At 42.8% G+C, this 144,179-nt stretch overlaps 3 protein-coding genes and 2 long non-coding RNA genes across 8 annotated transcripts; 4 read left to right on the plus strand and 1 right to left on the minus strand.

Moving 5' to 3' along the window:
- Positions 1-1,818: 1,818 nt before the first annotated feature.
- Positions 1,819-4,601, plus strand: LOC310631652. Its single transcript, XR_014490675.1, has 4 exons — positions 1,819-2,235; positions 2,524-2,762; positions 3,011-4,207; positions 4,464-4,601. It is a non-coding gene; the product is annotated as an uncharacterized lncRNA (long non-coding RNA).
- Positions 4,602-9,040: 4,439 nt separating this feature from the next.
- On the plus strand, positions 9,041-25,887 carry DDA1 (DET1 and DDB1 associated 1). Its single transcript, XM_083350180.1, has 5 exons — positions 9,041-9,122; positions 10,974-11,054; positions 14,565-14,616; positions 23,907-23,968; positions 24,813-25,887. Exons 1-5 carry the CDS (start codon positions 9,120-9,122, stop codon positions 24,921-24,923), a joined length of 309 nt encoding a protein of 102 aa, XP_083206306.1. The 5' UTR covers positions 9,041-9,119; the 3' UTR covers positions 24,924-25,887.
- Positions 25,888-31,084: 5,197 nt separating this feature from the next.
- Positions 31,085-105,084, minus strand: ANO8 (anoctamin 8). The gene is made up of 18 exons (XM_083350191.1): positions 104,731-105,084; positions 93,209-93,319; positions 80,859-80,991; positions 77,721-77,859; positions 76,195-76,291; positions 72,378-72,494; positions 68,601-68,728; positions 62,302-62,463; positions 61,549-61,701; positions 58,877-59,003; positions 50,069-50,124; positions 49,211-49,285; positions 48,749-48,892; positions 42,390-43,166; positions 41,860-42,051; positions 40,201-40,332; positions 36,672-36,782; positions 31,085-33,373 (listed from the first exon to the last, which is right to left on the minus strand). The coding sequence occupies exons 1-18, from the start codon at positions 104,837-104,839 to the stop codon at positions 32,708-32,710; spliced, it is 3,429 nt and encodes a 1,142-aa protein (XP_083206317.1). The 5' UTR covers positions 104,840-105,084; the 3' UTR covers positions 31,085-32,707.
- LOC310632791 lies at positions 49,300-62,654 on the plus strand. Of its 4 annotated transcripts, none has more exons than XR_014490911.1 (5): positions 49,300-49,612; positions 49,850-50,186; positions 58,912-59,056; positions 61,459-61,649; positions 62,286-62,654. It is a non-coding gene; the product is annotated as an uncharacterized lncRNA (long non-coding RNA). The 4 variants fall into 4 exon arrangements; XR_014490912.1 differs by having other exon boundaries at positions 49,302-49,612; positions 50,034-50,186; positions 62,286-62,649; XR_014490913.1 differs by having other exon boundaries at positions 49,302-49,612; positions 50,103-50,186; positions 61,463-61,649; positions 62,286-62,648.
- A 6,671-nt stretch (positions 105,085-111,755) lies between the features above and the next one.
- Positions 111,756-143,265, plus strand: GTPBP3 (GTP binding protein 3, mitochondrial). Its single transcript, XM_083349869.1, has 9 exons — positions 111,756-111,861; positions 116,634-116,860; positions 128,721-128,807; positions 128,919-129,121; positions 132,464-132,536; positions 133,412-133,555; positions 137,872-138,037; positions 141,137-141,427; positions 142,345-143,265. Exons 1-9 carry the CDS (start codon positions 111,794-111,796, stop codon positions 142,574-142,576), a joined length of 1,491 nt encoding a protein of 496 aa, XP_083205995.1. The 5' UTR covers positions 111,756-111,793; the 3' UTR covers positions 142,577-143,265.
- The last annotated feature ends 914 nt before the right edge of the window (positions 143,266-144,179 follow it).

Raw genomic sequence — 144,179 nt, forward strand, 5'->3', positions numbered from 1 at the left:
ATGGTTTATTGATTAGTATATAATACCATATCAAATCAAATAAGGGAAAACAATACAGCATGTTGAAATATGAAAAATATTCACATAATCAGGTCAGATCATCCTCTTGGCAATTAACCCCAATCTGATCTAGATAGGAAGTTCTTAGTTGAAAGACTTTAGCTACAGAGGTGGCAGTCTGTCTCTGAGGCGGTCTTCCAGATCTGGAAACTCACAGTGGTGTGACACTTGTCGAAGTGCGGCCACGAACTCAGCTGCCGATTCTCCAGGACTCTGTTCTCATCGCTCAAAAGCATGGCACCAAGCGATTATTGAGAGCTTTGGCTCAAAATGTTCATTCAGCCTCCTTTTGAGGTCTGCGTATGTCACTGACACTACGCTTGCCAGTGCCACCAGGTTTTCTCTGTGATGTCGAACGTAGCTTGCCCACACACACACAGTAGGGTCGCTGCCTTTAGGCTATTGTCTCTGATCTGGTTCGCCCATAGGTAGGTGTCTACTCGGGAGACATAAGAACTCCACTGCTCCGGATGGGTTATGTCAAACTCGTTGAGCTTTGCTCAAAGCTTTTGAGCTTTGCCATTCCAGGAGTTCTGTGAGGTCCTGGTTACTGCTTTACTGCTGCGGTAAGGAGCTGTGTTGCCTTTGATCCTGGGGACAGATCCCTCAGGATATCTGTACCTCCAGTGCGTCTTACTGGCAGGCCGGCCAGGGACATGGTCCCACCAAGCTCTGCAACCCAGTGACTTTAGTCTCTTAGCTTGGATCAGCTCTCTACCAGCAGCATCCCACCTTCATGGCCACTATTGTGTAGTAGGGTTCAGAGGCAATGACCAGATCGGTGTGGTACAACACAGTTTATTAACTCAGAACTGAAAAACCGGCAAGTGCCTATAATTTATACATTCCGCCACTGGGGCGTTAGCTCGCTCCCGCCCAAACTTGAATATTTAAGTTTCCCTCCGAAACAGTTTTAGATACTTAGTTTCACAACCCATTAGTTCTCAATACATAACACATACAATTTGAATTTTGTGTTGATTGAACATTAATAACTGATTAATAGGAAAGCCTTAAATTCTTACAAATACAACATTTATTTTATCCTATTGCAATTACTAGGATCTATATCTCTATAGAGAGCGGTGATAAAACAACTACATTCCCACGCAAAGAATTCTGGGGAACACCTCCCCATTTTGCTATTTTCTAGACCAGGGGTAGGCAACCTCGGCTCTGACAGCCGCGGATAGGAAAGTATTACAGAGGGTAGTGAGCACAGCACAAGACATTGTGGGCTGTTCCCTGACACCACTGGATGACATCGCCAGGGCTCATTGCCTTGGAAGAGTGAGGAAAATTCTCAGGGATGACTCACACCCTGGACGGTATCTCTTTACTCTCCTACCATCCGGTAGGAGATATAGGAGTATAGGCAGCTGTACCAACAGGCTGAAAAATAGCTTTTATCTGTGGGCTGTTAGGCTTTTAAATGGGACATAATCTTATGCAGAATTGACTCGGGAGGCCGGTGTGTGGTGTAGTTGGTTCACATAGTGTGGTGGGATGGAGGGTTTGTTGTCACTGTGTGTTGGGGGGAGAGAGTGGGGGGGGGAGGCTCAGCTAATCTCAATGTACACATGTTGTACTTTGACAATAAAGGTTTATTATTATTTATGACTCGTGGACTTCAACTCCCAGAATTCCTGAGGAAAGGGAGACTGACTCAGGAATTCTGGGAGTTGACTTAGGAATTCTGGGAGTTGAAGTCCATGAGTCATAAAAGAGCTGACTCAGGAATTCTGGGAGTTGAAGTCCATGAGTCATAAAAGAGCAGAGGTTGCCTACCCCTGTTCCAGACAGAAGGGCGTGACGACAGCAAAGACACACCATAGGTTAAACGCGCCTACAAGAAGGCGTGGCTATTCAAATAAACCTCTTGACGTCAGCCGGCCGAGCCGGCTCTGTTTGGGCCACCCGATTTAGGCTGCTAAAATAGGAATTATCACTAGATGGCAGCAGTCGCCCTAGGACAGAGGGTGAGGCTGCTACCGCTCCTTCTCTCCTCTCTCTCAGCGTCGCATCTATAAGCTAAACGAGCTTTGCCATTCCTTCCGGCAGGGAAAACGGACGCGACCCGGAAGATATCGCTGCGAACCGCCTCCCCTGCTGCTTAAGCTTTTCGTTTGACTCCTTAGCACCCACCGCAAGGACTTCGGTTTCAAGGAAGAGCAAGTACGGGTGTTGGGGATGGGACGGGGGCGGAGGGAGGTATTAAAGCGGAGGAAGGCAGCGACTCGGCGCCGCACGCGAGCGGAAAGCGGCCACTCAGGCTCCCGGCTCCGCTCCGCCTTCTGCGGGATGCGGTGAACCTGCGCTTCGAAAGGCAGCCCCGCCCAAGCCCACCAGTTCTCTCTCTGCTCGGCCTCCTTAAAGTCCCAGGAATTAATAGATCGTTGCTGAGCCCCAAAGGTGCTTTTTTTTCAAACGGCAGCTGAACTTTCTTTGTTTTTTTTCTGGAAGACGTTTCGCTTCTGAGCCAGACCTGAAGAAGCTTCTTGGATGAGAAGCGAAACGTCTTCCAAAAAAAAAAAACAAAGTCCAGTTGCCCTTTGAAAAAAAGCACCTCTGGACAACCCTGACCTGGATGACTGAGAATCTCCATAGACGTTGTCGCTTAGGGGATCTCCAAACTTGGCAAGCTGAAGACTCGTGGACTTCAACTCCCAGAATTCCTCCCCCCCAGCATTTAAATTGCCATGGTTGAGAAACACTAGTCTAGATCAGCGTTTCCCAACCTTAGGAACTTGAAGATGCGTGGACTTCAACTCCCAGAATTCCTCCCCCCCAGCATTTAAATTGCCATGGTTGAGAAACACTAGTCTAGATCAGCGTTTCCCAACCTTAGGAACTTGAAGATGCGTGGACTTCAACTCCCAGAATTCCCCAGCCAGCATAGCTGGCTGGGGAATTCTGGGAGTTGAAGTCCACGCATCTTCAAGTTCCTAAGGTTGGGAAACGCTGGTCTAGATAACGGTAAGAAGGCCTCTGAAAATGTTCAGGGACTGCTTCTCGCGTTGGTAGCCCTTCTGAAAATACATTATTGCTTTTGATTAATGTGATGTTACTGTACTGAAGGTGGTGTGATGAGAGCGGGATAGGTAATGTGTCCATTCAGAGAATGTTTACTTCTTGAGCTTCTCTGGAAAGCCCCTGGTGAATCCAGACCCTTAGGTTCTCAAGACAAAGGTAAATTGCCTTGTCTTCTTTATTTACCGTATTTATTATTTATTTATTTATTAAATTTTTATACCGCCCTTCTCCCGAAGGACTCAGGGCGGTGTACAGGGCAATAAATATCAAAATGTAAAGACAAAAGTTAAAAAAGAATTAAAAAGAATTAAATAATTATGCCCAATATAATACAATACTAAAAGTGTGTTAAAACTAAATCCAACCCCAAACCCATCAGACCAGGCCAGATTGTTCAAATAAATGAGTTTTTCTTTTCTTGTCTCTACAGAGAATTACTAAGAAATTCTTCTTCTTAGTAGTTTAGTTTATGATTTATTGATTAGTCTATATAATACCATATCAAATCAAATAAGGGAAAACAATGCAGCATGTTGAAATATGAAAAATATTCACATAGTCTGGTAAGATCATCCTCTTGGCAATTAACCCCAATCTGATCCAGATAGGAAGTTCTCTATAGAGGTGGCAGTCTTTTTTCACTGTTCATGTATTTGTACCTTGGATGAAATAAGATTATTGATGGGGTCCTAATAAGTTATCTGTTAGCAACTTTAAATGCTGTGCTCTGGTTGAAGCATATAAGTGGCAGTCAGAGTAACGATGATGCCCTTGGTTTGTAGTGTGCCACATACAAACAGACCTCAACTTAGAACCATTCAAAGTTAAAACCGCACTGGAAAAAAGTGACTTAAGTGTAGTCCGCACACTTATGACTGTCGCAGGATCCCCACAGTCATATGATCAAAATCTGGGTGCTTGACAACTGGCACGTATTTACAGTGGTTGCAACATCCCCAGCTTATGAGATCACCATTTGTAACTTTCCCACTAGGCTTCTGGCCAGCAAAGTCAATGGGGAAAACTAAATTTGCTTAATGACCAAGTTAATTCACTTAACAATTGCAGTAATTGTAAATGTCATAAAATTGGATATGACTGCTTAACAACTAATGTCAGAAATTCTGATCCCAATTGTGGTTGTTGAAGACTACCTGTATACATATCCTCTCTGGATAGAGTACTTATGGAATTAATTGTGTTTTGTCATAAAGTCAAGGAACTCAATTTTATTTCCTCTGGTTAGAGCTATTCCTTGGCCCTATAGCCCTTAATAATGTTAATATTGTAATTTAAACTATTTAAAATGAATGTTTTCAATCCATACAACTTGAATGCAGTAGTAGAAATACATTACAATCATGGCTAAGGGTAGGAACAGAATAATTTTAAGGTAATAAAGCCTTGCCTGATTTGCTACCTTTCTAAATGCAGGCAACAGGAACTCCCCCTTCTTTGGGAACGGTGCCACGACTGAGGAGGCCCTACTCGGGTAGCCACCTGCTTGTTTGTAGGTAAGTAGGCTTCAAATTGGCTCTCAGAAAAGTAACTCAAATTCTGTAGGTGGCTTTACAGGTAGGCAGTCAGTTGTCAAAGGATTAACGTGATCCTTTCTTCATCATTTTATGTTAGTAGTGAAATGCTGTCAAGTTGGGTACTTCTGTCATCATGTGGACAAAGGCTCATCATTGTTGATCACTATTTTATAACTCATAGTTCTTCCAAAGACATTCCAGTTCCTATCCATACTTAATCGAAGTTCTTTTCCTTCTATGTTGTTTTTTAAAATTCTTGTGCTGTCAATTTTAAAATTTGCAGGAAGGAGGACGTAGGTCAGGACCTAAACAAACAGCATCATGTTTATTTAAATTGTCCCCATTAATTACTTGCAACTTCGGGGTCACATGACTGACAATGGGGTTGCTTTCATAGGCAAGTTTTATAGCCCTCTCTTTCCCTCTTTACTCCTAGAGTTACTAAGTTTAAGCATCAGCAAAGGAAGGTTAGAATAAGAAAACCCTTGTGCAATAACACAAGCAAAGCCTATGTTAATCAGCCTTGTCAAGCAAGAGAGGAATTCTTCGTACCATTCAGAGTGTAAGAGGAAAAGCAGAATAAAAAATTGACCTTTACAATATTTATTTTTTTGATTTCTCCTTTTCTCTTTCCCAGATTTCTCCTGTTGGTGCACGAAGTATGACCTCTCTCTTTTGGCAGCGTCGAATCTCGTCTGCTTTTTCCGCTCCATGGCAACAGATTCTTAACTCCTTTTGGTCAGTAGAGTCTACCAGTGCTTTCCAAAGCATTCCTAAGTCAGTTGTGCCCTGGAACTACCAGCAGATTCGTCCAAGAGCCCGGGGCAATGAGTACCAGCCATCAAATATCAAGAGAAAGCACAAACATGGATGGATTCGACGTATCCGCACAGCTAAGGGGATCGAAGTGATCCTTCGAAGAATGCTAAAAGGCAGAAAATCTCTGACTCATTAAAATTGATGCTGGTGAGACCCTTTCAAACAAAGTTGGAAGCTTGGCACATTAGTTCCATTTTCTTGCTAGTTCCACATGGCATCCTTTACACACGGGTGATTATGGTGGTTCCTATTTTGGTTTGTGAATCTTAAAATTTCCCCAAGAAGGAATATAAACCTGTTTCAAACATTAAAATAAACATATTAAGTATTGCTATTTTCCTGGAAATCTTTGTGCTCTTTCTATCATGTAATTGTTTTGTTGTTGTTGTCCAAATTTAGATCTTGGTTGTTACGGAAAATTCAGACATTCACAGCACAATACTATAGAGAAGTTTGTTTCTTGGAATGATGGTTGCATAGTTTTACAAGAAAGAGGAACCTTGAATAATGGGAAAGCAAAACTTTTTATAGAAGTTGGAGGCTACAAGGTGGGAAGTACTAAGGATCAGTTTAGGGGTAGTAGCCAGGTCCTTGTCTAGTCCTAGATTGTTAGATAAAGTGGCCTTTTCAGGACAAGACCCTTGTTATGGAGATGTAATGTTGAGATAATCAGGCTGATTGAGGATGGAATGTTAAGGAATTTCTCACCTTGCTACTAGCATGTTGCAATTCCCTTATTAAGGCTGTCCTGGGGGGGATACTTGTGAGCTGGTGAGAAAGCTTTTGTTTCATTTCGATGGGACTGCAGGGGGCAGGAAGGGTCAGTTTGGGTCTGAGTGGATTAGGCAAAGAGGGGAACGGAGTTGACCCTAGTCACACCTAAAAGAGAGTGAGAAATAATGCAGCCTCCATTTAGTTTTCTTAGATTTATTTTCTCCATTTATAGGGGGATTTTTTTGTAAAAATATTCAGAATGATGCATTTAAAATAAAAAGCAATTTTGAGAAGCAGTTACAGTGGAGATGTAACTGTCTCCCTTATATAGCAGATTCTTTCCTCATTTGATGGTTTTTATTTTTTTACACTGGTCTTCCTCCCAGAGGAGCTCTGATAATCATGACTTATCTTTTTTGTAAAAGTATCCAAAGCAGCTTACAACAAAATTAATACTAGACCAGGGGTAGGCAACCTCGGCTCTTTTATGACTCATGGACTTCAACTCCCAGAATTCCTGAGTCAGCTACTTGTGAGCCGAGGTTGCCTACCCCTGTACTAGACCAACAATCAAGCAATAAACAGTACCCCAATCAAGGAACCACAAGGTCACACAACAGACAACAACCTACTCAAAGATCTACCAAGAAAAAAACAACACTCTTACCAGTCTTACTGACAAGGCAGGTCTCTGTATAAACAGAGCAAACCGCTCTCCCTTCTGCACTAAAGATGTTACCTATTTCGGGTAAGGAAGCATCTGCAAGAAAAAAAACCAAGCTCAGAGAGCACTAAGGACTCCCATTTCAATCCTGAGCTACAAATATTCTCCTTATTGAAGAAACAACTCTGGAGAAGGCTCTAATGCTAGGAAAGGTGGTAGGAAAGAGAAGAGATTGACCAGCAGGAGGGGAACAAACTCAGTTACAGTGGCGATGGGGGCACTGCTGGAAGGCCTGAAAGACCAAGTTAGAGATAGATTATCACAGAGAACATGTATGCATGTGGTCGCTAAGAGGCAACATTGACTTAAAGGCATATGTTCAATAAAGAATCCTCTAAGACAGGGGTGTCAAACTGCTGGCCGGATGTATCATAGCGAAACCGCGCCCACCCCATTGCCAGCAATGGCAAAAAAGTCGTGATATGTCACAACACGTCATGTGACGTTGTGAGTTTGACACCCCTACTCTAAGACCTTGGAGCCTAAAGACAACTTAAAATAGAAACCAGATTCATTTAACAACCATGTTACACTACAGTTGCAGTGATTCACTTAACAACTATGGCAAGAAAGGTTGTAAAATGGGGCAAAACTCACTTAACAGCCGTCTTGCTTAGCAACAGAAACTTTGTGATAAATTGTGGTCATTAGTCAAGGAATATCTGTAATATAAGACGTGTGATCTGAAAAATACTTGCTCTGAAGCATATTAACTGGAAAAGCAACTTATGACCATTTTTCACTCTTATGACCACTCTAATATCTCCATGGTCACATGATCAAAATCCAGACACTTGACAACTGGCTCATATTTATGATGTTTGCGGTATCCCAGGATAACATGATCATTTTTTGCAACCTTCTGACAAGCAAAGTCAATGGGGAAAGCCAGATTGACTTAACAACCCTATTACTTAACAACTGCAGTGATTCACTTATCAACTGTGTCAAAAATTGGGCAAAACTCACTTAACTGTCTCACTTAGCCACAGAAATTTTGGGCTGAATAAATTGAGGATTACCTGTGTCTGCTTTTTTGGTTTCCAATCTAATCCACAGCTCTGGGATTTCTAGTAATAATCTAAGTGCTAACCAGATCCATCCTTGCTTCGTTTTCTAAAAATAATCAGAATTGGTTACCAGCTTTTTATCTAGAAAAGTCTGCACACCTATGTAACTGTAATCAACGAAATATTATAAAGGCACATGTGATTAATCTCACTCTTCCTCCCCAAAGGCCTGGGTGAAAATAGATGGCTATATATATCAATATGATAAGTGAATAACTTCCTTGTTACAAAATGCATCCTGGAATTGTGCAGTCTAAATAGACAGACTGGAGAATAATAGCCTTTTCCCAGTTTCCTAGAAAATACGGTATTTTACCTATTGCCTGACTCTGAAAGTCCTTTGTAGCTATCAGAATTCACTGTTGTTGTTGTTAGCTGCGAAGTCGTGTCCGACCCATCGCGACCCTATGGACAACATTCCTCCAGGCCTTCCTGTCCTCTACCATCTTTTGGAGTCCATTTAAGCTCACGCCTACTGCTTCAGTGACTCTGAAGAATTCATAGCCATTGGTAAACTAAATTCTATACGTATTTCTAGTCCTGTTTTAAATCATCTAAACTGGTGGCCATTACCAAGGTCACTGCAACGTGTACCTGCAGAGTTAGATTTCAATATCTTATTTTCAACAGTAATCAGAAAATGCCTCTAGAAATTTACAAAGCCTGAACAGACCCCGAAAGACGCCTCCAGTTTTACCCAAATACAGCCTTCAAATCTATTGAACTGCAATTCCCAGACATCTCAAACGAGGCCCGCGATCAGCACTTAAGATTTGGGGGAAGGTCGGGTTGAGGAAAAAGAGAACGGCGATTCCCTTTCCTAGACGGACTACATTCCCCATGAAGCCACCGAGGAAGCCCCTCTCATCCGGGGTTTGCTTCCGCCTTTTCTCCTTTTCCCCTTCCGTAGTTCACCGGAGGGCGAGCGAGAGAGAGAGAGAGAGAGAGAGGGTGGGTACTCCTTTCGGAGCGACGTCGACGTGAATCAATCGGAACTCAGTTTCCGCCATAAGCCGACCAATGGCCTTTCCGATGGGCGTCGCCGAGCAGGGAACCCAGGAGGAGGAGGAGGAGGAGAGAAGGAGGAGGAGGAGGAGGAGGAGGAGGAGAAGGACGGCGACGACGACGATGAGAAGTTGGTGAGGAGGTGCCTGGTGGGGGAAAATGGTAGGTGGGCACTCCCAACCCTAGAGGTGGAAGCAGCCCCCACCCCGGCTTCGCGACCCCTCCCCTTCAGGGAGGAGGCAGGGCTCCCCGGGGGAGGGGGCGTGCCGGGTGGTGGTCTTAAACCGGGCGCAATGAGTGCCAGGCGCTGTGCAGAGGCGGGAGGATGCCGGCGCTGGGCCGGCCTGGGGCTCTCGGATGGGGAGGAAGGGCCGCGAGACGCCTGGCATGCGCCGAGAAGGTTTTTCAGGGAGGAGGGCCTTATTTGGGGGGGGGGGGCTGGTGCGTGGTTCGGGCTCGGCCAGGACCCCACCATGCGAGGAGGCCTAGAGCAGCGTTTCCCAACCTTAGGAACTTGAAGATGCGTGGACTTCAACTCCCAGAATTCCCCAGCCAGCTATGCTGGCTGGGGAATTCTGGGAGTTGAAGTCCACGCATCTTCAAGTTCCTAAGGTTGGGAAACGCTGGCCTAGAGGAGTGTGCGTGTGTGTGTGTGTGTGTGTGTGTATGTACGTAGATTTCTGATGGAGGGGGCTGGAAGGTTTGCCAAAAGGGTCGGGGGAACGCTTGAAGTGGGAAGATGGGGTCGCGGGAGTGGGTGGGGAGGTTAGATTTCAGCCGCGGGTCAGGAAAGGGCCAGAGACCTCGCTTGGGTTGCACATCGGCCGGCTAAGCTTAAGGAGGAGACGTTCCTCCTCCGGCTTCCCTCTCTGCCTTTGGGGGGGGGGTGTCCGTGTGGGGAGGGGGAGCTTGTGTTGGAGGCTCAAGTACCCTCTGCTAGGGTACCGTACAGGTAGTCCTCGACTTACGACCTCAGTCAAGGGGGGGGGGGGGGCCCTCCCTATTTCTGTGGTTAAGCAAAACATTTGTTAAGTTGGGCAATTTATTTAATCTTTCTTTTAACTTTTGTATCTCTATTTATATGCCCTGTTCACCGCCCTGAGTCCTTCGGGAGTAGGGCGGTATAAAAATCCAATAAATACAAATACAAATACAAGTGAGTTTGGCTCCGTTTGAGGACGTTTCTGGCCCCAGCTGTCGAGCCAACTGCTGCAATTGTTAAGCTAGTAGTACGGTTGCTAAGTAAATCTGGGCTTTGTCATTGATTTTGCTGATCAGAAGGGCACAGGAGACGATCACGTGACCCCAGGACACCGCAGACCTTCCTAATTATGAGTCAGTTGCCAAGTGTCTGAATTTTGATCACCTGACCATGGGGATGCTGCAACGGTCGTAAGTGTGAAAAAACGGTCCTAAGTCACTTCAGCCATTGTAGCTTTGAACGGTTACTAAATGAAGTGTTGTAAGTCGAAGACTACCTGTACTTAATCCCCAAACTAGGAAGCTCGTTTAGGCCATGGCATCCAACCCTGCTCAATTCAGGAATCCAAACGAGAGCATCTCAGACCATTGGCTGTCTACGGACTCCGTTCAAACAATGTAAGGTATATTATTCAGTTAGGAAGTACAGCTAGAGGACTCCTTTCTGGCCTCAGGTTTTAAGAACATGGCTTTGATTACTGTTCCATTTGTGCTCCTTTCCCCTTGTCTGTTAGAGGTGGAGAAAGGTTGGAGCACCATGCTTACGCAAGTTAGAGTTACCTACCGGTATGAAACAGATGGCGTGTTTGTCCTAGGTAGCTGGATTGATTTAGAGAGAGCTATAAAGATGGGAGATCAAAGAAAATTCGATGGTGAAAGGTAACTGCTAAAGGATAAAGTTCCATTTTTGAAAGGAAATACGCACTGCTGACTGCTCAAAATATGGTGTGGCCCATCTGGGATCAGAGGGGCATTACTTAAGATCCGGGAGGTCTAGTTTACTTGCCTGTGATTGGAATTTCTTTTTTCTAGGCTGACTTTCTGAAAGGACTGCCCGTTTATAACAAAAGCAACTTCAGCCGATTCCATGCAGATTCTGTATGCAAAGCATCGGTAAGTATCTTTGTGCCTTTGGTTGTAAATTCATGAGAATATGGCATTCGTAGCTGGCCAAAGGTTTTATGGCAATGCTGCAGGGTCCCTAGTTTAATCCCTTTTGTTTCTTCCTTGCAAAAGACAATTAATTCCAAAATTTGGGGATTTTCTTGATTCTTGAAGCTGGAGGTTTCATGCAGATCAAGGATTATTTATATATTTAATTGATTAATATAGGTACCTATCTTGCAATAGTGACTCTGAGTGGCCAAACCAGGGTAAGAAAAACTCAATACAAATAAGATAATAAAAAACAGATAATGGCAATTGAGGACAACATGAATCATCAACAAATGCACATCAGTCTCAGACTTAATTATCCATGCCCATGTTTAAACCTTGCATTATTTTTCTTAATGTATGCTGGCTGATCCTCGTCTTGAGTAGAGTTAGTAGTAGATGCTGATAGCAGAAAAAAAAATCTGAAAGATTTAATTTCGCAGATCTAATTCTATATGTGTTACAGGAAAGTGAAGAAAGGTGTATTAATAGCTGGTTACCTTTCGTTCCTTTTCCTAAATACTTTTTTTAAAAAATCCCACATGATAGGCTGTCACAATAAGAAAGAATTCGGTGATATTTTAAAGGATTAACTTATTTTTAAACTGTCATAGCTATAATCTTTTTGATAGTGGCTCCTTTTTCTTTCTGTGTGTTCATATAATTCATCTTATTTTTGTAAATTCTGAATATCATTAAAAAGAAAAAAAACTCCCAAAACAAAATAATAGTAATTGATTACAGCTGCTAGTCCTTGTTTAGCCACTGCCTGGTTTAGTAGTAGTTCACAGTTACAGTGGAGATGAAAAAGTTAACTTTGTGACCAGTCCTCGCATTTTTGGCCTTTGCAGGCCTATAAAGCAAAGAAAAGCTGAGAATATGTGCGTGTTTGTGGTTTTATTTAGCGACCACTTTGCTTAAAGACCGAGTTGCCAGTTCCAATTGTTGCTAAATGATGACTACTTGTAACAGAACTTGGATAAAGGGTGTTTCAGAGGGGGGCATGTTAGCTCAGCAGTTAAAGATGCTGACTTTGTTAGCTGGAAGGCTGACAGCACAGGTTTGAGATCTGAGTGACACACAAAGGGGTGAGCCATTGTTACTTGTCCCAGCTCCTGCACACCTAGCAGTTCAAAAGCATGCAAATGCAAGCAGATCAATAGGTACCACTTTGGTGGGAAAGTAACAGCATTCTGTGTGCTTCGATGTATTGTCATGCTGGCCACATGACAAAGTGTCTTTGGACAATGTTGGCTCCCTTAACTAAGAAACAGAGGTGAGCATTGCCGTTTTACCGTCAGAAATGACTGGAAAGGGGAAACCATTACCTAAACTGTGTTTCATACTTCTAGATAATATGTGAATGGAAGTAAGACTTTTGATGGAGTTGATCAGGGGAGTAGCAGAAGAAAACTGTACTTGACACAAGAGTAAAATCTTAAATTTCTATCAATCTGGAATTTTCCATCCAGGTACAATGGGTCAGAACACATTCCAGTAGAAAGATACTTTTAAATATTTTAGGCAATTTGTCACTCACTGTCCAGCAATCTGCTTCAAACTTGTTTAAAGAAAAAGAAAAATGTGAGAAAGAAAATAAAGAAAATAAAGTAGTCCTCAACGCACTACAAGTAAGCCCCAAATTTCCATGGCTAAACAAGACAGTTGTTAAGTGAGTTTTGCCTATTATGAATTTTCTTGCCACGGTTGTTAAGTGAAACATTGTAGTCATTAAGTTAGTTACGTAGTGGTTAAGTGAATTTGACTTCTCCATTGACTTTGCTTGTCAGAATGTCACAAAAGGGGATTATCCCAGGACATTGCAACTGTCATAAGTACATGCCAGTTGCCAAGTGTCCGAATTGTGATCACGTGACTATGGGGATGCTGCAGTGGTCATAAGTGTGAAAAACAATCATAACTTTTTTCAGTGCCACTCCAACTTCAGACATTCACTAAAGAAATGGTTGTAAGTGGAGGATTACCTGTATACGTAACAAAACAAATGAATGCTTTTGTTATATGTAACAAAACTATTGAATACCTTTCTTCAAGAGTCAGGCCAGGTCTTACCTTTAACTATCTAGAACAGAGGTCTGCAACCTTGACAACTTTTAAGACTTGTGGACTTCAGCTCCCAGAATTCCTCAGCCAGAATTCTGGGAGCTGAAGTCCATAAGTCTTAAAGTTGTCAAGGTTGTAGAACCCTGATCTAGAACAGTGATGGCAGACTTTTGGAAGTTGGTATGTCAAAAATTCAGGAAATGCCTAACTTGACTCTGCTGGTGTGTTACCCACCCATCCACCCCTGAACAAAAGAGAAATAATTTTCTACATATTCATTTATTTAGCAAAAAATACAGTCCTATCATGTGTGGTCCCCAGGATCAGCCTTACTTTCTAGATCTAGATCAGGCATGTCAAACTCGCAACGTCACGTGATGTCGCGCAATGTATCGGGGCGGTTTTGCCATTGCCGGCAAAGGGGTGGGCGCAGCTTCCAGATGATGCATCCGGCCTGCAGGCCAGCGGTTTGACACCCCTGATCTAGATGGTGTTCTCTTTGCCCCTGCGGCCTACTCAACTCCAGATTGCACAAGACCTTTGTTTTTGAAGCAGCTTTAGAAAAATGTTCTTCCAGGTCCTGTGCAGCCTGTGAAAATTGTGCGAAAGCACACCCCATTCTCACATAATTTTTTGAAGGCAGCACAAGGGCACGGTCCTCTTATGTGACTTCTAGGGGGGGGGGGTTGAAAGCCACAAGAGAGCACAACCTATTATTGTGCAGCCTTCGAAAATTGCCTGAGAATGGTGCCTGCTTTTGAGAATAGTTGTCGGTTGTTTAGTGCAGGTTGGTGTGTCACCCAAAACATTGTGGCAACATCACCTTTGATATGTATATCATAGGTTTGCCATTGCTGACTTAGAAGCAGAGTCTGTTTAACCTCCATAGTTGTCCAATGCTGTTGAGAGACTGTGGTGGTGATTAAGGTGTTGGATTAGAAACAGAGGGATCCCAGATTTTTGTTCATTCTTATTAATGGAAGCCCACTAAGTAACTGTGTCAGTCATTTTCTTAACCTCGCAGGGACAGGGGAGGAGAGCAGTATGTGTCTTGTCTTTTGCTCTCTTGTATGAGAAGTGGGATATACATCTAAGAAATACATTAAATGGTCAGCCTATGCTCATTTGGGAGTGAAGGGATAGCTTTCTGAATCAAACTGGGACCTGACAGATTCTGCACCCTTTGGAGAATTCCAGGAAATAATAAGCATTAAGTCAGCTTTCATTAGGACATGATGTCTGATGATCTGTTTGGGAAGTTATCTTTTTCTTATTTTATAAAAAAAATAAATCTTCAATTACAATTGCAGTTTTGAGTGCCTGACAATATGGGGACTGAACAGCCTCTTACACACAGCATAACTTTTTATTTTATTTTATTTTTTTAAAAAAAATTATTTACAGAACAGAAGACCTTCAGTGTATCTTCCAACGCGGGAATATCCATCAGAACAGAGTAAGTCCCTGCCTGCATTTGTTATTCCTGCCCACTGTCCATGGAAACATGTTACTGTATATGTATAAAGGAAATTTGTGTATTTAATATTTTTAAACAATTAAAAAATATAGGTAACTTTTACCTTTTTATGCAGAGTCAGATCAAAACTTCAGTTTTTAATCCAGAACTCTTCTGAAAGAGTTGATTCTTCTTTCAAGCTTCTAGTTATGTTGAAACATAGATAGTTCATTACAATCTATTATCTAGCAGTATGAGATAGATTTGGATTGCATATAGAAGCTTTATTTTACTATTTCTTTGCTAGAAATACCTTTATATGATTTTTATGAAATTGGATATACTAAATATGCATAAATATGGAAAAACTTTCAACCATGGCTGTAAAAGACAGAAAATGCATAAAATAGGCAGTTGACACCAACCATCTTAATTGGGTTAAAATTATGGGATAGAATTAGGATTATTTCAACCTTGTGCAGCCTTACACGAACAAGATATAAGAAATTCAAGGATGTGTCATCAGTACTTGCTGTCAATTCTTTGTATATCTTCTAAGTTACATTATATCTATAGCCGTGGTGGCCCAGTGATTAGAATGTAGTATTGCAGGATAATTCTGCTGACTGCCAGGGGTTCGATCCTCACCAGCTCAAGGTTGACTCAGCCTTCCATCTTTCCACGGTCAGTAAAATGACCAGATTGTTGGAGGCAATATGCTGACTTTGTAAACTGCTTAGAGAGGGCTGTAAAGCACTGTGAAGCAGTATATAAGTCTAAGTGCTATTGCTGTATACTACTGAAACTCTTACATCTGTAACCTTTAACCGGGCAAAACAGTACATCACTAGGCAACCATTTTTCAACAAAGTCCTCTCAACTAGGTTACCTTATAGAATGTGTTCAAAATCCAGGAACTGTGACTTGTGTGGGATTGAAATTTGGCAAATTTGTGGTCGCTTCAATACTGCTGTGATGCCATGCAACCACCCGAAGCTTTTGTAGTAATAGCAATAGCACTTAGACTTAGATGCCGCTTCACAGTGCTTTACAGCCCTCTTTAAGTGGTTTACAGAGTCAGCATCTTGCCCCCAACAATCTGGGTCCTCTTACCGACCGCGGAAAGATGGAAGGCTGAGTCAACCTTGAGCTGGTGAGGATCGAACCCCTGGCAGTCAGCAGAATGAGCCTGCAATACTGCAGTCCTCATTTTACTGACCTCGTAAGGATGGAAGTCTGAATCAACCTTGAGCCGGTCAGGATTGAACTCCTGGCTGTGGGCAAAGTCAGCCTGCAATACAGCATTGTAACCACTGCGCCACCACAGCGCAATCCCCCCAGCCTGCTGGAATCTGAGTGTATCAGTCCACTATTGGTTGCCAGAAGTTGGTCAGCTACGTCAAGCCTCCAGGATGTTAGTCATTCCTGCTCCCACTGCTTTTTTGTCCTTGATCATTCTCTCTGTTTCTGAAATGATGACCCAACTGGTTACGGGTTGTTTTCTTATAAATCAGTTCAGAGTTTTCAAGGTACATCACTTAAGCTGGGGTATGTCAAAGGACTGCAGCAAGAGGACCATATCAAAAAATGGGTGCACTATCAGTTTTAAAATACTACATTGTATTTTAGAATGCAGAGATCAGTTGATTTTTATTTAACAGTGTGACTCAACGTGGGGACTAGATGCAGCTCCTGGGCTAGTAGAGATGAGTAAGATGGACCTTAGGGGTACTGCAGCCTATTTGTCATGAAATTAAGTCTTGCATGAGTATTTTTTATTGATCCTCATGATTTATTTTTTTAAACACCAACATTCTCTTATTCAGTTTTCTAATGCTACCCACCCCCCAAGCTGCTCCAGTAAAGTATTATTTCATTGATGGTGTTGAAATTTGCCAAAATATCAAGATGGATGTCCAGCATGACTGACTTTCTCACAACACAAAATCACTAGACTGGGCGTGGCCATTTTAGCCATCCTCATCAAGTCCAGTACTATAATTCAAATTAAAGCAAACCAAATGGCTGCTGAGCCTAAGAGAAACTTAGCAGTTCTGTTAATGGAGTAAGAGATAGAATGGAAATGGAAATGGACATGGGAATGGAATTGGAATTGGAATAGAATTAGAATTAGAATGGAATGGAATGGAATAGAATAGAATAGAATAGAATAGAATAGAATAGAATAGAATAGAATAGAATAGAATAGAATAGAATAGAATAGAATAGAATATAGCTGGAAGGGACCTTGGAGGTCATCTAGTCCAACCCCCTGCTCAGGCAAGAAACCCTATACCATTTCAGACAAATGACTGTCCAGTCTCTTCTTAAAAAAACTTCCAGTGTTGGAGCATTCACAACTTCTGGAGGCAGGTTGTTCCACTGATTAATTGTTCTAACTGTCTGGAAGTTTCTCCTTAGTTCTAGGTTGCTTCTCTCCATGATTAGTTTCCATCTGTTGCTTCTCGTCCTGCCCTCAGGCGCCCTGGAGAACAGCTTGACTCCCTCTTCTTTGTGGCAGCCCGTGAGATATTGGAACATTGCTATCATGTCACCCCTTGTCCTTCTTTTCACAAGGCTAGACAAGCTCCATCACCAAAATGGCAACATAACTTGTCATAGAGACTTGTGGATAAGCCAAGAGTTTTAGCTCCTAAAATACATCCCCAAAATTGGCTTTGGCTTATGTTTTAGCCTCCAGGCCCCTGATCATTTTCGTTGCTCTTCTCTGCACTTTCTAGAGTCTCAACATCTATTTTTACATCATGGTGATGTTTAGCTGGTAAACTCTTTATTTGTAGAAAATATTTCCTAAAAATGTTTCTGTGATTTACAGCCACTATTCCTTGACTTCTTTTTCTTCCCCTTTGGGGTGATAAAAACAGAGCTGTGACACCTTCTCATTTACCTCTTCCATTTCTTTCTGGAGGTGAAACATCATAATTTCCTTCAATTTCTTTTCATGAAACTTAATTTTCAATTCCCTGATCATCCTTGTAACCCGTTTTTGATCCAGTTTGTCTGGATAGGGATGTGCAGGAAATGGGAAAAAAATGCTTTGCTTCAAATCTGCACATTTTATCCCACTGTAGAAGTTTGCCCGAAGCATTTAGGATCAACTTCAATTATCCAAAGTAAAACCTGCAGGCATTTTGGAGTGTTTTTATAGGATGAGTACAGCTGAATTGGTGCTCCCCGTTTGTTTACCCAAGCGTCCATGTGCTGTCCACCTGCCCCCCCCCAATTTCATCTCAACTGTCACCTCTGATTTGATGCATAATTATAGCACAGTTTTTATAACTTGCCTAACTGAAAAGATTTTGAGCGGGTTGCAATAAGTTAAAATTATTAAAATATCAATTAAGAAGCAACAATAACAATACAGTAGATCACTCATCAGTTTGCCCAACCAGCCTTTTCTATCCCTTTCCTCCTCATCTCATCTGCCATCTATATCTGCATTAACTCTGTTACCAAGGAAAACTCCTTAAGCACGGCTTTCCTCTTGTTTGTTTATAAAATTTGTAGGCCGCCCGCCGTACCTCAAGGTAATTCTGGGCAGTTTACAATCATAAAGGATAAAACTACATAAACTAAAAACATAAATAAGCTAATACATGGCATGGGTCCGGAGTACCTCAGGGATCACCTCAGGGATCACCTGTCAACTTCCCTCCGCCCTGTGCGTTCCCACAGAGAGGGCCTCCTCAGGGTGCCTCCAGTCAGAGAATGTCGACTGGTGGCCCCCAGGGGGAGGGCCTTCTCTGTGGGCGCTCCGGCTTTATGGAACCAGCTGCCGGTCGAGCTCCGGATGGCACCGGACCTTCGCTCCTTCCGACGCGGTCTGAAGACCCATTTATTTGAACAAGCTGGCCTGGCCTGATGGGGGATGTTAGGTTTTTAATGGGATTTTTTACATTGTTATTGTCTTTATCTGGGCTATTATTTTAATTTTTGTATTCTCTATTTATATGTGCCCTGTTCACCGCCCTGAGTCCTTCGGGAGAAGGGCGGTATATAAATATAATAAAATAAAAAATAATACAAAAGCCAAACACTGTGGTCCAATTAGAAGATGGGGGGGCAGAGCAGGATGGCAAGGGAGGTGGAATCTGTTGCTAATTGATCAACCACCTCCGCTGTGAGAGGCTCCCATTGGAGCCCCAAGCCAACCAGCACAGCCAAGGCTTTAGGCTATTATGGCAGGTCGGCAGGGTTGAAGCTGACCTCAACTCCTGGGGGCAAGATGCTCCACAGGGCAGGTGTGAATGCAGAGAAGGCTCTTCTGGACTCCGAGAGCTGGAATAATTAGGCTGATGGCCCCCCACAGCATACTTCTTGCTCTTAGTAACCCACTCTCTGCAGCACTTCTGCCCAGCACAGCTGCCTTGTTAGTCTACATTTGCAAGATATAAAAGATTGAAGTGTCTAAATACTTGTGGTTTGGCTCAGGCTTGAGCCATTCATAACTAGCTGCTCCATGCGCAACTCATTTTGACGATCTTTTCTATTTATTTTTTAGAAGCTATGTATGTTGTCAGTAAGGCAGAGGTCTCCAACCTTGGCAAGTGTAAGACTTGTGGATTTCAACTCCCAGAATTTCCCCCGCCAGCCATGCTGGCTGAGGAATTCTGGGACTTGAAGTCCACAAGTTTTAAAGTTGCCAAGGTTGGAGACCCCTGCTGTAAGGCGCCCGGTGCTGTTCTGCTGCCACAAATCACATCTCCAAAGGTGCCTGGCCACCGTCTTCTCCAAGCCCTGACCCAAAAAGTAGCAAGTGGTTGTTGTTGAATGAGTTGAGGCAGTGCTCTAGTGCGAAAGGTACCTTCTGCATCTTGAAACTCGTAGGCACAGATAATATTCTTTGAGGCTTTTGTCTACAGGGTGAGACATCATCTGAAAATGTCTCTCAGTCCTTCATAGTAAACTAGGTCAGGAAATATACACCACGAGAAATACTGGTTTGTATGTATGTGTCTCAACCATGTTGATGTAGGCTATGATAATAGAAAAGCAGGTGGTCCGAGAACAGTGGATAATTATGATTTCAGTTGATTGTTCACTGTCAGTTACAGATAATAAAAGAGCTAGTTTGGTCTAGTGGTTAATACACCAAGCTAGAAACTGAGAAATTGTGAGTTTTAGTCTCACCTTAGGCACAAACCAGCTGGGTGACCTTGGGCCAGTCACGTCTCTCAGCCCTAAGAAGCAGACAATGGCAAACCCCTTCTGATTTATCTAGGCCAGGGGTCAGCAACCTGAAACAGTGAAAGAGCCACTCGGAACCGGTTCCCTCACAAAAGGAAAAACTGGGAGCCGCAAAAAATGTGTGTGCATGGGTGTACATGCGTGCATGCTCAGAACAGGGTTTGATTGAAGAGTGGAGCCAAGGCGAGATATGCACCTACCCTGCATATTTGAATTGATTGGTTGAACGTTTTTAGTCCCATTTTTTTTTGGGACTGCACATGGCAGAGGACTGGGAGCTGCAGGAGATGGCTGAAAGAGCTGCATGTGGCTCTGGAGCCGCGGGTTGCAGACCTGTGATCTAGGCAGTCACCAGGAGTCAAGATTGATTCACACATACAGACACAAATGCTTGCCAGCATTTTTCCTTCCCTCTCTCTTATACCCAAGAGAGTGAGCCAATTTTGAATTTCTTTCTTGCCTCTCTTGTCTTTTTGAGTAAGCTTATATTTTTCTAATAGCTGCCATGTACTTTCTTCAAGACTATCTCTGTATGGCTCCCCAAAGGCCTTATGTGGATAAGAGAATGATCTGGACGTTTCCACAAGCCACGCAGCAAGTACAGTATGAAGACAATAGTGCTTTTTTATCCTCAGAGTGCCTTATATAAACCTTATAAACCAGATTCCAGTTTAAATTTCACCGTGAAGGTCTATTTTTCAAACTCTGCTGAGCAATTGCTTTATGCAGTGGAGGCAGAAAGAACTGTTTTGAAGCCGTAATCGTACATGTGCTGTTGCATGTCTTGGGTTGTATTTAGAGTGAGCATTATACCTTCTCTGCCCTTAACTCTTCTCCTGCCCTCTTTTGAAACTTGTTCTTGAGTAAACCTGGGAGCAGGCTGCATCTACAACACAGAAGAGCGCTTTTGAGAATGGCATCCCATCCTCTCATCCTAAGGTGATAGGATGGGATGCTCTGAGGCAAGGGTCCCCAACCCCCGGTCCATGGACCAATACCGGCCCATGGCATGCCAGCAACCGGTACTGGTCCATGGACCAGGGGTTGGGGACCCCTGCCTCAGAGCATCCCATTATATCACCTTAGGATGATAGGATGAGATGCAACCGGTCCGCACAAAAAAGCAAAGCCGCATCTGCGGGATGCAGGCAGCACACAAAACCACACACCATCTGGTTCATGGAAAAACCTCTCTCCACAGAACCAGTCCCTGGTGCCCAAAAGGTGGGGGCCTCTGCTCTGAGGGGAGTCCAGGTAGTCCTCGACTTACAACAGTTCATTTAGTAACCGTTCAGAGTTACGACAGCACTGAAAAAAAGTGACTTATGACCGTTTTTCACACTGAATGACCTTTGTAGCATCCTCACGGTCACACGATCAAAATTCAGATGTTTGGCAACTGACCCGTGTTTATGATGACTGCACTGTGCCTGGGGGGGGGTCACGTGATCCCCTTTGGCGACCCTCTGACAAGCAAAGTCAATGAGGGAAACCAGTTTCACTTAACAGTCAAGTTAACTAATTTAGCAGCTGCAGTGATTCACTTAACAGCTGCGGCAAGAAAAGTCATAAAATGAATCCTGGCACACTGCAACAGTTGTAAATGCATGCCCGTTGCCAAGTGCCATCTGACCCTGGGGATGCTGCAGTGACCATAAATCACTTTTTTCCCAGTGCCTTTGTAATTTCGAATGGCCACAGCTGTAAGTCCTGTAGAATCAAACCAGATGGTCCTCAAACTTGGCCACTTTAAGACTTGTGGACTTCAACTCCCAGAATTCCCCAGGCAGCCAACTGGACTTCCCCAGTTGAAGTCCACAAGTCCTGGCTTTGACTATACAGGACTTACAGCATGGCTGGCTGGGGAATTCTGGGAGCTGAAGTCCACAAGTCTTAAAGAGGCCAAGTTTGGAGACTCCTGCCTTAAATGAACAAAAGGCATTTGGCAATGAGGGGCTAAGTGGATGCTCCCTTGGGATCCCAGAGTTTGAGGACCCCTGGTTTAAAGCATTCCAGTCTTGGAAGTCATTTCTAATGTATGTGATATTAGCTCAGAATTAGGTTGGGATGGCCAGTTTTGGGATTGGGCCGCTTGGATCGGTAATATATATCTTTCTGGACCAAATGGAGACCAGCCAGATTCAGAAATTCTTGACAAATTCCAACAGGGGACAGGTTTTAGATAGCTTTCCTTAGGACTGGATGCCCTGAATCTAAATTGGGATTACCACTCTTAGAATTCCTAAGCAGCCCAGTAAGTTTGGGTTCGATTGTTCACAGGAAATGACCCGATAATATATTTCCTTTCCACTCTTCTAAAAGAAGGAACAAGCTCGCTCTTTCTTGTGCCCAGCCTCAATCCATTGGGCAAAATGGCAGAGGGAGCAAAAATTCCTTCCTAGACTCTGTAGAGAAGGCATGAACGAGAGAAGTAAAATCCATCTGAAACGGTCCTCCAGAATTGGATTATCTGACCTCTCTTGCTTGGGAAACCAGTACACATCTGTAATTGTTGTGCCTTAATGCCCTGTAGCTTCACTAAAGCTAAGAAAGAACAGCATCTGGAACAAAAAATAGTACACATGGTAGCCCTAAACTAGGCTTCAGCAACTGGGAGAGCTACAAGTGAGGGAACGCGGCTGTGGTCCATGCCAGTATGTAGCAGGCAGCAGGTCAGGATTCTTGGTCATCTGATTCTCAGCTACCTTGAATGTCAAGTGGTGGTGTCAACACCCTTGCCTGAATTGTTTGGAAGCTTCCCCTCCTCCCCACGTGTCGAAGTGCAAATGCACAGGGTTATGGCATTATAATAGGCCAGATGTTGGGGACAAACAATAGGCAAGATGTTTATTGTACGCCTTTGTCTATGGGTTTCTCGCCAAGACATCTGGCTGATAAACAACCAGTGGGACTAGGGAGAAGGAGCTTTGGTTTAAATTAGGACAGTGATGGCGAATCCTGCTGCCCAGCTGCCATGTCCTCGGCCGCGCTGCTCCACACGGGCCGCACCCGGGGACGACTCTCCTCCCAGTGGGGGGGGCTACTGGTGAGGAGTGGGCTGCAGGGGGAAGCGGGGCTGAGGTGATGGCACGCATGCCCAGAGAGAGAGTTCCGAATGCCGCCTCTGGCATGCGTGCCATTGGTTCGCCACTACTGAACTAGGAGATTTATATTTTGCCTAATATTTGGTAAAACTCAAAGGAATGTATATAGTGCTGCTGCCTCCTGTTTCCTTCCTTCCTTCCTTCCTTCCTTCCTTCCTTCCTTCCTTCCTTCCTTCCTTCCCTCCCCCCTTCCCTTCCCTTCCCTTCCCTTCCCTTCCCTTTCTCCTTTCTGCACAAGAACCACCCTGCAAGGTGGGTTGGGCTGAGAGAATCACTGGCCCCAAATCACCCAAGCTGGCTTTCATGCTTAGGAGAGGAGCAAAGTCCTGGTTTCTACAACAACCCCTTACCCCAGCGGTTCCCAACCTTTTCTATACCCCGCACCCCTGGAACGCTTCTGATATATTCTCGCACCCCTTACAAAAGTTGGAAATAACGGCAACGAATTCTGCATGTACACTATAATTTGGAAAGCCCTCCCTAGGCACTCCCTAGATTGAATATCGTCTCCCACCCCTGGTTGGGAACCCCTGCCTTAATTAACCACTATAACAAACCAGTTCTCACTGTAACATTGGGCACTAAATGAATGGTTGTAAGTTGAGGACTACCTGTAGTTTCATTATTTAGTCCTAAATAAGGCTAAAGGCTCCTCCTGATGGAACCAGTTGTTCTGTAGCCAGAATTGCACCTGATTTATACAAGCCACTTAGGATCCTGTGGAAATGATTTCCTTATGTTCTTTGGGCTGGAGATATGATCTTCAGGGATCAAACCTGTGACTTTCTGCATGTGAAATGTGACCTGTCCCACTGAGTGACAGCTGCTCTCTGCCTTTGGTTTAAGCTCTCTTCTCCAAGCAGGCAGCCTCCCTCTCCCGTAACCCTGCAGTCAGCAAAATCCAGAACCCTGCAGTGCTTTCTTGTGCATTTGTTTCATTCTGGACTGATCAATTTTTTTCTTGCCTTTCTTCAACAGTAATTGTCACAGAAAAGACAAATATACTCTTGCGTTACCTACATCAGCAGTGGGACAAAAAGGTAGGGGTTTTGTGAAAATTGTTGTCAAGTACGTGTGTGAGTGTGTGTGTGTGTGTGTGTGTGAGAGAGAGAGAGAGAGAGAGAGAGAGAGTATAGGGAGGACAGCGGATTAAAAACAACTTACAGATCCATAACTCTAGTGCAGGGGTAGGCAACCTTCAACTTCAACCTTCAACTTCCCTCCGTGTACGCTCCCACAGAGAGGGCCTCCTCAGGGTACCACCAGTCAGAGAATGTCGGCTGGTGACCCCCAGGGGGAGAGCATTCTCGGTGGGCGCACCAATCCTTTGGAACCGCTTACCGGCTGAACTCCGGATGGCCCCCGACCTTCGCTCCTTCCGGCGTGATCTAAAAACTTATCTATTCGAACAAGCCGGCCTGGCCTGATGGGTTTGGGGTTTTAACATTATTTTTAACTAACTTACTACATTGGGCACAATCATTTAACTTTAAACCTTATATCCTGTATTCTTATTTTTATTGCCCTGTACACCGCCCTGAGTCCTTCGGGAGAAGGGCGGTATATAAATCAAATAAATAAATAAATAAATAAAACCTCGGCTCATTTATGACTCATGGACTTCAACTCCCAGAATTCCTGAGTCAGCATAGCTGCTCTAGCGGAATCTCACTTGCTATAGATAATAAGCGGCTTGTGGCATACCATTTTTTGCTTGCTTGTTTGCACTGTTAGAAGTCTGCTGGAAGCAAAATTGGTATCTGATGTTTGCTTTGGGAGAGAATCCAACTTCAAAAACCCTGAGAAAAGATTTGGGGACTTGAAGCGGGAGGGAGTCAAGCAAATCTAATTTTTCTTGTCTTTTTTTTCCCCCCTTCCTGTTAGAATGCAGCAAAGAAAAGAGATCCTGAGCAAGTGGAAATAGAAGGTGAAAACTCTGCCCCACCTCGCAAAATTGCCCGGACAGACAGCCAAGATATGAATGAGGACACTTAAAAATTCTCTCCAGTCTTCTGTGTTAAAATTTACAGGCGCTTCCTGTGTGGGTTTTATTTTTATTTTTTTTCTGTGTGTCTTTTAGTGTGTACACAGGCACGCACATGTACATACACACACACACACACACATGCACACTTCCGTCAGCCCTCTGCCTTCCCTGCCTCTTCCTCCCGCCCTCCATCATGCAGCTATCCCATTTCTGACTTTGTAGAAGCCAATGTATTTATTTTGGGTGTGTGTGTGGGGGGGGGGGTGTTTCTTTTTCCATTTTTTTTGGTATTATTTATGCGTGCGTTCGCTCACGCTCTCATGTTCAGAGTCAGAAAATAATAATGTTTAATCTGTGATCAGTGCTTTTTTTAAAAAAAGAAAAGAAAAAAAATCCACTTTTGTGGCTACCCCTTCTTTTGGAAAAATGAGCTGATCTCTCGAGGGAGCTCAGTTCATGCTGACGGCACCCCCTCCCCATTGTGTCCTCTGTTCCTATGATTGAGAATTTCCATCTCACAATTACTGTACAACTGCTGGTGTGTGTCATGACTTACATTTGTTTCGATAACTGGAGGAACTCGTAAAGGGTGGAAGGGGTGGGTGGGTGGAATGTTTCCTTCTTACCCAATCCTTCTCCAGGTGTGTTCCTACTTGCATACCATTTTCTGTTTTCCAGCAATGGTGGGGGGGGGATCAGATTGTTTGCCGTGGTCTCTCTGCAGCTGATGATCTCTGGCGAAGATTGTACCCAGTTTGCTGGCAAATGTTGTGTTATCATGTTACCTTCTTTGGCCTGTCTCCTCTTCCCCCACCCTCTGGCTCCCCCTCACCCCAGGAAACTCATTAGCACATCGGTTATAGATTGCAAGCAAAAACCCACTTGGGCTCGCCCGGCATCTCTTTTGCACCACTCTTTGGATGGACCAGTTCTCTGCAACTTTTCAAGTAGAATAAAGCGGGATATTTCTCACCACTTTGGACGAGTTCTTGTTTAAAAAAAAAACCCAAACACTCTATTGGAAACTAGGGCAAGGGTGAGCAACATCGCTCTCTAGAGCTGCCTGCAGTTCTGAGATGAGTTGCAAACCCCTTGTGCAAGAAATCAACTCCCTGCTAAAGGGGTCAGTGTCCTGTTGTGCAGCCAGCTGCTTGAAAGAGGGGTGTGTGTGTGGGTTAGAGAACATGTGTCTGTTGGACGTTTGCGAAACATTTCAAGATCAGCCTCCAAGTGTTGCTTCTGAAAATGATTTAGATCTGATTTGAAGTTGGAAACACTCTTGGTAAGAGTGGTATAGTGCAGAATACTCATTCTAAGGTTGGAATATTTTTTTAAGGTCAAAATAATTATAAATAATTCTGCACACTTTTTAAAATAGCTCTGCACCCAACCACTCCTTCATCCTGCTCCATGGCCCACAACAGTTTTTATCCAGAGGGAACATAGATTTGAAAGAAAGAGCGGTTTCCTACCCCACTATTGTGCAATGAGGTGCTTTAACATTTTAAGCCAAGGTGACATGAGATGCCTTAATCTAAGTAATTGTCTATTGGGCTACAGTCACCTCTTCTGATTCGGAGCCTCTCGCTATGGTCGCCTGTCCTTAAGTCAGCTGGGAACCATAACAAATGAAGAAAACTTCTGATTTTCCAGGCAAATGAAATAGTGACTGGCCGTTTCAGTAACTGATATGCTGCTAACAGACGTGATTCCTTTGGCTCTTTCAGCAAGCAAGCTGTGTGACCACACCCTTGCTCTTTTTGCAGCAACATCATGCCTGGGCATCAAAGCAGATTGACTTAGTTTAGGGGCAATTATAAAAAAAAGAGTGAGGAATGTATGTATGATGAATGTGTGGATTTGGTGAGTTAGCTATAATGGCTTATTCACATATGGTAGAGGTGGGGAACTATGGCTGTTTTATGACATGGACTTCAACTCCCAGAATTCGTAAGCTAGCCCTGGCTCAGGAATTCTGGGAGTTGAAGTCCACAAGTCCCCCACCCCAACATAAGCTGTCACGGGATGGTGTGGATGTGGTTGGTCTCTGGGTTAGCATGAGGCCTGTAGGGTATATCTTATTGATGCAATTTCCAGTAGCGGTTAAGGTGCTGGGAAGCTGAGTTCTAAGCTCTGGTATGTTTTAGCTCTATTTAAAAATGCATCCTTTTTATGTTGCCCTTTCTCAACAGCTGAAACTCCCTAATTCTTTTAATAGATGTTTTTCACCTTATATTTTTTTGGGGGTGTGATAGTTGTAATCGCTGCTAGGTTTTTACAGTGAAAAGCAGCAATTGTTCTCATTGCCAAGTAATAAATTAGCATCATCTTTAATACAGATTGGGGGGGGGGATTCCTAATGGGCCTAGTTCCCATCATGCACCAAATCAAATGATGGTGTATTTTGATGAATTCTGCAAACTATATTGATGCATTTCAAATTATGCATGTGCGATACTCTGTAATCTAAGAAAAATAATTTGGTTTTAGTAGATTCTGCCCCACTGGAGACTACTCTATTTCTAAATTTTAAATGTAGAAGTAAAAGTAATTTTTTAATTTAATTGGATTGGAATTTTGTATGTATAAGGACTTCATGTGGTCTTGAAAACTCAAGCTGTGCCTTTCTAATATACGGTCAATATGTCAACTTTGTCAGCTATGGCAATATGTGACTGTGGAAGTGGAACCAAAGCCTGCCTGATTCATAGCTGTAAGATTCCATAGCGTAAAGCCAACAGGAACCTAGTTTCAAATTACAGAGAGAGAACATAATCAAATTTGGGGTGGCGGGGCAGCTCATGACTTCGTTTTCTTGTTTAGTTGTTGTGCCTTGCCGCAATAGGAGTGGTTTTGTTTTGACTCAACAAAATACATGAATCAGGTTCCTATAGCTGTGTAGACTAATGGAAGGAAAGAGGGGTCAGCTAAACCCAGGTGTCTGTAAAATAGGAGTGGAGTTTATACGTAGAGTGAACCCAAATGAATGAATAAAGACATGAAGTGTCAGTTTTGAGGCAGATCATTCTGGAAGATTTGTCTGGTTGCTAAAAGTCAACACTTGAGTTTGATAGAACTTAATCAAAATGGTGAATAGATTTGTGTCTGTTGCTCCCAAAATCTGACAAATCTCTGATACTTAAAATAGGATTGCTGGATTAGGGCTGTAAACACAGAGAACCAGTAGATTATAGCAAAAATTAGGGGCTGCCCAGATTTTTTGGCAGTTGAAACCTAGAATCTGGCCATATTTTAACAAAATGATCCACATTGTTACCTCTAGGATTGTCCGTGTACACCTCAACCACCTTTCATAGAACCCATAAAATTCTATGGGTCATTGGACAATTTTTAGGAAACCCTTTAATTAAGGAAATGAGCGACAGGCTTGCAAAGTACCAGCTCCAGCAGAAAAGAGGGCAAATTGCAAATTACATCCCTTGTGTCAACCATTTTGTGAGCAGGCAGCCTCCTCCCCAAAGAGATTTTGTGAGAACACATGCCATATTCTCAAAAGTTCAAAAGGTACCCTAAAAAGATCCCTTGCTTAGCCCAAGATATGAAGCTAGATTACTTTTAGCTGGATCAAGGTCACCAAAGGCTATTTTAAGCAGTTGCAAAGTATAACTCCAGTAACATGGAATTAACACATAGTTGTATTTCTAAAAGAGCCAGTTTGGTGCAGTGGCTAAGGACTCTAGGGCCTAAATGGGAGACTGTTGTAGTGCCACCTTAGGCACAAAGCGAACTGGGCAATCTTGGGCCCATCACTCTTCTCAGCCCTAAGAAGGAGACAATGGCAAATCACTTCCAAAAATCCTTGCCAAGAAAACTGCAAGGACTACTTCAGGCAGTCACTAGGACTCGAAGGAAACTATTTTTAAAGCCTCCCTGAAGCCTTACTAATATTAAGGCAGTGGTTGCTTTTACACACGGCACTTAAGCAGTAATGTGGCTTGAGTTTGGCACAGCACTTTCTGTGGACCAGCCAAAAGTGAGTGGCACTTGTAAAGTCAAAATTGAATAACGTTCAATATAATAAATAAACCACATTCGATAATAGGTTTCAGATTAGCCACCCAGTGAGATGGGCAACATATAAATGAAATAAATGATTCCCCTCAACCCTTTTTATAATGTATCCTCTGTAGCAAGTTATACCACAAGGCCCTTGTATAAATAAATGCTGCAGAAGTTGCTGGCGTCAGCCCTGCCCTACCCGACTTTTATTCCTTTTGTTGAAATATAATTTTATTGCATTTCTGCCAAATTTACAAAAATATGACAAAAGAAATTGAGATTCTCCTACCCTCGCCTCCTTGCTCGAGTCACAGAAATAAATTAGAATGCAGCAAATCAATAAATAAGAAACAACCGTCCCCTTTGCTTTCCTCTTGTTAAAAAAAACAAATCCTCTGGTACAGCTAATTACTCAGAAGAGTAAGACATGAAAGAGACCAGTGCTTTTGTAGGTACTCTGCAATCAATATCTGGGTTGGGCCTGGGGTGCTGCAGAATTTGGGGGGGGCGGGGGGTGCGAGAGGAGGGGAAGGGAGCCTTCCTGCCCACCCCAAATCCCACCTGGCCTGGGAGGATTCTTGGCGCGTTCAAATCGTGCCTTTCTGTGAATTGCCTGTTTTGCTAAGCTCTGCTTGGCTGACATGGCAAACGTGAATGAAGGCTGGGTCACTGGGAAAAACACATTCCGTAGTTAGGCAATGAAGAAAGCAGGAGAATGGATTGGTTATCCCGATGACACCTCGTACTCCAACCATTCAGCAGAATGAAAGTGGCCCATTTTTGCTAGGGAATGAAATGCAGGCAGGCAAGTCCACCAAGAGAAGAGAGCAATCCTTGGTGTCCCAGCTAAGAGCTGCGGGTGGGATTCCTCTTCTGCCAACTTGATAGAAGAAGACAGAAAAGCTATGTTGAAAAACCCACACGTGTCCAGGATGAGTCCAAGCCAGCATACCAGTCTTTCTCTCATGGCTATTTTCTTGGCATCCAGCAATGGACTTGGTAGCTGCTAGCGTTGTGTTATTGCTCTTGCGAAACAGCTTGAAAGTGATGCCACCACCAAAAAAAAAAAAAAAGAAGAGAGAGAGAGGAAGCTTTGAGCATCAAAGCCATGCAGGTCAGTCCCTTTTTTGCATTCTGCGTGGGGTGAAAATGCAGCTAGGCCCGTACTTGGCTTCACCAATCGGACAAAGGAGTGATTCGGATGACAGACATCAGAACTTGCTTATTGTTTTTTCCCCCTTTCCTTTGGAGGATTTAGTGGTCGAAAATCCTCTGAGGGGCTTTTTTGGGAGCAGGCCAGGAAGGTGGCCGGCACCTGCTGGAAATCCCTCTCCAACCTGAACACTGCAGTGTCTTGTGGGGAGCAAATATATTAGCAGTCAATTATGTATCGCGGCGATGGCAAAATTGCTCTGGAGAAGGACGGGGGTTGTGTATAGAAGATAAAGAGAAGTCCCTTCCTTTAGAATCACTTCTTTTCCGTCCTGCAAAGCGACCGACTCCTTTGGACTAGTAAAGAAAAGACAAAGCAGTTTTCCTTTAATTTGGGGAAGCTGACAAAACTTGAGATGCTGCCGTAGATCTGTGCTGGGGGGGGGGGGGCAGAGGCCGTCTCTGCTAACAAAACTACATTCAAAGATTCTGCAAAGCTGGAAACCAAGAGATAATGCTATTTTTTCTTTTTTTGGCTACGGGTTCAATTGCTCTTTTTTTTTTAAAAAAAGGAACAAAACAAGACAGGGGGGGGTGTTTGACAGTGATTTGCATATTAAAAGCAGCTGCCAGATTAAAGGAGGATTTTTTTTTCCCTCCCTTCCTATCCAGACCAGTTGTGAGAAATTTAGGCCACAGGGCAAAAGTACAAATACCGGTAGTCACTGCCTGATAAAAAAAAAAAGTTCCACCCACCCCATTTCCAAAGTGGTAGAAAGTTCCTGAAGGTGATAACGATAGCTATTATCTACTTGGGACAAATTAATGACAAAATTCCATTCTCCCTACCCTCCTCCTATTTATTCCAATATGAATTCTGGATTTTTTTTTATTTTTTTAGCTTAAACTCTATCCTCTCAACTCAGCAAGTGGATGCACCTATATATTTAAAAAGCTAAGCAGTATTAACTTAATACAGTTAATACTGCTAAAGAAATGACCAGGAAATCCTTGCTGTACAGGCTGGACTCCGAATTTGAAAGAAGTATTTCAGAAGGCAGCAACAGCAGCAGTCGCAAACTTTCATATTCTGGCAAAGCCAACTGCCCGGATTTCTCCATGAAGTCATTAAAATTAGCTCAATTTACAACTAGTCCTTGACTTACGGCCGTTCATTTAACAACCGTTCAGAATTATGATGGCACTGGAAAAAGTGGCTTATGACTAGCCATTGCACTTAGGACTGTTGCGGCATCCTCGCAGTCGCTTGTGCGCTTGGGAAGTGGCATGTATGATGTGCTTGATGACTATGGCAAAAGGTGATAAAATAGGGCTTGGCTGACTTAACGACCAGATCATTTAGTGATGGAATTTCCAATCCCAATTGTGATCGTAAGTCGAGGACTACCTGTAACTGCTTTCCCCATTGGGCGGCAAATTGAGAAAAATCTCCTTGGCACAGCCTGTCACAGGTCAAGGTCCTTATTGCAAGAAAATAATAACTAGTTCCTTCCAAATTAGATTTTATCCCCCATCCCTTTATTTCTTGATTTCTTTATTACTGAGTTTGTAGAAAGAAAATAGGTGGCAGGTCTTTGTTTCAAGAACTCTTAATAATAACTTGCCCCAATTCTTTTTCTTTTTTTTTGATCGACCGCGGCAGCTTTTGAATTGTGTCTCAGAAACGTGAAAGTCACTGTGGGGTTTTTTCCCAGTTTTAGTGCAAGAGATGTCAATCATGCATGGACCATGGTTCCAATCTTCCCCCTCCCCTTCCAGCCTCCTCAGCCTCCTGGATTTGGCTGCCACATGAGGCTGTTCTTCAAGCAGAAATGGGAATGCACAGGGACCATCTATGATTTAAATGGAAGGAGGGAAAAGCAATGCAAAGTTTCCTCCCCTGTCAAATTCCAGTATTTGTGGCTCTTAGAAATATTTACACCCAGGGAAAGACTGCACTAGCTATGGCTGAAATTCTATCTAAGACCTGAAGGGGTTCTCGCTAAACAAAACTCCGGAGGGAAAGTAAAAACGCTCCAATGAAATTAATGATATTTTCAAAAGGTTGTGACTTCTTAAACAAGAAATTGCACCCACTTTTTTTGCAGCCTTGTCCATCTGTGTTAAAGACAGAGAAGCATCTGGGAATGTGATCAATTCTGAATGTGGGCTAAAATTTAGGCAATCAGTTTGAGCTAGGATGCCTTCCTGGCCCAAGCTCTGACAAAATAAGGGGAAAGATGTGTAACACAACCTGTTAAGGGTTAGTGGAAGCGCCCTCTACCCCTCTGCTTCATATCCTTCGCTTCTAATTTGCAGTTTGCTTTCCTTACTCTAAGTCAGTTTAAAATCTGACTTAGATCAACAACCATCAATATCAGAACTGAGTCTCCAGGCCAAAGCCATCAAAACCTCTCTGGAACCATCATCAACTTTTTTTTTTCCTTCCAAATGTGAATCTCAGCCAGGGTTACCCTGATTTTGCTTGGAAAAGGGTTGACAGACCCAGCAAACCTCTCCCAATTAAAGGCAGAGGCTGCCCCAATTCTGCTTGAGGAACCAACTAGCAACCCACGCTCTCCTCTTCATTCCTCCCCGGCTCTCACTCCCCACCGAGGGGTTAGAGTTTGTGGCTTGGCCCCTCCTCCTCCACCATTGTTCGGATCTCCAGGTCCTCAGACACCTCCTCATCTGCCAACCCGTTGAGATGTGATCTGCTGGCCAAAGGCTTTTCGCCTGCATCTGCCGAAGGGCCGGGCCGTGGCGGGGAGGATGCCCCATTGCCCCCTTCGGATTTGCTGAAGTTGAAGAGTTTGCTGGGGTTGAAAGGCTTAGTGGGTGACTGCACCTTCTCAGTGTTGGCTTCCCGTTTTGTCTCTGGGGACTTAAGGAACTTGAAACTAAGGAAGCCAGGTAGTTTGTTATCAGTACTAGTGGGGGACTGGGGTGAACGGGCCGTCCCAGGGCCAGCTGCCCCGGTGCTCCCTGATAAAAACTTGCCCTGTAGAGGGATGATCTGCTTGAGCTTCATAACGTTGTTGGTGGCCAGGAGGGAGCTGGGCCGTTTGGGTTTCTCAGATCCGTGGCTTGACCCTCCTGGACCCTTCCCTTTGGGCTGACTCTTCTCGTGTCCAAGATCCTGCCCGCCACCATTAGCCTTGCCTTCCTCCCGGCTGCTCTCACGTTCTTTCCGGGCATGATATTCAGCGTGGCGCTGACGCTCCTCTTCCTCCCGTTTACGACGCTGCTGTTGCTGGAAGTGGTGCTGGGCCTGTCGCTCGTGTTTCTGGGGAGGAATAACGACAAACGAATTAATGATTTATTGCAGCCCCCATCAGCTTCCCCTTTGTTCCCTGAAGACTCTCTGTCCTTTTTGACACGTTAAACTCACAGGCAGAGGGCTCTCTCACCCTTATTTTTAATACAGGCAGTCCTTGATTTACGGCCACAATTGAGCCCAAAATTTATGTTTGCTAAGCGACAAAGTTGTTAAGTGAGTTTTGCCCCATTTTATGACCTTTCTTGCTACACCTGCGGCAATCACTGCAGTGGTTAAATTCGTAACATGATTGTTAAGTGAAGTTCGCTTCCCCATTGACTTTTATATATATATATATATATATATATATATATATATATATATATATATATATATATATATATATGATCAATATATATATATGAATCAGTTGCCAAGGTCTGAATTTTGATCACATGACCGTGGGGATGCTACAACAGTCGTAAATGTGAAAAATGGTCATAAGTTACTTTTTTCAGAGCTTTTGTATCTTCAAATGCTCACTAAATGAACTTGTTGTAAATCAAGGACTAACTGTAATAAACTATAATTCTGAAAGATGATCGGGTGGAGCAGGGACACTTGCTCCGGAAAATAGCATGTGCCATCCCATAAGCACCCACTGTGCTCCATACTTTGCTAGTTGAATTGTTTTTAAAGGTCATATTTTTACATCAAACATAATGATGGATATTTTGCAAATAAGTAAATGGAATTATCTGGGAGCGGGAGCAGCTAGCTGCAAAATACCACGGGGCTGGAAGAGATTCTTGTCATTTGTGACAACTGGGAGATAATATCCTTCTGCATCAAAAGGACTGTAGAGGCCCTCCCTTAGCTACTCATTGGTAAATGGAGGCTTTAGTACACATTTCCAGTTGCCAGGATTTTTTAAAAAATATATATTTTTTTCCTTTCACTAAATCTAGATTCCTTTCCAAGAATCTAGCTTTTTATTATTATTATTTAGTTTTTTGAATTTATTAGCTGCCCAACTCCAATGGACTCTGGCCGGCATAAAGATAACCCTTGACTAACAACAGTTCATTTAGTGACTGAAGTTACAACGACACTGAAAAAAAATGACTTATGACCATTTCTCCCACTTTACAACCGTTGCAGCAGCCCCATGGACGGCTGCAGTGTCCCGGGGTCATATGATCACCTTTTGTGACCTTCTGCCAAGCAAAGTCAATGCGGAAGTCAGATTCATTTAACAACCATGTTACTAAACTTAGCTTGAAACCTAACATTAAGAAAACCAAGATCATGGCATCCGGCCCTCTCAATTCCTGGCAAATAGATGGGGAAGAAATGGAGGTAGTGGCAGATTTTATTTTCCTGGGCTCCAATATCACCACAGATGGTGACTGCAGTCAAGAAATTAAAAGACGCTTGCTCCTTGGGAGGAAAGCCATGGCAAATCTAGACAGCACACTAAAAAGCAGAGACATCACCCTGCCAACAAAAGTGCGTATAGTCAAGGCTATGGTCTTCCCAGTTGCAATGTATGGCAGTGAAAGCTGGAGCATAAGAAAGGCTGAGCGCCAAAGAATTGAAGCCTTTGAACTCTGGTGCTGGAGAAGACTCCTGCAAGTCCCTTGGACTGCAAAGCGATCAAACCGGTCAGTCCTAGAGGAGATCAACCCTGACTGCTCTTTAGAAGGCCAGATCCTGAAATTGAAACTCAAATCCTTTGGCCACCTAATGAGAAGGAAGGACTCACTGGAGAAGAGCCTAATGCTGGGGAAAATTGAGGGCAAGAGAAGAAGGGGACGACAGAGAATGAGGTGGCTGGATGGAGTCACTGAAGCAGTAGGCGTGAGCTTAAATGGACTCCAGAAGATGGTAGAAGACAGGAAGGCCTGGAGGAACGTTGTCCATGGGGTTGCGATGGGTCGGACACGACTTCGCAACTAACAACAACAACAACAAAATGTAAGAACTGCGGTGTTTCACTTAACAACTGTGGCAAGAAAAGTTGTAAAACGGGGCAAAACTCACTTAACAAATGTCTCACTTAGCAACAGGAACTTTGGGCTCGATTGTGGCTGTAGGTCAAGGACTACCTGTACTGAAAAACCGTAACAAAACAGCTTAAAAAAACTTTAAACCAAATGGACAGCCCAAACTAAAATAATTTTACAGGTGACAAAAAACAAACAGGGATCCTAGACCAACCCCAGACCTGGGACCAAAGCTAGGTTTTCAGGGAGATGGGGCAGCTCTTACTACTATGGGATGCTGCTCCAGAGAATGAAGGTTTCTTGATTGGAGTTCACTGTTGCGGTGGGATAGCAAGAATTTGCCCCAAATTGGCCTGGCCTTGTACAATAGGCTGGAATTAAGCTTGCAGGTCACATAGGGGGAGCCAATGCATGTTTACAGGTACAGTTGCAAGAAAAAGTATGTGAACCCTTTGGGATTACGTGGAGTTTTGCATGAATTGGCCATAAAATGCGCTCTAAACATCATGTAAGTCACAACAATAGAAAAACACAGTCTGCTTAAAATAATACTACACAAACATTAGCTGTTGTCATGTTTTAATTGAACATAAGATGGAAACATTCACAGTGCAGGGTGGAAAAAGTATGTGAACCTTTGGACTTAATAACTGGTTGACCCTCCTTTGGCAGCAATAACCTCAACCAAACGTTTCCTGTAGTTGCAGATCAGACCTGCACAATGATCTGGAGTAATTTTGGACCACTCCTCTGCACAAAACTGTTTCAATGTAGCAATTCTTGGGATGTCTGGTGTGAATGTGGCATGAACCTCTTAAGGTCATGCCACAGCATTTCAATCGGGTTGAGGTCAGGACTCTGACTGGGCCACACTAGAAGGCGTATTCTGTTCTGTTGAAGCCATTGTTTTGTTGAATTACTTGTATGCTTTGGGTCATTGTCCTGTTGCATCACCCATCCTCTGCGGAGCTTCAGTTGGCGGACAGATGGTCATACGTTTTCCTGCAAAATGTCCTGATAAACTCTGGAATACATTTTCCCATCAATGACAACAATCCGTCCAGGCCCTGAGGCAGCAAAGCAGCCCCAAACCATGAAGGTGACAATTGGTGATCACATGACCGTGGAACACTACATCTGTCATCAATACATCCTAAGTGTATAAGTGAAAAAACTGGTCATGTCACGACTTTCAGTGCTGTTGTAACTTGGAATGGCCACTAAATGAATGGTTGTAAATGGAAGACCACCTGTATTTTTTTTTTAAAAAAAAAGCAAAGCAAGGACTCAAAGTTGTGCATCTCTCTTGCGAGACTCACCTTAAAGGCCTCTCGCCTCTGGTATTCAAGTTTGGCCATCTCTTCTGCAACCCAGGCTGGGATATCAGGAATTGCGACTTGGATGATATATTTGAGCAAAAGGGCAAAATGCTGTGGAGAGAAGAGAGACAGGCTTTAAAGAGTAAGGAAGATGACTTTGACGAAGATGCAGAACAACAGAATAACAGAGTTGGGAAAGGACCTTGGAGGTCTTCTAGTCCAATCCCCTGCTCAAGCACAAGACCGTATACCAGGGGTAGGCAACCTTGGCTACGTGAAGTACTAATACCACTTTACAATGCCTTGGTAAGGCCACACTTGGAATACTGCATCCAGTTTTGGTCACCACGATGTAAAAAAGATGTTGAGACTCTAGAAAGGGTACAGAGAAGAGCAACAAAGATGATTGGGGGACTGGAGGCTAAAACATATAGGGAACGGTTGCTGGAATTGGGTATGTGTAGTTTAACGAAGTGAAGGGTGAGGGGTGACATGATAGCAGTGTTCCAATATCTCAGGGGCTGCCAAAAAGAAGAGGGAGTCAAGCTATTCTCCAAAGCACCTGAAAGCAGGACAAGAAGCAACGGATGGAAACTAGTCAAGGAGAGAAGCAACCTAGAACTAAGGAGAAACTTCTTGACAGTTAGAACAATTAACCAGTGAACAACCTGCCTCCAGAAGCGGTGAATGCTCCAACACTGGAAGTTTTTAAGAAGAGACTGGACAGCATTTGCCTGAAATGGTATAGGGTTTCCTGCCAGAGCAGGGGGTTGGACTAGATGACCTCCAAGGTCCCTTCCAACATCATCATCATCATCATCATTTAAATCAGATTTGCAAAATTCTGCTATTTCAGCCAATCGCAATAAAGGAGTTTTAGCCTTCCTTCGGAGCTAATTTACTGATCTGGTAGTGGACTGGACAGAAAGGGGCAGAAAGCAAGTTGTGTTCACACACAACAATACAGAACACCAATAAACGGGTTCTATCAGAAGAAATGTGTTTTTAAGATACTGTTATCAAACTCGAATCAACATTTTTGTTCCATCATATAAGAGAGGTGTTTGTTTTTTTTAGTTTGAACCTCATTTGTTTACATGGAAAATTACATAACAAAATGAGCTACAGGAAATAATAAAATACAGCAGCCCTTACGACAAAAGGTCATCAGACAAGCACTTGCAGACGCCACGGCCTCTGCTATGCTTGTAACCAGATAGTGTCTACATCCCCCAAAATTGCTTAAATGAAAAATTGTGTATGTACTTTTAAAAATGGGCTGAAATCTTGCAAAGTCTCAAACGTGCAAGTTCTGAGACAAGAACCCCGACATTTAACTAATGTCTGTTGTCTTTCAATTTTTCAGTGCTATCACTTGAGACCTTATACTAACTCAAAGTCAGACCGCTGCGTACTTCTGCAACAGGAAAGAGACTGCTATTCAGTCACTTCTAACTCCTCCTGACGTAACCAATGTTACTTCGCCAGGGCTGTTCAGTAATCATTAGACTTTGAGGTCTTGTGAGATGAGTCACCAATGATGATATCTAATCTTGCAGTCTTGGCTTTTCTCCATTGCCTTCAAGGCTTCCAGACATCAGGATCTTTGCCAATGAGTTGTCTTTGCATGATGCATCCAAAATATTCCCAAAGATATATTCTGCTCCCACTTTCCAAGTTTTCTCCTAAGACTTGGCTCGGGTTTCTAGGCCTCGGGTTAGGCTGTTTCTGGGGCTCTTGCAATGGACTGTAGTCAGGAGGTGGAACCCCAGGTGGAAGGGAGGGAGGGGGGGCACTCCAGAGGAGTAAGAGGGAACTCAGCCCAGATATTATGTGTGAGAGAAAGAGGATGAAGACAGCCCCTCCCTAAGACAGATAATCCTCGACTTACAACAGTTCATTTAGTGACCATTCAAAGTTACAACTGAATTTTAAAAAGTGACTTATGACCGTTTTTCACACTTACGGCCATTGCGGCATCCCCATGGTCACATGATCAAAATTCAGACACTTGGCAACTGACTCATATTTATGACAGTTGTAGGGTCCCAGCATCGTGTGATCACCTTTTGACTTTCTGACAAGCAAAGACAATGGGGAATCCAGATTCATTTAACAACCTTGTTCTTAACTTAACAACTGCAGTGACTCACTTAACAACCGTGGCAAGAAAGGTCGTAAAATGGGGCAAAATTGCAACTGTCTCACTTAGCAACAGAAATGTTGGGCTCAATTGCAGTCGTAAGTTGAGGAATACCTGTAGTGTTGAAGTCTGGAGTGCATAATCATTATTAAGATAATAAATTATTAAGATAATAAAATGAGTGCAACTGTTGTTCCGGGCTTTAATCCAGCAACATATTTATTTAAAAGATTTATATGGCTGCCTATCTTACACAACTCTGTGCAGCTTACAACAACTGTAAACGACCAATAAATAAAACAATCATTAAAAATGACAAAATAAACAAAAACCTGGCATTGTAATCATGACGTATCAGTGTTCCTTCTAATTATCAGCTGTTCTTTCTCAGTAGTTGGATAAATATGAAATATATACAGTAGAAGAGAGATCTTAGGAAGTCCACCAAAGGAATAATATAATTAGTCCTCAACTTACTGCCAGAAATGAGTTCAAAATTTCTGTTCCCAAGTAAGACAGTTATTAAGTGAGTTTTGCCCCAATTTTACGACCTTTCTTGGTGCTGTTGTTAAGTGAATCTTGCTGCAGTTGTTCAGTTAGTGACACGATTGTCAAGGGCTTCCCCACTGACTTGTCAGAAGGTCGCAAAAGGGGACCCTGAGACTGCAACCGTCATAAATATGAGTCAGTTTCCAGTGCACCTAAAAAAAAAAAGGGACTTCTATTACATGGTGGCAGCCTCCGTCCAGACTTTGGTTGTCTCCGGAATTCTGGGAGTTGAAGTGCATGAGTTGTAAAGTTGCCATAGTTGCCCATCCCTGCTGCATATACTCTTCTATCATCCATGGGGACGATGCATCGGTCGCAAGTGTGAAAAAAACAGTCATAGGTCACTTTTTTTTCAGCGCCATCGTAACTTTGAACGGTTGCTAAACAAATGGTTGTAAGTCGAGGACTATACACAGAGCGCCTGTTACTCGTCCCAGCTTCTGCCAACCTAGCAGTTCGAAAGCACGTAAAAATGCAAGTAGAAAAATAGGGACCACTCCGGTGGGAAGGTAACAGCGTTCCGTGCGCCTTTGGCGTCTAGTCATGCCGGCCACATGACCACAGAGACTTCCTCGGACAAGCGCTGGCTCTTCGGCTTTGAAACGGAGATGAGCACCGGCCCCTAGACTCGAAAAAACGACTAGCACGCATGTGCGGGGGAAACTTTACCTTTACCTATACACAGAGGAGGAGAAGAAGGTGGAGGAGGAGGAGAAGGAGAAGGAGGAGGAGGAGAAGAAGAAGAACAAGAAGAGGAGGAGGAGGAGGAGGAGGAGGAGGAGGAGGAGGAGGAGGAGAAGAAGAAGAAGGAGAAGAAGAAGAAGATCGCAGTCTTACCTCTAGCACCACCACAGATATTATAGCACCTTCAGGACTCAGCCAAGGAAAAAGACGCTGCAGCTGCCCACACTGGCCAATCAGGTAACAGTTCACCACAATTGCCAAGACGCCCATGGCCTCCATCACTTTCTGCAGGGAGTGGAGGGGGGAGAAAGGTCTTTTAAAAAAATGAGGCACTTTCAGGGACTGACTTCAGAAGAACCCTTCTCTTTTTTTAGCAACTTGAAATGAAAGGCTGCATAATATACAGGTAGTCCTCCACTTATAGTAGCTCATTTAGTGACTGTTTGAAGTTCGAAGTCACTGCAGCATCCCCATGGTCACGTGATCTGTTGCTTGGCAACTGATTCCCATTTATGATGGGTGCAGTGTCTTGGGATCATGGGATCCCCTTTTGACAAGCTAGATTCACGTAATAACCATGATACTAACTTAACGACTGCAGTGGTTCGTTTAACAACCGTCGCAAGAAAGGTTGCATAATAGGGCAAAATTCACTCAACAGCAGTCTCACTTAGGAACATAATTTTTGGCTCAATTGTGGTCGTAAGTCGAGGACTACCCATACAGTGCAACAGGAGCAAACTTGAGGGAAGCCGTAGAGTGACAGCTAAAACGAGATGTCCTTCAATCAATATGTAGTTGTTGTTATATTATTATTATTATTATTATTATTATTATTATTATTATTATTATTATTATTATTATTATTATTATTATTATTATCTGACAATGCCTACCAAGCCAGTGATTTTCACCAAAAGAGGGGGGAAAATTCATTTGTGGAAGAGGAGCAGTGAGCTGTCAATCAATGGCTTTTACGTAAGTAAATAGAGCTTTCATAATCAGGTGCAATCTACCTCAGAATACAGTTAGTCCTCAATTTACAAACACAATTGAGACCAGAACTTTTACTGTTAGGCAACGTCATTAAGTGACTCGTCACGTGACCGCACAAGAATGTCATGACTTTTTGCCAGTGTTGTTAAGCAAATTGTGCAGCTGTTAAGTGAATCCAGCTTTCCCCTTTGACTTGCTTATTGGAAACCAGCTGGAAAGATTGTTTCAAATGGGGATCATGAGAACTTGGGACACGGCAGCTCCAAACGCTGCTAGCCAGCTGCTGCAAAGCTAGTTTGCCCCTATGATGGACCATGGATAGCCTTGCATGTGTGAACTAATAAGGCTGCCAGAACTACCCAGTGATAAAAAAAACATTGTAGCCTTCCCTGGCTATGTACACCATACGCTAAACTCGCCCCCAGCAACCTGCGGCTGTCATAAATTCAGGCTAGTTGCCAAGCATCCGAATCATGTTACCATGGGGCCGCTGCAATGATGCAGCTTGACCACCACTGTAACTTCAAATTGTTGCTAAATGGTCATAAATTGAGGACTACCTGCATCAGTTTGTCCATGGCCAAGAAGGGAGGGACTGTTGCCTTCGTGGAAGTTGGAACAGAACAGAACAGAGTTGGAAGGGGCCTTGGAGGTCTTCTACTCCAACCCTCTGCTGAAACAGGAGACCTCCTGCTATTCCAGGCCAATGTCTGTCCAATCTCTTCTTAAAAGGCCTCCAGTGATGGAGCACCCACAACTTCCGAAGGCAAGCCATTCCACTGGCTAACTGCATCCAGGTGAAAAATCCAGGCTTACCTGCCACTCTCCAATGCTTTCCACCCGCTGCCCGAAGGGCCGTTGGAGCCCCGTGCACAACTTGAAGGCATCGCTCCGGATTTCAATGATATTGTTGATCAGGGCACACAGCGCAGCCAAGGGAAAAGCTGACGAGAAGAGGACCACGTAGCCAAATTGGATGAACATCTCCTGGTAATCTTGAAAAGTGTCCTGGGTTGGGACAGGATCAAAATGTCGGGATGGCTTGTGTGTGCATGTGCAAGAGAGAACTACAGAGCCCATGCAGCACCTTATTCATTTGTTCTTCTCTAAACTTCTTTTATTCTGAAGTTTAGCCCTTGGTGTCTGAAGCCGCATTGTTTTCTTTTGCAGGAAGGAGCTCCAAAGATAGCAAAAACGAGTAACTTTCAGAGCTCACCATCTTACATAGTGGAAGGGTTTTTTTAAAAAAAAGAAAGGTCCAAACACCAATTAATTAAATAGACTAATTAGTCAACAATCACACTAATGGCCTGCTTGCCTATTAGAGAAGCGCATTTGGGTCTTACCTCATATTTTTTCATGCAGCTCTCCACTTCGGCTTGGGCAAGCTGCGTGGTGTAGTTCTCCTCTGGTGGATCGATCCATGAGGACCTGGCATGTCTTCGATTCTCGTAACCGTCTTCCTCTTCTTCTTCTTCTTCTTCTTCCTCCCCTTCTGTGAGGTTCTTGCCCCCCCGCGCCCTCCGAGTCCGCATAGTAACAGCTGGCTCCTTAGCTTCTGGTAGGGTCTTGAACGGGCTCTCTGAGGCTTCATCACTCTCATCATCATCCTCACACAGCTCAAAGACCGAGGACGGGTCCATCCCTTTCTCCACCATGGTGGGACTACCTTCTTCCAGGAAGCTCATGTCCTCTAAACTGGGATCTCCCGTCTTGCGGTCGGCCTTTTCAATAAAGCTCACTTTTTTCAGCTTTAACCCACAGTCAATGATGCTTTCGTCTTCTGAGTCTGATTCCTTCTTCTCCTCTTCCTCTTCTTCGGGCACTCCGCACCCCCCATTGAGGCATTTCTTCTCCCCTTTGGCGGCCCCCTCTGGGGCCTCATGGACCTCTGGCCTGTGGCCCGCCGGCGAGTCACCGTGCCTGGGATGCCGAGGGTTGGTGCCATGCGATGATGTGGTGAATGTGTACTTCTGGGTCAGCAGGCGGAAGAGGGTATGGGTCACCTCCCGAAGGTTTTGCATACTGAAGTCACCACGCTTGAACTTGCTGTATAAGTGGGGCTGAGAGACTTCCTTAATATTCTGCAAGAACTGGCGGGTGATGAGGAGTGTAGCCAGCATCTGAAAGAGGCAGGAGGGAAGAGTAAGGCATCCAGGTATTAGCCCTTCAGGACAAGACAAGACTAGCAAGCAAAAGTCATGCAGGTCAATACTACTTTTTTCATGAGGTTATGGTAAGCAGAATCTTACAAGTCTGAATGCATTTAGCCCCTCCCTTATAGAATACAGAATAGAGTTGGAAGGGACCTTGGAGATTGTCTAGTCCAACCCCCTGCTCAGGCAGGAAACCCTATACCATTTCAGACAAATGGCTGTCCAATCTCTTTTTCAAAGCTCTGCTGTTGGAGCACCCACAACTTCTGGAAGCAATTTGTTCCACTGATTAATTGTTTTCACTGTCAGGAAATGTCTCCTTAGTTCTAGGTTGCTTCTCTCCTTGATTAGTTTCCACCCACTGCTTCTTGTCCTGCCTTTGGGTGCTTTGGAGAATAGCTTGACACCCCCCCTTTCTTTGGGACACCCTCTTAGATATTGGAAGATTGCTATCATGTCACCCCTATTCTTCTTTTCATTCAACTAAGGTAAAGGTAAAGGTTCCCCCGCACATGGCGTGCTAGTCGTTTCCGACTCTAGGGGCCGGTGCTCATCTCCGTTTCAAAGCCGAAGAGCCAGCGCTTGTCTGAGGATGTCTCCGTGGTCATGTGGCCGGCATGACTAGACGCCAAAGGCGCACGGAACGCTGTTACCTTCCCACCATAGCGGTCCCTATTTTTCTACTTGCATTTTTACATGCTTTCGAACTGCTAGGTTGGCAGAAGCTGGGACGAGTAACAGGCGCTCACTCTGTTACGCGGCACTCGGGATTCGACCCGCCAAACTGCTGACCTTCTGATCGACAAGCTCAGCGTCCTAACCCACTGAGCCACCGCGTCCCTTGCTTTCATTCAACTGGACATACCCAATTCCTGCAACTGTTCTTTATGTTTTGGCCTCCAGTCCCCTAATCATCTTTGTTCTTCTCTGCACTCTTTCTAGAGTCTCAATATCTTTTTTTTTTAATATCATGGCGACCCAAAGTGGATGCGCTATTCCAAGTGTGGCCTTACCAAGGTATTATAAAGTGGTATTAACACTTTATCTTCATGAGAACTAGGGTGGGTCTTAGCTGAGATGACTTTTCAGAGTGCAGTTTCGCCCTGGATTCAGCTTTCTTTTATCTGACCGTTGTCTTCGTAGTTGCTCTTCCTCTTTTTTCACAATATTATTCCCTCTGCCCCTCATACCTGAGGAGAGTTGTGAGATGGTCAGTCGGCCGGACACACTGAAGCATCTCTTTTGGCCGATGAAGTGGGACAAGGTGCATCCCTGCCTGTCATTCTCAGCAGTTATTCCTTAGTAACAAACAATAGCTACTCACCTCTGGAACTGAATCGTCCAATAAATTTATAGGCTGTCCTAAAAATATTATTTTAAGGGGAACCCCAATCCTCGACTACGTAGAGAGCAAGAGCCTCCAAACCCTTTTTGTTCTAGCGGGCACATTTCAAATTTTGAGAGGATGTTGTGGGTATGCTCACAAAATGATTAATCATTTAAAATATCAGAAGACATAAGCCTTGACCTTGGCCTCCATTCTTTAGTTCAGCGTTTCCCAACCTTAGGAACTTGAAGATGCGTGGACTTCAACTCCCAGAATTCCCCAGCCAGCTATGCTGGCTGGGGAATTCTGGGAGTTGAAGTCCACGCATCTTCAAGTTCCTAAGTTTGGGAAACGCTGCTTTAGTTTACCCTTTACTACCTTAGCTTATATTCACTTTCACTTTTCCCTGACTGGATGAGCTCACTTCCAACAAAGCCGTGACAACTCACCAATTCTTAAGAATTGCTTTGGAGAGCATATGGAATCCAGGAACATGGATGGGCAATTTCTCCCTTCGTGTTATATTGCACGCTTATCAGTTGTAAGAAAGTTTTCTTTGTAATTGGGGTCTCTATAGGACAGGGGTCTTCAAACCTGGCCCTTTTATGACTTGTGGACTTCAACTCCCAGAATTCCTCAGCCAGTGTGTCATAAAAGGGCCAACTTTGAAGACCCCTGCTATAGATACATTCTACAGGAAACCCTTGACTTATAAGCAGTCACTTAGCAAATGTTTGAAGTTACAACGGACCCCCCCCAAAAGCACTTACCACCTGGTTCTGAGGTTTTGATGACCAGGCTCCCTCCACAGTCACGTGACTTTATTTCGGACACGTAGCCACTGGCCCACATTTATGGCCATTTGCAGTGTTCTGCAGTCATGTGACCACAGTTTACAACATTTTGGCTGAAAGCTGGAGTTTACTTCTAGTTTTCAGCAAAAATGCCTCAAAGCAAATAATGGAGTCCGTGTGACACCACGGATTCATTTAACAACTGCCATAAAAAAGGTCATACAATTGGATGGACATTGGCAAGCTTTTCCTAATGGTAAAAACTGGCCAACAATGGAACCAACAAGGATGGATGGCCTTGGGACTGATGTAGTGATTGGACGAGATCCGTGTTTCTCAACCTTGGCAACATGTCAGCTGAGGAATTCTGGGAATTGAAGTCTATACATCTTAAGGTTGTCAAGATCAAGAAAATTTGAAGTAGATCTTAAGACTCCTCCAGCCCTTTCATTCTATAATTCTAAGCTTCAACAGCATTTTTACGTGCTTTCGAACTGCTAGGTTGGCAGAAGCTGGGACGAGTAACAGGCGCTCACTCTGTTACGCGGCACTCGGGATTCGACCCGCCAAACTGCCGACCATCTGATTGACAAGCTCAGCGTCCTAACCCACTGAGCCACCGCGTCCCTTGCTTTCATTCAACTGGACATACCCAATTCCTGCAACTGTTCTTTATGTTTTGGCCTCCAGTCCCCTAATCATCTTTGTTCTTCTCTGCACTCTTTCTAGAGTCTCAATATCTTTTTTTTTAATATCATGGCGACCCAAAGTGGATGCGCTATTCCAAGTGTGGCCTTACCAAGGTATTATAAAGTGGTATTAACACTTTATCTTCATGAGAACTAGGGTGGGTCTTAGCTGAGATGACTTTTCAGAGTGCAGTTTCGCCCTGGATTCAGCTTTCTTTTATCTGACCGTTGTCTTCGTAGTTGCTCTTCCTCTTTTTTCACAATATTATTCCCTCTGCCCCTCATACCTGAGGAGAGTTGTGAGATGGTCAGTCGGCCGGACACACTGAAGCATCTCTTTTGGCCGATGAAGTGGGACAAGGTGCATCCCTGCCTGTCATTCTCAGCAGTTATTCCTTAGTAACAAACAATAGCTACTCACCTCTGGAACTGAATCGTCCAATAAATTTATAGGCTGTCCTAAAAATATTATTTTAAGGGGAACCCCAATCCTCGACTACGTAGAGAGCAAGAGCCTCCAAACCCTTTTTGTTCTAGCGGGCACATTTCAAATTTTGAGAGGATGTTGTGGGTATGCTCACAAAATGATGAATCATTTAAAATATCAGAAGACACAAGCCTTGACCTTGGCCTCCATTCTTTAGTTCAGCGTTTCCCAACCTTAGGAACTTGAAGATGCGTGGACTTCAACTCCCAGAATTCCCCAGCCAGCTATGCTGGCTGGGGAATTCTGGGAGTTGAAGTCCACGCATCTTCAAGTTCCTAAGTTTGGGAAACGCTGCTTTAGTTTACCCTTTACTACCTTAGCTTATATTCACTTTCACTTTTCCCTGACTGGATGAGCTCACTTCCAACAAAGCCGTGACAACTCACCAATTCTTAAGAATTGCTTTGGAGAGCATATGGAATCCAGGAACATGGATGGGCAATTTCTCCCTTCGTGTTATATTGCACGCTTATCAGTTGTAAGAAAGTTTTCTTTGTAATTGGGGTCTCTATAGGACAGGGGTCTTCAAACCTGGCCCTTTTATGACTTGTGGACTTCAACTCCCAGAATTCCTCAGCCAGTGTGTCATAAAAGGGCCAACTTTGAAGACCCCTGCTATAGATACATTCTACAGGAAACCCTTGACTTATAAGCAGTCACTTAGCAAATGTTTGAAGTTACAACGGACCCCCCCAAAAGCACTTACCACCTGGTTCTGAGGTTTTGATGACCAGGCTCCCTCCACAGTCACGTGACTTTATTTCGGACACGTAGCCACTGGCCCACATTTATGGCCATTTGCAGTGTTCTGCAGTCATGTGACCACAGTTTACAACATTTTGGCTGAAAGCTGGAGTTTACTTCTAGTTTTCAGCAAAAATGCCTCAAAGCAAATAATGGAGTCCGTGTGACACCACGGATTCATTTAACAACTGCCATAAAAAAGGTCATACAATTGGATGGACATTGGCAAGCTTTTCCTAATGGTAAAAACTGGCCAACAATGGAACCAACAAGGATGGATGGCCTTGGGACTGATGTAGTGATTGGACGAGATCCGTGTTTCTCAACCTTGGCAACATGTCAGCTGAGGAATTCTGGGAATTGAAGTCTATACATCTTAAGGTTGTCAAGATCAAGAAAATTTGAAGTAGATCTTAAGACTCCTCCAGCCCTTTCATTCTATAATTCTAAGCTTCAACAGCAAAAAAAGTCAAAATAATGCATTTGTCAGAAATAGGAAAACTTTTATAAATTATTTAGACCTTAACTTGACTTCCCTCTTAAAAAGTAACCATTTAAATAGATTAACATCATATGCTGTTGTTTTTCCCCTAGTTTCTTTTCATCTAAGTATCTACCTGAGATTGTTTGCTGATGTAAATCTATCATCACCATCATCATCGGGCATAATTTGGAGAAAAAAGCTAAGTTACATAGTTTACCATTAAGAAAGAAGTATGAGCAATTTTTTTATGAGAAGGGTACAAGGGTCTGAAGCTAAATTCCTAAGTCCGCACTATCTGGATATAATAAAAAAAATAAAGCAAGAGCTTAAATAAGAGGAACTAGATGGAAGTCCTAAAATATTAATTTAGCTGAAACCAACCTGCCTTTAAAATGTCAAAATTAATCTAATATTAAGCGTGCAGTTGTTCGCAAATTTAGGAACTATCTTTCTTGCCGAAATGTATTATTATACCCTGCCATCTTCATCTTAATTCGTATTGTTTGGAAATAAACTAAGTTTCTGCTACCAGAAAGTGGTCATAAGACTGTGGCCTGCTATATGTGCTATATGTGATTTCTTATCTAAGGGTGTTTAAGTCTTAGGATGGAGCAGCATTTTGGATTGAAGGCAAAAAGATACTCTAGAAGTGCAACTCTTTGAACCAAACACATTTTTCCCAGTATCCTATTTCTCTGCAAAGGACAACGACACCATCCTGCCAAAAATCAGAATTTCCTGAAGGCGTAGGCAGGTGAGCGCCCAATTACTTCAAAACTCTTTTTGCTTTCCATTCTGAAAGCCTGTTGAGCCCCCATGCTGGTTTCATCATTTTTTTTACCAATCTTAAGTAAATCTTGGTCAGAGCTGTAACTGCAAACTCCTCTTTTCTTTTGGTAATGGGAAAGCAAGTCTTCTTACAATGCATCGGAGCAAATAAATGGGATTGCAGCTGGGGTTCTGCAGCCTGCTTATTCCTCCTCACCCCCACCCTTCCAGATACCCTCCATCATCAGGATCCTACTTTGGAGATGCCCAGATGCCAGCAAAAACTCAGCAAACCCTTAAAGGAGATGAGATAGAGGTGAAGTTGGAGAGTGATGGAGGGAAGGACCGCGTCTTTAAGCTGACGCACAAGGCTTTGCAAGAGAGAAAAGATGAACAGGAGCTGTGGAGGGCAATACAGACAAGACAGAGAAACAAAGAGAGAGAGAGAAAAAAAACCATGAAAAATTAAAAGAACCCATAAAAAAAGGAAGGAAGGAAGAAAACCATGTTAGGAATGGATTCAAAGTAGCCGACAGTCCTTGGCTTTCTGGGATGCAACTTTTTTTGAATGCCCCGGGGACATTTTTGGACGTAAACATATCCTGATAAAAATGGCATATTTACCTGGACCTGTTTCTGGTTGGAATGGAGCACAGTGCAATATACCCCCTTCCCATTTTCCCTTGGCTGTGATCTCCCACATTCACGAATGCCATACCTCCTTGAGGCGCTCCATGTCTTTGAGGTAGAATCCAATGTAGAAAAGACTTAGGTATGAATTTACAAATTGAAACTGGAGAAGAGAAAGAGAGAAAAGCCATAAGAGAGAGAATTGATGTAACGAGATTAAGACTGTCTCACTGTTTGTCTCTAGGTCTGGGCAATTTACGGAGGGGCTATAGCTGAATCGTTTAACAAAAACAGTCCTGCTGAAATCAAAACAAAATGACCTTCATTGAGAATAAACAGTCCAGATAAAGGAAGAGAAAGTGTGCATTTTTGCACATCCCATCATCACCAACATTTTGGGGGATCAGTGTGATTAGCAGCATTAAACAGAAGCATTACAGATAGTCATTGAGTCACGACCATCACGGAGCTACAATGTGACAGGACTAAAGTAAGTTGGTTACATGACTTTATGAACTTTTTGGCATCAGTCCTTAAGTAAAAAGGTGGTCATTAAGTGAGCCCATGGTTTGCTATGGCCTAGTCTTGCCAAAAAACAAAGGGCCATCTTTTTTTTTATAAAATACCCTGCAAACTGCCATCTATGTGGCCAATTTGCCAAACACCTGAAGTCTGAACACGTGACCATCAGAAATTCAAGTCTGGGTCACAGGTATCTCCCAAATAGGTCCATCGGAACTTCAAATGGTCACTAAGCAACCTGTTGTAAGTTGAAGACTAAATCTAATCTCGCCAACGGAGAGAGTTTCTTGCCAAGGCTCACCAAAGAAAATCGAAGCCATCAAAACTAATGCCCCTGTCTGGAGAAACTCATCCTGTTCGATTTTTTGAGACTGTTGTCCTACTTTTAGAACTGAAACAGAAGTTTCAAAAAGGCTCGACTTACCAGGACCATTTTGATGATGAGGTGTTTTTCGTAGGCACTCTGCAAGCGGTAATTTTCTGCAAGGAAAAGGAATGAGGAGGCGGCGGTGAGGAGGTAAAACATGGAAGTTTGGAATTAGGTGGGTCTTTTCTACAACCAGAATAAGCTGACTTCTTGTCAGGGCCCCAAATCCTTCTCGTTTTCCATGCTTATGTGCTCTTGTTTTGGGGCTTACCATTCTGCTGGGGGAAAGGGGGGAATTTGCTTTCGGTTGGGATAACTTTTGCTTTCTACCTTTCCTCTCCTGCCTCTATCCACTTGAGAAAGGAATATGTCTCCCTTATCAGGGAGACAGTTACACATAAACGAAACTGGAGAAGACCTTGAGATGCGGGGCCACTGTACCGTTCACCCATACATCGTGCCAGCTGTGGATTGGCTGGATTTCAAATGGACATTATGACTCTGGTGGGAGGAGGAACATTACTAGCTTAACTATACCGTTTAAGCGGGATTTTCCCCAGACCTTGCCTTGACTTCCCTACTGTCACTAACCCCTAATAAAAGTTTCCTTTTGAGACAATGCCCGTTTCAAGAGTTCTGCTTTCTTGGGTGGTTAGCTGAGGTGGGTCCCTACACTTCCCAGTGGCAGTGGTGAACCTAACCAGAAGTCACTGCAGTAAGACGGGTGATCAATAAACATGACAAACTCTTTGGGTACCATGTGTCAACAATTTAATGAATACGTGTATTCCTGGCAAACGTTCTCTGAGTAGTAACCATCTTTTTTTTATATCTGGTGATGTATGTTATGGCTGAGAATTTGATACAGGCCATTATCTGCGGTCTATGCAATGGAGTCTAAAGACTGATTCTCTATTAGTTGGCATTTAGCGGAGGCACAGGAATGACACTTGACAGGTATGGCCAGACTTGCAAGATCAGATCCAAGCACTCATCTTGTACCATATCTTAATAATAATAAAACAAACCTTTATTGTCAAAGTACAACATGTGTACATTGAGATTAGCTGAGCCTCCTCCCGTGCTCTCTCCCCCCAACACACAGTGACAACAAACCCTCCATCCTACCACACCATGTGAACCAACTACACCACACACCGGCCTCCCAAGTCAATTCTGCATAAGTTCACAGAGATTATATCCCATTTAAAAGCCTAACAGCCCACGGATAAAAGCTATTTTTCAGCCTGTTGGTACGGCTGGCTATACTCCTATATCTCCTACCGGATGGTAGGAGAGTAAAGATATATATATATATATTGGTCTCCCTTTATTCTTTGTTAGCAAGCCAAAAAAAATTTACACAAATATGAGCTGCCACTGCTGTGGCTACTGCCTGTTGATGGCCTTGGGCTAGGCTGAAACAGGAAATAAGATTTGTCCCGTGTCTGGGACTAAGCAAGTGTATTCTGAATGCTTAACAAACATTTAACATATATCTATATCTATATCTATATCTACTGTATATCTATATCTATATCTATATCTATCTATCTATCTATCTATCTATCTATCTATCTATCTATCTATCTATCTATCTAATCTCAGGCAAGTGTTGGTGAGAAGATAATACTAATACTAATAATAAAGTTGGAAGGGACCTTGGAGGTCATCTAGTCCAACTCCCTGTTCAGGCAGGAAACCCTATACCATTTCAGACAAGTGGCTGGCCAGTCTCTTCTTAAAAACTTCCAGTGTTGGAGCATTCACCACTTCTGGAGGCAGGTTGTTCCACTGATTACGGTAATTGTTCTATCTGTCAGGAAGTTTCTCCTTAGTTCTAGGTTGCTTCTCTCCTTGATTAGTTTCCATCAGTTGCTTCTTGTCCTGCCTTCAGGCGCTTTGGAAAATAGCTTGACTCGCTCCTCTTTGGGGCAGCCCCCAAGATATTGGAACACTGCTATCATGTCAGCCCTCGTCCTTCTCTTCGTTAAACTAGACATACCCAATTCCATCAACCGTTCCTTATGTTTTAGCCTCCAGTCCCCTAATCATCTTTGTTGCTCTTCTCTGTACTCCTTCTAGAGTCTCAACATCTTTTTTACATCGTGGTGATCAAAACTGGATGCAGTATTCCAGGTGTGGCCTTTACCAAGGCATTGTAAAGTGGTATTAATATTTCACATGATCTTTATTCTATCCCTCTGATAATGCAGTCTAGCACTGTGTTGGCTTTTTTGGCAGCTACAGCACACTGCTGCCTCATATTTAAGTGATTGTCCACTAGGACTCCAAGATCCCTCTCACAATTACAACTATTGAACAAGGTACCCCCTATACTATATCTGTACATTTGGTTTTTCTTGTCTAAATGTAGAACCTTACTTTTTTCACCAGTGAATTTCATTTTGTTAGATAGTGCCCAGTGTTCGAGTCTGTCCAGATCCTCCTGTATCTTAAGCCTATCTTCTGGAGTATTGGCTATTCCTTCCAGCTTGGTGTCGTCTGCAAATTTGATGAGTTCTCCATCTATCCCCTCATCCAAAGTACATAAAGTGAGGGTCCACCCCAGCTTAACTGTAGCTTCAGGTACTTTTGTTGCAATGCTTCTCTATGAACTAAAGACGCTTTTTCCAAAGTCAACTGGACTTTCTTGGGTTTTCTTCCTTTGAAAATGTTTCACTTCTCATCCAAGAAACTTCTCCAGTTCCGGTGAAGTCCTGGTGAACTGAAGAAGCTTCTTGGATGAGAAGCAAAACCGTTTTTTTTAATTGAAAAGTTTTATCATACATTTTATCTTTAACAATCCCCCCTACCCCTCCCCTCTCCCTCCCTCCCTACCCCTCCCCTCCCCCCCTCCCCCCCCCCGACTTCCCAGAGCTAAGTACAAGGTATAAAAAACAAAAAAAACAATCATAAACATCCATATGCTAACAACCATAAACTCTAAAATCTATCTCTCTCTAGCTCATATAGGATAACTACAAACACTATTAATATAAAATATATAAAAAAAGAGAAAAAAAAGAGAAAAGAAAGGAAGACTTATTCAAATGCTACATGAAACTTCTTAGTCCCATATTTGTTCTGGATATACTCAATCCATTTTCTCCACTCCATAACATAACGTTCTTGCGAGTGATCTTTCAAATAAGCCGAGATCTTTGCCATCTCTGCCAGGTCAGAAACCTTCAAAGTCCATTCTTCTATAGTCGGCAGTTCCTCCTTCTTCCAGTATTGACCTACTAAGAGTCTTGCTGCCGTAATTAAATTCAACATCAACTTAGTGTCCACAACCGAAGCATCTGTAATTATTCCCAACAAAAAAAATTGCGGACAAAACTTTATCCTTTGCTTAAAAATCTTCTGCATATTCCACCAAATTTTTATCCAAAAAGCCTTAACCTTTTTACAAGTCCACCATATATGGAAATATGTTGCATCTTCTTCACCACACCTCCAGCATTTAGGCTGATAGTTCGGATACATACTTGCCAGCTTTTTAGGATCTAAATGCCATCTATAAAACATTTTATAAAAATTTTCTCTTAGATTTTGAGCTTGTGTGAATTTTACGTTCCTCACCCAAATCCTTTCCCATGTGTCCATTGTAATAACTTCTTGGATGTTTTGGGCCCATTTAATCATACAATCCTTAACGAGTTCTGTTTCTGAGTCAATTTCTATCAAAGCAAGATATATCCGTTTAATATGTGCTGGACCCTGATTTCTGATTTGCTTTATCAGATTTTCGTCAGTCATTGTAAAACCAGTTTTCTGATCTTCTTTCCACCTGGCCCATAGCTGAGTATATTGAAACCAAGTCTGGACAATCTTCTCATCTCGCAAGAGACTATATGGTTTCAAACACCAGACATTTCTTTCCAAACTTAAAATCTCCTTGTACGTAGTCACATCATGTTTAAAACCAACATTTATATTTTCTATTGCGTGTTTTGGGATTGCCCACAATGGTATCTTACAATCTAATTTATGTCTGTACTTCTTCCAAACTCTCAACAATGCCTGTCTTAAAATATGCACTCTAAAGACATTATCTACCTTCTTATCATACAACAAATATGCATGCCAGCCATACAAGTCGTGGCCCTCAAGATTTAATAATCTCTCTTGTGTCAAATTGATCCAATCACTTATTCCTGCTAACGCAGCAGCTTCATAATATAATTTAAGATTAGGCATTTTAAGACCACCTCTTTCACGAATATCCTGTATAATCTTAAGTTTAACTCGTGGCCTTTTCCCTGCCCATACAAATTTATTGATACCTCGCTGCCATTCCTCCAAATTAGAATCTTTCTTAAGAACCAGTATCATTTGAAATAAAAATAAGAATTTAGGCAGGACATTCATTTTCACTGCTGCGATTCGCCCCAACAAAGACAATTGCAATTTTTCCCAGCTCTCCATTTCTTTTTGAATTTCCCCCCATAATTTTTCATAGTTATTTTTATATAACTTTGTATTAGAGGGCGACAAAAGCACCCCCAAATATTTAACCCTTTTAACAATCTCAAATCCAGTTAATCCTTCTAAGAGAGCCTTTTGCGAAGCTGTCATATTTTTGGCCAGAATTTTAGTTTTTTGTGTATTAACTTTAAATCCAGAAACCTTCCCATATTATATTATTATCTCCATCAGGTCCACAACAGAGTTCTCCGGCTGGGTCACTGTAAGAAACAGATCGTCTGCGAACGCTCTCAATCTATAATCCTGATCTCTAACTTGTATACCCTTAATTTTTTCCGAATTCCGTATTTTAACCAACAATATCTCCAATGTTAATACAAATAACAAGGGCGATAACGGACACCCTTGCCTTGTGCCCTTCTCAATGTTACATGCTTCTGTCAGGCTATTATTAACTATTATTCGGGCAGTTTGTTTTTGATATAATGCCCTTATTGGTTGCAAAAAATTATCCCCAAAATTCATTTTATCTAAAACTTTCATCAAAAATTGCCAATTCAATTGATCAAAAGCTTTTTCAGCATCTAAAAAAATTAGCGCCACAGGGATCTGGTTGTTCCTTTCCAAAAACTCTAACACATCAACTATATGCCTCACATTATTTTTCATTTGCCTACCACTAATAAACCCCGTTTGGTCCCCATGAATCACCTGTTGCAGAACCCTCATCAGTCTATTAGCCAACACCTTAGCAAATATCTTGTAGTCTGTATTTAAAAGCGATATCGGTCTGTAATTTTTAACTTGAGTAGCATCTTGGTCTTCCTTCGGAATCAAAGAAATAAAAGCAGTTCTCCAAGACGGAGGCACCTTTCCCCCCCTCTGAATTGTCTGGAACAGTTCCTTTAACGGTTTTATCATCTCTAATTGTAGATTTTTGTAATAAGCCGCAGTCAAACCATCCGTACCTGGTGCTTTGTCCACCTTCAATTCCTTAATTGCTATAAGAATTTCTTCTTCTGTTATCAATTGATTAATCCCCTCTTTTTGTGCTTGCGTAAGAACCGGGATGCTAGCATTCTCCAAATATACATCTATGTCTTTTTCATTAATCTTCTCCTTAGCATATAATTTAGAATAAAAATCCACAAAAGCATCCTTAATAAGATCCTGTTGAAACACAACCCTTCCCTTATACTCAATTTTATCTATATTAGAAGCCCTTTGCTTTTTCCTCAGTCTATAAGCTAGCCATCTACCTGGTTTATTAGCATTGCAAAAGGTGTTGTGCCTGGCAAACCGCAAATTGGTTGCCACTTGGTCAGCCATTAATTTATCAAATTGTCCTCTTAATAGCTTAATAACCTCCTTAGTCTTCACATCCGCTGGATTCAAAATCAAAACCTTTTCTTTTTCCTTAATTTCATTCTCCAATTCTTTCCTCCTGGCTTCCAAAGCACGTCTGTGTTTATTGTTCATATATATCAACACCCCTCACATATAGGCCTTGCTAGCATCCCAAACCATGTCCATAGAAGTGCCCTTATTCATATTAATTTCAAAAAAATCCTTCATCCGCTGTTTACATTCTTCCACATTTCTCTGATTTCTAAACAAATTCTCATTTACACGCCACGAGCGCCTATCTCTATTCTCCTTATTAATCTCTAGCCAGACTGGGCTGTGATCAGAAATAGTTCTTGCACATATCTTCACCTTCTTAATCCTTGAAAAAAGTCATTAGTCAACAAAATAAAATCGATCCTGGAAAAAGATTGATGTCTGTCAGAAAAAAAAGTATAATCCTTTTCATGCAAATGTATTTCACGCCAAATATCTCGCAGTTCCAAGCCATCCTTCATTTCAAAAAAGGATTTAGGCAGTCTAGCATGACTTGGGACGCGCTTAAAAGAGCCAGCCTTGTCCATCTGTACATCCAAAACACCATTCCAATCCCCCATAAAAATAAACGATTTATAATCCAACTGGGTAAGCTTTGTGTGAAGTAAACTAAAAAAATCAGCTTGTTGTTGATTAGGAGCATATAATCCAACTAAAAGCGTCTTTTTACCTTCTAGCAGCAACTCTATCATAACGTATCTTCCATGCTTATCTGCTTCAATTAAGTTCGTTGTTAAAGCACTTTTAACATAAACAACCACTCCATTTTTCTTATTCATTGCAGAAGCAACAAATTGCGTGCCCAACCTTAAGTTCGATAAATACTTTTGGTCCATAGCCCTAATATGCGTTTCTTGCAAACATATAACATCTATCTTGAATTGTTTTAAATATTGAAAAACTTTCTTCCTCTTCTGTGGTGAATTTAGTCCATTAACGTTCCAAGTTAAAAATTTAGTTGCCATGCATATCCTCCCAAAGCTGTTGGAGCACTTCTTTAATAGGCCCACTATCTCCTTTAGGCCGTGCTCCTCCCACTGCTTGGCTGTAAGTACGTTTTGGAAGTTCCATAGACTTCTGCTGATCTTGTTCTTTTATTTTTTTTTGCTCGTTTTAAAGCAGCACGCGTCACCCTCTGCTCTCCAGGATCAGCCAAAGAAGTTGTAGCTTGATCTCCTCCAGCACCATTCTCCTCTGTCTGTCCAACTTCAGCCTCTTGAAGTTTTCCTTCTCCAGCTCCCTTTGCAGCTTCCAGAAGTGGTAGTGGGGTTGCTTTTAAAACATTATTATAAAAATCACGCGCCTGTGTCACAGTGACCAGACGGTACCTTTTGCCTTCATGCATCGCCACCAATCCAACTGGAATCCCCCATCTGAACCTTATATCATGTTGTTTGAGCTCCTGCACAAGAAATGCAAAATCCTTCCTTCTCCTTAAAATCTTTGGAGGAATTTCTTTTAAAACCAAAACTTCTTGATCAGCAATCACAACTTTAGTATCATAGGCAGCTTGAATAACTTCATCTCTAGTTTCCCTCTTTGCAAAATAAACCACCACATCTCTAGGTAGCTTTCTCTGTCTAGCAATCCATGAATTTACGCGAAACACTTTATCCATGCCTCCCTTTATTTCAGATGCTGGCTGACCCAATACTGCTTCCAGAGCCTCAGAAACCAGCTGCTTTAGGTCTTCCTTAATATTCTCTTTTAAGCCTCTGATTCTAACAGCATACTGGAAGCAAAACCGTTTTGAAAGGAGAAAACTGAGAAAGTTCAGTTGCCTTTCGGGAAAAACACTGTTGGCTCAACCATAACCTGGATGATTGAGAATCTTCATAGACCAGGGGTCTTCAAACTTGGCCTTTTTATGACTTGTGGACTTCAACTCCCAGAATTCCTCAGCCAGGCACGAGTTGAAGTCCACAAGTCATAAAAGGGCCAAGTTTAAAGACCCCTGCCATAGACAAATGCTTCTCTCAGGAATGAAAGCAAATATACATGTCCCAGGATGATGTTGCAATTCAGGTTGGTCATCGGGACCAGAGATTTTACTCTTCCAAGCTTTGGGACTCATGCTGGAGCCCATCCCAGGGAACTTCTCTCTACTGGAATACGTGCTCAATACGAGGCACAGAATAGCCCAAAGCACGTATTCCAGTGGGGAGAACTTCCCCAGGCATGGGCTCCAGCATGAGTCCCAAAGCCCAGAACAGTAAACTTCTGGTCCAAGTTACCAACCCAGATTCGATCTTGCAAATGCTTCTCTATCTTTCATAACTGATGCGTCAGCATTCTGTGAAAAGAACCACAAGCCAGAAACAAAAACTTCACTTTCCCCCCCCAAGAAGCAGATTTTCAAAGCACGTGATTATTACCTTCATCAGTTAATGTAAGTTTTAAAATAACACAAGCATGGCAATCAAACTGATGAAAATAATTCCTATTGCTACATCTCTAAAACCAAGGAGTGTTTTGCCAGAGTGAGAGCAATTTCCCCCCAAACCAAAAATATATCAAAATAAGGAGCTGGGGGGAGAGAAAATGCCTACTAGCATGCAAAACCTTGTTTCACTTTGGTTCCTAAGCCCACTTCTGAGGTTGTTCCAGTCCTAGATTTCAGGGAAGTACTGCTAGGATGCTCAGCATCCTTGGTTCACAGCATTCAGCTGGAAATTAGCTATGTTGTCCCCTGTCTCTGCTCTTCTTTCTCTTGTGGGCCTTTCACTGATTTAGCTAGGGAAGTTCCTCCCAGCATCTAGAACAGTGTTTCTCAACCTCAGCAATTTCAGGATGTGTGGACTTCAGCTCTCAGAATTCCCCAGCCAGCAAACTGGCGAGGGAATTCTGGGAGTTGAAGTCCACAGGTCTTAAAGTTGCCAAGTTGAGAAACGATGATCTGGACTGCTTCTAGAAATTCCCAAATTTTGTGCCTCTCTCGGGTTGGACACAATTAAAAAGTTTCCTCTGATCCATTTGAGGTTCCATTTAGCTGAGTTTTCTTTGGATCAGAAGATGTGCACTGTGGATATTTACCCATGTCATTTAACCAGTAGGCAATTTTTCTGTAGACTTCATCGCAGGCGGTGACAATGACGGCCAGCATGATTTTGGGCAAGAAGCGAACAAGGCGCGGCAGCTCCTTGATGCTCAGCACAAATTCCTGATCAAGGTGGAGGAAGAAACAAATTGGAGAGCCAGGATTACATCACATTGGTAAATACAAATGGCTTTTCATAAGGGCAGAGGTCCTTTATTTCTACCAATTCCTATTGCTAAATTATTTCTATGCTATGAATTTAAGCATTTTCCAAAAAAAACCCCAACCCTAAGCTAGTTTGACCATCAACAAAGTTGCCTACAGATAGTCCTTACTTACAAACATTCATTTAGCAACCATTCACAGTTACACTGAAAAAGTGACTTACATCTGGTCTTCACACTTATGACCATTACAGTACAGTCACGCGATCAAAATTCAAGTGCTTGGCAACCAGCATGTATTTATGATGATTACAGCATCCCAGGGCCCTGTGATCCCCATTTGTGACCTCCCCATCTAGCTTTAAACAACCAAAGTTAATGGGGAGAGTTGGATTCATTTAACGATCGCCTGATTCACTTAATAACTGCAGTGATTCACTTAACAACCATTGCAAAAATGGTAGTAAAATTGAGTGAGACTTATTTAATAGCTGACTTGTTTAACAACAGAAATTCTGGTCCCAGTTGTGGTCGTAAGTCAAGGATTACCTCTATTATCTATCTATCTATCTATCTATCTATCTATCTATCTATCTATCTATCTATCTATCATCTGTCCATCCATCCATTCAATTTACATTTCTCTATTTCAATCGAGACTTCTAGCTGGTTAACAAAACACATTTAAAACATTGCCAATAAACTGTATTAAAATAGTATCTGTGATAAAGCAATAATAGAAGTCAGTCAATATCAATCAATAACATCAGTTACTAGCACATATCCACCAGATTAATCCTGTCATTCAATTAGTAACCTAATTAACTCAGATGGTATCAGCTCAATTTAGAAATGTTCCACAAAAGGGCTCAGTTTAAGTGTTTTCCTAAATGTCAGCAAGATGGAGGCAAGTTGAATGTCCACAGGGGCTGTTCCAAAGAATGAATCTACCTTCTAGCTTCAGCAACTCTTACTTCCCAAACGTAGTGCACTAATTACTGCTTTTCCTGAGATGTGCAGGCCATTCCTGAACCACCGCAATTGAATGATGTGAATTGCACCTTTAGGGATCCTTTATGGCAGGGTTTGTCAGTCTTGGCACCTTTAAGATCTGTGGACTTCAACTCCCAGAATTCCCCAGCCAGCTCTGCTAGGAAAGAAATTCTGGGAGTTGAAGTCCTCACATCTGCTTTAGGTGTGTGTTGTCTCAAAGCATCAATTTATTAGGATAGTAATATGGTGCCCAGCTGTGGTTGCTATCCAGATCAGCAGTATCCTATTCTGCTTAACCAGTTGCATTGCATGGGATATTTTGTCGTTAGCTGCGAAGTCGTGTCCGACCCATTGTGACCCCATGGACAATGTTCCTCCAGGCCTTCCTGTCCTCTACCATCTTCTGGAGTCCATTTAAGCTCATGCCTACTGCTTCAGTGACTCCATCCAGCCACCTCATTCTCTGTCGTCCCCTTCTTCTCTTGCCCTCAATCTTTCCCAGCATTAGGCTCTTGTCCAGTGAGTCCTTCCTTCTCATTAGGTGGCCAAAGTATTTGAGTTTCAACTTCAGGATCTGGCCTTCTAAAGAGCAGTCAGGGTTGATCTCCTCTAGGACTGACCAGTTTGATCACCTTGCAGTCCAAGGGACTCGCAAGTCTTCTCCAGCACCATAGTTCAAAGGCCTCAATTCTTTTGCGCTCAGCCTTTCTTATGGTCCAACTTTCACTGCCATACATTGCAACTGGGAAGACCATAGCCTTGACTATGCGCACTTTTGTTGGCAGGGTGATGTCTCTGCTTTTTAGTATGCTGTCTAGATTTGCCATGGCTTTCCTCCCCAGGAGCAAACATCTTTTAATTTCTTGGCTGCAGTCCCCATCTGCAGTGATCTTGGAGCCCAGGAAAATAAAATCTGTCACTACCTCCATTTCTTCCCCATCTATTTGCCAGGAATTGAGAGGGCCGGATGCCATGATTTTGGTCTTCTTAAGTTTCAAAGGGATATTTTAGCCCTTGCTATTCAGTATTGATATAATATTCATGGCCAAATAGTGATATATTATCTAAATTTATATAGCAGCCTTGGCTAGCTAATAAAATGCATTATCCTCATTGATAGTAGTGGTTGGGAGAATATTCTGAGGATGTTGATTGGCTGATGAGCAGCCAATGACATTATTTCCCACCCTCCTCCACAAGATACGACGCCACCCCCCTCAGGACTAACAACGACTGAGTAATTAAACTGAATGAGATGTAAAATGAATATATCTTCCCTGAAAGTGCAGGAAGCATTGTAAAAGTTATACACCATGGCTCTGTGATAGCCGAAGCATCCCTTGTCTTTTCAGAAGGGTCAGCATAACACTGTTTAAATCTTAGACTGGGGCGAGAGAAGGTCAGTATTGTGTTTTGGTCAGCCAGGGCATCTGATGGAAACAGTAAACGAGAAAAAGGCACATGGACTGGATTGTGGACCCTGTCTACCCACCTTGCCAGGTACACCTCACCTGCAATTCGAAGCAGCCCAGCATGGTAAGGAAGACAAAGGAGAGGCAGGAGATACAGATGGGCAAGCTCACCAAACACTGGAAGAGCAACCGCTTCCAAGGTGGGTAGTAGAACTCTTCTGTGTTGGTCACTGGGCTGATGCGCTTCACACCCTGCAAAGATAGGAGATGACGCGGTTGACCTCACCAAGAGTTGGGGGACTCTTGGGGGATTCTTTGGGGACTCTCCCTAGGCTTGTTACAAGACCAAGAGAACAACTGCAGGTGGTCTTCGCATTACAACCGTAATGGAACCAGTCCATGACGGCCCTGTAAGTCGTAATGTTTTTGTTACCCCTGCTGTCGTGACTTGAGGTGCACCTGCAGATTTTGGTCCAGGTTGCTGGCACTCCGTTTTTTCCTAAGTTCTCAAGTTTTGGGAGCTAACTAGGTTAGAGGGGAGAATGGATTTAGTCCTCTAGCCAAATCTACCTCCCTAGCATTGATGTATAGAGTTTTCTCCCTCTTCCAAGTAACAGGTGCCCATTTAAAATTGTAAGGAGTGCCATGTTAGACCCAAAAAAGGCATATAAATTTAATTAATAAATCCGAGCAGAGAATCCTGGGCTAAATGAGAGGTGGACAACGGGATGACTATGAATGTTGAGATATATGTGTCATGCCTAGATTTTTTCCATGGACATGGGCAGCACAAATTATTATTTACTAAACTTGCATTTTCTTCTTTTCTGAGGTAGATCAGATACTACTGACCCGGAACTGTGGCCGAGGCTCTTCAATGGATTCTGCTGGTGTGTCCAAAGTTCCCCACTTGTACGCAAATTCGGCTCCCCGGCGTTTCCACTCCTCCAGGAACAGGGTGGACCAGATAACATTGAAGATGGCAAATATAACAGAGCAAATGTCCCGGCTGGTCTAATTAGGACGGAAAAAGATGATTAATGAAGAGCAAGGAAGGACTGGGATTTCCACTATTTTAACAGCTTAACAGTTTCTAAAGACAGTTGCCTATCCCAGCTAACCATGAATCAGAAAAATCAAGATCCCTTTTCAACAGATCAAATCATCCATCTGATCCAGCACCCTATTCTTGTTGTTGTTAGCTGCGAAGTGATGTCCAACCCATCGCGACCCCATGGACAATGTTCCTTCAGGCCTTTCTGTCCTCTACCATCTTCCTATTCTTAACAATGCTCAGATGTTTCCCAGAAGTTCATTTACAGGAATGGAAGTCACAGCCTTCGGTAGTTTTCATTTACTTAATTGATAATGATGACAAGTGGGCCTCCATCTACAATGACAATTGGCACCAGAATTCCAGTTGCTAAGCAGGGCGGTTGTTAATCCGATTTTATGAACTTTTTTGCACAGTTGTTAAGTGAATCACTACAGTTGTTAAGTGAATCATGTGGTTGTTATACAAATCCAGCTTCCCTTAGTGACTTTCTTGTCAGAAACTAGCTGGGAAGATGGCAAATGGCTGTCACATGATGGTTGCACTGCAACCATCATACATATATGCTGGTTGCCAAGCACTCAAATTGCGATCACGTGACTGTGGGGAAGCTGCAACAGGTGTAAAAGCAAGGACCAGTTGTAAGTCATTTTTTCAGTGTTGTTGTAACTTCAAATGCTCATTAAACAAAGGGTTGCACATTGAAGACTATCTATTACAGAGGTTAGATCCATCCTTAGTTAATGTCTGATCATCATTTAAAGGCACTGGATTTTCGTACATGTCCATAGGAAATGGATAGGTAAAACATACAAGAACTAATTAACTTATGGCATTAGCAGCCACAGGTTGAATTAGGGTCTTTTGGCTATGTTTTTAAACACTGAGAAACTATAGAGAAAATGTCAAATCATTAGCCAGGATAGTAAGCAGAATCCCGGTGAATGCAGGCAGGTAATCTGAATACAAGATCCTGGAGGGAATTACAAAAGACACTTATTGTTTCTACATTGTCTTCTTGGTAGAGAAATAAAGCTTTCCACTGTTAGAATAGCACAAAGTGGGACTTTGATAAGACCCAGTAAGTTCTAACTGATGCCAAGAAATTCCCTGTTCTATTTCTGCCTATGTTTCAAGTGGTTTGCCAAGTATGATTGCATTTGGAAGGAAGATCTTGCGATCTCACCTTAAGTGGCGCAAGTCTAGGGTTTACTGTAATACACACCACATAATGGTATGCTCAAAGAGTCACAACTGCACCACGTTCCTTAGCTATCAGGTGGTTGATTAGCCTCCTTGTCTATCCAGAGAGGCTGTTCGTTAAGAACTGAAGGAAGTCTTCACCTCAGCAGCTGAAAGCCAAGTTGGACTCTATAACTGAAAGTAATCCAGTTACTGCTTGTATCATTATCTCTTCCTTTAAAAAAACAAACAAACAAACCTTCATTTGGCAGAATGTGACATTAAAAGATTCACAAAAGGTTCAGGGCTTCGATCATATTACACCTTTCAGCACTTCTACTTTCATAGCCTATTTGGTTCCAGAGCCAAAGAAAAATGGTTTTAACCTTTATTAAGGTTAAGAGGGGGCCAACCTAGGGATCAGTTGCACCCATGTCAACCTGCCAGAATGTTGTCATCAGTTGCTCAGACCCATCGGCACTCTTGAGGGTAAAAGGAGAGGACACGGTGTGGGTTGTGACATCATGGCCCAAGCCATTGACTTCCATACTTGCATGCAACATCATGCAACAATTACAGGCTGATTTAGAGTTGCCCACAACTGCCTGTATGGGTCGCTGCAAACTTACGTTGCAAAGGGTTTGATGGGTAAGTATACGTTGCAGATGGCTGCAAATGGGCCGATGCACACACTTCCCAAATCCCAACCGTGTGTGGTGCATGTTCTGCATGATGACTGGTTGATCCAGCTTCCCGTGCTTTGCTGTTTCGGTGGCCCCAAGCCAGAATTTTACATTTGCAGAAATGTAAATGGAACACCTATGCAACCATCCCTGAGTGACGCATACATTCCTTGATTCCAGAGAAGTCTACCCAAGCATTTAATATGACCATGTATTCATCACAACATCGCAACGCACGTATCAACATTTTCACATCATCATAATTTGTAGCAGATGCTGAGGCTCAATTCTGTGGTCCTTCAGCAAGAATTCACCTACCCAGAGAACCTTTGGAGAGTGAGAAGGGTGGCCTATAAATTATTACTATATTTGTGTCAGAAGCACCTATCAAGGCATTTTCCAGGTTGAAAAGATTAGCCGGTGACATCACAGTTAACCAGGGGATTCCTGAGGGGGATCTTTTCATGTCCCTGGTATTTTCCCACCAAAGCAGTACCTATTTATCTACTTGCTAGGTTTGCAAGCATATAAATTACATAAATAAAATCAATGAATAAAAAGTTTTGGGGTGGTGAGAACTGGCCACAGGGCCTTTTCCACCAATTTTCTAGAAATCTATTCCTGGAAAGTTTACGTGTGAATTCCATGACTTGTTTTTAAGGCAAACATAGAGTTTTTCTTTAATTATCCTAACTGGGGATTTTAAACGATTGTTTTATTCTATTTGTAATTTTCATTAGTATCTTATTTATTATAATTTTATACTTCTGGAATAACCAGATTAGGATTTTTAAATAACATTATGAGCTACTCTGGCACAGATAACTCTGAAAAGTAGCCAGAAAAGGAATGAACAACACAATAAACTGTTCTAAAGAAACAAACATAAATCCTATACAGGTAGTCCTCAACTTACAACAGTTAGTTTAGTGAGAGTTCAAAGTTACAACGGCACTGAAAAATTTATGACCATTTTTCTCACTTATGACCACTGCGGCATCCCCATGGTCCTGTGATCTAAATTTGGATGTTTGTCAATTGACTCATATTTATGACCGTATCCTGGGGTCATAGGATGCCTTTTTGTGTCCTTCTGATAAGTAACATCAATGGAGAAGCCAGATTCACTTAACAACTATGTTGCTATCTTAACAACTGCAGTTTGCTTAACTGCAGCAAGAAAGTTTGCAAAATGGTGATGATGCTGATGATGCTGAAACTGCTGACTTTTAATTTTCTTCCGGTTTCTCCTTTGCAATTCCTTGCCTAACAGGATTAGGGGCTTCTTGGCAAGAACAAAATTGAAGCGTTAAATGAACATGAAGCAGGAAATAAGGTGAGCCTCCAGGCAAAGACTCGTTGTAAATGGAACCTGGGTGTTCCCTCTTTCTTCGCATAGGAATTGGCAGCCTATGTAGGAATCTAGAGAACAACTAAGTGACAGGGTAGATAGGCTGCTTGGGGAATTCTCGGAACTGAAGTCCAGATACGAGTAGTTCTTGATTTATGACCATTCATTTAGCAACTGTTCAAAGTTACAACAGTACTAAAATATATATATGGTCCTCACACTTACAAATGTCACAGCATCCCTGGGGTCATGTGACCAGAACTCAAGCACTGTCAATTTTCTGACAGTTAGAACAATTAATCAGTGGAACAACCTGCCTCCAGAAGCTGTAAATGCTCCAAAACTGGAAGTTTTTAAGAAGAGACTGGACAGCCATTTGTTTGAAATGGTATAGGGTTTCCTGCCTAAGCAGGGAGTTGGACTAGATGACCTCCAAGTTCCCTTCCAACTTTTTTTTATTATTGTTGTTGTTATTGATCATCGCACAGTCAGCCATATGTTCAGACTGGATTTGACATTTTTGTCTACCTATCGGGTCCTTACCAAGGACCTGGGATAGGCAGAGGTAGATGTTTGAAGGTATTAGAGATATCGTTGCAGGATGGAAGGAGTTCCTAGTAAGGCCGCCTTTTGCAACTGACTAATGGCGAATTTATCAATGCCAATGGTGTCCAAGTGGTGCTCCAGTTGTTTTGGGATTGCACCCAAGGCGTCTATTACTATTGGTACTACCCTTGCTTGCCTTTGCCACAGTCGTTCTATTTCTATTTGTTATAGTTATTATTGTTGTTATTGTTGTTGTTGTTATTATTTGGCAACCAGCAGGTATTTATAATGGTTGCATAGTCCCGGGGTCACATTATCACCATTTGCCACCTTCCCAGCTGGCTTCCAACAAGTAAAGGCAATGAGGAAAGCAGAATTTGATTAATGACTGTATGATTCACTTAATGAACACAATGATTTGCTTAAGGAACACAGTAAGGAAAAAAAACCCATAAAACTGGGTGCGACTCATTTAATGACCATCTTGCTAGGCCAGAGAAGTTCTAGTCTCAATTGTGACTGTAAGTGGAGGACTACTTGCATCTTAAAAGTTGCCACGGTTGAGAAACCCTGGCATAGAAATAAAATATAGACACAAAGATGAGTTCCTCTTCCATCCTTCCTACCACCTGCCTGTGTGCATTTAGATTCTGCCATAGACGGGTGAATATGGCAATTTTAGGCAATGTCAAACCCGTGAAGAGGAGCCTTTCTCTCCTCCCTGCCTCCAGCGTTCTGAATGGAGCTTCAAGCGTTTCCCCCATCGTTTACAATTTCATCTGCACGGATCTCATTAGTAGCAAAGGGGGAGGGGAACTGTATGTCAAAGGGTACCGGGGCCGGGTGTGTGTGTGTGTGTGCTGCTGTAAAAATAATTTTAAGGGATTGCATGTGGCTCACAGCTATCCACCTATGCCAGGGGTAGGCAACCTCGGCTCTTTTATGACTCATGGACTTCAACTCCCAGAATTCCTGAGTCAGCTATGCTGACTCAGGAATTCTGGGAGTTGAAGTCCATGAGTCATAAAAGAGCCGAGGTTGCCCACCCCTGACCTATGCTGTAGATCAGCATTTTCTTTCCTCTGCCCTCTTTCCCCCTAAATACTTAAAGGGCTTTTGTTTTTCAAACTCTCCCACATAATCTGCTCCCTTTCAGGATGCCAAACCCCAAACAACCTTCCATAGCCACAAGACCACACTTGGAATACCGCATCCAGTTCTGGTCACCACAATATAAAAAAGCTGTTGAGACTCTGGAAAGAGTGGAGAGAAGGGCAACGGGAATGTTTAGCGGGTTGGAGGCTAAAGCACATGAAGAACGGTTACGGGAATTGGGTATGTCTAATCTAGAGAAAAGAAGGACTAGGGGAGACGTGGCAGTGTTCCAGTATTTAAGGGGCTCCTACAAAGAGGAGGAGTCAAACTATTTTCCAAAAGACCAGAAGGCAAGACAAGAAACAATGGATGGAAACTAACTACGGAGAGAAGCAACCTAGAACTAAAGAGAAATTTCCTAAAGGTGAGAGCAATCAACCAATGGAACAGCTTGCCTTCAGAAGTCATGGGTGCTTCATCACTGGAGGCTTTCAAAAAAACGACTGGACAGCCATTTGTCTCAAATGGTATAGGGTCTCCTGCCTGAACAGGGGGTTGGACTAGAAAACCTCCTAGGTCCCTTCCAACTCTGTTATTCTATGATTCTGGCTCTCTCATTCTCATAAACAGCCCTGCCTCTTCTTCCTTTCCCTTTTCCACCCAGCCTTCCACATTTATCCTCAACATCCAGCTTTTCTGTCTCCTCCTGCTGCTCTTCATTCACACATGAAAACAATCCCTGAATTCTAAGGCAAATCAATGGTGACAATATAATTATATTTCTATGCGTATTTCCTTGTGAATAGATGCCACTGAATTTGTTCTACCTCTGTCCAAAGAAGCTATGTGTATACATTAGTAATCTTCATTCTTCTTCTCTTTTTTCCTCACTTCCATTACTTTTTTCCTTCCTTCTCTTCATCTCTATCAATAATAACAATTAAGCTATAGGATATTTTAAACTTTAAAGTTCACAGTTCACAAGGTATTTAAGGGGCTTCTAATGGATATTGGGGTCTAAGGTGCCAAGTATCCTACAGCTTAACTGCTATTATTTGATAGAGACCTAGAGAAGGAAGGAAAAAAGTAATGAATCATGAAAAAAGAGAAAGAATGAAGATGACTGCCGTATATACAGTATACATACACCTACCAGAAATCTGATTCTCAGCTTCTTCAGATACACGTAGAACAAATCCAGAAGGCCACCATGCCATCGCTCTATACTTCAACGCCTCACCTGATCATTCTCTGTGAAGGTGTAGAGGAGGGAGCCAAACACAGCAGGGTATACCATGGCTGACGTGTAGAAGCCCAGCCATGCGAAGTACATGGCAATCTTCACCCCAAAATAGTCACATATTTCATCTGGTGGAAGAAGAGGGACAGTTTCAGGAGAACATAAGGACAAAACATGGAAGAAAAGACAAGATCACTCTTTCCTGAAACTGTGCTACTACAGAGACCTCTCAGTTCAATCAAAGAACAAATTACATTTCATTAATATTATAAAGGATTGATGTGCAGAGGTCTTCTTGTGCTACCAAGGAGTTGCACAGACAAGGATGAGTACTGAGAGCAGTAAGAGTCACACAGTAACCACAAGAGTACACTGAGTTGTGATAACAAAAAGTATTTTACTTTTGAGATGGTGTAAAAACAAAAATGCACGGTCAAAAATAAACAGTCCTGGTCATACACAATAGCAACAGTCCAAGGAGTATTCCAAATACAAAGTCTTCTTACCGGTCCAGAGGTTAATACACAGTTGTACAGGTTTATCACAGTAGTAAACCAACAATACAGCAAAATAGAGCAAAAACAGTAATAGTAGAGAGCAGTGAATTCAGAGAGAGAGAAGCTACGTTCCTAGCTCCCTCTTATGGCCATGAGAACACTTACACACCCATTGGCCAATTAACATCTTAAATTCGCAACATCATGGTTAATATATTTTCAACCCAACTATGTAGGCTATCGCCATATGCCTAACAAATATGACAAAGGGACAAGGAACAAGAATGACCTTTTTCCTCAGCTGTCAGGTAGTGTATAGCAGATTTAAGTGACTGTCAATCCATCAATCATATCTCCATTCACTTTCCTAACTTTTTGTAATACCCTTTTCAGCCTAAACACTTTTTCTGGACAGGTAACGTAAAAGCAAATTTAGAAGTACAAGTAGCCATATTTATATCCCATCTGGACTACTACAATGCCTTCTAGGAGCTGTCCTTGAAGACTGTTCAGAACACAATAATCATACTGTTGACTGTAAACACAGATAGACCTCAATTTAAAACCAGTCACTTGACAGACTACAATTTTTTTTGTTTATTGTCAGGTTTTTGCTGGTTTCTCGCAAAAAGTGCCCATTGTGTAAAATAGATTCATTTAACAACCGCCACAAAAAAATAATGTAAAATAGGGTCTCGCAACATAGCGACTTGCTTAACAATTGCAATTACTTACAACCGTAATTCTGGGTTTATCTACAGCTGTAAGTTGAGGATTACCAGCATTTATATCAGGGGCCTTCAAACTTGGCCCTTAAATGACTTGTGGACTTCAACTCCCAGAATTCCTCAGCCAGTGTGCTTGGCTGAGGAATTCTGGGAGCTGAAGTCCACAAGTCATAAAAACGCCAAGTTTGAAGACCCTTGATTTTTATGACTCCACCATTACAGTAGACTCATTGGCTGCCATTCTACTCTTCAAAACATTTCAGCCAAGTTGACAAGACTGGCCTAAATTGATGGGAATGTGATGGCTACTCATGCGCTTCTATCCTAGGAAGACTCTTAGGAGACAAGCAATATAGCCTAACTGGAAGCTAAATTCTCACAACCATTGAGCTATGTCCCAGCTGTTTTTTTGGCTACGATATTGAAGTCATTTGCCATTAATGTCTTCTGAAATATTTTTAGATTACCCCACACCTACAGTAAATATTTTTAGATTAGCCTGTAAGATGCCCCACACCTAGAGTAAATATCACCCAGCTCTGCTTTTTTCAAAGTCAGCCAAGTTCAAGGAGATGTTTCCAACTGCTGAAATCTTCTGATTACGTTCGCCCAGAGGCAAAGATTCCTTGCAAGAGACTACATACTTCTCGGCTAGCATTTGCACTTAATACCTCTCCATTCATTCCCCATTTTCCATATATTGGGTGACTATATGAATTTAATATAGAAGTAATAACTTTATACTAATGACTACTTTATGTTATGCTGCTGCCCAGTCACTTCTTGTAAAATAGGTGGGCATAAAAATTAAATAAGAATAGAATAGAGCTGGAAGGGACCTTGGAGGTCTTCTAGTCCAGTCCCCTGCTCAAGAAGAACCTATACCAAAAAAAAGAAGAACCTATACCATTTCAGACAAGTGACTGTCTAACTAGCCTCTTCTTAAAAACCTCCGGTGATGGAGCATCATGATTTCTGGAGGCAAGTTGTTCCACTGGTTAATTGTCCTCAATGTTAGGAAGTTTCTCCTTAATTCCAGGTTGCTTCTCTCTTTGGTCAGTTTCCAACCATTGTTTCTTGTCTTGCCCTCTGGTGCTTTGGAGAATAATTTGGCCCCCTCTTCTTTGTGGCAGCCCCTCAAATACTGGAATACTGTTATCATGTCATCATGTCTCCCCTATTTCTTCTTTACTTTAGACTAGCAAACCCAGGTCCTGCAGCCGTTCTTCATATGTTTTAGTCTCCAGGCCTTTGATCATCTTAGTTGCTCTTCTCTGAACTTTTTCCAAAGTCTCAACATCTTTTTTGTAGCATGGTGACCGAAATTGATTGCAGTATTCCAGGTGTGGTCTTACTAGGGTTTTATAAAGCGGTATTAATACTTTGTGTGATCTTGATTCCATGCCTCTGTTTAGACAACCTAGGATTGTATTAGCTTTTTTGTTTGCTGCTGCACGCTACTGGCTCATATTCAAGTGATCGTCTACTAGGACTCCAAAGTCCCTCTAAGGTCCCAAATAAACATTTACCAAGGTAGATACATAGTTTGCTGTGATTTATGTAAAATTTCAAATCATTCTTCCTTTTCCAAAAAACTATATTTTCTCTGCCTCTTTTGACCTCAACCAGTCTTTATTCTGTTTTTTTTCAACTACTTTTTTTCTTTATCCATCTTTCTTCCTCGACTTTCACAGTAATAATTAATTTCCAACCTTTCCCCCCCATCATACAGAGTTTCTTTCACTTCCATTCTTTTTTCATATTTAGTATGAAAGCCACTCCACACACTTAGAAAATGATGTGCAACTTCTAGCTGTCAACTGCTACTGCTACTGCACTACACCTGTATTTGAATTGCAAGATCTGTATAACCAATAGATGGCAGCAAAAAGATTCAGAAAAATAATCCTTTACTGCCATCCTGTGTTTGCCTGGGTTATAGCAGATCTGGTTTTCTGAACTCAGTGCAAATCTGCACGTAAAATGCTTATACTGATCTATAATAGTAATAGTAATAATAAAGTTGGAAGGGACCTTGGAGGTCATCTAGTCCAACTCCCTGCTCAGGCAGGAAACCCTATACCATTTCGGACAAATGGCTGTCCACTCTCTTCTTAAAAACATCCAGTGTTGGAGCATTCACCACTTCTGGAGGCAGGTTGTTCCACTGGTTAATTGTTCTAACTGTCAGGAGGTTTCTCCTTAGTTCTAGGTTGCTTCTCTCCTTGATTAGTTTCCATCCATAATGAAATATTATTATTTCATTATTTCATAATGAAATATTTTTTCAGCATGAAATAAATGTAGTTTCTTTACCACATTTACAGAAAAATGGATAGGTTCAGATCATATTAGAGAGTCAGGACTTTTGTGCTGGGCAAGCAATAGGCAGTTTATGATTTCAAACGGGGGAAAAAAGAGCATTAATTTTCAACTCCAATAAAGCAGAACAAACCCTGTGAGCTACTTTAGTAGAATGCAGTGAGGAAAAAAAATAGAAGTGTGGAGGTAAATGTTCTAGGCAGGGACCTATGTGAATCAAGGGGCCATACCCAAAGGCTGGGCTTCACAAATGGCTTGCACCCATGATTTCATCAGCCGGTTCAGAATCCGTTGCTCGTGGATGGGGAAGACTTGCTGGAGGATACCACGAGCAGCCAGCTCAGGGACTGTGAAAAGAAAGAAGAACAGAGCAGAGCAAAGATCCAGAAATCTCTTTTTTTTAGCTCTCCACACTAACCACGGACCCCTGGGCCCCATTCCTTAACACTACCATGGCCAAGCATGTCCCTGGGCAGATAGCCACTGTGCTAGCAATAAGCCACAAAACAGACTTAATCTGGAAATGTACTCCAGAGCATGAAGGGGGCAGCCTTTTGAGACGGAAAGCCCATTCAGACTGTTGAGAATGTGCCATGAGCATTAATCTCAAGGAACTACAACGGGCTGTGGGTGTTTCTGTTTTGGTCTATTTATAAAATAGCAATTATTTACTAGAAGGTAAACAGTGAGGCTGTTCCTCACTATACGTAGTTCCTCAGGGGGTTCTGGATTGTCCTGTTTTGCCTATGTTTTGTTTGCCTTACAGGTGTAAACTCTTTCAAACAAGAGACTAAGCTGGCTTACTCTTTTTATTTTCTAATTATGCTCAAGTCAGACCCAGAGGCAAGCTTGGTCATTTGGTGCATGAGCACAGTCGATGCAACTTGAGCTTGCTCCGTTTAAATACCACAATATGAAAGAGGAACAACTGAAGTCAAAGTACAAAAAACAAAAAAACAAAGAGAGAGAGAGAGAGAGAGAGAGAGACAGAGAGAGAGAGAGAGAGAGACTCAGAGAGAGAGAGAGACAGAGAGAGAGAGAGAGAGACAGAGAGAGAGAGAGAGAGAGAGAGAGAGAGAGAGAGAGAGAGAGAGAGAGAGAGAGAGAGAGAGAGAGAGAGAGAGAGAGAAAGAATAATAAACATGTGGTGTGTTATGGCCCTTTATTTATATTTATCCAAATTTCCTTTGTTCACTTTATAAACTACCTCAATCAACAGAACCAATCTAGATGTCGTGCAACTTTTTAGGACAATAAAACAAGCAGGAAACAGTGACGAACAGCGAAAAACAATGGATATATTACTATATTGGAAAAGGAAATACCAAGAACCAAGGAATAACAGTCCAGAATCAGCATGGGGTGATAAAATTGCTTTCCACCATGATCTGCTGTATGTGATAAATGTTAAGGGATTTTCTAAAAGCAGCGTTAGGATTAAATTGTGTGGCTTTTGGAAGGATAGATAGGTTTCCCCCCCCCCTTAATCTCTTTTAGAGAGTGACTGTTTTAAAGTCAACCTCATCTTCCTTTCAAGTGCATACTAATACATGTTTAGGATATATTATTATAGTGATCAGGGTTTCTGCACAGCATGGTGAAAAAAGTCAGGGTGAACAAAGCTCACCTTTTTATGTGCCTTGATGCTTTTGACAGCAATGATTAAGACAGACTAAAATAACGTGTGTGGGACCTAATGCTTAGCCCTCATACAGTAGCCAACCTATCTTTATTATTCCTCCTCACATTCATCCCTCACATTTATTTCATTTCCATTTTTGAACTAGGTACGATTCCTGTGCAATTTCTTTCTCTTTGGTGCTATCTGGTTTCCTTAGGTGCAAATACAGATGGTCCTCAACTTACGATCACAGTTGGGATTAGAATTTCCATTGCTAAGGAAGGCAGTTGTTAGGTGAGTAGCACCCAATTTTGCAACCTTTTTTCTGCCACTCTTGTTAAATGAATCACTGCAGTTGTTAAGTGAATCATGTGGCCAGGTTCCCCCACTGACTTTCCTTGTTGGAAGCCACCTGGGAAGGCCACAAATGGCGAGCTCCAGATGCTGCAACCGTCTTATCTACATGCCTGTTGCTAAGCACCCAAATTCTGATCACGTGACTGTTGAGAATGCTGCAATGGTCATAAGAGCAAGGACTGGTTTTTTCCCCAGTACTGTTATAACTTCAAAAGAGTCGCTAAACGAATGACTGTAAGTCAAGGATTATCTGTGCTGTAACCATAATTTCCAGCCATTTTACCCTCTCTGACTTTACAGCACCCTCATCTTTTTAAGGAAATGGTGCTTTAGGCTATCTAGCCCCTCCTCTGGCCCCTCTCCACCCCACCCTACACCACAAGAAGGAGCTATAATTCAGGGAAATTTGTAATTATTTGGATTTCTATTAAATATTTAGATGACACCTCAGCTGTCCAGAAGTGAAGGAAGGCGAAGACAAATGCTCTTCTGTTAATTTTCTTCATTCTCCTGCACTTGCAATTCTACACTTTGCCCTAATTAAATTTTCACCTCATTAAAATTCTTTTCAGCACGATCCATTTCAGGGATGGTTTGAACATGGGAATTGGGGGCAGGGAAGGTAAGGAACAAAAGCATCTAATTTGGCAGGTGAATATTAAATGTTCTTTTTAAAAATGGTCTTGATCTATGATTCAATTTACAAGGTGCCCCTTAGGAAGGAAGGAAGAAGTGGTGCCTGTCTCATCCAATATGTTCAGATAAAATTCCAATTACAGCAGTTTTATTTCAAGGTCGACAGGTGAATACCTGAGACTTTCCCTTCAAAGGGCCAGGTTTGGCCCAGGTATTCCAGCTACTAACCCCAATCCAACCACTCTCTTGTTAAAATAAATCACAGATAAGACAATCCAAATTAATGGACATGAGCATGCCTGGATTTATGAGATTAGTTTTTTTTTTTATTTGATGCGGCCATTATATCCCTTTCTGACTTTTTGCAAGGTCTCAAAGGCCATGGTTTAATCAACCAGCATGGCGACCAGTGGCTGCACTGACTGTTTTGATGAATGGTATTACAGGTAATCCTTGATTTATGACCGCAATTAAGACCAGACATTCTGTCATTAAGTGAAGCAGTCATTAAGTGAGTTGCACCCAGTTTTACAACCTTTGTTTTGCTGCGTTCATTAAACAAATCACTGTGGTTGTTAAATAAATCGTGTTATCTGTCAAACCAGATGGTCCTCAAACTTTGCCACTTTAAGACTTGTGGACTTCAACTCCCAGAATTCCCCAGCCAACCATGCTGGCTGAGGAATTCTGGGAGTTGAAGTCCACAAGTCTTAAAGTGGCCAAGACCCCTATGTTAAATGAATCTGCCTTCCCCTATTGACCTTGCTTGTTAGAAGCTGGCTGATAATCACTGATTCCGGGATGTCGCAACCATTACAAATACATGCTGGTTGCCAAGCACCCAAATTTTCATCATGTGACCAAAGGGATGCTGCAACATTGTTAAGTGCGAGGAAGGGTCATAAGTTACTTTTTTCAACCCAGACCTAACTTCGAACAATAGCAAAATGAATGGTCGTAAGTAAAGGAATACTATGGGCTGAACGTTTTATGTATTTCACATCGTTTTTATATGCTTTTATGTTATTTTCCTCTTATTTTTAAATGGTTATGTCGTTCTTTTTATATATACATATACATATACATATACGTATATACATATACATACACACACACACACACACACACACACACACACATATATATATATATATATATATATATATATATATATATATATATATATATATATTTAATCGTTTGTAAGTTGCTTGTTGTCATACATATGAGATGGGTGGCTACAAAAATTTGAATAAGAGGTATATAAATATTAAATTTCAAAACCAGGCTTTTCTAGCGAAAGACATGGCACAGGAGAAGATTTAGCATGGCATGGAAACTTGTGCAAAAAATAAAAAATAAAATCCTGGTTTTAACTGGCAGAGACACAGCACTTAGCACATCCCACCTGCTGGCCCTCATCCCCAACTCACTGATTGGCTGCCCTTCCAGGAAGTGGATGTTGTGAAGAACTTCACCCTGCTTGGCCCGCAGGTTCTCCAGCCAATACCTGATGATGTTTTGGCGTTCCTGAAAGCAGAAGGGAAAAGCCATGAAGAGTTTGGGTCACCAACCTCTCATTCAAAGCCATGTCCATGACTGGATCAGGTCTCTACAGCTCTCTTAAAAGCCATTAATTCTCCCCTACTAGACCACAATGTTCCAGCCAGCTGTGAATCAGGACACACGACTCCATCCAAAGCAAAGACAGAGGACAGACTGTTCCAGGACTGAGAAAATAACCCCACTCAACAAAGCTGTCCATGCAGGAAATATTGCTTTGTGCAGGGAAGATCTGATCTGCAAATGTGATAAAGCTATTAACGTAGCTGGGAGCAGCAGAGTGCAAATATGGAGGGCATTGGATAGGGGGTGCCCCATGACCCACCCAGACTGACCCTGTTTTGGTACACAGCATGTGAAAGAGCAGGAGTTAGAAAGGGAAGGCCTAAGTCAGGGATCTCCAAACTTGGCAACTTTAAGACTTGTGGACTGCCAGAATTCCCTAGCCACCACGGCTGGCTGAGGTATTCTGGGAATTGAAGTCCACAAGTCTTAAAGTTGCCAAGTTTGGAGACTCCTGCCCTAAATGAAAAAAAGCATTTGGCAATGAGGGGCTAAGCGGATGCTCCCACGGGATCCCAGAGGGAGGAAGAATGTTTGATCTCCAAACATGGAGCTCATGGGGTAAGAAAGGAGAGGCAGAGGAGGGTGTGTCAGTGTGCTTTCTTGTGTTCAAAATTCATCCAATGAATGCAAAGTGGGTGAATTCGCCTATTACTCTAATTGAAATATTGTGCTAATTAGGCTGTCGGAGTCAGAAGTCTGGATTATGACAAACCAAGCCATGAGGCATTCTTGGCCTTGAATGACATTTGATTTCATTTCCACTGAATTTCATTGAATTTCACACTAAATGAATACAATCCTGTCAACATGATCCTCCCTCTTTGCCTTCAATAAACATTGCAATTTGTGGGCAGTGTTCATAGGGATTTCAGATGCCTCGTCCAAAGCTTTGGGGACACGATTGCAACACATAGTCCTGTTTATTAACCAAGTTAGAAAGAGAAATGGAGGGCCATTAGCTATAAGGAGTCTACAGAGCCTCCGTGCAGAGTGGCAAACTATTAATAAAACATGGCTCCTTGGGGACAAATCGGGGAGGTCTCTGCCTGAGATCACTGAAATAATAAGTCTTTGTGCAACCCGGAGTTTGTCTGGCCTAGCAAATTTTTCAATCAACCCAGCAGGATCGTCTGTAGAGGTCTTTAACAATCAATGGATTTCCTACCAAACAGCAAGGAGATTTTTCTAATAAAGGAGAATATTTGTAGCTCAGGTTTGACATGGTGCTCTCTGAGCTTGCTTGTTTTCTTGCCAACGTTTCATTACCCAAACTAGGTAACATCATCAGTGCTAGGAGATTTTCTCCTTTTCCCTGCCCCAGAGGACTCACCTGAGAAGTGAAAAAATAGAGTTCGTTTTCTATCTTCTCGTAGATGTAATCTTCCTCGCAGGAGAAACTGCGCATGCCACCCCCAAATTCGGCCTTCACAGGCTTCCGCAAACCAATCTCGTCTGCCCCCCGGAGCAAACTGCCAAGAGAGGGGCAAGCAGGAGAGTGAGAAAATGAGGTTTACCTTCAGGTTTTGGATGAGAAAACTGAAGATGATCTTGATAATGGAAGTCTGCAAAAAATTTTAGCTAGCACCGGAATCCATGCCAGTAGTTTTTTGCTGACCGAAAGGTGGGTGAAAAATATTTCAAATCAGCAATGGGAAAAAGGCCCTAAGAAAATCCACTCAGAATTAGAACACTAAACCTGTTACCCCTTCTAGCTGCTAAACTACAGCTCCCAGCATTCCTTTCCCTTCACTATGCTGGCTAGGAATGTAAAAGAAGAATCACAATTTCTGCTCTACCTTGTTTTGTGTTTTCTACATTTGCTGGAATAATGGGGCTTCTTTCTCTCTGCCTGGAGGCACCTGACAGTGAGATAGGTAGCATATAAATTTAATAAGTAAATATGTCATGTATTGATTTTGGTGTGTATATACCAGTCATTTGCAAGTTGGTGCCCGTCAGTACAACTATAAGACACCAGAATGAAAAAAACTGATCTACAACATTAAATATAGTAAAATTTATCTACTGCTTTCTGTAACTGGGCAAGTAGTTTTACTATTTTATGTTTACTTTGATTAAGGAGAAATTGGACTCAGCAGATGACCTTTAAGAGACTACAAGAATGTCACAGATTATATTACCTACAGTATGTTGCATTCTGCACTCTCTCTCCGATGGAAATGCACCTGGAGGAGCAGTGGGGCAGAGTTTTGGCAACACAAAGCTTTATAACGGAATAACAGAGTTGGAAGGGACCTTGGAGGTCTTCTAATCCACCCACCCCCCCGCTCAGGCAGGACACCCTATAGCAGGGGTGTCAAACTCAATTTCATTGAGGGCCACATCAGCATTGCGGTTGCCCTCAAGGGGCTGGGTGGGTATGGCCAGGGTGGGCGTGGCCTACTGTGTAGGCGTGGCTAGAGTGCGTATGGCCCACTGGGTGGGCGTGGCCAGCTCTACATCATTCGCATCAAGGGTGCCTATGGGGGCCTGGGCAGGAGTGGGACAGATCTGAGGGTCTCTGGCAGAAGGAGGGTCTCTGGGCCAAGGCAGTGGGGGCCGTTCCCTCACTGTTTCCAGGATGGCTTCGCGGGCCACATGAAACCACTTTGTGGGCCGGATCCGGCCCCCGGGCCTTGTGTTTGACATGTCTGCCCTATAGCATTTCAGACAAATGTTTGTCCAATAGCTTCTTAAAAAGTTCCAGCTTTCTCAGAGAAACTGTGGAGTCTCTTGTGGGGAGGATAGCTACACCCTAGAATCTCTCAGGATATATTGAACAGAGCAGAAGGTTACACAGGTAGTTCTTGACATACGACACAATTGGGACCAGAATTTCCATTGTTAAGGCAACAGTTAAGTGAGTCACACCCAATTTGATTACTTTTTGGCCACGACTGTTAAGTGTATCGTGTAGTTGTTAAGCAAAGCTGGTTCCCCCATTGACTTTCTTGTTGGAAGCCAACTGGGAAGGTAATGAATGGTGATCACATGGACCCTGAGATGCTGCAATCATCATAAATACATGCTGGTTGGCAAGCAACCAGAATTTGATCATGGGAATGCTGTTACAGTCATAAGTGTGAGTACTGGTCATAAGTCACTTTTTTCAGTGTCATTGTAATTTTGAATATTCACTAAATGAATGGTTTTAAAAGATGACTGCTTTTAGGTTTGTTTGGGACAATGCTGTCCATTAGGTATAAGCAAATAAAGAGTGGAACTCAATTGGATTTTGCTGTGTCATCTCTGGGTTTGGGCCTGACACTGTCCTACATTAAAAGACCAGGAAGAAATGTATTTTCAGCCATCTGTTCTGTAAGTCTCAAAGTCACTTGTCTGAGATAGTATATAGGTTCTCCTGCTTGAGTGGGGGGCTGGACTAGAAGACCTCCAAGGTCCCTTCCAGTTCTATTCTATTCTATTCTATTCTATTCTATTCTATTCTATTCTATTCTATTCTATTCTATTCTATTCTATTCTATTCTATTCTATTCTATTCTATTCTATTCTTTTGCATGCATAAGCTTTTGGGCTCAATTCCAAGCTTTCCAAATTAAGATTTGGAGATTTGTTGACGTTAGAGAAAATAATCCTGGCTCAAATGGACTATTACAGGTAGTCCTCAATTTACAACAGTTAATTTAGTGACCATTCAAAGCTACAACAGTACTGAAAAAAGTGACTTATGACCATTTTTCACACTTCATGCGCTCAAAATTCAGACATGTGGCAACTGACTCATATTTATGACGGTTGCAGTGTCCCAGGATCATGTGATCATCTTTGGTTACCTTCTGACAAGAAAAGTCAATGGGGAAGCCAGATTCTCTTAACAACCATGTTACTAACTTAACAATTGCAGTGATTCACTTAACAGCTGTGGCAAGACACTTCGCAAAATGGGGCAAAATTCACTTAACAAATGTTTTCACTTAGTGACAGAAGTTTGAAGCTCAATTATGGTTGTAAATCGAGGACTACCTGTAGTCTGATTCTATATAAGCCTGCACCATGTAATGTTGGAAAATATATCCATTTTCATGGTTTTGCTCCATCTCCAAGTCTTTAAACCAATGTTTCTCAAGCTTATCAACTTTTAAGATATTTGAACATCAACTCCCAGAATTCTCCAGCCAGCGTGCTCAAAGGCTGAGAAACCCTGCTTTAGACTAGTCTTCTAATCTAGTGCCTCCTCCAGCAGTAGTTCAATTACTAGGCCAGGGGTAAGCAACCTTGGCTCTTTTATGACTCGTGGACTTCAACTCCCAGAATTCCTGAGCCAGCATGGCTCAGCATGGAAACCTCTTCATTTCTCCTCAGCATGGCTGGCTCAGGAATTCTGGGAGTTGAAGTCCACGAGTCATAAAAGAGCCAAGGTTGCACTAGGCTGTCTAAGTCTTTATCGCCCATCTATTGCTGACAACTTGCCCATCTTTCCCTCTTGCCAACCTCCAAAAGGATTTACCTTTCATAAGTTGCTGTGACAAAGAATGCATAGACCCGGGTGTGCTTGTGGTGCCGAATCTGGATGATGAGCTCTGGGATTCCCAAACGGATGTGGTTCAACAACCATAGTAATGTGTGGTCATCAGTTGTATCTGGTAGGATGAAACAAAATTTCTAATAATGCGAAGACTAGTAGCGCTTACTCCAATTGGGAGTTAATGGCATTCATTCGTTCATTCATTCACTCATTCATTCATTCTTTCACTCACTCACTCACTCACTCCAAACATAAAAACACACTCCAAACACCCCAAACACCCACGTGTGTAATTCCAATGCTTTTGAGCAGAGCTGGAAACCTACTATGGTACTCTCTGGATCCCTGATTATTAACTATGTTGGCTGGGCCTTCTGGGGATTAGAGTTCAGCTATAATTAGGAGGCACCAGTTACGTCTTCCCTGCGTCATAAATAATGCCCAATATGATATTGGGTAAGACTAACACTCCCAAGAGACAGAAAATAAAAGGGTAATCACAGGCCTTGGCATAATTTGGTATATTGACATGGGGCCTCCATGTCAGCAAAAACCAACCTAACTGGTGGAGATCCATTCATGTGGCAGCTCTGTCACAAACTCTGGTGCTGAGCTGAATGAATATAAAAGCGCTCAACACGATGTACGTGCCAGACAGCTTCCAAAACAATGCAGAAAACCTTCTTCCTGGTTGACACCAAACGTATTTCCCATGGATAGCCACTTCCAAGGCTCTGTTCATCGAAGTCAGCAAAATGGCAGAGTCACTGACACAGAGTCAGTGCAAGCTGATGGACTTTATTGTGATACTCCATTCGCCATCTTGCCAATTTTGAGATAGTAATCCAATTTTGCAGAAGCTGCTGACTATAGGGGTTCTCTTACCGGTATATACTGTAAATCTTTCTAAGGTTTCAATTAGTCCAGGAACCAAATGGCAATCAGTGGTATTTTATGATAGCAGCTAGCCATCTCACTTGCTGTTGTTTGTTGCATTCACTGCAGTTTTCAAATCATGCATTAAGCAATTCCCCCATCAAAACTGACACATCTATTGCATCAGCCCGATGACTCTATCCTTGTTCAGGAATAACTTTAGCATGGGCATCACCAAAACTGTGGTTTAGTGTTCAATGTCAGAATCTCCTCTTTTTCATCTGGTTACACCTAAGCTAAAGTCTCCCACACTTCCATCCAGCACAACCAGTGCAGAATCTTTATTGCTCACTCAAACTCAGCAGTTAATTGTCTTCTGACAGTTATGGTTGCTGCAACCATGTTATAACCTTCAATGTCCTCCCTCCTTTTTCACAGCTTAGAGGATGCCCTCCTTTATGCTTCCCATCTCTGTGCAAGGTCACAGTGGATTATTTACATTGTCAGCACTCCTGTCCTAGGAAATTCTAGTTCCCCATATATTTTGCTGCAGTAAATATCCAGGATCAAACGCATCTCCACTATGAAGTTCACTGATGGACTTGAGGTCAGTCCTTGTCTCTCACCAAAACCTGCCTCACAGGACTGTCGCTGTGAGCAAGAGTTGGAGAGAAAGCTAGCTACATAGACTTTCTTGAGTTCTGGGAGGAATGCCAGGATATAAATCTAATAAGCTTGGTAGGCCTTTAGTGAAAATAGTTTTAGGCTCATTCCCAAAGTGTGTAGTGATGCTGAGTGAATGCAGTCCAATTAAGTATTATTTTCCCAGGACAGTGAAAATAATTTCCACGCATCGTTCTATTTACTGCCTCGTGTTGCTGCTGTTTAAAACCTGCACAGTCTCTTCTGATGCTCTGATGTAGTAGAGAAAAAAACAAACTGGCACATTACTTCTCACTCCAATTCTCTTGCACAACTTTCTGTCTTTCTGTCTCTCTTGAAGTTTATAACTGTCATGTGCCTATGATGCTATTTAAATCTAATTAATTAACTGCTGGACCACATATGATCTTGTTATAGACATCACTGAGATGACTGCAGGCTTATTTTAGAGAAGGCCAGGTATTAATATTAATACAAAGTAGATTAAAGACATTAATGAGCACAAAATAATGTTCGGAGTGACCATGTGCTTTTAAATAAGAAGCAGTAAGTGCTATCAGTCGTAAGCCATTGTAAAGATATTCCATCTTTCTCTATTTAATGGATTTTGTGGATGATTAGAAAAAAATGGAAAAAACAGAGGAAAACAGAAAAGCTATAAGAGAGGGTAGTGGTATCTGGGCCCCATAAATCGAGCAATATGATTGCACAATATAATCTATGATTATTGACACTCTGGACAGATTCAGATAACAGCCTAAACCAGGATAATGAAACAAGAATTGCTGTGCTCACATATTTTAACCAAATATACCATACTATGGATTAACATAATGCCTTGGTTCCAATCAAATGTTAAAAAAAGAATTGTGCTCTTGCAGCACAATATATCACACATCACCAAAACCCATTTTAGTCCGATGTAGTGTGAACTCAGAGTTGATGTCTTTTCTATCACATGGTTTGATCACATTTTATAGTGAATAATGTTACATTCTAGATAGATAGATAGGTAGGTAGGTGGTAGCAGGCAGGCAGGCAGACAGACAGATAACTTTTATTGTCATTTTTTACTGTGGGCACAATGGCACACATTAAAAATGAAATTTAGTTGCTTGCTCTCAAAGTGTACACATACACAACACACATTTAAACATACTATATATACAACATATGTATAGACCTACACCCTTACATATGATCTAGTTACAGAGAGTATACAATTTCCCATGACATTATAAACAGGGATACTTTTCTTCTTTCATACCAACAAATCCATGAACACAATAATTAGTTTAGTCCTTAAATCCATACCAGCTCTGTAAATTTATGTCACATTTTAGTTCCAAGCCAGCTCCTTTTTACAATTTTTCTGTTTAGGGCAAAACATGTACCTTGTTAATTTGTGAAAATATCAGAATACTGCATATGCTTTTAAATGGAACCCAACATTTACATGAATGTATGTTTTAAGAGATCTATGTTAAGCCCTAGCATGAAATATTTGGATTTGGTTTTTAGCGTGAACCTGTTTGGTAGATGCTGGTCTCGGGTATCCAACCTTTGGACATCAAATCTCCCCTCCCCTCTGTGAGATTGGCCCCAACCCTTCCACAAATTCCTTAAACTATGACTTTTTCAGGAAGCCTGGGGATCACCCACCAACAGAGAGCCCATGTGTGGGCTGTATCTTCTGGTATGTTCCCTTTTGTCACCTTGTTTTTTATTCATATTTAACTATTTTAAATGGCTTTTATATAATGTTTTATGGGTAGTCCTCAACTTACAAGAATTTGTTTAGCAGCTATTCAAAGTTAGAACAGCACTGAAAAAAGTGATTTACAACCAGTCCTCACACTTACAACCATTGCAGCCTCCCCACAGTCATCTTATCAAAATTTGGTTGCTTGGTAACCGGCATGTATTTACAACTGTTGCAGCATCCTGAAGTCATTGTGACTGCCATTTGTGACCATGCCAGCAAGTTTCTGATGAGCAAAGTTAATGGGGGAAGCCAGATGCACTTAACGACTGCACGATTCACTTAAAAACTGCAGTGATTTGCTTAACAACCATGGCAAAAAGGTCATAAAATGAGGCACAACTCACTTAACAACCACTTTTCTTAGCAACAGTTCTGGTCACCAACTGTGATCATAAGTCAAGAACTACCTGTAATTTGTTGAGTTTTATTGCAAGTGTATGCTGCCCAGAGTCACTTTATGTGAGATGGGTGGCCATATAAATTTGATTGATAAATAAATGGGAAATCCTCTGTGAATGAATGAATGAATGAATGAATGAATGAGAAATTCTCTCTAGGTCCAAATGAATCCATTACCAAGGATAATGTGAAGAATGCTAAGAGGACCTTGTTGCTCTCTGAGCATGGTTGCTTTCTTGCAGATGTAACATCATCAACGCTCTGATGATGTTACTTAAAAAAAGGTAAAGGTTCCCCCGCACATGCGTGCTAGTCGTTTCAAACTCTAGGGGCCGGTGCTCATCTCTGTTTCAAAGCCGAAGAGCCAGCGCTTGTCATGTGGCCGGCATGACTAGATGCCAAAGGCGCACGGAACGCTGTTACCTTCCCACCACAGCGGTCCCTATTTTTCTTTCATTTTTACGTGCTTTCGAACTGCTAGGTTGGGACGAGTAACAGGCGCTCACTCTGCTACACGGCACTTGGGATTCGACCCGCCAAACTGCCGACCTTCTGATTGACAAGCTCAGCATCCTAACCCACTGAGCCACCGCGTCCCTTGATGTTACTTAGTTTGGGTAATGAAAGGTCTGCAAGAAAACAACCAAGCTCAGAGAGCAACAAGGGCCCTCATGTCAACTCTGAGCTACAAATATTCTCCTTTATCTATGCTGGAAGAACTTCAAATCCATCACCATTAATAACGTTCCAATAACGAACCAGTTTGGACCAAGAATTTCTCCCAATGTTCAGCCAAAATCTTGCAACACAAGATCTATCCACACAACAAATGTCACACAGAGTCATGCCAACTTGATATTTTCTTTAGATTGGGTTAAGGTTAGGGTTATTTAATTCATGGTAAAGAGCCTATGTTATATCACATTTTTAGAAGGAAATGCTAACTACACAATTATTCTTTTTTCACTGACTGTATCATGTCCCTTAATCATAATTTGTTGAATTGCATCTCTATTTGCTAAGTGCTGTATTCTTTAATTCTGCAGATTGAAAAACCAAGTGCCATCAATTTTTAAGTTAAAGACACATTAGCAAAACACTGTCTTTCAGTAGGTTATTGCTGTGACTCAAATATGCATCTGCAGCAAAACTTATGTAAAACAGCTGGATGCCTACTGCAAGATGCCTTAATGTTCATACATATCCATTGATATCAAACAGAGAAGATGCATCAATTTGCCCATTAGCAAATTAACTGATAGAAGGCCTGGAGGCCATGCAGTGTTGAAGACATAGGTCAAAGCTTGCAAATTGGAGGATGAAGCCTATGCCTGAACAAAACCATCAAATAGGAAGATTGATTGTGATGGGATATAGTAGGCTGCATTCCCAGGAGAGTGCATTCCACAGGAATAAGAGGCAGCTCATTCCAGATATTAAATGTGAGAGAAATAGGGTGAAGACAGCCCTCCCTAATAGCTCAGAATACAGTATATGCCGGATGTAGCTAGTACAGTACTTAGATGCCACAATTCTGTCTATCGGTGTGGAACAATAAATAAAATTGCTATTAGTACTACTTTATAAAACCTTAGTAAGACCACACCTGGAATACTGCATCCAGATCTGGTCACCACGTTACAAAAACGATGTTGAGACTTTGGAAAAAGTACAGAGAAGAACAACAAAGATAATTAAGGGCCTGGAGACTAAAACATAAGAACAGTTGCAGGAATTGGTTATAGCCAATCTAGAGAAAAGAAGGACTAGGTGGTGTCATGATAGCAGTATTCCAGTATTTGAGGGGCTGCAGCAAGAGGAGGGGGTCAACTTATTTTCCAAAGCACCAGAAGGCAAGACAAGAAACAATGGATGAAAACTAATCAAGGAGAGAAGCAACCTGGAATTAAGGAGAAACTTCCTAACAGTGAGGTCAATCAACCAGTGGAACAGCTTGCCTTCAGAAGTGGGTGATCCATCACTGGAGATTTTTAAGAAGAGACTGGACAGCCTCTTGTCTGAAATGGTATAGGGTCTCCTGCCTAGGCAGGGGGTTGGACAAGAAGACCTCTAAGGTCCCTTCCAGCTCAATTCTGATTCTGAGTCCCTCATGTGTAGCCAACCAATGAGATCTGATTCCAGCACGTGTCTTTCTTGGTTTTGAGGCCTGACATTAATTTATCAGTTATGAGAGGACTTCTGGTTTGCCGCCACAGCCACCACAGATGTCCAGAAGGCGAGCTCCATCTTACATGTCCGATTTCGCACTGCTAGGGGACCCTGGAAAGGGTTGAAAGTCACTCTGTAGGGGCAACCAGCCAGGAGGGGATCCCCGCTTGATCGTGGGAGGGCGGTAGCCCTTCCACTTGATCTGGGGCAGCCCTCCAAACCGGTGGATGAAAGACTGGCCATAGCAATATGGCTCGTCACTAGGTGTTCTGTACCAGCCTGCTACCGGCCCTGCAGAAAAGGCAGGGACAACCCCTTTACAAACGGCAAGAGGCTGGAATTACGCCTGCCATATTTATAGCTACAAAAACAAACAAGACACGAACCAAGAAACAGGAGCTTTAAGAAACATGAACCATCCGAGCGGTTGCCTTCAGCAAACCAGCCCTCCCAGACATTCCCCTTATATGGAGTTCAGGGCGTGGCTTCTCTCTGCCTTCTTCCGAAAAGCCCCATTGCCTTCCTCTGTTTACTCCTACTTGACTGCCTCCTGCGTCGGGCGTCCTTGAACAGGGCCAGCTGTGGGTCATCTTCATCCACACTGTCAGGCTCACACAGCTGGGTCTCTGTGGTGACCAAGTGGGAGGAGCCTGGCTGAGGGCTATCATCAGCAAGATCTTCAACCCCCTCAGCAAGGTCTTCAACACCCCCCTCCTCCTCTGAGTCGTCCGACCCAACTGCCGAACCCACAGGCTGACCCTGAATCACAACACTAGGCTGCAGACAGCCAAAGTCAAATTTACCATCAGGCACCTACGAAGCAGCATGGATGAGACTGGGCAAGATCTACTTCTCTTCAATCCTAACTATTTTTTTTTACCTGCATAAGCTGCCCAAAGTATTTCCCACCCCCCTGTGGAGAGAGGGAAGGGAGATTCTATCCCACCCTCTAAAAACAGCGGCGACTGACTATCCAGGGGAGTTTAAAACGTTGTAAGAATACCATGATTCTGATTGGATCTTTATTTTTCTAAAATCTGTGGACTAAAAGACTTCTTATTCTTATTGAAGATTTGGGTTTTTACTTACAAAAAGAAGTAAAATTAGATAAAGGATTATAAAAATTTGGGACCTAAAAAGGGTGACATCTTGTGACTAACCCTGATATTACAATTTGTTATGGCTAAAAGAGACTTGGCTTTAAGCCCAGACTATAGATAAGACTGTAAACTTGACAGATATCAGCTGTGAGAAGCCCAGCTGTGTTCTACAATCAGTGACAAAATTATTTTCATTCTCTGATTGTAAACCTTTAAACTTAACCCCCTACTAAGAGAACATGATGAAGATCAGGAACAGATTCTCTTTATGTTGAAAGCAATTTATGAAACTATTCTTACAGCTACTGATGAAATAAGAAGCTACAGAAAAGAACAAGATGTCAGCCTAGATATACAAACCCAAATTTTGATTACAACTAAGGAATCAACTACACAGAATATAATAGAAGAAGTGGAACAATTAAATACTATGATAGAAGATTCAATTGATCAACAAACACAGTTAATGGAAAACCCAGAAAAGAGACTGACAACATGGAAAAGGGAAAAGACTATGTTAACCAAAAGAAACTTGAGGATCAAGAAAAAGAACAGACTGAAGGGAAGACAAATATTTCAGGACAACTACGTCGAGATGGAAAAATAGAGAGACAATCTGTTAATCCTTCCAAAAAACTGGCGACTGGATGGCCTTTTCTACTCCAAACAATATATATAATAACACAGGAGAGATCTATTTGTTGACTTAAAAGCACGGACATGGAAGGCTAGTTGGCAAAGAAAGAAAGCTAGAATTATGCTAAAGAAAATTGGGGGTTGGGCTTATTAGTGAGAATTAAAATAGAACATACTCAAATAGACAAGATGTGTACATTGAATATTAGATTTTGTCATGAGCTGAGATAAAGAAAACTGGTTATTTAAAACTTGGAAGTATAAATATTAAAAGTTAAAATTGAATACTAATTTACTTATAAAGGTTGAATGTAAAAATAATTAAGATATATATAAGCTAAAATCTATTGGTAAATGTAATAAATATGAAAAATTACTAGCTTAAATATGAGAGAGTAGACATCAAGAGAAAAAGAGAGGAAGTATTTAATGTTGAAATAAGAGAATTTTTTGTTACTAAATTTAAGACATTTAGAAATTAATAGAAAATAAGAATGTTATACTGTATTATTAACTAGTTGATGTAAGGTGGTGAGAAATAGAATATATTCAAATAGATAAGACGTGTATCCTGAACATTAGATTTTGTGATGAATTGGGAGAAAGGGAACTATGATTATTTAAAACTTGGAAATTATAAATATTAAACATTAAATTTAAATATTAATGGGAAACTAAAAATTGGGAAAAACTAATTAGGACATTGATAGTCTATAGAGATTGAATGTTAAAATAACCAGGATATGTATAAACTAAAAATTATTGATAAATGCAAGAAAGGTATTTTTATTTAATTGATACAATAAGAATTGTATTAGTTTAAACATGAGACAGTAAATACTAAAGGGAAAAGAGAGGAAATATTTAATGTAGTAGTCTGAAACTTGTAGTAAAGATATTTCTATGTTATTGAATTATCGATTAACTCAGCCGCCACATTGCTTTTTAAATATTTAAATGTAAAAATCAATAAAACATATATATATATATATGTGTGTGTGTGTGTGTGTGTGTGTGTGTGTGTGTGTGTGTGTATGTATATGTATATGTATATGTATATATGTATGTATATATGTATAGTATATGTATGTATATATGGATCCTTGGTTTTTCGGGTTTTTCCCGGGTAGAACTAAAGGTGTAGGCGCAACGTTTCGACGGAATCCCATCCGTCATCATCAGGCTTTAGCTTCCTTCTATGTATATATATATGTATACATGTATGTATATATATATGTATATATATGTGTGTGTGTGTGTGTGTGTGTGTGTGTGTGTGTGCGTGTGTGTGTGTGTGTGTGTGTTAAGTATCTGTCAAGTCTTTCGAATACCTTGCTGGTTAAATCTTCTTTCCTGTTTCAGCCTAACCCAAGGCTATCCGCAGGCTATAGTCACAACTTACGACAGTTCATTATTTGTGTAAATTATTCAAATTGCTAATAAAGGATTAGGGAGGCTGATATGGCCATTTCAAACTTATTTTGTTCTCATCAGTCAGTCATACCCTTTATCTGAGATATATATATATCAGAACTTTGGGGCTCCTCTGGACTTGTGGGTGAATCATTACTCCTACAGAATATCCTTAAATGTCATAACAGATCATCCTTTGCAATAGTGGCTGAAGAGCTGCAAAATGCAATTAGTCATCAATTTTTAGCTATGTTTTTGAATGACCTGGAGTGATGCAAGCTCCTTTCTCCCAAGTGATATCTGCTTGTAAATGCCTCCCCACTGGCGGTGATTCAAAAGGAATCGGAAAGCTTAAGTGCAGAAGTGTTCCTTCCCCCAACTTTCCTGCACCTCCATATTCCATTACGATTTGGCGTCTGTTCTGGGTTGGCATCTCCTTTCAAGCACATGTTTGGTTTTCTTCCTTCTGCTAACACAAAGAGGCAAAAAAACAACTTCTCACACCCTGGCTGAGCTCACCTATCATGTTAGGTCATGGTCTGTTTTATGCATGCTTCCTTAAATTAACCATAAGTGTCTGGTATATTGGTCATTCCTAAACTAGTTTCTAAACCACACTGGTTTAGTTCTATCCATCACCTAAACTGAGAATTAGTTTGGAATAGTGGTTAAGGGGTTGACCTAGAAACCAGGAGACTGGGAGTTCTAGTCCTCCCTTAGGCATGGGTTTACACAGCTGAGATAACTGTGGTTAGGCTTTTATTTTCCCAGTTGTCTCCTCTGAACTGAACAACAGAGTTATGGATGGGAAAAATATAAATTGGATGTTTGAGAAATGCAGTTTTTAGATAGGATAGGGAAATTAATTAAGTTGCAATTTACAAACACGAATAATTAAGTTGGTCTGCTTCCTTCAAAATATACCCCATGGAATTCCAAGTGGCTTATTTTCGAGTAAAGGTATGTTGGGCCTATAGAAGCAGTGGGAATTATTCACATATGTTGAACGACAATTCCCATCACTTTCTAGCCATGCTGGCCAAAGGCAATGGAAATTGTAGTTTGACACACCTAGAAGCACTAGTACAGGTAGTCCTCAACTTACAACTGTTTGCTTAGCAAGTATTCAAAGTTTCAACAAACTTCCCCAGGCTACTTATGAACCAAATTCAAAGTTTTCATGGACGCCCCTCCCCCAGTTACATGACTGCATTTTGGGGGCTCAGCAACTGGCCCAGATGTCCGGCTGTTTGTGGTGTCCTGTTGTCACTTCACCAGATTTATAATTTTTTTTGTTAGAAACTGGCATTTATTTCAGATTTCTGACAAAAACACCCATTGTGGACAATTTGCTTAATGAACATTACAAATAAAAAAACACCATATACTGTATTTGGGCATGATACTATGGTGACCTCCTTAACAACTAGCACAATTTACGACCATAATTCTGGGCTCAATTAGAGTCTCAAGTCAAAGTTTATCACATATAAGGAAAGTTGCTACACTTGTATTTGGAAATATGTAGAAAAAATAATTATTGGAGGGGGGGACAAGTTAAAGTAAAGGTATAGGAAAGTGTATAAACTCTATTCTAAAGGTAAAGGTTCCCCCGCACATGCGTGCTAGTCATTTCCAACTCTAGGGGCCGGTGCTCATCTCCGTTTCAAAGCCAAAGAGCCAGCGCTTGTTGGAGGACGTCTCCGTGGTCATGTGGCCGGCATGACTAGACGCCAAAGGCGCACGGAACACTGTTACCTTCCCACCGTAGTGGTCCCTATTTTTCTACTTGCATTTTATGTGCTTTCGAACTGCTAGGTTGGCAGAAGCTGGGACAAGTAACAGGCGCTCACTCTGCTACACGGCACTCGGGATTCGACCCGCCAAACTGCCGACCATCTGATCGACAAGCTCAGCGTCCTAACCCACTGAGCCACCGCATCCCTAAACTCTATTCTAGGGCTGACCAAAACATTTTTGGGCTTGGCATATTTTCTTTAATTTGATCTGTCTTCCTAACTGAAACTGTTAGCTGGTCTTACAATTTTACTGGAAGAATTCTCAGTCAGCATGTGGATCATTGCACTGTAACAGAAATGCAAGCCAGGGTCTAATTACATGATGCCTTTCAGCACTGTGACACACGGAATATTTTTCTTATATAGTGTGAAAATTATTTTAATAATAAGTTTAAACAATAGCTGAAGTCATGAGTGAAGTCTCCAAAAATGTTGATGTTCCAACCTGACATCTTGCAACTTTTCCAAAGAACACGACCTCTTGTGAAATTTGGCAATTTCCTGAGGTTTTGGGCACTTGCAGCTAGGTTAATCTGCACCACCATTGCAGGTTCTCACACTGGGAAATGTTGCTTTAGAGACAGAGCAATCTCACCAGTTTGAGGTTTGCTAGTTCCATCGTTCTTCACAAGAACAACTATATGGAGGCTGTCATCAGGAGTTAATGCAAGGGTAGATATTTATTTTTATTTCTTTTGTTTTTGCTGAATCATTTAGTTTTGATGTCTCACTTGTCCACCTTATTACGGTACTTTTATTCAAAACAATGCTGGTAATAAGATCCTGGTTGGATACATTGAATAAAATTCCCCTAGATTAGTATTTTGGCTTATGCACTCCTCCCATATAATGGATGTCTACTCTCAGGTAGACATTTGTAACCACGTTGTCCTTTTTTTAAAAAAAAAAAAGCTATAAACTTTGGAGGAAACAAGAACAAACAAGGATTGTCAGGTCAAGGTGAACTGGAATCTAGTCGTTTGTCAGCTGACGGAGCCCAGCATAAATCATTTCCTCAGGAGCAGGATAATATTCAACCAGCTATATTGCACAAACATTATGTGCAAAAATTTACAAAGTTATGAATTTTTAAAGTATGGTTTCATCAATGTCTTGAAATTGGATGAGCCCATCCAACCTATTAAGCCCAAAGCAAGCACTTTGGTGCACTTATTTATTAGATTGATCTGAAATGCATGATTCTGGATGACTAAACATGTTAAAAAAATACAAAAAAACACCCCCATAAAACCCATAGCAGCCAGGGAAAAATATATAAAATTAATAGGTCAATACAGCTCCTGAGAATAGAAGGCCCAGCACCTGGAAGCCACCACAATCTATAAGATTACCTCCAGCAACTGTATTCCAGCAATCAAAGCTAGACTAGTTCAGAATGTCAAACTGCAGAAGTTCTTTGGGAGAAGCCGTAGAGCGAGAGGAAAATTAAAATCACAATTCTAATCACATTTGGAGAGAATCAACGGCAACCGCCTCTCTGACCCCACACACCTGCCAGAGTCATCAGCACGTCGCAGTTTTCCGTGGGGACCGTTTTCATCCACGATTTATTGGACATGATGTAACGCCCAGCCTGCAGCAGACGTTTCCCAAACAGCTTGTCTGCAAAGAGAGAAGTACAAATGGTGAATCATTGAGTGCTTTTTGGAACCGGCATCTTTTAATTGAGCTGAGATGCATTGAAAAGAGACTTGGATGCCCTCTACTTTCCTCTCCTGTGGGAGACCCGCCTTTCCTCTCCTCTGAATCGTAGAAATGTCAGGACCGAGCCCAGAGAAGACACAGCAAGATCCAATCAAGTTCAGCCCTTTATTTGCTTACGTCTAGTGAACAGAATCTTGCCAAACTAAAGCTATAACTTTCTAACCTACTAGATTATCCTGAGAGATTCTAAGCTGTGACTAGCCTGAACCTCTTCCTTTTCCCCCCATCCAGGTGAGGACTGCTCAGGCTCTGAATGCTGGCCTCTCTCTGGGTTGCCAAAACTGCCCCCCCCACTGCTCCAGGTGCAGTTTCCGTCACATTAAGAGACTGGAATGGGGTGCTGGATTAGGAACACCACCCTCCACCGATCCAGCAGGGCTTATATTAGGGCTATCAATTGCTACTCTACCTTACAAAGCCACCAGAGCTTTCATGTTCAGCGACAGTGTTTCAGAAGACCGAGTGTCAGGGAAAATAACAGGGAAAGATTTTTCCCCAATGAAAAATCTTTTCCCACCCTCTCATTAGGTTAGGCTACGGGTGGTCCTCGACTTACAGTCACAAGTGAGCCCAAAGTTTCTGTTGCTAAGCAAGACAATGGTTAAGTGAGGATTGCCCCATTTTATGAGCATTCTTGCTACAGTTGTTAAGTGAATTATTGTAGCCGTTGGGTTAGTAGCATGGCTGTTAAGTGGCTTTCCCACTGACTTTGCCTGTCAGGTCGCAAAAGGTGATGATCACATGACCCTGGGATACTGCAACCGTCATAAATATGAGTCAGTTGCCAAGCATCCGAGCTGCAATGGTCATAAACACTTATAAGCATTTATCACTTATGTCACTTTTTTCAGCACCGTTATACCGGTAATTTCACAGTCACTAAACGAATGGTTGTAAGTCAACGCCTTCCTATACAATTATGTCCAGCTAGTGACAAGAATATTCATCCTGGCTCAGGATGATGGGTATTGCAGGCAAGAAAATTTGAAGACACATGGCTGGGTACCTACCTAGCCACGATGGGAAACTGATACTGAACAAGCCAGAATCTATATTCTTAACATGATAGGAAACCCTTCAATATTAAACAGTACAACATTAAATTCTGAATGAACGATGCAAATCTACTGATAAATTGTTCAGACAAACACAAGCACATCAGTAAAAATACATTTCTATTCATGCTTATTTTTTTTAATGCATGTTCAGAAGGAGTTCTGTAGACCACCCATGACCCCATGGCAACCTGAGTATTAGGGCATATTTTGACAGGCTGGACTCCGATGGGAAATCTCAGTTTCTCACTTTGCTGGAAAGGATCTATAAACACTTTTATTACATAGGAGCAGAAACATTTCACTGCAGGAGTAAGGCTAAGGAAGGCCTGACGTAAGGAGGCAGGAATGATATAAAGCTTGGTGGAAAACAATTTAGATGACATCAGACATGTCCAACTGGCGGCCCTGGACAGCTAGTTATGCGCCCCCCAACAATGTCATTAATGAAAAATATAAAAAAGTAAAGGAAATTTGTTATTTAGATACATTAGCTATATTATATATTTTACATGCAGCCCATGACAATTCCTCTTCAATGAAAGTGGCCCAGGCAAGCCAAAAGGTAGGACACCCATGGATTGCACAGTCTGCCTTTCCTCTTTCATATCCTGAAACTGTGCCTTGGTTAAGTTTAGCTCCTTCTTCATAGGGCTGCCAATCCTCTCCTCTGCAAAAAGTATTGTGCCTATGCACTTAGCTGCCACACAGGCAAAAATTCAACAGGTGAAGTATTTACCACCTCAAGCTGGGCTTTATTTACAACTGCAGCCTTAGAAGTCTGTGTATCACAACTGGAAGTCTGTTGATCTGCCATTCCAAAAATAAAAAGACAAAGATGCCTTGGTGGAGCAGTGGGCTAATGCCTCCTTAAGTAACACCAGCTGCCTGCAATTAGTGCAGGTTCGCATCCCACCAGGCTCAAGGTTGACTCAGCCTTCCATCCTTCCGAGGTAGGTAAAATGAGGACCCAGATTGTTGGGGGCAATTAAGCTGACTTTGTAATAATGCCGCTTGGGGAGTGTATGAAAGCCCTAATAAGCAGGCATATACATAGAATGAAGGCTACTGCTAAGCTTGTAAGCCGCCCTGAGTCTTCGGAGAAGGGCGGGATATAAATGGAATAAAAATAAAAATAAAATAAATAAAATGTTCTAAAAAATACATATAAAAGCCAGAATAATTTAATAACCATTATACGTACCAATGCTTTACCTCTTCAGTGCCTGCTTCTTGCACCATCAAGTACTCTTTATTCTTTTATTTAGTGCATTCCTCTTGCAGTGCTAGTCAGTTCTTGCTAAATGTCATATCAGACCTATAAACCAGCCTCTCTTCAAGAGACTCACGTTTTCTTTCTCTCTGGTTCATCTTGATATGCACATAACACCCACCCACCCACCTATACACACACACACCAGCTTGCACAAAAGGGTCCCTTTTATTGTGTTGTAAGATAGCACCAGCCAGACGTCACCAATAAGGGCTTTCTTGCGTATACTTACTATTGGGAAATCTCCGCTGAAAAACATGGAGAAATGGGGAGGGGGAGGCGGTGGGAATGATAAAGCTAGATATTTCCATGGCAACAACTCAACAATGGATTTCCCAGTAGTTTTGGCTTTTTTCAGCCTATACTGACTCCATTGATCTACAGTCCCCGCTGTCCACTAACAAGCTTATAAAAGGTCCAAAATTGGAAGCAGGAGCAAAAACCAGAATTTGGTTTGCCTTGCATCAGACATCATGTGCAGGAAACAAAACCTTCGCTAGTGAAATGCGAAGAAACTTCATTTCCCAGAATTTGAAGCATGGCCTGTAAGTGATAGCGGGGATGGGTTCAGGATCCATACACGCCTGTGCAGAAACATTCATGGCTAGCTATAATCAAAAAGGCACAATTTTATTTATTTGTTTGATTTCTGTAGCTGCCCATCTCAACAAGAGAAACGTGATGATTGTGGCATGTTTGTGTGGGCTGTAAAGCTAAAAGGTCAGAGAGAACACAGGCCAGTGACTAACCCCTTGCATGCATGAATGTCATACGTAGTTTCCTAACCTCGTGTGCTTAACATGTAAACCCAGGCAGAGAAACATACTATAGGCTCGGGTCTTTTAAACCATTGAAACAGATACTACTTAACTCCAAAAGAAGATAAGCTCTAAATGTCTATAGCTTTTTAGAGGTTTTTAGAATGGCTGAAATCTGTTTTTTTTTAAATTTAAATTTTAAATCTATAAATTTAATTTGTTTACTGTTTTGCTGTATGCCACCTAGAGTTACTTTTCGTGAGATGGACAGCCACATAAATTTGGTTTAAATGAGTAAATGACTTTTCCAGTAACATCACAGTATCCCTAAGGCAGACATGTCAAACACAAGGCCCGGGGGCCGGATGCGGCCCACAAAGTGGTTTCATGTAGCCCGCGAAGCCATCCTGGAAACAGTGAGGGAACGGCCCCCACTGCCTTGGCCCTGGCCCAGAGACCCTCCTTCTGCCAGAGACCCTCAGATCTGTCCCACTCTTGCCCAGGCCCCCATAGGCACCCTTGATACGAACGATGTAGAGCTGGCCATGCCCACCCAGTAGGCCACGCCCACCCTGGCCATACCCACCCAGCCCCCTGAGGGCAACCGCAATGCTGATACGGCCCTCAATGAAATTGAGTTTGATACCCCTGCCCTAAGGTAAGGATGTGCTACAGCCCCCAATTCTCCCATTATTGTTCTCTGACTTTTTGTGTTACAGGAACCTGGTCAGAAAGTTGGCCTAAGGAAGGAAGAACTATATGTGCCACTGGATATCTTTGGAGAAGAGTTGGCTATAAAGACAATTAACTATTGTATTCCTTTAATCATTATCTTCAGAAATGTTTCTGCCACATTTCTTGTTATTCAAGAGTAGAGTTCCAGCCAAGAACACCTGTAGATCCTTCTCCAAAAAGAGTGTTTTCCAGATGTGTCAGAACACCAACTGCAAGGATGCTCAACTAGTAAGTACAGGTAATCCTCAACTTATGACCACAATCGAGCCCAAAATTTTTGTTGCTAAGTGAGAAATTTGTTAAGTGAGTTTTGCCCAATTTTATGACCTTTCTTGCCACGGCTGGTAAGTGAATCACTGCAGTTGTTAAATGAATCTGGCTTTTCCATTGACTTCGCTTGTCAGAAGGTCGCAAAAGGGGATCACATGACCCTGGGACACGTCAACCGTCTTAAATGTGAGTCAGCTGCCAAGCATCTGAATTCTGATCATGTGACCATGGGGATACTGCCACCGTCATGTGAAAAATGCTCATAAGTCACTTTTTGCTGTGCCATTGTAACTTTAAATGGTCACTAAATGAACTGTTGTAAGTCGAGGACTGCCTGTATTCTGGGACTAGTCAGATGGAATCCAAGCAGGAAATGTTAGCTTATTGTTCCTAAATGAAGCAATGAGGACTAGAAGCTTGTGTAGCAAGAATCCAGCTGGACTGGAACAGGCAGTAGCAGAAAATGGGTGTGAAGGCAGAACCTGGCCCAAAGCCAATGGGCTACAAAGATCAGCACATCTGGAAGCAAATATGTCAAGACAAGCAGGACTTTTCTCCTTCAGGCAGTTGTTAACTGAGAGAGAGGCCCCAAGAGTTCTCTGGAGTGTGAAACACATCCCACTATTTGGAAATAGTTTTATCTAGTTCTTTTCCTGAGAAATAAAACTTTCACTGCCTGGGCTAAAACTGGGGGAAGAGAAACCACCTTTTTATTTTCTGGAGCCTTCATGGACAAGCCCGTGCAATTTTCTTATTAAAATTGTGGTTTGTTATTAGTTTCTTCCAGGATGTGTAGGGTGGGAAGAGAGCGACTGGCTCAAATTAATCCAGGGGACTCTGTGCCTATGAGAAAACTAGAAACTCTGGTTCCTACTCCACCACCTTATCCATTATACCAAGCTGGCTTCCATGCCCGATCAGCAACCATGCTAAGTGCCCGTTCAAAGTTACAACTTCACCGGAAAAAAGTGACCGATGACTATTTTCCCACACGACTGTCCTAACATCCCCATAGTCACATGATCAAAATTCAGACTTTGGCAACTAGATTGTATTTATGACTGCTGCAGTGTCCTGGGGTCATGTGAGCAACTTTTGCGACCTTCTGACAAACAAAATCATTGGGGAAGCCAGATTCACTTAACAATTGTTTAAACAACTGCAGTGTTTCGCTTAGCAACTGTGACGAGAAATGTCATAAAATGGGGCAAAACTCACTTAATGCCTCCCGTGGTTAGCAATGGAAATTTGGGGCTCAAATGTGTGGTTGTAAGTTGAGGACTATCTATAAGTGAAACCAAAAAAAAAGAGATATCAGCCTACTCTGCCACCTCCTGTGTATTCCTCACATTTCAAATGGAGAGTTATTCAGCCTCTGTCCCTGGACGCTTTGAAATAAACAGGACCCTGAAGTTAAAAGGCAAAGATCCCTCTAGCTCACAGGTCTGCAACCCGTGGCTCCGGAGCCGCATGTGGCTCTTTCAGCCGTCTCCTGCGGCTCCCAGTACTCTGCCATATGCAGTCCAAAAAAAAAGTGGGACTAAAAAAGTTCAACCAATCAATTCAAATATGCAGGGTAGGTGCATATCTCGCCTTGGCTCCACTCTTCAGTCAAACCCTGTTCTGCGCATGTGCGCATGTATGCGCATGTGCACACATTTTTTGCGGCTCCCAGTTTTTCCTTTTGTGAGGGAACCGGTTCAGAGTGGCTCTTTCACTGTTTCAGGTTGCTGACCCCTGCTCTAGCTCAATTCTCCCCAATCATATGCGCTCTGGGTATGCTGAACTACAACTCTCTGAACACCTAGTCCAGGGGTAGGCAACCTTGGCTCTTTCATGATTTGTGGACTTCAACTCCCAGAATTTCTGACCCAGTCCACAAGTCATTAAAAAAAGCCAAGGTTGCCTACCCCTGACCTAGTCAACATGAATTTGGAATTATGGGAGTTGTAGTCCCAATTCAACTGTAACCCGCAGATTATGGAAAGGTACTAGCTACTATTGAGAGCATTGTTGACTACTCTGGGTAATCTTTGACTTACAACAGTTCACTTCGTTCAAAGTTACAACGGCACTGGAAAAAGTGACTTATGACCATTTTTCATGCTTACAACTGTTGCAGCATCTCCATGGTCATGTGATCAAAATTCAGAGGCTTGGCAACTGACTCATATTTAATTTAATTTAATTTAATTTAATAATATTTATATACCGCCCTTCTCCCTGAGGACTCAGGGCGGTTCACAGGGCAGAATAAAATACTAAATACAAACATTAAAACCAGATTAAATAATTGCCCATATTAAAACAGTTAAAATAAAATTCTAAAACACCTAGTTACAATTAAAGCACAAAATTAAAAATATTTATCACCGTTGTAGTGTCCCTGATCATGTGTTCCTGACCATGTGATAACCTTTTGCAAATATCTGACAAGCAAAGTCAATGGGGAAGCCAGATTCATTTAACAACCGTGTTACTAACTTAACAACTGCAGTGATTCTCTTAATAACAGCTGCAAGAAAGGTCGTAAAATGGGGCAAAATTCACTTAACGACTGTCTCATTTAGCAACATAAACTTTGGGCTCACTTGTGGTTGTAAGTCGAGGACTATCTGTATTTGTTTCAAAGATAGTAAGAACAAAGTATTGGGCAACATCTTCCCCCATAACCAATCCCCACATTGTTTGCACAACTCCTAGTATTTGTTATTCAGAGGTATACTGAGTCCTTCGGGAAAGGGCGGTATATAAATCTAAATAAATAAATAAATAAATACTATATGTAAATAAGGCGGTTCTATTTAACCACCAGGAAATAATTGATATTAACCCTTTGGAGGAATACAAGAGCAGGCCACATAAATTAGATGAAAAGGCTTCCTAGGTAGGATATTCAAGACCAGAAAGGCTGAAAACTAAATTATGAATGTGGATTTATTTACTTATATATGGTAACCATCATCACTTCTTATGGCAGTGTGTGTTGTAAATAAAGTATGTGATCCTTTAAAAAAATTACACTTCTTGGGAACTTTAGTGTGCTTCTCCAGTTTGTGGCATGCAACCAGCTGCTCTACAAAATTCTTCTTTGTTTCAAGAATTTGGTTTTATGCTGTCACGAGCTAAGATACTAAGGGATGTGTAATTTTGTGTGTGCCCACTTCTGAGATTCCAACACAATCAACACATATTGATTACTGCCAATGTGGACTACATTTCAAAGAAGGGCAAAATTCTTTTCTGATCTGCTTGAGACTCAGCTGTATAAAATGGGGGCATGTTCGCGATAAAGCTAGTCACACTGATGCTCGTAGAATAACAGCAAATAAATGAAACTCCACGTTCAAAGGAAATCTATTCTCAGTTAACACATCCCTGCAGGAAAATAACACAGGGAAGGTTGGCAAATTTCATGTCTTGCTGATGGGCTTCTCGGAGGCATCTGGCAAGTCATTCTGGAAACACAATGTAAGACATCCTGTTTACAGATCTAGTAGATGTTCCTTGTATGTTGAGTACATTTTAGCTTGGCAGATCTTTTCGAATCCCTTAAGCCAACTTTCCCCAATCTGGTGCCCTTCAGCTGTGCTGGAAAACAAATCCTACCACGCTTGCTCAGCATCCCCATATGTAATTTGAATTATTGTCCAATATATCTAGAAGATATTGCCTTTAAAGTTATGAAAGATAGATCTTATATTTAATTCTGGAATACCGTCTGCTGATGGGACAGAAAAAAATTAGCTGTTATCAGAAATAGGATCTCATACTTTGGTCTGATCCATTTAATTGTTTACCCTTACAGCTTTTCCTCAGGATATCTAACCCACATGGAACCTCCCTATGCAAGAGTAGTCTACCTTATAGTGCTACAAAATAAGGGGGAAAGAATGGGCTATAAAGATTTGCAGCATAAAACATCAATCCTTATTCCTCCTTTCCTAATTGTTAGGGTGTTTGTCTCTCCTTCCCCATACTAAGAGTTTGCACAAGTTTTTCTATTAGGCTACACTAAGAAGTTATACAATCTCAATTAAACAGATTCAGAACTGCAGCCTCCACTTGTTAGGAAAATTCTGGAACAAGGATGAAATGGTACAAGATTGAAAAATTATTCCCCCATCTCAGCCAATCCAACAGGAATTGGGATTTTGACAAAGGAGTCCTGTCTTTGCTGATTGTGGGCACTGACTCCAGGCAATGAAAGAAACAGGCTGGGCATTGTGGGTGCCCAAAATCTTCTTGGCACAGCTGTAGTGTGGGCTGAGGTTGGCACTACAGTGAGAATATATGCACATGCACGTACACACACTTATGTCAGCAGGCTTCAATGCAAAGTCTCTACATAGCTGGATTCATATGACATATTTAATCTGAGTTCCGAGTTAACTCATTTTCAGGATTCACCCTATATATTGAATCAAAAGTGAATCAAAAGGCTAGGATTCTAACGAAACGCTAAGCTACTAAAATGTTACACAAGGTTAAAATCAACCAAGGTCAGCATAGCGTGTCAGTACAGCTGTTCTGCTTTATTTGACCAGTTAAGCATTTTCTACTTTTAAGTAGCTAGAATCTAGGTAATGAAAGCTTTCTGCTATTTGCACCAATAAATTTAGTTTGTGACATTAATTTACATATTAATAAGATATATTTCTGGGCCAAATCAACCCAAAGAATTGGAGGATTCAATTAATCTGCAAAAGTGCACATTCTTAAAGGCACAACTGCAAAACTTATCCTTTTTGTTCAACCATCTTCGGGTTCAAAATCTCTGCCTAAGAGATACTTCTTTTTACCTTGCTTGATTCTTGGCTGTTTTATTCAGAGACGATAGTTTTAACTCACAGAACTAAATACAGGCTATAATCTTCGGTGGGGTGAAAAACTACTGTACTAGAAAAAAAATAAGGTGGGTAAAAGAAAGCTACTAAAATACTTTCTACTGAGGCTCTGTCCTCAGAAATAGCTGTTTAGCATTGCTGGAATTTCCTTCATCTGAGGGGACAGAGATAAAATACATTCTTCTCTCCAACATCTAGATGCACCTATGCCTAAGCAATTTAATGTAATTGGCCATGTAAATTCTAGACACATATTATACTAAACCATAACATGACTGTGAGGTTTTGGTTTTTCAAATATAAGGCACAATTACAGCTTGTCAGCCATAGCTTAGGGCTTAATGCATTGTAGGAATCCATCTATTGTGGCTCAGGCAACTAATAATGGTTAAAACTACTAGTGGTTTAGCACACTGTCTTTAATAATCTCAATGTATTGTGTGAAACCAGCCAAGTGTGCTTTATTCAATAAATTGTGGCTAAAAATATGGTTCAACAGTTTATGAATCCAACCCATGTGTTTAACTTTAATTATGGATTTCAGTTCAGTATTGACTACAGTTTGTGAGAGCTGAAGTCCAATACCTTAAGCCAGGGGTCTTCAAACTTGGCCCTTTTATGACTTGTGGACTTCAACTCCCAGAATTCCTCAGCCAGGTACATTGGCTGAGGAATTCTGGGAGTTGAAGTCCACAAGTCATAAAAGGACCAAGTTTGAAGACCCCTGCCTTAAGCCTTACTAGTTGGGAATTAAGTTCAAGCTAAGGGGCAGCAGATCAGAAGAAGCTTCATTAAAACAGTGGGATCTAGCTATCCATAAAGGTAGTGCAGCAAGACACGTGCTGTGCCGTGTGAAAGCCGAGTGACCCATCCAGCCCCAAGATGTGCCTCTTATCACTTCTCTCTTGCATGGATTCTCAATCCATTAGGTGGGTGGGTGGGAAATCATATCTCAAACAGATAATTCCCACCCCAAACTCTTTCCCACAGATTTGCCCCAGGGTCTTCCCAGTTTTTCCACTGTTAACCTTGAAGAAAGATTAGGCCTGTGAAAGAAATAATTTTCATCCCTTTACTTGTTAGATTTATATCCTGCTTTTCCTCCAGGAAGAACTCCTACACAAAAACATGGGGGGGGGGGAGAGAGAGAAGTGTGTGTGTGTGTGTGTGTGTGTGTGTGTGTACACGTTGTGTCTAAACTGTACTGAGGCAAAACTGGCCAAGGACATGAATCCTGTTGCACATATGGCAAGTCACTGGGACTGCACAACCCGCACCTAGCCTCTTGGAGAAATTTTAAAACATCAAGCAGTGTATGAACTCTAGGTGCTCTAATATTACCCCATTCACACATTACCCTCACATACACTCAACCCTTGAGGGGTCTTTCCACCCAAAAAGGGCCAAAAGGGGAAGAGTGAGGGGGAAAAAAAAAGACGAGTTCACTCCAGCCAGAGGTTTCCAAAGGCACACAGGGAGGGGAGAGGCCTCACTTCCAATCTAGTCCTGTCCCTCTTTACAATGGCTGGGTTTTCTCTCTCAGCACAATCTCAAGACATATTTCGGGCTTCTTCCCACCGGCGTTCCGGAGCCAGCGCCCTCCAGGCACGCTCGACTACAAGTCCCATCACCCGCAGCCCACGTCCTGCGCGTCTAGAAAGGCCGGGTTTGGGAGAAGCCGAGGCGCGCCCTAGAAGTCCCTCGCCGCGACCTTTAAGGTCCCCTAGCCACGGCCGCGCCGAAACCAGCCTCCCCCGATGGCGGCGGCGGCGTCATCCAAAGGCACGGCGCGGATGGCCTCCGCCGCAGTGGACCTGCAGGGCCGGTCTCCTTCGGCCTCCGCCGGCGGGACGGCACCCACCTGCACCCCGAAGACCGGCCGACCTCCGGAGGAGACGAGAGAGGGGTCAGGTCCGGGCGCTCGAGTACAATTCCACGAGGCGCCCGTGTCTGCTCGTCGTGCCCAGCCACTCCCGGCAAGGCTTTCGAGGACGCCCCCACCTCCCCTCCCCTCAATCCGTCGATTGAAGTCGGTGGGCTCTTGGGTCGGGGGAGTCACGCCCGCTTGCGAGACAATAGACTAGCGGCGGCGTCGCGGCGACTGCAGCCCCTTTCCACACCCGCACAGGCGCGCCTTCCCAGCCGGCGCCCTCCAGCCCGTATTGCCACCGCGGAAGGGACGCGGCCGCCCTCCAATCTTCCCCAACTTCGACAAAGTCCGCGCTTAGCAACACCTACGGCCGACTGCGGAAAAGCCGCCGGTGCGGTCCCTGTTTAGCCCGAGGTCCCGCTCGCCCGCCCGCGCGCGCCGCCCCCGCCGCCATCGCCATCCCATGGCCCGGGACGGCAACCCGGAGCAGCGCTTACTCACCCAGGACCCCGGTGGCAGGTGGCGCGGCCGCCTCCCCATCCATCGCGCCTCCCCCTCGCTTGTTCTCCTGGGCGCTCGCCGCCGGTCCTGCCGCCCCGGTCTCTGGCATCGTGGCTCCCGAGCTCAAGGTTGAGGGCTGCACCAGGAAAACAGCATCGCAGTGCGGCGTCGGGATGCGGACGGCTCATCCGAGCCAAGAAAACAGCCGGGGCTGGTTTCACAGCCGCCAGGACGGGAGGGTGGCGTGCACAGGACCGGAGCTGGGCTGAAGCGGCAGCCGGCGCGCCATCAGGGCCGGGCTGGAGCGACGGACGCCGGAAAGGGGGCTTCCCTGCTCGGCCCAGGTGAGCGGCACCTGCCCCGGATGGCCCTTCCTAACGCCTCCAGCGCCCCAAAGCGCCTCCGAGCGAGCCAGCGCGCAGACCGAGGGACAAAGGAGGGGGGGAAAGCGAAGAGACGGCAAAAGAGCGTTTAATAATCTGGTTGGTCTGCGACTCCCGAGCGCCATCTGTCAGCAGCGTGCCCGGGGTTGAATTGGGATCCTCTGACTGACAGAACTGTTCGTACTTTTTCCTCCACGGCACACGGACAGTAGTATCTCAGATAATTTTCCCTAAATATATGTCGAATTTGCCTCCTCTTTCCCCCACCCTCCGTTCTACATACTTCACCCAGACTAACGTATTTCGTAATGGCTATGACTGGGTTTTAGCAGAAGTGAAATAAAAACAGTTAAATGACAGTCGTAAAAAAAAAGCAGCCTTTAAGAAGAGGAGGTTAAATTAGGACAGAGCCCAGAGCCCAGAATCAAAATGAAAACAGTAAATCCGTGATGGAGAACAATGCGATGAAATGGAAAATGATGGCAAAGAAGATATTTTGTCAATCTGTCCCATATCTGAGGAGCTCAGCGATTGGCTGCCTTTTCATATAGATGTTCTACTTCTTATAAATAGCTGAGGATAGATCTCTTGTCTACTGTAATACTGAACCTTTCATAATCAAACGCCCTATATTTGTGTCTGCCAGATCTTGTGTGAATGAACCCCACAAATTACAGTTTATGAAGCTTGCATGATGGGGGCAATTTGGAGGTTTCTCTGTTCTTTAAAAATGATGTTCCACATACTTCTGCTAGAGTTTTTATGGGTTTCCTGTCTCTGTGGTGGGTTGTTGCTTTTCAGTAAAAGGTTTTTAAAAAGTGGCTGGATCTACAGAAAAGCAGGTTGGGGGAAGTGTACAGCCTTTTGGGCCCACTTTTGAACTGAAATTGGATTAGATATTTATTTATTTATTTATTTATTTAATTACATTTCTATACCGCCCTTTCCCGGAGGACTCAGGGCAGTTTACAGGGTAATTAAAAACCAAAAATACAAAAGTTAAAAACCAAGTTTAAAAAAGATTAAATTTATCCCTGTATAATAAAACCCCCAATTAAAATAAATTAATCCTCAGCCTGGGCCAGAGAGCTCAAAGAGCCAGGTCTTCAGGCGGAATGAACAGAGGTCGGGAGCAGTCCTCAGCTCCACTGGCAGCTGGTTCCAAAGGCCTGAGAAGGCCCTATCCCTGGGTGTTATCCGCCGACAATCTTTTATCGGCGGCACCCTGAGAAGACCCTCCCTGTGGGAGCGCACTGGACGAAGGGAGCTTGATGCCGGCAGCAGGTGTTCCCTCAGATATCCCGGACCCTCGCCATTTAGGGCTTTATAGGTCATCACCAGCACCTTGAATCTCACCCGGAGGGCAACCGGAAGCCAATGCAGCTCGTGGAGTAGAGGTGTTACATGGGAGTATCGGGAGACCCCCATCACAACTCGCGCGGCCGCATTCTGCACCAGTTGGAGCCTCCGAGTGGTCCTCAAGGGCAGCCCCATGTAGAGAGCGTTGCAGTAGTCCACTCTTTCGGGAAATTCTTTAATCTGTGCCACATCTATTAGCATGTTTCTCTCTAAATCCTTACATTTCATGACCTTCATCCTTGATTCCCTACCTTGTCTTGACTTCAAATAACTTCATATCATAAAGGTCAAGTTGTTATTTCTAGACTCCTTCCAGAACAGGTGTAACTAGAGATAAACATTCCTTTTGCTGATTTTTTTTAAAAACAGCCTTATAAAGTACCTGACAATAAATGTGAAGGAAATGTAGTCACCAAGGGCTGATGCACTTTTAAAGCTGATTTTGGGGTGGATAAGAAACTACAAAACACTAATTCATGGAAAAGAATGGGGACATTCATCTGGTGGAGATATAATTTCAAAAGCCACAGGTATATTGGCGCTTGACGTCATACATGATATCAAGATCCAGCTGATCTGACTGATATCAAAAAAGCTAAGTAGGACTGAAACTTAGATAGTAGTTTGATGGAGGACTACCAGGAAATCTCTAGACTAGGAAATTGAAAAAAAAAACAACAGTACATACCACTAGTCCTTGACTTATATATAACAATTGAGCAAAACAAATTTTGTTGCTACGTAAGACACTTGTTAAGTGAGTTTTGCCCCATTTTACGATCTTTCTTGCCACTGTTGTTAAGTGAATCATTACAATTGTTAAGTTAGTAACACGGTTGTTAAGTGAATCTGGCTTCCCCATTGACTTCTGCTTGTCAGAAGGTCGCAAGAGGTGGTAACATGACATTGCAACCATCATAAATATGCTTCAGTTGCAAGGGTCTGAATTTTGATCATGCAGCCAGGGGGATGCTGCAATGGTCATAAGTATCAAAGGTCATAGGTCACTTTTTTCAGTGCCATTGCAACTTTGAGCAGTCGCTAAATGAGCTGTTGTAAGTCGAGGACAACCTTTATTGCTGCCAAGAAAACTAAATGGCCATGACTATACAATTATCAAGCTTCACTCAAAGACGTATTTACAGGCAGTCCTCAACTTACAACCACTGTCAGGACCAGAATTTCCATTGCTAAGTAAGATGGCGCTAAGTGAATCGCACCCAATTTTACGACCATTTTTGCCATGGTTATTAAGCAAATCACTGCAGTTGTTAAGTGAATCATGCAGTCATTAAGTGCATCCTGTTTCCTCCCCACACACACACTTTGCTTCTCGGAAGCTGGTGGGTGGGCAAGGTCGCAAATGATGATCACATGATCTTGGAATGTTGCAGCCATCATAAATACATGGTGATTCCCAAGCACCCAAATTTTGATCATGTGACTGTGAGGAAAGCTATGATGGTCATAAATGCAAAGTCCGGTCATAAGTCATTTTTCCCCTGCTATTGTAATTTTGGTCACTAATTGACTTATTGTAAATCAAGGACTATTTGTACCATATAGATATGGTTTTGCCAATACATTGCATAATTTTGTGAGTTACAGTTCACAGAAGCATAGTGTATCATATTATGCTACTATATATACTCTAATAAATGTCAAAGTAACACACATATCTTTCTCATATAAAACACATGGGGAGGTAAGGGGGCAGCCAAATGATGACTGGTCTCCTACGATGTGACAATGTCATTCTGTTTGCTGAGCTACAGAAATTTTGGATTCAATTATGGCCGCAAGTCGAGGAGTACCTGTACTTGTATTATTCGTGATCACCACCCTGAGTTACTGAAAAAGTACAGGTGTCCCTCGACCCACAACAGTTCATTTGGTGACTGTTCAAAGTTACAATAGCACTGAAAAAAGGTACTTATGACCGTTTTTTCACACTTAATGACCATTGCAGCATCCCCCATGGTCAGGTGATCAAAATTCAGCCGCTTGGCAACTGACTCCTATTTATGATGGTTGCAGTCTCCCAGGGTCATGTGATCACCTTTTGGTGACTTTCTTACAAGCAAAGTCAACGGGGAAGCCACATTCACTTAACAGCTGTGTTACTAGCTTAACAACTGCAGAGATTCACTTAACTTCATTGCCTTTGCTTGTCAATGAAGGGTTGCAAAAGATGATCACGTGACCCCAGCATACTGAAAACGTCATAAATACATGCCAACTGCCAAGCCTCTAAATTTTGATCATGTGACCATGAGGATGCTACAACAGTTGTAAGTGTGGGAAAGGGTCATAAGTTACTTTTTTCAGTGTCGTTGTGACTTTGAATTGTCACTGAATCAATAGAAGCTGTAGTAAAAGTGTGGGCAGTGAGCACTAGCCTTTGAGTGTTTGGGTGGGTGTTGCCAAAAGACTTGTGTGGTTCTGTTGGCTCCCTGGGGACTTGGAGCCCACTGACCTGGGTAAAGTTGGCATGCTGGCTGAGGAAGTCTGGGAGTTGAAATCCACAAGTCATAAAAGGGCAAAGTTTGAAGACCCCTGGTTTAAAAGAACCTGTGATGGTACTGTGTACAAATAATCAGTAATCCTGTTGGTCCTGCCAGCAGCTTCTCTTAGATTTAAAAAGAAAAGCCTCCCCAGATTATTTGCACTTTCCTAAATTAAATACATTCTTATCTCTGTTTTCACGGCATGGCTTCATTTCAATTCTTGACTTCTTCTTCATTCCAAGCTTTGCCTTGTTTCCAAAATAATTTTAAAAAGTTAAAGATGGATGCTGAATTTAAAGCATAAAACATCACGAGACGTAAAACCTCCCATTCCCATCTTTTCTGCAATAGTGAAATAACTGGCCCATCTTACCAGATTTTTGTTAGGTTAAAACAGGGTTCCTCAATTTTGGCAACTTTAAGATGCATGGACTTCAGCTTCCAAAATCCAAGGTGCTAGCTGGGGAATTCTGGGAAATCCACACATCTTAAAGTTGCCAAGGTTGAAAAATACTGGATGAAAAGATAAAAATCTCCCTTACAATATGCTTGATGTCTGGTAATTTTAAAGCCATAGCCAGGCTGCTTTTTGACAATATGGAGGCAGCTTGCCTTTATCTTCAGGCTAGTCTTTTCTTTATTTGCCTGACAACCTTATAGCCCTCTTAGATTCTTTGTGGCCTCCCATCCAAGCCCTACACAGGTCTCATCTACTTAGCTTTTTCAAGATCAGCCAAGGCTGGCTACATGCTGCCACCTACTGAGAATCTTTGCTTGTAGCTAAGTTTCTAAAAATTTTGCTCAACTTTATTTCAATCCTTTTCACATAAATAATGCACCCACAGATAACAACACCATAGCACAATATAGGAAGATAAAAGCAAAAGGAGGAATTAAGACCAAGTTTTTAAAAAGACGTGCTGGAGTAGAAAAGGAACATTCCAGTTCAAATTTTCATGCCATAAATATTCATATGGACGAGTAACTTTTTCTCAGATCTAATCTACCTGGGGTTGTGGTTGTAAAGATAAAAGGTGGAAAAGCTGGGATGTGGCTTAAATTCCCTGGGCGAGCATAAATAAATACACGATAAAAGGAATAAGCAAAACAAAATAGGCCTGCAGATGAAAAAAGCTATGATAATCAGATGAGCTCATTTTCTCTACTGACTCCAGGTTTCAAAGTTGGCTAGCTTAAAAGCATGATATGTGAATTGAATCAGATTAAATCAGGGCCGACAGCTGGTTTTAAGCACCCAAACACTAGCTTCTTTATTAATATACAATCATCCCCTAAATCACGATCAGCCTCATGTCTCTCCAGTTTGTATTTGTAGGAAAACGGTCACGCCCAAATCAGGATGTTATGACTTTTGCATTTATCAAGTGGGAGGAGGCCTTTTTATAAATGTATAATTTATATAACCAGGGCCCCACAAGTGCAAATTCTAAATTAAATCCTCTTTGGGCTTTCAGTTTTAAACCTCGTTTGCCCGTCTCCCTCTCGGCCACGTCCTAAGCCAGGGGTCTTCAAACTTGGCCCTTTTATGACTTGTGGACTTCAAGTCCCAGAATTCCTCAGCCAGCAAAGCTGGCTGAGGAATTCTGGGAGTTGAAGTCCACAAGTCATAAAAGGGCCAAGTTTGAAGACCCCTGTCCTAAGCGGTCACTTCCGCGGTTTTAAGTCTGGGGGGAAAAAAAATAAAGATTCAAAGCATCCTCCTCCTGCAGCGGCGAGCGGCAGAGAAAACCTCGGACAATAAAATTCATGTTTCTTAGGCACGGCTGCTTTGCGGAAGGGTGATTTATGTACGTTTTCCTGCAGCAACCAACCAGAGCTGCGGGGGAAGCGGCTGCTACAATGTGCTTTGCACGGGCTAAAAAGATACAAATTTAGTATTGTAGTAACAGGTTTAAAATAAATCAGCAATAAAATTATACCGGCTTCTTTTCGCCTATTTTAGGGCTACCCACTTGCTGCCAGGATCCTTCCAAGAGCTTCCCACCGCGCGGAGCAAGGCTGCTACGTCATCTCTTAGCTTGCGGATGCGTGCATGCCTTTTCCACCTAGGGAGGCGATGTACAGACAGGGATTTAATTGGTCCGAGAGCCACCTGCCCTGCAAGACAAGCCTACACCGGAGCATACGAAGAGTGCGTTTTAAATCTCCTTCTGCCCAACGGCAGCCTCGTGTGACCTCGTTTAAAAAAAATACTTCTCGGCTTCCTTTCCCCTCTCCGCCCTCTAATATTCCATCATCATCTCGCCTCCCGAATTAATTTTTTAAACACGGCACACTCAGCCCAAGGAGAACCTCACCTTAAAAAAAAAATAAGCTGAAGGTTATATTGAATTATGCAAGATTACGCTACATGCGTATTGTTTATCGCCTATGTCAGGGGTCTTCAAACTTGGCCCTTGTGGACTTCAACGCCCAGAATTCCTCAGCCAGGCACACTGGCTGAGGAATTCTGGGAATTGAAGTCCACAAGTCATAAAAGAGACAAGTTTGAAGACCCCTGGCCTATGTAAACAAATCAATGGAACAAAGACTGTTGAGTTACAGACCCCGCAATAGAATACTATAAAAGGGAGACCATGGCGCCCGCCCCTTCCGAAGCCCCTCCCCTCAACCAATCACATTGCAAAAGGGCACGTTGCCCTCAGTTGAAGCCAAAAACGAACGTCAGGTCGTGGTAGCAAAGGAAGCCTGGGGATTTTGCATAGGGGAGAAGGCTGGACGGGATGGGGCTGGGGGAGGACAATTGGCGGGGGAAGACAGGAACGATTTTGCTGTAATTCCTTCTTGGGAGCGATGTGGCCTTTCTTCAAAAGAATGCTGTTGCCTATAAGAAATCAAAGGGTCTGCAAGCTCTTCTGCAGGTGGGTGGCTGTAAATACTAAGTTTCGCCTTTGAGAAAGCATGTGTGAAGAGGTGATTTTCTTGGTATGCAATTCCCTGCGGACAGGTTAGAATAAACAGAGGTAGAAGGGACCTTGGAGGTCTTCTAGTCCATCCCCTGCATAAGCAGGAGACTCTACACCATTCTGGACAAATGGCTGTTCAATCTCTCACAAACAAAGGGAAATAAATATATGTGTCCCGCGATAATGTTGCAGGGTACAATCTGGGTTGGTCTTCCAAACTTTTGGACTTGTGTGAGAGAAGTTCCCCAGGATAGGTTCCAGCATGAGTCCGAAAACTTGAAAGACCAAATCTCTAGTTCCAGTGACCGACCTAGATTGGATCCTGTCCAATCTCTTCTTCAAAACCTTCAGTGATGGAGCACCCACAAGTTCTGAAGGCAAGCCGTTCCGCTGATTAATTTCTCCTTATTTTAGGTTGCTTCTCTCCTTGATTAGTTTCCATCCATTGCTTCTTGTCCTGCCTTCTGATGCTTTGGAGAATAGGTTGACACCCACTTTTTTGTGCCAGCCCCTCGAATATTGGAACACTGTTGTCATGTCACCCCTAGTCCTTCTTTTCATTAAAGTAGAATACTTGACTCCTACAACTGTTCGTATATTTTGGCCTTTAGGCCCCTAATCATTTTTGTTGCTCTTCTTTGCACTCTTTCAAAATCTCAACATCTTTTTTATATTGTGGCAACCAAAACTGGATGCAATATTCCAAGTGTGGTCTTACCATGGCTAGTTCTGCCTTCCTTTACTGCTGCCTTCTCATCTAAAAAAGTCAGTACTTTGTAACAACTGCATAGAAGACAGGAATCCAACAGAGAAAGTTGCCTCTGTAAGTTATAAGAGCTTCAGGAGCATATTTCTCTTTGTTTGTTGGCCAGCTTTCTAGTTCTTAAAAATTCAAGAGCTCCATGGAGTGGATTGAGCAACCCTATTTGTACAGAGTTGATGAGTGCCCATGATACATAGTCTAGACCAGGGGTAGGCAACCTTGGCTCTTTTATGACTCCTGGACTTCAACTCCCAGAATTCTCAGGAATTCTGGGAGTTGAAGTCCAGGAGTCATAAAAGAGCCAAGGTTGCCTACCCCTGGTCTAGACATACTTTCACTGTAACTTCTCACACAAGAGAGCAGTGAGGATAAATGATACATGCTTCTCTGAAATTCCTTGCAGAAAAGTAGTGTCACAGTATTACTGTCAGCCATGCAAGGTAGTCCAGACAAGAAGCATGCCCACGATTATTGCATAGTATTTACTGTAAGGTTTATTTATTTTATTTATTTATTTAATTAAATTTCTATACCGCCCTATTACCGAAGGACTCAGGGCGGGTTACAGGGCAGCATAAAATACAATATAAAAGATAACATAGAATTAAAATACATTAAATTAATTAAGCCCAATTAAAACAATATTTAAAAAAGCTAAAACCCCTTCAGTCCAGGCCTGATAGATCGAAAAACCAGGTTACATTAACAGAATCTTGCAAATCTGAAAGTAGATCCCCCTCCCCCCCCCGTGTCATTTGCAAACCAAGAAGGGGGTAGAGGTGTCCCTTCTGAGATGTTTGTTACATCCCCATTGCTTTGGTAGTCTCTTAACTGACTGTTGCCTAATCTGCGATCACATATCACTACAATTACATATTTTATTTTATACTCCTCCTCTGTTAAGAATCTGAGATTGGCATCACTGACCCCTGTATTTATTTATCAGATTTGTATTTAGACTTTTCTGACGGTGATAACTTATAATAATTGAGTACCCTCTTCTCTCTACTTTATCTTCACAAGGTAGGAGGAAACTTGCTGTAAAATTGGGGTTCCAGTAATTTGAGCTCACATAACATTTTGATCAAGTGCTTAATCACTTTATCACAGCACTTTTGAATTAATTAATTAGGGATGGTCATTATCTGAATGAAGGCAAATATACGTGTCCCAAGATAATGTTGCAAGATCCAATTTGAGTTAGTCACCGGGACCAGAGGTTTAGTTTTCTGAGCTTTTGGACTTGCATCCTCAGGGAACTTCTCTGTAGCAGAACATATGCTTTGTAATACGTAATATTATGTGGTGCTTGGTTGTGTGTGGCTTTTTAGTTATTGATTGGTATGTTGATGGCCAGCTATTGGCTGTTGTTTCCTTGTGCTGCCAAGTCCTCAGCTCCCAAGTACCTGATAAATCAGCACTCCTGTTGACTCACAAGGAGGTTTTCCCAGGCTTCAATCATTTCCCTGGCTGTCTTTGTACCTCATAGCCGACAATCTTAGTAGCTGCGAAATTGAATGTATGTTCATTGCAGCGTGAGGCTACCAATGAGTTTGGATCTACGCATTTGACTGCTTGCTTGTGTTCTTGCAATGTGGTAGGCTTCCTCCCCTTTTATCCTACATAGTCACAGGGGCAATCCATGCAGGGGATCTGGTAGATTACATTAGAAGTATCTCATGTCTCCAAGCGATCTTTGTGATGCATGATTTGTCTTCATATGGTAGCCTCTGGGCTGTGTGCGATGCCCACTTGCAGATTTTGGAAGCTGTGTTCTACTGCTTTTGAAACATTGCTATATAGTGTTCTTACACAACTCTTCACCAATGCCTGAGTTGTTGTTGGCCTTTCGATAAACCGTGGTTTCTAGGCTTCCATCTTCCTATATGGTGACAAGCAGATCTAAGAATGGTAATTATTCAGCCATTGTGAACTGTATGTTTTGGAAGATGGAGTTCAGTAGAGTATGAAAGTCTTTCAGTGCATTTCTTTTGATGATGACAAATGTGTCACCCCCGTAGCGGCACCAAAATCTAGGTGTGTAGTTTTGAAATGCATGGTGTTCTAGTTCATGCAGGACTGTTTCTGCAATGACTCTTGATATTGGGGATCCCATGGACATCCCTTTATACATTTCTCTTTTGAACGTAAGCAGGTACAGTTGCAAGAAAAAGTATGTGAACCCTTTGGGATTACGTGGAGTTTTGCATGAATTGGCCATAAAATGCGCTCTAAACATCATGTAAGTCACAACAATAGAAAAGCACAGTCTGCTTAAAATAATACTACACAAACATTAGCTGTTGTCATGTTTTAATTGAACATAAGATGGAAACATTCACAGTGCAGGGTGGAAAAAGTATGTGAACCCCTAGCCTAATGACTTCTCCAAGAGCTAATTGGAGCCAGGAGTGAGCCAACCTTGAGTCCAATCAGTGTGATGATATTGGATGTGTTGCTGACAGCCATCCTGCCCTTTAAAAACACACACCTGTTTTGGGTTTGCTGGTCTCAAGAAGCACTGTCTGATGTGAACCATGCCTCGCAGAAAAGAGCTCTCAGAAGACCTACGATCAAGAATTGTTGACTTGCATGAAGCTGGAAATGGTTACAAAACTATCTCCAAAAGCCTTGATGTTCATGTGTCCACGGTAAGACAGACTGTCTACAAATGGAGAAAGTTTAGCACTGTTGCTACTCTCCCTAGGCGTGGTCGTCCTGTAAAAATGACTGCAAGAGCACAGCGCATAATGCTTAATGAGGTAAAGAAGAATCCTAGAGTGTCAGCTAAAGACCTACAGAAATATCTGGCACATGCTAACATTTTTGTTGACACATCTACAATAAGGAAAACATTAAACAAGAATGGAGTACATGGGAGGACACCACAGAGGAAGCCATTGCTGTCCAAAAAAAATATTGCAGCACGTTTGAAGTTTGCAAAAGAGCACCTGGATGTTGCACAGCACTACTGGCAAAATATACTATGGACAGATGAAACCAAAATTGAGTTGTTTGGGAAAAACACACAACATTATGTGTGGAGAAAAAAAGGCACAGCACACCAACATCAAAACCTCATCCCCACTGTAAAACATGGCGGAGGGAGCATCATGGTTTGGGGCTGCTTTGCTGCCTCAGGGCCTGGACGGATTGTTGTCATTGATGGGAAAATGAATTCCAGAGTTTATCAGGACATTTTGCAGGAAAACGTACGACCATCTGTCTGCCAACTGAAGCTCCGCAGAGGATGGGTGATGCAACAGGACAATGAACCAAAGCATACAAGTAATTCAACAAAACAATGGCTTCAACAGAACAGAATACGCCTTCTGGAATGGTCCAGTCAGAGTCCTGACCTCAACCCGATTGAAATGCTGTGGCATGACCTTAAGAGAGCGATTCACACCAGACATCCCAAGAATATTGCTACACTGAAACAGTTTTCTGAAGAGGAGTGGTCCAAAATTACTCCAGATTGTTGTGCAGGTCTGATCTGCAACTACAGGAAACGTTTGGTTGAGGTTATTGCTGCCAAAGGAGGGTCAACCAGTTATTAAGTCCAAAGGTTGACATACTTTTTCCACCCTGCACTGTGAATGTTTCCATCTTATGTTCAATTAAAACATGACAACAGCTAATGTTTGTGTAGTATTATTTTAAGCAGACTGTGTTTTTCTATTGTTGTGACTTACATGACATTTAGAGCGCATTTTATGGCCAATTCATGCAAAACTCCACGTAATCCCAAAGGGTTCACATACTTTTTCTTGCAACTGTACGTTGATAGTATTGGAGTAGCTTCATGACTGATGTCCCCCTTTTGGGTCGCTATATGGATGACATGTTTGTCATCATCAGAAGAAATGCACTGACTTTCATAAACTCATGGTCTGCTATTTTCTAGCCTGGTGCCTTAACCACTAGACCGAATTGGCTCTCCTTTTTCCTTCTTGTTTTCCAGGTTATATTGCCAGGCTGCAAAGAGGGACACCATCTTTGCCTTGTCTTCTGGTCAAGGAAAGTGTGGAGTGGCTGTGATTCGAACCAGTGGCCCAGCTAGCTGTTCAGCCTTGCTCTGCATGACAGGGACAAAGGAACCACCACCTCCAAGAACAGCTACTTTACGTAGGATCTGTGATCCCAGCTCTTCTGAAATCCTGGACCGAGGCCTTGTACTTTGGTTCCCAGGTTAGAATTTTAAAGTACCTAAGCGTAACTGTTGTATTGATTCTTGTCCAACGCTAAAGCGTTATCAAGTTTCTGATACATAATTCTTTGTTGTCTTGGCAATGCCCCTCTCAGTTCAATAAATGTATATGTAACATAATTGCACCTTTCCCCCCAAATGACAGGGTCAGAGTTCTAATGTGAAAGCATTAGATTATGGATACTTATTGGAGGGATCAAAGAAAGGGAAATTTTGGGTTCAGCAGTGGTCATAATTTGAGGACTACCTGTATGTTATGGAGTTACTGTAACTTGTTATAATCTGAAAATAATCAGTGAATATAGGCTGGACCTATCATCTATAGAAGACTATAGAATTTCCTTGAAGACAATGTATGGCAGACATGTCAAACACAAGGCCCGGGGGCCGGATCCAGCCCGCGAAGTGGTTTCATGTGGCCCACGAACCCATCCTGGAAACAGTGAGGGAATGGCCCCCGCTGCCTTGGCCCCGGCCCAGGCTGGCTGGGAGCCAATGTACAATTTCGTGGCGGCCATCTATGCTGAAATGCATTCAGTCTTAGCTCCACAAGGTCATCTGGAAACAGTGAGGGATCAGCCCCTGCCGTGTCGGCCCTGCCCCCTGGGCATGCGCTGGGGAGGTATCACCCTTTGTGAGGAATGAAGAAATGCACCATCACCTGGAAGTGGCCAGCACATGGCCCTGCCTACTTCGGGCAGGCTAGGGGCTGGGCAGTGTTGTGCTTCTCTTCAGATTCATGCTACACGGCTCAGCCTCTCAGCACTGTGAGGAGAGTGCCCCACTGCCTGCCAAAACCGGGCAGGCGGGGGGCTGGGCAGCACTGCCCAGGTAACATCGACTCATGCTGCTCATTGCATCCCCTCCCCCAGAGCCCACCAAGCCGGATATGTGAAGTAGGCGAGGGCCATGTGCTGGCCACTTCCAGGCGATGGTGCATTTCTTCATTCCTCGTGAAGGATGACACTTCCCCAGCTGCGTTTCTTGCCTGTTTTTCTCCCTCCCTCATCTCAAATATTTTCCTACCACTCTGTTCTTGGAACAGAACTGTTCATGACCTGAGAGGAACAGTGAGGCTCTTCCAGTGGACCATGCCTTGGCACTTGCCCCGGTCCCATCTCCTTCTGCCAGAGACCCTCAGATCTGTCCCACTCCTGCCCAGGCCCTCATAGGCACCCTTGACACGAACGATGTAGAGCTGGCCATCCCCACCCAGTAGGCCACACGCACTCCAGCCATGCCCACCCAGTAGGCCAAGCCCACCCTGGCCACACCCACCCCACCGAGGTAACTGCAATGCTGATGCGGCCCTCAATGAAATTGAGTTTGACACCCCTGATGTCAAAACTATTACTAAAACATGAGTTTAATGTGAGAAAACAGGAGAGTGTGAGAAAGCAGCTCCAGATTGCCCCACTTTGATGATCTGTGGTATAAGAGTGAGGAAAAGAGAATGCTATTAGACTTTCAGCACTATATCAGCCCTTCAAGATAGATCAGGTATTGAAACAAATATATGAGAAATATTGGAATTCTACTTCAACTACATTACGGTAAGAGAAATTAATTCCCCTCTGTTGATTTAAACAATCCACTAACCAGTAACAATTAATATGTCTCTATTAAGTATTAGAGCATTAGATGTTGGTCAATAGTAGAATAATTCTTTTGGATGCCAGCTTGTTCTTCCACCAGGAGGCTCTCCTGTTCAATCTCTCAACTTCGCAGTCACTCTAACACACACACAGACACAGACACACAGACACAGACACAAACACACACACACGTCTGACATTGCATCACATTTGCAGTTAATTAAGCAAACCAATGAGTCTGTAATTTGTTGAATTCCCTTTTGTAAAGATGGGAATTATCTTTACAAGTAAATAGACATATAGGCATATTTATCTATAAATATAAACAGTAAAGCCAAAATTGGTGCCCACTGAGTTGAATTACTTTTAATTAACACAGGAATCAAATCATTGTTGAGCCTTTCCTGGTCTTAAATAAGCAATTAAGTTCTTAACTTCTGCAGGCAGGACCAGCACCAAGCTGGTAAGTCTTCTATAAATGGCTTTTTAGATCCAAAAATTCATCTTTTCGCATTTCCTTAAAATGCTTCAAGTGGAACAGTGCCATTAATAAGGAATAGTACCATTTTTAGAAAGAGCTTTGGGATATGCTAAAAAATAAGAGACTGCACAACCATTTGTCCAAAATGATATAGGGTTTCCTGCCTGAGCAGGGGGTTGGACTAGATGACCTCCAAGGTCCCTTCTACCACCACCACCACCACCATCATCATCATCATTATTATTATTGTTATTGTTATTGTTATTATTATTATTATCTTTTTGGTTCTAACTGCTTGTATTAAACAAGCCCCCAAATCTTTCACAGCAGCATATCTCTTATATTTAAAAAGTTTCTGAAAGATCATACAGTAGTATTATGCTCTCATTAGCTTTGTGGACCTTGTTATTTCTAGTAAGCACTTTTTTGTTTGCTGTTTATGCTCAGCTGTGTTCCTCTGGAGTAGTAATTTTTTCTAATTCTTGCCCTAAATTGATACAGCAATCAGACATTCAGATGGGTTTGTAAGCTATGAAGGAAGAAGGCACAATCCATAATCATTGTGAAGAAAATTGGTGGTTATTATCAAGTTCAGTTGAAGCAACCAGTTAATGCAACATGACCCCCTTGAGGGAAGAAATGAAACAGATAAAGATCTTCTACACAAGGCTACCACATGAAAGATGTCACGTTTAATTAGACTGGTAGGAGGTAGTTTCTCAGACTGAACAACAACAAGTACAGATTCCAGAAGTACAGACTACATAGTTCAGAGGTGAACTGATGAGTTTTTGGTGTTCTCTGAGCTTGGTTGTTTTTCTGCAGACATTTGATTACTAGGTTAGAATATCGGAGCGTGGAAGAGAGATATATTATTGAGCCTGCAACATCTGCAAAAGGCCACCCAAACTCAAAAACCCCCAAGAACCCAGCAATTTACTGAATGGAGCAAATTTCCTGTCACAATAAAGAAATAGGTAGCATTCCTTTTGATCCTAGTTCAGTCTAGAACTAAAATTCTGCTGGGTGATCATTTTCATTGGTGCCCTTTGGAATGCATATTTTTCATTTTGTTTATTTATTTGTATTATTGATATTTCTATGCTATTCCACTCCAAATAGCTCTTGAGAAATCTACAGCAAAAATAAGGATTAAAATAACAGACTATCAAAAAAAACCATAATGACACAATCCAACAGAGAGATTCCACAAGAGGAATGCCACCATTGAAAAACTTCTGCAGATAGAACTCCTTGTGGACAGGACCATAGCAGGTCTTCTCTTCCAAATCTCACAGGATAGAGAAATTCATTCTGGAGCAGGTGGCCTGCAGCATAAGCAGATCCTAAGCCATGTAGGACTTTACAAGTAAGCAATTCAATGTCTTGAATTGCACCTGGAAACTGACTAGCAGCTAATGCAGTTCCTACTGTAGAGGTGTTACATTCATCAAGATAGAAATGGTCTTCACTATGTAGGCCAGGGGTGTCAAACTGCTGCCCATGGGCTGGTTGCATCATGTGGAGGCCACACCCAACCCAGCTCCAGCAATTTGAAAAAGGTTGCAATACATCCTGACACGTCACGTGACGCAGTGAGTTTGACACCCGTGATCTAGGTGAAGGCTTTTCAACCAGTGCAGGTACCACCTGTGGTACATTGGCACCTGGCAGGTGGTACGCGATCATCCTAGAAAAGTGATAGTGGGGGAGGGGAATGAGCTAAACTGGTGGCAGCACTGCACAAGCATGAGCGAGAGATGGCTGGAGCTTCAGGGCTGTCAGGGCTCAGCGGAAGTGCCAGGATCAGCCCTTCTTCTGGGCTGTTAGGGCTCAGCGGAAGCGCCAGGATCAGCACCAGACTCCAGCTGGAGCTCGGCGCTGATCCTGGTGCTTCTGAGCCCAGAAGAAGCGCCGATCTGCTGGAATGTTGCAGCATCTCCAGGATCTTGTGATTTACATTCACATGCTTGGCAATTGATTCATATTTATGATGGTCAGTGTCCCAGGATCATGTGAAGTGACCAAAACCTGCTGCAACCACCCAGCAGAGGGGGGAGGGAATAAAAACCAAACAACCCCACACCCGCTGCCAATCCTCCACAGAAATGCTCACAACAATGAAAACCTCAGACAGGAGGAAGAGCGCTGCCAGGCGGGCAGGCAGGTGTCTTGCTCGGCTGTGGCTTGGGGGGCACTTTTTCCAGTGCCATTGTAACTTCAAACAGTCACTAAGCGAACTATTGTAAGTCGAGGACTACCTGTACTTCATCACTTTTTTCCTTTTTTTTTTTTGGTCATCAAGCTTTTGACACCTTGCTAGGCGACTGGTGGTACTCAGATGTTGCCATATCCTAAAAGTGGTACAATAGTTGAAAAGGTTGAAAAGCCCTGATCTAGGCCTTTGGATGCTGAACCACTGCAAGCTTCCTCAAGGGCAGCTGCGTGTACAACTAATTGCTATAGTCCAATTAAGGTACTGACTGGAGCAGCCTGATGGCTTAGTGGTGAAGACACTCGCCTCCCATTTGGAAGGTTGAGAGTTCAATCCTTGGTAGCAGCAGATGTTTCTCTCTCAGGGCGCAAAGAGAAAATGTCTGCTACAAACTCTGCATAGGTGTTAGGAAGGGCATCCGGACCAGTAAACGCTCAACTCCATTCAGTCACCCCAACTCTACTATGAATTAAGGGATTACAGGATCGTAAAAAGAAAGAAAAACAGGTATTGGCCATCTGTCAGCCCTTTGAAGTAGCTAAGGTCAAGAATGAGGGATTCCAAGAATGAAACTCTTTGTGATATGGTAGAGTAACAGAATCTGTGTTCTCTGAGCTTGGTTGTTTGCTTGCAGATGTTTCATTACCTGACTAGGTAACATCCTCAGTGCTATGAGTGTGGGGTTTGCTGCCTGTAAATTGTAGACTGGCAGCTAGTCTAGCCTTGTTGATTTACAACTCTGGTAGCAAATGATGGGACTTGGCAGGAGGGATTCCCATGTAGTTAGGCCCAACTTCTTTTGTTTGATTCAGGTGACAAGTTTTCCTTTGTTTCGTTTAATGATTTTTTTCCCTTCTTATCTGTCTCTCAAAGGGATCTTTTAGACAAGATTCCTGGCTTTTTGCCCACCCTGCTTATGTGCCTCCTCCATCTTTAGGTATGGCAGCTTCAGCCCTGGCTGACAATACCATATTCCATATTCCATTTCCTGTTCCCTCATTATCTCTGGTTATCCTGGTAAGCCTGTGAAAGCAATTTTTGAGATTGATCTGAAGGTCGAGCAAGTTTATACTCAAAAACAGGATCCAAAAACAAGCAAGAAAGGAAATCTCTTTCCTTACAGGAAAGGTGTTCAGGTTTTTAGAAAAGGAAAACACTAATGGAAAAATAGTTTAAGCTGGTAAGACCAGTTTGAAGAAAATATAATACAATATCAGAAGTCAGTGTCTGTGGAGATTCTCAGTCATCCAGGTCATGGTTGTCCCAAAGGCAACTGGATTTTGTTTTTCCTTAAGACATTTCACTTTTCATTTAAGAAGCTTTTTCAGTTCTGAAGAACGAAAAACAAAGTCCAATTGCCTTTTGAAAAAGCACCTTTGGGACGATCAGAGTTTAATGTGTTCTGATCAGATTGTTTAGAGGTGGATTCAGGATGTGTGAAATTATTTTTTCACCTAATGCGATTAAATCATTGCCAGAGAATATGTTTTTGATCACTGGCTTAAAAAGTCCCATCATCCAACTGAATTTATCATTACTGTCTGAAAGATAAATTAAGCCAGGATAGTCTAAAGTTGCAGACTTTAAACCCTGCAGATCGAGGACAGTTTATTTTTGAATACCCATCACGGATACTTTTATGAAGTGCTTATCATGATACAAAAAAGATGCTCGGGCCCTAGAAAGAGTGCAGAGAAAAGCAACAAAGATAATAAAGGGCTCTGGAGGCTAAATCATACAATGAACGATTAAGGGAACTAGGTATGTTTAGCCTGACAAAGAGAAGCCTTAAGGGTGACACGATAGCCATCTTCTGTGTATTATATATGTAAACAGTTAAGTTATATGTGATTAAACCGTATACGTGAGGAAAAACAAATCTGACAGGAGAACACGCGGGAACTTTGACAGCTGTCAAAGTTCCCCGCACAGCGCAGGCGCAACCGCTGACAGCTCGCGGCTGTCAAAACACCGAGCCATGCGGAAGCCTGAACTGTCAAGAACAGACGACGCGGATTGGTCCAGATAGACGCGGCGCCAAAATGGACGTTCCTGATTGGCCCTCACTGACAGCTGCCGGCTATAAAAGCCGGGCGAGTTATTCTGTTTTGTCTTGCTCTAAATAAATCTTTTAGTTAACTAGCCTATCGTCCCGAGTGGTCCTTCGGCTACTTCACTGGCGACGAGGATGGGATCGCTCCAGAGCTGAAGTCACGGCCGCGGAAGAGAGTTCCCGGCCAGAGCTGTCACGGGAAGTTTTAACTTCCAACGGAGCGAGACCCAGGACCGGACGACATGGCAAACTTCGGCCGCGTGAGGGAATTCGACACCCGACATCCCGAAAGGTGGCAATCACACCTGGGTCAGGTCGAGGGATTCCTCCTGGTCAGCAAGATTACCGATGACCGAGCCAAGGCCGCGGCGCTGCTATACATCAGCGGACCCCCCGTCTACGACGCTGCCGTGGGGCTGTTCAGCCCGGTACCCATCACCGAGGTATCCTACGCGGACCTGGTAGACCAGCTGACGAAGCACTACATGCCAGCCCGTTCCGAACTGTACTGGCGGGTTCAATTCGCCCAGAAGAAGCAACATCCAGACGAACCCGCAAACGATTTCATCGCTGGGGTCCGACACGCCGCGCGGAACTGCCACTTCCCCGACCTAGAAGACCGCATCAGAGACCAGGTGGTGATCGGCCTGAGGGACGAACGCCTACAGAAGAAGCTGACATCCAAGACCGACATGAGCCTGGCAGAGTTGACCAGAGAAATCATGGCCTACGAGTACAACCACAAGAAGAAGCCGACCACCACGACCCCAGAGAGCCCAGTGACCGTCTTCCAAGAGAGCGCGACCCTCAGCGACAGCGAAGAGTGAGTGGATTTCACCGACGGAGAAGCCCTGCAGCGCAGAATGGAACGCAGACAACCTAGGAGAAGCGACACTTCGGACCGCCGAAGGTTTAGGAACCCCCCTCCGCCACCGCCGCGTTACGAACAACGGGCCGCCTGCGCCAGCTGCGGAGGCAACCATGCCCGAGGAAGCTGCCGGTTCAGAAATGCTAAATGCCATAATTATGGGAAGACTGGCCACATCAAACCGGTGTGCCGCAGCAAGGGCTGTGACAACATCAATGATGTGGAGACAAACTCCCCAGGTAGGCCCGCTACCCAGGCCAGCAGAGAAAAACCGCCAGGGGCCCTGGTAGGAACAATTGACAGGGTAAACAGCCTAAGCTCAAAGGTTAGGATTAGGGTAAGAATTCAGGGGGTGCCCTGCCTCATGGAAGTGGATTCAGGGTCAGCAGTCTCCCTAATTTAATTTAAAACTTATCAGGAGATCTGTCAACAAGGCAAGGGAAAAATTCCCCTGAGGCAAACCCAGGTCCACCTAGCAGACTTCCAGAAAACCCCTATTCCTCTGGAAGGGAGGGCTAAGGTGGAAGTAGAGTACAAATCTTTCAAGGGTCCCCTAGAAGTACTGGTAACGCCGGGAAATCGCACCAACCTGATAGGGCTGAACGGGTTCGGACCGTTAGGGATCGCCATAACGGGGGTAAACACTGTACAATCACCCAGTCTCGATGCCGTTTGCAATAAGTATGCAGACGTCTTCGATGGCACTTTAGGGAAATACACGGGTCCCCCCATCTCTTTACAATTAAACCCAGCCATCCAACCCATTAAGATAAGAGCTAGGAGAGTGCCCTTCGCCCTTAAAGAAAAAATTGAAAGGGAACTAGAGCGCCTCGTTGGGCTCGGGGTGCTTGAACCGACAGAGGGGGGAAGCTGGGAGACCCCAATAGTCACCCCGGTTAAGCCTAACGGGGAAATAAGATTATGCGCGGACTATAAGGCTACCCTCAATGTAGCTCTTAGCCCCCATGCTTACCCGGTGCCAGCGGTAAGGGACGTTTTTGCTTCCATCCGCTCCGGCGCCATTTTCGCCAAACTTGATCTCACGCAGGCGTATTTGCAACTGCCTGTCACAAATGACACCGCAGAAGCCCAGACAATTGTCACCCACCGCGGTGCCTTTAAAGTAAAAAGGCTACAATTTGGCATATCAGCAGCCCCGGGTATCTTCCAGGGTATCATGGAGAAAACCCTGAAAGGAATACCCGGGGTCTGCCCCTACTTCGACGATGTTCTCATCGCCGGAGAAAATGAAGAAAATTTAGCTGACAGGCTGTCAGCTGTGCTGAGCCGGCTCAGAGAAGCCGGCCTCAAACTTAAGCGGGAAAAGTGCTCCATTGGAGTCACCTCCACAGAGTTCCTAGGGTACAAAATAGACGGACAGGGCATCCACCCCACCACAGACAAACTAAAGGCTATTCAAACAGCACCTAGCCCAAGGAATAAACAAGAACTCCAAGCCTTTTTAGGACTATTAAATTTTTACCATGCCTTCATCCCCCACAAAGCCACTATCGCAGAGCCTCTGCACAGACTCCTGGATAAGGGAACTGCCTGGTCCTGGACCAAAATTCATGAAAATAGCTTCCAATCACTAAAAAAGATGAATTGCAATAGTTAAACGATAACCCTTTTCCGAGAAGATACACCAATATGCATCGCTTGCGACGCATCTCCCTATGGAATTGGGGCAGTATTAAGTCATTTATACAAGGATGGCACCCAAAGACCCATAGCCTTTTATTCACGCACTCTGTCAAAAGCAGAAAGGAACTACGCACAAATAGACAGAGAAGCCCTAGCAATAGTCGCAGGGGTTAAAAAATTTCACGACTATCTTTATGGGAGACCCTTCACTATACAGTATACACAGATCACAAACCCCTATTAGGGATATTCACTTGGAATAAAATAACACCACAGATTCTCTCACCGAGAATACTACGGTGGTCCACATTCTTATCTGCCTATTCTTATCAGTTAATCCATAAACCAGGGAAGGAATTAGGACACGCAGACTGCCTCAGCAGACTACCAATCCCTAGCAATGACCCAGACCCAGCCCCAGCTGGAATGATCCTAGCAATTTTGCAACTTCCAGACTGTCCCCTCTCTGCTAAGATTATAGCAAACAACTCAGCTAGGGACAAAATACTCTGCAGAATTCTCAGGTGGGCCACAACAGGGTGGCCAGCAAAAAACCCACACCCCCAATTCCAACCATACTTCAACAGGAAAAATGAAATATCTTCACATAGGGGATGCCTGCTATGGGGAAATCGTGTCATAATACCAAATAAGAACACAAATCAAACGTTAGACATCCTACACGAAGGACACCCTGGCATTGTCAAAATGAAAGCTATGGCCAGAAGTTATGTTTGGTGGCCGGGCATAGATAAGGAAATAGAAAAATATGTAGGAGGGTGCTATACCTGTCAAGCAACCCGGAACGAACCACCCCAGGCACCAATTCACAAATGGGAAACAACAAAAAACCCATGGTCACGCATACATTTAGACTTTGCAGGACCTATCCAGGGACAGAGTTTCCTAATTGTAGTGGACAGTTATTCTAAATGGTTAGAAGTCACTCCCCTTAAGAAAACAACGTCAGGAGCCACTATACAAGCCCTAAGGAAAATATTCGCCACACACGGCCTCCCAGACACCATAGTTTCAGACAATGGCCCTCAATTCACCTCTCGTGAATTTCAGATATTCGCTATGAAGAATTGTATTAGGCTGGTCACGTCTGCGCCCTTCCACCCATCGACTAACGGGATGGCTGAAATTATGGTACGCTCCACAAAAGAAGCTTTGAAAAAATTCGTCAAGGGGAACTGGCAAAGGCGACTCAGCCAATTCCTAATGTCACAACACGCAACTCCATGCACAACAATGGGCAAATCACCAGCAGAACTAAGATGGGGGAGGAGGCTGATAACGCGGCTTGACAGACTGCATCCTGACACATACCCTGAAGAAAACGAACAACCCCCCCCCCAACCGCACACTCAAACCAGGACAAATGATATGGGCACGATCTTACTCAGATAAAAACAAATGGGTCCAAGGAACAGTGCTACAACAAACAGGACCCATTTCTTACCTAATATTCACACAAACTCACGGCAACCTACGCCGCCATATTGACCAACTCAGACCCAGACAACCAGCATACACCCCAGAAACCCAAACGACGAAACTCAACCTGCAACCCCCTCCAGAAATACTACCGATACCAAACCAAGAGGAAGAGGAGCAAAGAGACGCACCACCAGCAGACCCAGACATCGCCCCACTTCCACGTCGTTCCAACAGGAACCGAAAGGCCCCCACATACCTAAAGGACTACCAGTGGGCAGGTTCCAATGACAGAGAGGGAGGAAACGCTCCAGGGGAGGGGTAAGGGGTGTATTATATATGTAAACAGTTAAGTTATATGTGATTAAACCGTATACGTGAGGAAAAACAAATCTGACAGGAGAACACGCGGGAACTTTGACAGCTGTCAAAGTTCCCCGCACAGTGCAGGCGCAACCGCTGACAGCTCGCGGCTGTCAAAACACCGAGCCATGCGGAAGCCTGAACTGTCAAGAACAGACGACGCGGATTGGTCCAGATAGACGCGGCGCCAAAATGGACATTCCTGATTGGCCCTCACTGACAGCTGCCGGCTATAAAAGCCGGGCGAGTTATTCTGTTTTGTCTTGCTCTAAATAAATCTTTTAGTTAACTAGCCTGTCGTCCCGAGTGGTCCTTCGGCTACTTCACTCTGGAGGCTAAATCATACAATGAACGATTAAGGGAACTAGGTATGTTTAGCCTGACAAAGAGAAGCCTTAAGGGTGACACGATAGCCATCTTCTAATACCTGAAGGACTGTCTCAGGGAAGAGGACATTGATTTGCTCTCTATAGTATCTGAAGGGAGGACAAGAAGCAGTGGGTGGAAGCTCTTCAGAGAGAGATTCAACTTTGAAATAAGGAGGAATTTCTTGACAGGATGATTAATGAATGGAACAGCTTGCCTCCCAGAATTGTGGGTGCTCCATTGCTGGAGATTTTCAAGAAAAGATTGGAGATCCATTTTGTCTGGGATAATATAAGGACTCCTGCCTTGGGCAGGGAGTTATACTAGAACAGTGATGGCGAAACTTTTAGAGACCGAGTGTCCAAACTGCAACACAAAAACCCACTTATTTATCGCTAGGTGCCAGGTGGGCGTGGCCTACTGGGTGGGTGTGGATGTAGTGGGCATGGCCTACTGGGTGGGTGTAGCCAAGGTGGGTGTGGTCACCTTAATGTCGCTCATGGGGAGGAACACCTGTGGGGGGCAGCTGGTTGAAGAGGGACAGTTGCCACCTCCGAGGCATGGCGCGGGTGCCCACAGGGAGGTCTCTGAGTGCCGCCTCTGGCACCTGTGCCATAGGTTCACCATCACTGTACTATAGAAGAACCCCAAGGTCCGTTTCAGCCCTATGAGTCTAAGTTTCTTCAGCCACCAGAAAAACTCTCTTGAACTCTCTTAAGGGAGGAAGCAGAAGCCTCTCTCTGAGGAGCTGAATGGACCTTGTCATTTACTGAATTTATTTACTGAATTAATTCCAACTTCGTTATTTTTCCTCAGGACCAGGTAGTTTCACAGGCGAGGACAGTGTGGAGTTCCATGTGCATGGTGGCCCAGCTGTGGTGAGCGGCGTCCTGAATGCTTTGGGTGGGTCTTCCAATATTTTGGCTAATCCTTCTTTCGCGACCATTTTTAGGGGAGCAAGGAAAGGTTGTGTCTTTACTGGGAAAGCAATAGAAAGTCTCTTCCCGATTTCAGGTGCACTTCCTCAGCTGCGCTTTGCTGAACCTGGAGAATTCACCAAACGGGCCTTCCAGAATGGCAAGCTAGACCTCACAGCAGCTGAAGGCCTAGGAGACCTGATTCATGCTGAGACGGAAGGCCAGCGTCGGCAGGCCTTACGTCAGATGGACGGGGAATTGGGTCAGCTGTATCAGCGCTGGACTGACACCCTCACAAAGGCAAGGAGCAGGCTTGGAGTGGGGGTGTTTAGAAGTCTTAGAAACTGAAACATCTCAGTTTATTTATTTATATGCTGCCCATCTTGCTATTCAAAGTGCCTCTGAGTGGCTTATAATATAGTAAAAATAGAAATATAAAAGCAGTTATTACTACAGGTAGTCCTTGACTTACGACCACAATGGAGTCCAAAATTTCCATTGCTAACCAGGATAGTTAAGTGAGTCTGCCCCATTTCACGACCTTCATTGCCATAGTTGTTAAGTGAATCACTGCAGTTGTTAAATTAATAATGCAGGTTGTTAAATGAATCTGACTTCTCCATTGACTTTGCTTGTCAGAAGGTTGCAATTGTGATCTAATGACCCTGGGATACTGCAGCTGTCATAAATACATGCCAGTTGCCAAGCATCTGAATTTTGATCACGTGACCACAGAGATGCTGCAATGGTCATAAGCATGATTGACTTTTCAAGTGAGTCAGCTTGCATGATGTGGCCAGAGTACGATAGCCTTCGTTTGGCAATCTTGACTTCAAGCAGTTAAAGCAGCAGGCTAGAAAGTGGAGACCATGAGTTCAAGTCCTGCCTTAGCCATGAAAGCCAGCCAGCTGAGTGACTTTGGTCAGTCACTCTCTCTCAACCCAAATGTCTTCACAGGGTTGTTGTGGGGAAACACAAACTTTTTCCTCATAAATCTGTCAGCCTCTCCCTTTTTTAAAAAAAGAAATGTTCTAAAATGCCCTTTTGGTCCATTGCAACATATGAACTTGTCCAGATTTTAACATTTGCAAAACAGGCCTTTCCTAAAAATCTGGCAAGCATGAGAAGGTTTTCTCATTTTGTTCTCACTCTTGCTGCCTTTAAAAAGACAGCTAAAAAAACACATTTTAGTTCCTCAGGCTTTTAACTGTTGGCAAGGTGTACGTTGGTTTTATTTTTTGTTTTTGATGTTATTTTTGGATTCTCTGTTGTAATTATTATTAGTATTTAAGAAGAAAGGAGGGATGTCAATCAATAACTAGCTTTGTCCAAGCCTGTCTGAGATACCACATTTCCACCAACTTTCAATTTTTATTGCTGCCTCATGAAGAAAAAAAGATTGGAGAATCATTCGTCTGGAACGTACTAGGTCTCCTGCTCGAACAGGAGTTTGGACTAGAAGACCTCCAAGGTCCCTTCCAGCTCTGTTATATTATGTTTGTGTGGTGCATATCTCTTTCACCCTCTTACTTGGTACTCTAGAGCAGGGCTTTTCAAACTTTGCAGCTTTAACCTGCTTGGATTTCAACTTCCACAACTGTTCAGCTACCACTGCCCAGGGAAATCTGCAAATTGAAATCCACACATTTTAAATTTTCAAGTTTGAAAAACTCTGCTCTAGAACACACCTGAGAATTCCTCGTACTGAAGAATGAGATCGGTTACAATAAACAAACAAAGGCTCAAATATTTGGAGAGGCTAAAAAAAGCGTTATGTGGAAGCAGGAAAGCCCTGAAATGTGGATCGATATAGGAAGGAAAGGAAACACATTTCTTTCAAGTCTGGATTTTTGTTTAAAAATAAATACTACGTATGCCTTCATTTTATCGTCTGGAACATTGCAGATGTATTTTTTGTCAAATTTCTAAAACTGGCTGCATAATAACTCTGGATTGTGTCCAGTAATAAAAAGAGCTGAAAATGTTATAATCACACACACAGATACACAGACAGACACACACACACAAGCACAAGAAAGTAAACATCAAGGTAGATTAATAAAGCATAGCTTTCAACCCCAAAAGGGGACCACCACATTCTATAATCTAGGGCAGGGGTAGGCAACCTTGGCTCTTTTATGACTTGTGGACTTCAACTCCCAGAATTCCTGAGCCAGCATGGCTCATCTTGGAAACCTCTCCCTTTCCCCTCAGCATGGCTGGCTCAGGAATTCTGGGAGTTGAAGTCCACGAGTCATAAAAGAGCCAAGGGTGGCTACCCCTGGTATAGGGCTTTGGGAGGAGTCAAGTCAGCCTTTACTTCCAGCTTCTGGTAAAAAAATACACGTTATGGACAATGGATTCACTTAATGACCATTATTTGCTTAACGATAGCTGCAAAAAATGTAAAATTAAGTCAGTCATATGATGACCTAAACAGGTAGTCCTCGACTTAATGACCACAATTGGTCCCTAATTTTCTGCTGTTAAGTGAGACATTTGTTAAGCGAATTTTGCCCCATTTTACAATCTTTCTTGCCACAGTTGTTAAGGGAATCACTGCAGTTGATAAGTTAGTAATCCGGTTGTTAAGTGAATCTGGCTTCCCTGTTGACTTTGCTTGTCAGAAGGTTGCAAAACGGGATCACATATCCCCCCCACCTTTCCAGGAAATTGCAACCATCGTAAATATGAACCAGTTGCCAAGCCTCTGAATTTTAATCACTTGATGATGGGGATGCTGGAAAGGCCGTAACTGGAAAGGCAGTCATAAGTCACATTTTCCAATGCTGTTGTAACTTGGAATGGTCACTAAACAAGCTGTTATAAGTTGAATACTACCTTTTTTGACTCTTTGTTTAGGCATTGTAGAAGGAGAACCAAGTTGGTCTGCGGTGATGAAAAATAAGGAATCTGGAAGCACCTTTTCTGACTAGGAAATTTGATTGAAATGGGTTTGGATGCTACATCATACAATGAATGGCTAAGGGAACTAGTTCAGGGGTCTGCAAGCTTGACAACTTTAAGACTTGTGGACTTTAGCTCCCAGAATTCCTCAGCCAGCTGTCTGCAAGGAGTATAAATCCTTCCATTCGCTACCATCCAGTCAGAGCTGAAGAAGCTTCTTGGATAAGAAGTGAAACGTTTTCAAAGAAAAAGAAAAAAGTCCAGTTGCCTCCTGAAAAAGCACCTTGGGACTTCCTGACAGCATGAACAATTAGTCAGTGGAGCAGCTTGGCTCCTGGAGTTGTGAGTGCTCCATTGTAGGAGGTTTTCAAGAAAAGAGTGGGCAACCATTTTTCCAGGATGATATAATGATTACTGCCTTGGGCAGAGGGTTGGAATAGAAGACCTTCAAGGGCCCTTCCAGCCCTATGAGTTGCTACTTACGTCATGCATTGAGTGACTAGGCCAATGTAGGGGGTCATAGCAGCTCATAAAACCTTATGCCTTTTAATAGAATTAGCCCATCAGAAAAGGCACTGTCAGACTCATTTATTAGATTAGACTATTACTCATTTATGTGGAACAGTCATCAAATATTCCATAAATATTTAAACATCCTTTCTCTGCAGCCTTCTCCCCGTCTTCCTCTTTCTTTCCCCCTGGAGAAAAATAGCTCTCAGTCCTTTTCTTCTGCAGACCCTGGCTCATCTGGAGGCCTACATCGACTTCAGTGAAGATGACAATATTGAGGACAATGTCCTTGCTCAAGGTGAGTCGTCCTTCTGCTCAGGGGGGGTCCTCAGGGTGTGGTCAAAAAGGCAAGATGTCAGCCACAGTGGCACAATCAAGGTAGCATCTGTTTACGTGACACACATGAAAAGCAGCCAGAGCTTCAATCACACAGTTACGGCCAGCCCTTAAGTTTCTTAATCACTCCGTGCACATAGGTGCTGCGGTACTTGTACACCCCTGTGTCCCTTCTTTTCTTTGGAAATTGCTGTTAGAAACTCACTGAGGCCAAGCTGCCCTTTGGTGAACAAGCTCCAGGAAATCCCGAAAGGTGCTTTTCAAAAGGGAACTGGACTTTATTGAAGAAGTTTCACTTCTCATCCAAGAATCTTCTTCAGTTCTGGCTGAACGGTAGGGAATTCCCCACCATTAAGCCAGAAGTGAAGAAGCTTCTTGGATCTTCAAGCTCTCTGGCCCAGGCTGAGAATTTTAATTTTAATTTTAATTTTAATTGGGGTTTTTACTTTTTTTTCCAGGGATTGATGTAATTTTTTAATTGTTTTTAACTTTTGTATTTCTTGTTTTAAATACCCTGTAAACCGCCCTGAGTCCTTCAGGAAAGGGCGGTATATAAATCTAATAAAATAAAATAAAATGAAAATGAAAATGAAAAATGAAACATCTTCAAGGAAGAAACCCCAAACCAAGAAAGTCCAGCTGCCTTTAAAAAAGCACCTTTGGGATAATCATGACCTGGATGATTGAGAATCATTCCTAGACATGAGCTCCAGGAAAGGAGCCAGAGGATTTCTTGCAAGATCCTAGTCCTCCAAAACAGTGGCAGGGAGGGAAAGAAGCAGGGGAGGAAGGGATAGCCCATGGCATCCGCCACGATGGTCTTTTTCCCCCCCATAGTGGAAGACACTGTCAAGGCATTGGAGAAGGAGCTGAGGGAGCATTTGCAAGATGGCCGCCGCGGGCAGAGGCTGCGGGATGGGGTCCATGTAGTCATTGCAGGACCTGCTAATGCTGGGAAGAGCAGCCTTCTCAACCAGTTGTGTGAGTAGCACTGGGGACATGTGGAATGGTGGAATGGGAGAATGGGTGGTCAGAGAGTGGTCAAGGGATGAAGACAGGAGTCTCAGGATTTTGCTGAAAGGTTCGTCAGTCACCTTTTATGAGAAACCTTCTCAAGACCCTGAACAACAAAGCTGAGACCATTAAGACAAAGGAATAGTTATCACGTGAGCTCTCTGAAGGCTGTGATCTTGTTTTAGTGTACTTTTTTGCCATTATTTCATTAAACAAAACAAACTGAAACAGTAGCAAAAAATAAATAAAAAAATAAAGGCATCTGACGCAAGTACCTGCCACAAAGCATCCCAGACTTTAACAGTTGTCAGTTAGCAAGACAAAAAAAAAACCTGGATAGTGGACATTGCAGTGCCTAGAGAGAGAAGAGAAGAGAAGAGAAAGAACTGGAGAAAATCACAAAATACAAAGTCCTGGAAATAGAACGACTGTGGCAGAAGAAAACAAATATAATACCAATAGTGATAGGCACCTTGGGTGCAATTCTAAATCAACTGTTGCACCATTTGAACACCATTGGCAATGACAAAATCTCCACTGGTCCATTGCAAAAGGCAGCTTTACTTGGAACAGCTTACATCCTGCGATAATCTAACACCATCAAACAACAGCATCTGCGTATCAGAAAGATAGGTGGATAAAAATGCCAAACCCTGCCTAAACATCTGACTTTCTATGTGACCAACCATAATAATTATTTTTTCCCATATTTTCTAAAGTAAAAATCACAGCATCTATCTAAATCTTCCTAATAGTCATTTCTAATATAAATTTTAATGCCTACATACCCCATAATGCCCATTTAGCACTGAAAAATGATCAAAGTGCAATTTTTCAGAAATAGTATACTGCAAAATTTAATTGATGTAACTTTGAATGCAAGTAATTTTAAATACTCAAATATGTATCTTTGTTTGTACTTCATGTCTTCTAGTGAAAAGTTCAGGGTCCTTTTCCTGATTTGTCAATTTTGTTTAATAATAGAGCATGTAAAAGATTCCCCCCGGAAAATAATATTGTTAGACAATTAACAATACTACGATTTGTTCTGAAAGAATTCAAGGAAATAAAACAATAACAAGGAAATCCATTTTAAAAACACTACTGTCCTTGGAGTAAGAAAGACCAGTCCTAAGGTAGCTTTAGCAATGTTACACAAAACTATTAAAAAGGAATAAGAAGCTGTAATAAAAAAATTAAAGCATGAAATAAGAAAAAGAAAAGGAAATCTAACTAAAGGTATTTTGCACTGATACTGTTCGTTATATTTCTCATCCTTTTCTACTTTTACAAACCATTCTTGCTTCCATTACAGGTACATCCTGCTTAATACACTGAAAATGCTCAGCCTATTTATTAGTCTTCTACAAGACAGACAAACCTCTGTCAAAAATAGACTGGCTGATAGTGTTCTGTTCCAGCCTACGACCGGCCCTGTTTGAATGTCAGGGATAACCCCTTTTTATAGTCAACAGGCTGGAAAAACCCAACCAAATTTATTTACAAAGAAATCAAAAGTTCAAACAAGAGTTAAACCAAAAGTTCAAACAAGAGTTAAACAGGAATAAAAGACCAGGACTCTAGCAGAAGATCTTCGAATGGTTGCCTTCAGCAACCAGCACCTCCCACACCTTCCCCTTTTATCAGCAGTCCCAAGGCTTGGCTTCTCATTGCCTTCTCCTCCTCTCACCAAGTTGCCTCATTGCCTTTCTCTGTTCTACTCTGCTGGATTGCTTCCTGCTCCTAGCATCCCTGAATAGATCCAGCTGTGAATCATCTACATCCAATACCTCGTGCTCACACGGCTGAGTCTGATGAGGAACATGATGGGAAGGGGCCAGGCTGAGAGTCCTGCAGTGCATCAGAGCCTCCCTCTAACACCAAAGGCTCTCCAAACCCCTCCTCCTCCTCCTCCTCTTCAGAATCATCAGACTCAGCTGCCAGTACCACAAGCTGACACTGAATCACAACAGATAGGCTGATGGAATAGAAAAGGAATATCAGGTGAAAATCTTGGTGGTCCTCCAGAGCCACCAAAATCCAGAGAATTTTGATAGTTGACATCCACACATTTAACAATTACAAGGGTTGAAAAACATCGCTTTACTCTACCAAGCCTGTCAGATGGGCTATTTTTTAGATGGAAGTAAAAAGTGAGCTGCTTTACCATTTTTCTAGTCTTTGGCTAGAAAGAGAAAACTACAGGACTCTCAATAGTTTCTCAACTGCCTAAATTTCCCAAATCAGTAAAGGTTACAAGGGAATGGTAATAGCAAATGGCCCTAGCACTGAAACTCCCAAACTTTGGAACACTCAAACCTATCCCATGGGGTGTGCTACACTGGTAAATTAAATTTATATATTACCAAAACTCTACTGTCTGTTTGTAACCTTTGATTAGCCAAAATAGTGGATCGCAGGCCAACAATTTTTGAATCAAAGTACCTCAAGTATGCCAACTTAAAGAATATGTACAAATCCAGGACCCATTACTCCTGTAGAATTGAAATTTTAAGAATCTTCAGACCAATTATATTTGCAAACATTTGAGGCCACTGCAGTGCTGTCACAGTCACGTGACACTCTCTGCCAGCTTTGCACAAGCGAAGTCACTGGAGAAGCTGGAAGGAAATCGAAAGTCATTTGCCTGTATTTATCTCTTCAGATAAATAAATATTGACAAAGGATAACCCAATGGGTCATTGGTTGTGTATTGAATGAATACAAAATCATAGGCAGATAAAGGCAAACTGTTGTTTAGGAAAGATATTGTTTTAGAAGCCGAAATTCTCTCCCCTGCACATCAGAGGAAGATTCATTTGGACAGACTATTAAAGGTCAACATGATTATGCTATGAGAATAGTTACCAAACCACGAGCAAACCAATAATATGCAAAGCAAATGTATTTTCACCCCAAAGTGCGTTAAGACCTTTCCCTGTTGTTCCTTCTTGCCGTTTTGCGGAGACTCATTTTAATTAGCTTTGTGTTATTCTGTAAATAGTCAAGGGGAGATCGCTTTTACTAGTTTAAATTATTTCAGGGAGGGTGGTTTCCAGATGCTGGAAACGTCTTCAGATGTCCTTCAGAAAAAAATTTGTCCATTAGGTTTAAAGGAGACTCTAGCCATATTGGCCTTTTTATGTTATGGCAACCACTTATGGTTCAGGAAACTCTTAATGGCTGGGATTCTCAATAAGAGGCTACTCCCTCACAGCTAATCTTTCCCCCAATGTTATTTTAATTTTTTTTAAAAAAAACTATCTAAAAGGAAATGAGCACGCTACAAAACAAATCAGAATAATATAGTACTTTTTTATTTTATTTTTATTTTTATTAGATTTATATACCGCCCTTTCCCGAAGGAATCAGGGCGGTTTACAGGGCATTTTAAAATCACATCAATACAAAATACAAAAGTTAAAAAACAATTAAAAAGATTAAATTAACCCTGCAAATAGAACAGTTAAAATTCTCAGCCTGGGCCAGAGAGCTCAAAGAGCCAAGTCTTCAGGTCCCGGCGGAATGAACGCAGGTCAGGGGCTTATTTATTTATTTACTTATTTACTTACTTATTTCCAACAATCACATATAAAGTCTCCACAGGGGTTTGGGGAATTTAGAGTTTACACTTATGGCTTGGATTAGTTTATGTAGCTTAACCAAGATAGCTAAAACCTAGCAGCTTCAGGTAAGATGCTGAGCTTAGGTCAATGTATTTGTTCCTTAGTATTATACCCTAGCTTTCTTTACGAGTTTGTCAAAGGTGGTACATAGCTCCTTCTTCCAATTTTTCTCATTGCAACCTTGGACAGAAGTTGAGCTGGAAGAGAGTGACTGGCATACGGTCACCAAATGAGCTTTGGTGGATATGGGTGGATTAGACCTAGATCGCGCTGGACCTGGTTCAACATTGTCCCTACTACATCACTGGATCTCTAAAGTGAATCTTTTTAATCTTGTGTTTGGGGTGTTGGCTTAGTCTGTGGGAGTTTACTGACAATTGGTTGAATCAGGCGTCTCCAACCTTGCCCAACTTTAAGAATTGTGAACTTCAACTCCCCAATATTCCCCAGCCAGCATGGCTGGCTAAGGAATTCTGGGAACTGAAGTCCACAAGTCTTAAAGTTGTCAAGTTTGGAGACCCATGGGTTAGATTATGGTTCATTGTATTGCATGAAACAAGCAAGTGGGTTAATTCTGTAACTAAGCTATGCTAAGAATATCATGTGAATTCACCCATTGTCTTCCCCTTCTTGACTGGAACAATCTTTACTTTCTAGGCCAAAAGCCTACTGCTATAGTCTCTCCGGTGGCAGGGACCACGCGAGATGTGGTAGAGACTGCCTTGAACATTGGCGGCTTCCCTGTGGTGTTAAGCGACACAGCAGGCCTGAGGAGAACCACAGATGTAATTGAGATGGAAGGAGTGAGCCGGGCTCGGCAGAGGTGAAAGGAATTCTGGAAGGGGAGGATCAGAATGGGAGGGGGTTATGCATTGGGAGCCATCCTTTACACACACACACACCCTTCACAAATATTGCAGTACAGGGCACAGAAATGTAAGTAGGAGACCCAACTTCCAGTTTCCAATAGTGGTTATCTATGTGGCTATGAGAAGTCAAAGGTAAGCTATCTCTAGAGATTTCACTGAGTAGTTGTGGTTAATTGTGGTTGTCTTAAGGGCCTTTCCCTCTTGCTGAGGAAGAGTACTACTCCATCCAACTTTACAAGTAATCCTTTACTTGCAAACACAGATGGGAACCAGAATTTCCATTGGTAAGCCAGCCAGTTGTTAAGTGAGTTGCGCCCAATTTTAGGACCTTTTTTGCCACGGTTGTTAAGTGAATCACTGCAGTTGTTAAGTAAATTGCACGGTCACTAAACAAGTGGTTGTAAGTTGAAGACTACCTATAGTGGCATGAAATTGGTTGTCCTTCTCATCAATCCTTTCCTGCTTCCCTCTTCAATCACTAGTCCCCAGCGTAATTCCTGACAGAGCCTAACAGGTCTTAAGGCATCTTGAAGCTGCCTTTGGAGCCTGTTGGAATAAGGAGGAAAATCTGGCTTTAACTGCAGTCCTACTATGGGCAATCTGGGCCTGTCTCATAGGCTGGGTAAGAGATGGAGGCAACCTCATGGAGACACAGCTGAACAAACAGGTCGCAAGTATGCTTCTGCTATGCTTCGGCACAAGCAAAGACCTAGCCTAGGATCCAAATTAAACAGATTTAGATCATCCAGCAAGCAGGTTTCTTAGGTGAAAAAATATCCCCAAAAGCATGAGGGCTGGGATACATGGCTTCATCTTCTACTCATCCCTGGTCCCCCTCCCTTCGCAGAAAGGCCATCTCGGCTTGTCTTTTCCTGCTGCCCATCAAAACTAGTGGTTCTACTGTGTTCATCCCAGCAATGATGTCTGGCTTGCCTGCAGCACTTAATTTCATTATCGGCAAACACATCTACTGTAGCAGGGCTTCTCAACCTTTTCACCCATTGTACCACTTTTAGGATATGGCAACATCCGAGTACCACCAGTTGCCTAGCAAGGTGTCAAAAACTTGATGACCAAAAAAAAGAAGGAAAAAAGTGATGAAGTACAGGTAGTCCTCGACTTACAACAGTTCACTTAGTGACTGTTTGAAGTTACAATGGCACTGAAAAACGTGCCCCCAAGCCACAGGCGAGCAAGACACCTGCCTGTCTGCCCAGCGGCGCTCTTCCTCCTGTCCGAGGTTTTCATTGTTGTGAGCATTTCTGTTGAGGATTGGCAGTGGGGGTGGGGTAGGTGGGGTGTTTTTTTTATTCCCCCCCCCCGTCTGCTGAGTGGTTGCAGCAGGTCTTGGTCACTTCACATGACCCTGGGACACTGTGACCGTCATAAATATGAATCTGTTGCCAAGCATCTGAATGTAAATCACAAGACCCTGGAGATGCTGCAACATTCCAGCTGATCGGCTTCTTCTGGGCTCAGAAGCGCCAGGATCAGCGCCAAGATCCAGCTGGAGCCTGGCGCTGATCCTGGTGCTTCCGCTGAGCCCTGACAGCCCTGCAGCTCCAGCCATCTCTCACTCAGGCTTATGCAGTGCTGCCACCAGTTCAGCTCATTCCCCTCCCCTGCTACCACTTTTCTAGGATGGTCGCATAACACCTGCCAGGTGCCAATGTACCACAGGTGGTACCTGTACCACTGGTTGAAAAGCCCTGTACTATAGGTAGTCTTTGACTTACAACCATTCATTTAGTGACCATTTGAAATTACGTCACTTGAAAAAACCCTGACTTATGACCGATTTTCACAGCCTCCCCATGGTCATGTGATCAAAAGTCAGACACTTGGCCCCTGGCATGTATTTATGACACTTGCACTGTCCGGGGGTCGTTTGATCATCATTTTTAATCTTCCGAGCCGGTTTCCAACAAGCAAAGTGAATGGGGGGAACCCAGATTCTCTTAATGGCCACATGATTCACTTCACAACTGTGGCAAAAAAGGCTATAAAATGGGGCAAAACTCACTTAACAACCGCCTTGCTTAGCCACAGAAATTTTGGGCTCAGTTGTGGTCGTACATCAAGGTCTACCTGTAGAACTAACTACTCTGCACTCTTGCAGGAAAGCACCCTTCCTTGCAGTCAGTAGTTGCTGTCCTCCGTGGTGGTTTTTCTTTTTCTTTTTTAGTAAGTTTAGCAGTGGAAGAGTGAAAAGCTAGACTTTTTTTTAAAGAAGCTCACTTACGGAAGAAGGAAACACTGGACCCATCTTTTTTTAACTAACTAGACCAATGTTTAACTAGACCAGGGGTAGGCAACCTTGGCTCTTTTATGACTCGTGGACTTCAACTCCCAGAATTCCTGAGCCAGCCATGCTGAGGGGAAAGGGAGAGGTTTCCAAGCTGAGCCGTGCTGGCTGAGGAATTCTGGGAGTTGAAGTCCACGAGTCATAAAAGAGCCAAGATTGCCTACCCCTGAACTAGACCAATGTTTCTCAACTTTGGCAACTTTAAGATGTAGGGATTCAGAACTGCCTGGCATATGGGCTAGGTGAAAAATCACATAGCCTCAAACACCCACAAAAGGAAAGTGCTTGCTTTCCTAGTGCAAAGTGCCAGATAAGGATATAGGAGAAAAATCCATCAACTGGGAGCCATGATAAATGCGGTCCAGGCAGAACATCTGGCTATCACCATGCTCAAAACGGAAGAACGGGTGGACATCCAGAGAGGAATTTATTAAGCTCCTTTCCACCCTGTTTTTATGTGTGGAGTAATTAAGGCTGCATTGTGGAAAAAGCTTCACTTTCTTTATGATCTGCATCTTTTCATTGGGGATGTCTGTTAAAATAAACCTTAAGATGGCTCTTGGAACAAAAGTTTATAATTAGGAAATTAACAAGGATTCTTCAGGGTGTAGCTTAGGAGAGAATTAAGGTGTGCTTTTTTATTATTATTTCCTTGTAGGGTTTATAATTAGAAATTAACAAGGATTCTTGAGGGTGTAGCTTAGGAGAGAAAGTGTGATTTGTTGTTGTTGTTATTATTTCATTGTAGGGTCCATGATGCAGACCTTGTTCTGGTCATTTTGGATGGGAAATTAGCAGCTCAGCAGCCTGACCACTTAACTATGTCCGTGGCAGATGTCCTGTCTCCCAACAAGCCAAATGAGACACAGTCCTATCTTCTGGTTTTGAACAAAATGGACCTACTCGGAGAAGAAGACCAAGCAGATCTCCTGAGGACCTGTGACAGACTAGGTGTAGGCCCTGCCTGCTTGCTGTCCTGCAAAACTGGAGATGGGATTGTGGCCTTCCTGAACGCATTGCAGGAACAGCTGGCACGCATGTGAGAACAGGAGAAAAAAAGGCAGTCGGGAGAATTGAGGGTGGATGTGTATATTGTAAGGAACGTATGTTTTAAAACTCCATGACTTGCACTTTTTACATGGTGGATGATGTTGGGCGGGGGCTGAAATATCTGATGAGGGAACTGCCAGTCATGTTTCTTAGAATGTTGTGCATTAAAGCTGTATAGACAACAATGCAGCATGGGCTTGTCGGGGGTGTATAGTAAATGGGATAATATGGTGGCTACAGAATAAAGGGCAATAGTTCCTGCCAGTTACACAAACAGGAGCACATCAAAGAAATTGTGTGGATGTCACCTGAGATAATATCTTAATTTAAGCTGTTGGGAATTGGAGATAGAACCTTTAATCTTAGGCATATATACAGGTAGGCCTTGCTTAACAACCAGTCGCTTAGCAAACTTTTGAGGTTGTGGTGGACTTCCCCAAAGCTACTTACAACCTGGTTCTGGAGTTCTGACAGCTTCATTGCCCCCTCCCTGCGATCACATGCTTGCATTTTGGATGTTTTGACAACCAGTTCACATTGACATGCATGTGATTTTCAATGTTTTTGCCAGTTTCTGGCAAAAAAGACACCCATTGAGTAAAATGGGTTTGCTTAATGACCGCCACAAAAAAGGTTGCAAAATCAGGCATGGCGATATGATGATCCGCTTAATGACCACCATGACTTACGACTGTGATTCTGGATCAGTTACGGTCATAAGTCGAAAATTACCCGTGCAGGTTGAGAAGATCTTGTATCTTGTTGAGGCATTCTTCTGTGGATCTCAGCTGCAGATGCTCAGGGGCTGCACATTTCCTACGAATGCAAGTAACAACCCAGCATAATTCATACATGCCAATAAATCATCCATTTCAGAACTGCAAATCTTATATTCTCACTCTGCAGGTGTGGCGACCCCCGAACTGATTCCCCAAGCCCAACGCAAGCACGTCACCAGCTCAGCTTGCAGAAGTGCCTGGAGGCCCTCAGATGCTTTGCTGAGTACCAGGTTATGGATTTGGTGTTGGCAGCAGAGCAGCTGCGACTGGCACGGAGACAGCTAGGGCGGCTGACAGGCCAAGTGGGCACCGAAGAGCTCTTGGCAATCATCTTCAAAGACTTTTGCATTGGCAAATGAAGGAGGCCCACAAGCTATGAACTAATCAGCACATGGTGCCATCCAGAGGCTGAAGGTGGTTCTGCACTTGTGGAAGTGCTTGTGGAAGATTAAGGGAGAGGCTGCCATGGGAGTTTTATTTAAGGCCGCGTGTTGCAAACTTGGCAACTTTAAGATGTGGGGACTTCCAGGATTCCCCAGCAAAGTTGGAAAAACACTGATTTAGTGTTAAAAGCTGTACTGGTGGTAAAGAGAGGATTTTGGGAGAAGAATAGAAGTCATGTTGAAGTGGTCCCTTCAAATGTAATAATCAGACTCTCCCACTAATGTTGTTGTTAGCTGCGAAGTCATGTCCGACCCATCGCGACCCCATGGACAACGTTCCTCCAGGCCTTTCTGTCCTCTACCATCTCCTGGAGTCCATTTAGGCTCACGCCTACTGCTTCAGTGATTCCATCCAGCCACCTCAATCTCTGTCGTCCCCTTCTTCTCTTGCCCTCAATCTTTCCCAGCATTAGGCTCTTCTCCAGTGAGTCCTTCCTTCTCATTAGGTGGCCAAAGTATTTGAGTTTTAGCTTTAGGATCTGGCCTTCTAAAGAGCAGTCAGGGTTGATCGCCTTGCAGTCCAAGGGACTCGCAGGAGTCTTCTCCAGCACCATAGTTCAAAGGCTTCAATTCTTTGGCACTCAGCCTTTCTTATGGTGCAACTTTCACTGCCATATATTGCAACTGGGAAGACCATAGCCTTGACTATACGCACTTTTGTTGACAGGGTGATGTCTCTGCTTTTTAGTGTGCTGTTTAGATTTGCCATGGCTTTCCTCCCCAGGAGTAAGTGTCTTTTAATTTCTTGGCTGCAGTCCCCGTCTGTGGTGATCTTGGAGCCCAGGAAAATAAAATCTGTTCTCCCACTAAACAAGTGACTAAATGGCTTCCGCCAGCTTTACTGTCTAATGTCTTCTGGATTAAAGTTTTCAACAATTATCTGAAGCTTTAAAAAGGAATTGAATTGTATTCAAGACAAATAGTCACGAAAGGGATCAGGCAAGTTCATGGAAATAGTTGAGTTTATTACTACGTTTTGTTTCGGTAGCCAAAAGTAGCTTCACTCAGCAGCCGCTGTACTGAAGAATATTAAATGCTGGGGAATGAAGGGAAAGTTATGGTGTTTGGATCTTGCATATGAAATTTTGGGTAGGCGAGTGGGAATTGGATGACTATTACAGGAACCAGGATGCTAGACTAGGAAAAAAAATCAGAAACACTCTCCTTACTGATTGTTTCCCATATCGTAACATGGTTCCACTACCCCTCCCCCCCCAGCCATTGTGACTTTGAAAAGATTTACTAGCACAATTTATGAAGCCAGCCGGTTGCGTTTTATTCAATTACATTAGCAGAGGTTCTCTTCAGTGAAGCTCCGGGGGGGGGGGGGAGAAGGACATGGCCAGCAAAAATGCTCCAGTCTCTCTCTCTCTCTCTCTCTCTCTCTCTCTCTCTCTCTCTCTCTCTCTCTCTCTCTCTCTCCTCCCTCCCTCCCTCCCTCCCTCCCTCTCTCTCTCTCTCTCTCTCTCTCTCTCTCTCTCTCTCTCCTTCCTGTCTGCATCAAGGCTTCACACTGGGA

This window comes from Vipera ursinii (assembly GCF_947247035.1).
Source record: "Vipera ursinii genome assembly, chromosome: 1".
NCBI classification, from domain to species: Eukaryota; Metazoa; Chordata; class Lepidosauria; order Squamata; family Viperidae; genus Vipera; species Vipera ursinii.

What these genes read in the sequence shown, in the direction of transcription:
- DDA1 (XM_083350180.1), top strand. An exon ending in ATTCTGTATGCAAAGCATCG is followed by an intron (nt 11,055 to 14,564) that starts GTAAGTATCTTT and finishes AATTATTTACAG; the next exon opens with AACAGAAGACCTTCAGTGTA. An exon ending in GGAATATCCATCAGAACAGA is followed by an intron (nt 14,617 to 23,906) that starts GTAAGTCCCTGC and finishes TTTCTTCAACAG; the next exon opens with TAATTGTCACAGAAAAGACA.
- ANO8 (XM_083350191.1), bottom strand. Translation starts at nt 104,839, where the DNA reads ATGCCAGAGACCGGGGCGGCAGGACCGGCGGCGAGCGCCCAGGAGAAC. An exon ending in GTCACAGCAACTTATGAAAG is followed by an intron (nt 77,860 to 80,858) that starts GTAAATCCTTTT and finishes CTCTCTTGGCAG; the next exon opens with TTTGCTCCGGGGGGCAGACG. An exon ending in AGCCTCGGCCACAGTTCCGG is followed by an intron (nt 61,702 to 62,301) that starts GTCAGTAGTATC and finishes CTATCTTTGCAG; the next exon opens with GGTGTGAAGCGCATCAGCCC.
- GTPBP3 (XM_083349869.1), top strand. Translation starts at nt 111,794, where the DNA reads ATGTGGCCTTTCTTCAAAAGAATGCTGTTGCCTATAAGAAATCAAAGG. An exon ending in CAGCCTTCTCAACCAGTTGT is followed by an intron (nt 133,556 to 137,871) that starts GTGAGTAGCACT and finishes TTTACTTTCTAG; the next exon opens with GCCAAAAGCCTACTGCTATA. An exon ending in CAGGAACAGCTGGCACGCAT is followed by an intron (nt 141,428 to 142,344) that starts GTGAGAACAGGA and finishes CTCACTCTGCAG; the next exon opens with GTGTGGCGACCCCCGAACTG.